The sequence below is a fragment of the Cherax quadricarinatus genome, chromosome 67 (genome assembly GCF_038502225.1).
Source record: "Cherax quadricarinatus isolate ZL_2023a chromosome 67, ASM3850222v1, whole genome shotgun sequence".
Lineage (NCBI taxonomy): Eukaryota > Metazoa > Arthropoda > Malacostraca > Decapoda > Parastacidae > Cherax > Cherax quadricarinatus.
The window spans coordinates 6631733-6775911 of NC_091358.1; the positions used below are offsets into that span (position 1 = coordinate 6631733).

The 144179-nt window shown below is 38.6% G+C and overlaps 3 protein-coding genes and 1 long non-coding RNA gene across 10 annotated transcripts in view; 1 reads left to right on the forward strand and 3 right to left on the reverse strand.

Annotated features, from left to right (window-relative positions):
- Positions 1-4453: 4453 nt before the first annotated feature.
- LOC128699645 (astacin) lies at positions 4454-9840 on the forward strand. The gene is made up of 6 exons (XM_053792389.2): positions 4454-4584; positions 5226-5361; positions 5533-5611; positions 5925-6045; positions 6484-6662; positions 9448-9840. Coding segments are annotated over exons 1-6 (759 nt in total). The 5' UTR covers positions 4454-4582; the 3' UTR covers positions 9690-9840.
- An 835-nt stretch (positions 9841-10675) lies between these two features.
- Positions 10676-12698, reverse strand: LOC138854689 (uncharacterized). Its single transcript, XR_011393880.1, has 2 exons — positions 12571-12698; positions 10676-11494 (listed from the first exon to the last, which is right to left on the reverse strand). It is a non-coding gene; the product is annotated as an uncharacterized lncRNA (long non-coding RNA).
- Positions 12699-15636: 2938 nt separating this feature from the next.
- LOC128699644 (trophoblast glycoprotein) lies at positions 15637-74342 on the reverse strand. 2 transcript variants are annotated; one of them, XM_070099361.1, is made up of 7 exons: positions 74225-74342; positions 60931-61154; positions 53571-53715; positions 50272-50462; positions 30220-30408; positions 28500-28713; positions 15637-16403 (listed from the first exon to the last, which is right to left on the reverse strand). In XM_070099361.1, exons 1-7 carry the CDS (start codon positions 74225-74227, stop codon positions 16107-16109), a joined length of 1263 nt encoding a protein of 420 aa, XP_069955462.1. In that variant the 5' UTR covers positions 74228-74342; the 3' UTR covers positions 15637-16106. The 2 variants fall into 2 exon arrangements, with proteins under 2 accessions (XP_069955462.1, XP_069955463.1); XM_070099362.1 differs by lacking the exon at positions 74225-74342 and adding an exon at positions 70357-70434 and having other exon boundaries at positions 16018-16403.
- Positions 74343-78279: 3937 nt separating this feature from the next.
- Positions 78280-144179, reverse strand: part of SH3PX1 (sorting nexin 33-like protein SH3PX1) — a 108756-nt gene continuing 42856 nt past the window's right edge. Inside the window, exons 2-14 of one of the 6 annotated variants that reach the window (XM_070099365.1) lie at positions 138428-138589; positions 135708-135893; positions 131535-131688; positions 126114-126209; positions 123813-123896; positions 108483-108655; positions 107863-107977; positions 107203-107440; positions 101861-102042; positions 100569-100735; positions 96748-96954; positions 94135-94193; positions 78280-85820 (exon numbers count right to left, since the gene is read on the reverse strand). In XM_070099365.1, coding sequence (XP_069955466.1) covers positions 94146-94193; positions 96748-96954; positions 100569-100735; positions 101861-102042; positions 107203-107440; positions 107863-107977; positions 108483-108655; positions 123813-123896; positions 126114-126209; positions 131535-131688; positions 135708-135893; positions 138428-138589 — 1812 coding nt within the window. In that variant the 3' untranslated portion in view covers positions 78280-85820; positions 94135-94145. Of the gene's footprint in view, positions 94194-96747; positions 96955-100568; positions 100736-101860; positions 102043-107202; positions 107441-107862; positions 107978-108482; positions 108656-123812; positions 123897-126113; positions 126210-131534; positions 131689-135707; positions 135894-138427; positions 138590-142556; positions 142718-142746; positions 142970-144179 lie in introns of those variants that run through there. The other 5 variants (XM_070099369.1, XM_070099368.1, XM_070099363.1 and 2 more) reach the window with 5 other exon arrangements.

A 144179-nucleotide genomic window follows, 5' to 3' on the forward strand; every position in this document is an offset into this window, starting at 1 on the left:
GTGCTGAAATTTGAGAATATTTGAGGGTAATGCATGAAGAAAAACTGGTATGAACGTTGCCAAGTGCAAAGTGTTTATATTTTTATCTCAACCAACGAGAAGTGAGCAGACACCACTGCCACTTAGCTGGAGAGACTTGTAGAAGGTCATTTATTGGTCAGAACTGGAAAACAGGAAGCCAGTAACACAGTAGGAGTAGGATGACATGCACAAAAAACATACTGTGAGGCCAATAAATTTATTGGCCTGCCCAGTTTACCTGGAGTTTACCTGGAGAGAGTTCCAGGGGTCAACGCCCCCGCGGCCCGGTCTGTGGCCAGGCCTCCTGGTGGATCAGAGCCTGATCAACCAGGCTGTTGCTGCTGGCTGCACGCAAACCAACGTACGAGCCACAGCCCGGCTGGTCAGGAACCGACTTTAGATGCTTGTCCAGTGCCAGCTTGAAGACTGCCAGGGGTCTGTTGGTAATCCCCCTTATGTATGCTGGGAGGCAGTTGAACAGTCTCAGGCCCATGACACTTATTGCATGGTCTCTTAACGTACTAGTGACACCCCTGCTTTTCATTGGGGGGATGATGCATCGTCTGCCAAGTCTTTTGCTTTCGTAGTGAGTGATTTTCGTGTGCAAGTTCGGCATTAGTCCCTCTACGATTTTCCAGGTGTATATAATCATGTATCTCTCCCTCTTGCATTCCAGGGAATACAGGTTTAGGAACCTCAAGCGCTCCCAATAATTGAGGTGTTTTATCTCCGTTATGCGCGCCGTGAAGGTTCTCTGTACATTTTCTAGGTCAGCAATTTCACCTGCCTTGAAAGGTGCTGTTAGTGTGCAGCAATATTCCAGCCTAGATAGAACAAGTGACCTGAAGAGTGTCATCATGGGCTTGGCCTCCCTAGTTTTGTAGGTTCTCATTATCCATCCTGTCATTTTTCTAGCAGATGCGATTGATACAATGTTATGGTCCTTGAAGGTGAGATCCTCCGACATGATCACTCCCAGGTCTTTGACGTTGGTGTTTCGCTCTATTTTGTGGCCAGAATTTGTTTTGTACTCTGATGAAGATTTAATTTCCTCGTGTTTACCATATCTGAGTAATTGAAATTTCTCATCGTTGAACTTCATATTGTTTTCTGCAGCCCACTGAAAGATTTGGTTGATGTCCGCCTGGAGCCTTGCAGTGTCTGCAATGGAAGACACTGTCATGCAGATTCGGGTGTCATCTGCAAAGGAAGACACGGTGCTGTGGCTGACATCCTTGTCTATGTCGGATATGAGGATGAGGAACAAGATGGGAGCAAGTACTGTGCCTTGTGGAACAGAGCTTTTCACCGTAGCTGCCTCGGACTTTACTCTGTTGACGACTACTCTCTGTGTTCTGTTAGTGAGGAAATTATAGATCCATCGACCGACTTTTCCTGTTATTCCTTTAGCACACATTTTGTGCGCTATTACGCCATGGTCACACTTGTCGAAGGCTTTTGCAAAGTCTGTATATATTACATCTGCATTCTTTTTGTCTTCTAGTGCATTTAGGACCTTGTCGTAGCGATCCAATAGTTGAGACAGACAGGAGCGACCTGTTCTAAACCCATGTTGCCCTGGGTTGTGTAACTGATGGGTTTCTAGATGGGTGGTGATCTTGCTTCTTAGGACCCTTTCAAAGATTTTTATGATATGGGATGTTAGTGCTATTGGTCTGTAGTTCTTTGCTGTTGCTTTACTGCCCCCTTTGTGGAGTGGGGCTATGTCTGTTGTTTTTAGTAACTGTGGGACGACCCCCGTGTCCATGCTCCCTCTCCATAGGATGGAAAAGGCTCGTGATAGGGGCTTCTTGCAGTTCTTGATGAACACGGAGTTCCATGAGTCTGGCCCTGGGGCAGAGTGCATGGGCATGTCATTTATCGCCTGTTCGAAGTCGTTTGGCGTCAGGATAACATCGGATAGGCTTGTGTTAATCAAATTTTGTGGCTCTCTCATAAAAAATTCATTTTGATCTTCGACTCTGTCTGGTTAGCGGCTTGCTAAAAACTGAGTCATATTGGGACTTGAGTAGCTCACTCATTTCCTTGCTGTCATCTGTGTAGAACCCATCTTGTTTAAGTAGGGGCCCAATACTGGACGTTGTTCTCGACTTTGATTTGGCATAGGAGAAGAAATACTTTGGGTTTCTTTCGATTTCATTTATGGCTTTTAGTTCTTCCCACGATTCCTGACTCCTAAAGGATTCCTTTAGCTTAAGTTCGATGCTTGCTATTTCTCTGACCAGTGTCTCCCTACGCATTTCAGATATATTGACCTCTTTTAGCCGTTCTGTTATTCTTTTCCATCGCCTGTAAAGGGAGCGCCTGTCTCTTTCTATTTTACATCTACTCCTCCTTTTTCTTAGAGGAATAAGCCTTGTGCATACATCGAGTGCCACCAAGTTAATCTGTTCTAGGCATAAGTTGGGGTCTGTGTTGCTTAGTATATCTTCCCAGCTTATATCAGTTAGGACTTGGTTTACTTGGTCCCACTTTATGTTTTTGTTATTGAAGTTGAATTTGGTGAATGCTCCCTCGTGACTAGTCTCATTATGTCGGTCTGGGGCTCCACGCATACATGTCTGAACCTCAATTATGTTGTGATCTGAGTATATTGTTTTTGATATGGTGACATTTCTTATCAGATCATCATTGTTAGTGAAGATGAGGTCTAGTGTATTCTCCAGTCTAGTAGGCTCTATTATTTGCTGGTTTAAATTGAATTTTGTGCAGAGATTTAAAAGCTCGTGTGAGTGTGAGTTTTCATCAGAGCTGCCTCCTGGTGTTATTACTGCAACAATATTATTTGCTATATTCCTCCATTTTAGGTGCCTTAAGTTGAAATCCCCCAGGAGCAAGATGTTGGGTGCAGGAGCTGGAAGATTTTCCAGACAGTGGTCAATTTTTAACAGCTGTTCCTGGAATTGCTGGGATGTTGCATCCGGAGGCTTGTAGACTACCACAATGACTAGGTTTTGGTTCTCGACCTTTACTGCTAAAACTTCCACTACATCATTTGAGGCATTAAGCAGTTCTGTGCAAACAAGTGACTCTGCAATGTACAGGCCAAGCCCCCCCTTTTGCCTGTTCACTCTGTCACATCTGTATAGGTTGTAACCTGGGATCCATATTTCGTTGTTCAAGTGATCCTTTATGTGGGTCTCAGTGAAAGCCGCGAACATTGCCTTTGCCTCTGCAAGCAGTCCACGAATGAAAGGTATTTTGTTGTTTGTTGCTGGCTTTAGACCCTGTATATTTGCAAAGAAGAATGTTATCGGACTGGTGGTATTGTTGGTACTGGGGGGGGATTTTTTTTCCGGCATTAGTATCTGTATCTGTTGGTTTGGAGTGGAGGCCATCGACTGTGGTTCCACTCCAGGAATGACTGGATTTGGTGTACGATTTCTGCCATTTCCTGCCAGTTTTTTTTCCTTCCTGGCACTAAAAAACCTCTCCCTCTTGAGTGGCTGTGGCTACCCAGGTTTTCCCATGGCCTGGATGTTTTGTATCTTTTTGTCCCCTTTAGATGGTATGCCTGGCAATTTAAGTTATAGCACAGTCTTTCCTGTACTGAAGAGGTACACAGTTCAGGGTGAAAAAGCTTACAGGAAGGGAGTTTGCATTTTCCTGTTGTCATATGGGCATGGCATTTTCTAGGGTGGTCATAGTTGCACGTCCCATCTGTTTTTCCAGATTTCCCATGCCTGCAGATACCAAGTGCATAGTATGTGCACAGGCTTGGTTTCCGTTTGCCTTGGGTTTCTGTGCCTGTATTCCCTGTTGGTGCATGTTTCCCTGTCTTACTCCTATCCTCCCTAGCACCAACAATGGAGCTCCCACCAGTTGTTTTTGGCAATATATCCTCACTATTGCTAGTGGGGTCCTCTTGTTTGCTATTTCCTGCGGTATTTCTAGTTTGCAATATTGGCTTTATCTTATCTTTGACTACACTTGTTTCCCTACTACGGCTCCTGTCCCCTATGAGGTCATTTATATGTATTCCTTCCTGCGTATAATTCCCGACTACCTGGACAAAATCTCCAGCTTCACCATTACTGTCTCCCAGGACAGCATCTCCAGTAAAGGACTTATTGGCCATGATGGAACAACACTGTTCCATCATGACCAATCCATTATTTATAATTAATAGAACTATTGTACAACTTAAACTATGATAAATTTCTTTAGTAATAAGTAGTCAGTAAGTCTGCCCATAATGCCTAGGCATGTTAGAGGCTCTCTTTGCACTGCAACTCATTATTGTTAATACATAATCTGAATGTACTATTTGCAAAGAAATAAAATTTGATTTGATTTGATTTGAACTAAAAAATACATGTAATAAGATCAATTTCGTAATTAAAAGTGCATTGGGAATAATGAAATTCTTATTAGCCTAGAGTGGTTCAAGGTTCACCCTGAGAACCTACAATGTAGAAACAGGTGTAAAGGGTTATATATGTGGATATGTGGGGGAGGGTTCCATGTGGGAATTTGTGATATCATTTGTGTATATATATAGTGTGGGTTACATCCTCAGCTCACTCTGGAGTCCTTCATCATGTAAGTGGATGATACACTGTTCTTAGTTGTTTCTAGTAGTAGTAGTACTAGTAGTAGTAGTAGTAGTAGTAGTAGTAGTAGTAGTAGTAGTAGTAGTAGTAGTAATAGTAGTAGTTGTAGTAATAGTAGTAATAGTAGTAGTAGTAGTAGTAGTAGTAGTAGTAGTAGTAGTAGTAGTAGTAGTAGTAGTAGTAGTAGTAGTAGTAGTAGTAACAGTAGCAGTAGTAGTAACAGTAGCAGTAGTAGTAACAGTAGCAATAGTAGTAACAGTAGCAGTAGTAGTAACAGTAGTAGCAACAGTAGCAGTAGTAGTAGCAGTAGTAGTAACAGTAGCAGTAGTAGTAACAGTAGCAGTAGTAGTAACAGTAGCAGTAGTAGTAACAGTAGCAGTAGTAGTAACAGTAGCAGTAGTAGTAACAGTAGCAGTAGTAGTAACAGTAGCAGTAGTAGTAACAGTAGTGGTAACAGTAGTAGTAATAGTAGTAGTAACATTAGTAGTAATAGTAGCAGTAATAGTAGTAGTAATGGTAGTAGTAGTACTAATAGTAGTGGTCTTAATATGTATTTTGAGTATGCGTGATGGTGTTACAGACTGTGAGAAACTTTCCAGTTTTGATTTAATGAAGACAATATTATTGCAGGCTGTGGGCAATATTTCTAGCAGTATTGGGAGTGGCGGCAGCATCGCCCATTATACCCGAGGCTGCTCGGGCACTCTACTTCAACCCTGGCATGCTGGAAGGAGACATCAAGCGTCATGAAACACACCAGCCAGGGGTACCCCACACTCTTGAGATTATACTTTGAGTTATACATCATTCCACTGATATTATTTTTGTCTATCTTAAGTAATTTCTAGCAACATGTTTCTACACTACATAAAATACAACTTTTCATTATACAGTACAGTAATTGTAAATAGTAATCATTGCACTTCTACTTATTCAGAGGGTAGGCTCAGCCATCCTAGGAGATGAATATCTTTGGCCAGGTGGTGTCATCCCATACACCCTGGCAGATGATGTTAGTAAGTATCATCAGGTAGAAAATGCTTCCCTTCAATACTTAGATATCTGTCCATATGCTATAATTCTAGAAATAAACTTATCTAAAAAGACATAATCTTGAATAGTATCAGCATTTCAATGTAAATATAAATTTTCTCATTGTTTTATGCAGGCTAACCTTTTAGCACTTTTATCTGGCAAAATTTTGTCAACAATCAATGTTGTCAATAAGGTATTACCTGGAGTTTACCTGGAGAGAGTTCCGGGGGTCAACGCCCCCGCGGCCCGGTCTGTGACCAGACAGCATTGCATCACCAATTTCTTAATCCTCAGCCAATGAAGAGCAAGCAGCAATCATTAGTGGGATGCAAGAACTTGAAGAGATGACTTGCATCCGTTTTTTGCCCAGAACCACCGAAGCCGACTATATTGAAATTTTCACCAGTGGCTCAGGGTGAGCAGTCAGACTTTTAACTGGCATATACATTTTTCATCAATTTGATTATTATTATTACCTGGAGTATACCTGGATAAGGTTTTGGGGGTCAATGCCCCCACAGCCTAGTCTGTGACCAGGCCTCACAGTGGATCAGAACCTAATCAACCAGGCTGTTACTGCTGGCTGCATGCAAACTGATGTACAACCCACAGCCCAGCTGGTCAGGTACTGACTTTAGATACCTATTCAGTGTCTTCTTGATCTATTGGTAATACACCTTATGTATGCTGGGAGGCATTATTATTATTGTTATTATTATATATTCATGAGGCAGTGTTAAACCCTTGAAGGGCCAGGCAGTTCCTGGAGAACAGGAGGCAATCAGATTTTAATATTTCATAAAATATAGCTCCGGTGAGATTTCAAAAAACATATACTTTAACTTTCTAACAGATGTTGGTCATATGTCGGTCGTTTGGGTGGAATGCAGCAAGTGTCCCTGCAAAGCAGTGGTTGCATTTACCATGGTACTATTATCCATGAGTTGATGCATTCAATCGGCTTCTACCATGAGCACACTCGTATGGACCGTGACTCTTACGTCCACATCAATTATGAAAATGTCGAGCCTTGTAAGTATTTTACCTATTGAGGATAACACTGTACATGAATATAAGTGAAATATTTTTTTTTTTTTTTTTTTTTTTTTTTTCAACAAGTCGGCCGTCTCCCACCGAGGCAGGGTGACCCAAAAAAGAAAGAAAATCCCCAAAAAGAAAATACTTTCATCATCATTCAACACTTTCACCACACTCACACATTATCACTGCTTTTGCAGAGGTGCTCAGAATACAACAGTTTAGAAGCATATACGTATAAAGATACACAACATATCCCTCCAAACTGCCAATATCCCAAACCACTCCTTTAAAGTGCAGGCATTGTACTTCCCATTTCCAGGACTCAAGTCCGACTATATGAAAATAACCGGTTTCCCTGAATCCCTTCACTAAATATTACCCTGCTCACACTCCAACAGATCGTCAGGTCCCAAGTACCATTCGTCTCCATTCACTCCTATCTAACACGCTCACGCACGCTTGCTGGAAGTCCAAGCCCCTTACCCACAAAACCTCCTTTACCCCCTCTCTCCAACCCTTTCGAGGACGACCCCTACCCCTCCTCCCTTCCCCTATAGATTTATATGCTTTCCATGTCATTCTACTTTGATCCATTCTCTCTAAATGACCAAACCACCTCAACAACCCCTCTTCTGCCCTCTGACTAATACTTTTATTAACTCCACACCTTCTCCTAATTTCCACACTCCGAATTTTCTGCATAATATTTACACCACACATTGCCCTTAAACAGGACATCTCCACTGCCTCCAACCGTCTCCTCGCTGCTGCATTTACCACCCAAGCTTCACACCCATATAAGAGTGTTGGTACTACTATACTTTCATACATTCCCTTCTTTGCCTCCATAGATAACGTTTTTTGACTCCACATATACCTCAACGCACCACTCACCTTTTTTCCCTCATCAATTCTATGATTAACCTCATCCTTCATAAATCCATCCGCCGACACGTCAACTCCCAAGTATCTGAAAACATTCACTTCTTCCATACTCCTCCTCCCCAATTTGATATCCAATTTTTCTTTATCTAAATCATTTGACACCCTCATCACCTTACTCTTTTCTATGTTCACTTTCAACTTTCTACCTTTACACACATTCCCAAACTCATCCACTAACCTTTGCAATTTTTCTTTAGAATCTCCCATAAGCACAGTATCATCAGCAAAAAGTAACTGTGTCAATTCCCATTTTGAATTTGATTCCCCATAATATTATATTGCCATAAAATTATAGGATCGTATTGAGATTCACCTATACCCCTAGGTAATACACAAACTGTAACTAAATTTGTGAACATTTTTGGTAGTGTAAGGCCAGAACTGACTTCTGGCCTCAGCAGCGTGCATCTGCCCAAAGCTCATACCACACACCTTAGAGTACCAAAAGTAACTGGCAACAAACCTTTACTAAAATTTATGTATGTAATATTATACAAGAACAGCAAAAACTTACCTAAGCTATCTAAGAATTTGGGTAACTATTTCTATTTGCTCTACCAGGTTTTAAAACAAAAGGCTCATCTTCAGCTATGAATACTGAAATATAAATTTACAATCCACAAAATAGAAATAAAACCAGATGAAATACAGGAGGGCCCCATGTAAACAGCTCCTTCTTTTTAGTGTTCCATGTTTTCGTTGGCTTTTAACTGAACCACTGTCACATTTCTGCCATTATCACCATTTTCATACAACAGCTGCATAAGGGAAGGATGACCAGAACCACATTTTAAGGTAAGTATTGTATGTACAGTGTATTTATTTTACTCTATCATTTTTTATGCCTAGTTGTATTGAGCACTTAACTTATGATAATGTAAACACATTATTAGGCATTTAGATGCATTCGATAATGAAAAAATGGCTCCTTCCACCTGCTGGTGAGTTTTGCTGATCATTTGGGGTCACAAAACTTAAGAGCTGTTTGAACAGGGCCCTCCTGTGTTAGTCTGGGCTGGACTATTATCAGTACAGGACAGATCAAAACATTGTCCACTTTCACCTCCAATTTATGGTTTAGTTGTTAATTGTTTTGTCCATGGTACTATGATTTTTATTTGTCATGTATTGATGAATTAGACATATGTGCAACACTTGGGTATCTTTATTTTGAAGATTTTTTCCCAACCAGTGGATATTTCAATTCAAACAAGCTTATTAAATGGAGACAGTAGATGAGGTAGGTAATCAGTCCCTCAGTCCTGAAAGCATCTCCATTTAATAAGCTCTGTATTGAAGTGAAAAAGCAACTGGTTGGCAAAACATCATCATAATCAGTGGTGGCTTGTCCATAGGAGCTGCAGAGCTGCAGTCTTCCCCAGATGCTCTCTGCCAGAAGTATGATTTCATCAACTTTATGCTAAAATAATTTGCAAATGACAAATACATTACAGGAAAAATCTGTTGTATATTGTTTTCAATGAATTTATAAGTAAATTTTTTATCTTTTTGCTGAAACGAGATAAAAAATTATTAAAAATTGAAGTCTGATGCGGTATGATAGTATAGGTATTACTGGCATTACATCTGGCAGCGAGGAGCTGCATTCAATGCAGCACACACCATTTATTATGCTGTTCTATGAGGCTTTCAGTCACACAGTCCCCCCATTCTATTTTTTGACGAGCCGCCACTGATCATAATAGATATCCAAGTTTTGCACAAGTGTCTAATCCATCAATGTGTCAGTACTGTATAACATTAATTATCAATTTATTACCACTGTATTATTAATTTTTACAAAACGTTACTGATGTGAATAATTATGCAGCATACACGTATGCCTTCGACATTGATACATACTCCCGCTACGTTGGCGAAGATTACCAGTACTACAGCATAATGCACTATGGCAAGTATTCCTTCTCCATACAGTGGGGAGTCTTGGAGACCATTGTAGCCCTGCAAGATGGCATTGATCTCACTGATCCTTATGATAAGGCTCATATGCTCCAAACTGATGCTAACCAGATCAATAACCTTTATACAAATGAATGCAGCCTAAGGAAATAGAGATCTCATAACTGAGGTCCACATGCATACAACCCATTCTCTTAAGCATATGTTTAAGAAATGTCAAAGCATTTTATCCACAGTGGCATATTACAAGACATTCTGATAAAATACTGACTTTGCCTACTGCAAATAAAGTATTATTACTTAAGCTTGTCTATATTCATGCAAACCTTACTAAAATGATGGGTATTATAAATAACTCATAACTCCATATAAGTTACAGTAATTTAATTCATGTCTGTATAAACAACTCATTACAATTGTTACCAGATCATTAATTTGTGAATAGTTCACTATCACTGTAAATTACTTAGCTATCAAAACTTTGATAGCTAAGGTTAGTTACTTCCCATTCAAGGCTAGTTACCTCTCAATCAAGGCTAGTTACCTTTGAAGCCCGGTCCATAGGCCCATTATATGCCTTTATAATATTTGACTACCACTCACAAGATGAGTATATAGATGCATAATAAAGCTACTAAACTAGGCTACTAGACTAATGCTTTCAGTTTTTTTTTAATATAACTCCAGTTCTTAAAAAAAAAATGCAACAGTGACAGTGAAGTCTGAATATTGGTTTTATAGGGATTTTCTGTCTATAAAACCTGTCTAAAGTTAATATAATGCAATACCCAAAGTTGCAAGTTAGTAGAACAGACTGATGCACAATGAAGTGAAAGCCTAATTCTAGCAACCAGATCAAGAATTCTTCACCAGCATCAAGGCATTTCCTTTAAAAGGCCACCTCCACTATCTTTTTATTTCCAGCCAGACATACATTTTCATTTATAGCATGACTGGTAAATTTAGACTATTATTATAATTCCAGAATTAAAGATTCAGGCATTATTATGATAATTCCAGAATTAAAGATTCAAGTATTATTATGATAATTCCAGAATTAAAGATTCAAGTATTATTATGATAATTCCAGAATTAAAGATTCAAGTATTATTATGATAATTCCAGAATTAAAGATTCAGGGAAAATAGTAAAACTCTGTATTTTTTTGCTCCTCAGTTACAGGCCAATGTAGGAGACAATTCAAAATCTCCACAAATCTAAGTGGTGATACTCAAAAAATAAGATTAGTATTTTTCACATTTAATTTTTTTACAAAAAAAATTACCATTAGTACTATAACAAAGTATAATTAGTTAGCACACCTATACCCTCACAAAATTCCTCTTCATATAAGTGAAACTTTAGTTGTAGGCAAGGTGGAAATTTTATAATTGTTCACAAAACAAATATTGGAAGAGTGAACATACAGTGCTGTGTAAATTACAATAAATGTAATATACACTGTATTATATTTTAAAACAAATAAGTGTCAAGAAGCACAGTACTATAATTTGCTATACAAAAAATATATTTCATTATTGTTATTATTAGTAGTAGTATAGTACTGTATTATTGTTACTATTACGTATTTTCACTGGAAATCGCTAAAACCAAAGGGGTCATACAGCACCTGCAGAATGGAAAACAATCAGGGTTGTCCCGAGGAAGGTGAGGTAACCTCCACTTTCTCAGATGACCCTTATGGGATCAGTGCTTTTTTTTTTTTTTTTTTAAACACGTCGGCCATTTCCCACTGAAGCAGGGTGATTGTTTATGATTATAATAATAATAATCCAATTTCTCAGATCAAAAATACTTCACCAGTATCCACATACCGTACAAGCTCCGTTGTAAGGTTTGGTGAAAAATATAAATGTACTTAGTTTAATTATACTTTAAAACTATGAAACACAACCATAAGCATGTATCCTATCGATTTTTTTTTTTAACCCTTAACCCTTTGAGGGTCGACAGGCCCTCTCCGAAACTCGTTCTCAGGGTCGGCCAAATTTAAAAAAAAAAAAAAATTATTTTCTCTTATGAAAAGATAGAGAATCTTTTCCCGATCATAACGACACCAAAAGTTTGAAATTTGATAGAAAACTTACGGAATTATGCTCTCGCAAAGTTAGCGGTCTCGGCGATGTTTACGGATCGGCGATTTTGCCCACTTTGAGCCCCATTTTCGGCCAATTTCACTGTACTAGTCGACAAAAAACATGAATATTTCGCTAGAACTCCATTTTTTCTATCGAATGGGTGCAAGAAACCACCCATTTATAAATTCAACTATCCAGTACAGTGGTCAGAATTTAGCAATTTTGCCAATTTCACACAAATTTCAAAAGATGCCAATTTCGGAATAGGGTCCAGAATAAACAAGAAAGACATTCCTGGCACTAAAATGACATTTCCTCTAGTCATTAGTCACGTCTCAAGGCCCCTCTTATATTCTTTTGCTTTCCACTTTGAATTTTTATTCTCACAAAAAATATAAGATTTACTGTTATGCAGACTACTGCATTAGTGTAAAAAATGGTATAAATATTATTGGTGCACTTGTGAAAGAATATTAGACTCACCAGTTGACGTGTATTGCACGCTTGGCACGATTTGTTTACTTTTGAAGTTTGGTAAAAATCGAACATTTCTGCTACTTTGAGCTCAATTTCAAGGCACCTTTCATTGTAAAACCAGTCAAAATCATCTCAATTTCAGTAATATGTCTTCCATTCTATAAAATGAGACCAAGAAAACTAGAATACAACAATAAATACTATACGAAAATACACTGCAAAGTCACTGATTTATTAAAAAAAAATGGAAAAAGTTTTTTTTTTCTCATTATGCACCGTGTGCTGCAGGATTTTTTTTAGACTGTGCACACTGACCACATAGACCCATTCTTTCATATGAAGGCCTACCAGCTTTCTCCCACTAGATTTGAGGTCGCTAGAATTTATGAGTACTAGTACGTCAAAAACCCCTACGCATAAGACGTACTAGTACGACGAAAACCCTCAAAGGGTTAAACTGTCCAAACGTAGATCTACATTTGCACGCGTAGCGCTCCAAATGTAGATCAACGTTTTATTTTTCATTCCTTCAAATTTGGCACAATAGGCTCAAGTCACCTAGACATGAAAGAATGGGTCTGTGCACTCAGTGTGCATACTATTAAAAAAATCTGGGGGCACTTAGTACCTTGTGGGAGCACCAGTTCAATTGAGCGCCAGCTAGAGCATATAGCATGGGAAACACCAGGGATTCACTGATGCCATGTCACATTAACACTCCTATTTTAAGAAGAAAGTAAAAATAGGTTAGATAAATACATGAGTGAATGTGGGTGGGTGTGAGTTGGACCTGACTAGCTTGTGCTACTAGGTCTAATGTCATGCTCCTTACTTCAGTAGATGTAACCTGACTAGGTGGGTCATTGGTCTAAGCCAGGGGGAAAGGGTGACATGTACCTGCCTTGCATGAGCCAGTAGGCCTGCTGCAGTGTTCTTTTTTTTTTATGTTCTTACGTATTCGGCAGGTTGGCCGGCTGGCTTGCTTTGGCTGTCTCTGGCTGTCTCTCTGTCTATATCTCCATCTGTCTATATATCTATCTGTATATATCTCTGTCTATCTATATCTCTGTCTATCTATATATCTGTCTATCTATATCTCTGTCTCACATGTACACATAAGTACAGTTATTATACATAGTGTAAATTACCTAGGATATTCCAAAAATTCCAGGCAAGGGTAAACAGACAGATAGACAGATAGACAGAGAGACAGACAGATAAACAGAAACATGTTTGTGTGTATCAGTGAAAACAAATAAAGCCAGGGTTCCCCTGAGCACCCATTTATCAAATGTCACCAAGCTGATAAGAGATGTCATAACACGATTCTTCAAGGAGTGTGATATACATATACTCCAGGCAGACAGAAAGACAGATAAGCAGAGACAGATAGACAGGCAGGCAGAGAGACAGATACAGATAGATAGACAGGCAGACAGACAAACAGATAGACAGACAGATAGATAGACAGATAGACAGACAGATAAATAGACAGAGACAAGACATGTTTGTGTGTAACAGTGATAACAAATACAGCGAGGGTTAGCTGGAGCAGAGAGCATTTATCAAATGTCACTGAGCTGTCAACAGTATAGGGATGCCTTTCATAGCAACATGCTTCAAGGTATATGCCCGAGTATCTAAAACATTGCCGGGACCTATAAATACTTTGTATATATTTCTAGACAATAGTAAATAACCCAGGCAGGTGTAAATATTCACCTGTCACTGTGATTGTGACTATTTAAGCACTATTTCAGTACCTAATATTAGTGTCAGAACAAAGACTGGTTATGAAATTACAAGAACTATTATGAATTGTAATTATCAGAGCATAAAAATATATAAATTAAAATAAAAACGAAAAAAAAAAAGGTATATTGGCAATATTTCTGTAAGTAGGAGTCAATGTTGCCGACAGGTGAGAATCCAGAGCCAACTTCACGGTCTTATATCTTGGTAAGTACTGACCCTAAATTTTTTTTTTAATCCTATAACATGTAGAAAAATGTGCTCTTTATTTTAAAAGAAAAAAACATTTTTTTTAGTTTTCAAAATATTTGGAGCGCCACGCGAGTGAACGTAGATCTACGTTTGGACAGTTTAAGGGTTAAGTATGGTTTTGTAAATGTCAAAAATGCCCCATGGTAATTGTTCTCACATTCAGAATACAGTACAGTACCCATATATGGAATCCTCCCAAACATGGAAAATAAATTTTTTACTTATGAATGATCCCCAAAACTGTGAAACATACATCCCAATTTCTATGAAAATTCTTAATTTTAATTGCAAAAATCTATAATAATTTAGTTTTTCAAAAAATGTTTCCCATAATTTTATATGGAGAATATTGTATGAAAATATAATTTTTTGATAAATAACAGCAAATATTCCAAAATTATAAAAGTCTCTCCAATTCTACTTTTCCAAGCAAGGGAATATTTTAAACAATAAAATTTTCTAAATAAGAACAAAAAAAGACCGAGTTTTAACAAAGAATTTAAATTTTCATTACAGTACTGAGCATAAATTAGTTATGAAAGAAAGAAATTTCTCTACCATATCACAGTATATACAATATAAACTGAACTATAAATCCCACTAACTACCATAACAAAATTAATAAAAATTCTATCTTATTTTCCCCTCTGTTTAACTATTCGTTGATAAAAGAGAGAAACTCTATAAAATGCAGTTAATTAATAATGGACTATTAAATGAAATAAAAAGAGAACAAACTGTAAATAGCTCCATCATGCACAGCAACTATTGTACAGTCATTACACTGTTTGATCTATAATAAGTTAGGTAAGCAGTTAAGTGTCCAACATCTAGGCTCACAAATAAATGTTTGTCTCACAACTCACACAATTTTTTTCCCAATATCAAAAAAAACCCTCAAACTAACCAAAATTAAGCATACCTAATTTTCATGTCTAAAACTCTAGAAAAGTGCAAATTTGTGCTTTGCAGTATTGCTCTAGTAAAGTCATTCAATAACACAAATATAACTGTTTCACACATACATAACTCAGTCATCACTATCACCTACAATATTATGTAAAGCACTGTTAAATTACATAGTGTCATTATTAAAATGTTAGAACCATGAAAATATAGTACCACCATTACTGTGACACCCTAACCCCTGCTTCTGACACTTCTGTACCCGGAATGTGTTCCGTGGGTCGACACCCCTGCAGCCCGGTCCATGACCAGCCCTCTCAGTGAATCAGGGCCTGATTAACCAGGCTGTTACTGCTTGCTGCACACAATCCAACATATGAGGCACAGCCCGGAAAGTCAGGTACTGACTTTAGGTGCCTGTCCAGCTCCCTCTTGAAGATAGCCAGGGATCTATTGGTAATCCCCCTTATGTATGCTTATGGTGAGTTAAATAATATAAATACTGACTGAACTTTGTGTTCAAGAACTGTAATAGTAGTGGCAGTGGTTTGAACTGAATACAAGGCACCAACTTCTCTCAAAAGCTTTGATATATGAACTGTTATTTTTTGCAATTTTGCATAGAATAAATATATGATGACATAAACATTTTAATAAATTGGATCATTTCTCTATAATATCAAAGATAAGGTACATAAAAATGCTCCTCTTTGGAAATTTGCCACCATCAAAGAATATGATTTACTGTAAACACCCTTTCTCCAACTGTTAAATTTAGATAGGTGATCAACACAATCTTAGTAAAGCTAAGAACACAAAGTTTCTGCTAAATCTTAATGAACAAATGTAAAAACTCAATAAAGTGATCAGCATTAAAACCCATGGTCTGGAATCAACATTTCACCATAAGGTTGATGAAAACATTATTACCCCTCTGTGGTGCAGTGGGCTAAGAAGACAGGCTGGTAATTCAAGACCACTGATTTGAATTCCAATTAATACACTGAACACAAATGGTTAAACACACCATATGACTTCTAATTACCTGCATAAATTGAAAGAAAATTCTTGTGATTAAGTCATATTAAACACTTACTTCCTGTGGAGTTTCATCATTAGAAATGCCAGCATATCCAATCTTTCTGGTAGCAAAATCCCAGTAAGGAATGACTAGCTCCTTAATCTTTTGCCGGTGAAAATATGCAACAGCTAACAACATTGATGATGTGAATATTAACATAAATGCCATAGCACCAATAGTAGCTGATGAATACCCAAAGTAATGATGATGACCATCATTTTCAAAGTGATCATCATGGAAACTACTTTTGCTGCCACTCTTTGCTCTTCTGCTGCTTTCTGGACAACCCAACTCATGTACCTGTGAAAAAAGTTTCACATAAATACACTACAATATCCTATTTATCCTTGTCAATATTTTTACAAGTCAAAATTTCATTCATGATCTAAATATTGTACAGTGCTAGACTCAAAGTAGATGTGGCTTCATCAAGAAGAATAAAAGTCATAATATCAGTGAGGAAACATTCACAGTTAACCCAGTTTGTGGGTTGTTATGAAGGGTTTTGTTACATTGGGCAATCATGTGAAGTTTGTGGGTTGTTATGAAGGGTTTTGTTACAATGGGCAATCATGTGAAGTTTCCCTAGTTTTCTATCACAATACAATTAAAAAATTTTGTCTGAAATTCATTTGCATACTAGTGGCTTTCTTTTGGTCCTAACAATGTTTTATTACATGTAAACTACATTAGCTTTGTACAGCATAAAAAGAAATAAAAATCTGAATTTGAATTTGAGTCTTAAAATATAAATACAGATACTCACCATCTCCCTCCCCTCCTATCCTCCCCGCCTCTTCCACTCACACGCACATCTTCCATCCTCCTCAAAATAAACATTGATAAAATTACCAGTAATATGCTGGTGTCTTTTGTCTGTCTCATAAATATGCAAGATTACAGGTATGTCTTGCTACTTCTACTTACACTTAGGTCACACTACACATACATGTACACGTTTATTTATACACACTCATCTGAGTTTTCTTTGATTTTCTCTTAATAGTTCTTGGTCTTATTACTTTTCCTTTTATATCCATGGGGAAGTGGAATAAGAATCTTTCCTCCGTAAGCCATGCGTGTTGTAAAAGTCAACTAAAATGCCGGGAACAATGGGCTAGTAACCCCTTTTCCTGTAAAGATTACTAAAAAGAATAAGAAGAAGAAAATTGTCAAAGTGGGAAGTCTGAATGTGCATGGATGTTGTGCAAATGATAAGAAAGAGATGATTGTGGATGTTATGAATGAGAAGAAGCTGGATGTCCTGGCTTTAAGTGAAACAAAGCTGAAGGAGGTGGGAGAGTTTCAGTGGAGAGGAATAAATGGGATTAGGTCAGGGGTTTCAAATAGAGTTAGAGTTAAAGAAGGAGTAGCAATAATATTGAAGGATAAGCTATGGCAGGAAAAGAGGGACTATAAATGTATTAATTCAAGGATTATGTGGAGTAAACTAAAGGTTGGATGTGAAAAGTGGGTTATAGCAAGTGTATATGCACCTGGAAAAGAGAGAGGTGTAGATGAGGAGAGAGATTTTGGGAAATGTTGAGTGAATGTGTGGGGAGTTTTGAACCAAGTGTGAGAGTACTGCACTTGTGGTTGGGGATTTCAATGCTAAAATGGGTAAAAATGTTAGGGAGCGAGTAGTAGGTAAATTTGGGGTGCCAGGGGTAAATGTAAATGGGGAGCCTTTAATTGAGCTATGTGTAGAAAGAGATTTGGTAATAAGTATATAATATATACAAGGTACATTGCAGAGTCACTTGTTTGCACAGAACTGCTGAATGCCTCAAATGATGTAGTGGAAGTTTTAGCAGTAAAGATCGAGAACCAAAACCTAGTCATTGTGGTAGTCTACAAGCCTCCGGATGTAACATCCCAGCAATTCCAGGAACAGCTGTTAAAAATTGACCACTGTCTGGAAAATCTGCCAGCTCCTGCACCCAACATCTTGCTCCTGGGGGATTTCAACTTAAGGCACCTAAAATGGAGGAATATAGCAAATAATATTGTTGCAGTAATAACACCAGGAGGCAGCTCTGATGAAAACTCACACTCACACGAGCTTTCAAATCTCTGCACAAAATTCAATTTAAACCAGCAAATAATAGAGCCTACTAGACTGGAGAATACACTAGACCTCATCTTCACTAACAATGATGATCTGATAAGAAATGTCACCATATCAAAAACAATATACTCAGATCACAACATAATTGAGGTTCAGACATGTATGCGCGGAGCCCCAGACCGACATAATGAGATTAGTCACGAGGGAGCATTCACCAAATTCAACTTCAATAACAAAAACATAAAGTGGGACCAAGTAAACCAAATCCTAACTGATATAAGCTGGGAAGATATACTAAGCAACACAGACCCCAACTTATGCCTTGAACAGATTAACTCGATGGCACTCAATGTATGCACAAGGCTTATTCCTCTAAGAAAAAGGAGGAGTAGATGTAAAATAGAAAGGGACAGGCGCTCCCTTTACAGGCGATGGAAAAGAATAACAGAGCGGCTAAAAGAGGTCAATATATCTGAAAGGCGTAGGGAGACACTGGTCAGAGAAATAGCAAGCATCGAACTTAAGCTAAAGGAATCTTATAGGAGTCAGGAATCGCGGGAAGAACTAAAAGCCATAAATGAAATCGAAAGAAACCCAAAGTATTTCTTCTCCTATGCCAAATCAAAGTTGAGAACAACGTCCAGTATTGCGCCCCTACTTAAACAAGATAGGTCCTACACAGATGACAGCAAGGAAATGAGTGAGCTACTCAAGTCCCAATATCTCTCAGTTTTTAGCAAGCCGCTAACCAGACTGAGAGTCGAAGATCAAAATTAATTTTTTATGAGAGAGCCACAGAATTTGGTTAACACAAGCCTATCTGATGTTATCCTGATGCCAAATGGCTTCGAACAGGCGATAAATGACACACCCATGCATTCTGCCCCAGGGCCAGACTCATGGAACTCCGTGTTCATCAAGAACTGCAAGAAGCCCCTATCACGAGCTTTTACCATCCTATGGAAAGGGAGCATGGACACGGGGGTTGTCCCACAGTTACTAAAAACAAAAGACATAGCCACACTCCACAAAGGGGGCAGTAAAGCAACAGCAAAGAACTACAGACTGATAGCACTAACATCCCATATCATAAAAATCTTTGAAAGGGTCCTAAGAAGCAAGATCACCACCCATCTAGAAACCCATCAGTTACACAACCCAGGGCAACATGGGTTTAGAACAGGTCGCTCCTGTCTGTCTCAACTATTGGATCACTACGACAAGGTCCTAAATGCACTAGAAGACAAAAAGAATGCAGATATAATATATACAGACTTTGCAAAAGCCTTCGACAAGTGTGACCATGGCGTAATAGCGCACAAAATGCGTGCTAAAGGAATAACGGGAAAAGTTGGTAGATGGATCTATAATTTCCTCACTAGCAGAACACAGAGAGTAGTAGTCAACAGAGTAAAGTCCGAGGCAGCTACGGTGAAAAGCTCTGTTCCACAAGGCACAGTACTTGCTCCCATCTTGTTCGTCATCTTCATATCTGACATAGACAAGGATGCCAGCCACAGCACCGTGTCTTCCTTTGCAGATGACACCCGAATCTGCATGACAGTGTCTTCCATTGCAGACACTGCAAGGCTCCAGGCGGACATCAACCAAATCTTTCAGTGGGCTGCAGAAAACAATATGAAGTTTAACGATGAGAAATTTCAATTACTCAGATATGGTAAACACGAGGAAATTAAATCTTCATCAGAGTACAAAACAAATTCTGGCCACAAAATAGAGCGAAACACCAACGTCAAAGACCTGGGAGTGATCATGTCGGAGGATCTCACCTTCAAGGACCATAACATTGTATCAATCGCATCTGCTAGAAAAATGACAGGATGGATAATGAGAACCTTCAAAACTAGGGAGGCCAAGCCCATGATGACACTCTTCAGGTCACTTGTTCTATCTAGGCTGGAATATTGCTGCACAATAACAGCACCTTTCAAGGCAGGTGAAATTGCTGACTTAGAAAATGTACAGAGAACCTTCACGGAGCACATAACAGAGATAAAACACCTCAATTACTGGGAGCGCTTGAGGTTCCTGAACCTGTATTCCCTGGAACGCAGGCGGGAGAGATACATGATTATATACACCTGGAAAATCCTAGAGGGACTAGTACCGAACTTGCACACGAAAATCACTCACTACAAAAGCAAAAGACTTAGCAGACAATGCAACATCCCCCCAATGAAAAGCAGGGGTGTCACTAGCACGTTAAGAGACCATGCAATAAGTGTCATGGGCCCGAGACTGTTCAACTGCCTCCCAGCATACATAAGGGGGATTACCAACAGACCCCTGGCAGTCTTCAAGCTGGCACTGGACAAGTACCTAAAGTCGGTTCCTGACCAGCCGGGCTGTGGCGCGTACGTTGGTGTGCGTGCAGCCAACAGTAACAGCCTGGTTGATCTGGCTCCGATCCACCAGGAGGCTTGGTCACAGACCTGGCCGCGGTTGCGTTGACCCCTGGAACTCTCTCCAGGTAAACTCCAGGTAAATGATGTAGCACGTAATGAAAGTAGTTTGTTAGATTATATATTGGTGGATAAAAGGTTGATGGGTAGGCTCCAGGATGTACATGTTTATAGAGAGGCAACTGATATATCGGATCACTATTTAGTTGTAGCTACAGTTAGAGTAAGAGGTAGATGGGACAAGCGAAAGGTGACAACAACAAGTAAGAGGGAGGTGAAAGTGTATAAACTAATGGAGGAGGAAGTTCGGGTGAGATATAAGCGACTATTGGCATAAAGGTGGGCTAGTGCAAAGATGAGTAGTGGGGGGGTTGAAGAGGCTTGGAATAGTTTTAAAAATGCAGTATTAGAATGTGGGGCAGAAGTTTGTGGTTATAGAAGGGTGGGGGCAGGAGGAAAGTGGAGTGATTGGTGGAATGATGAAGTAAAGGATGTGATACAAGAGAAAAAAAGTTAGCTTATGAGAGGTTTTTACAAAGCAGAAGTGTCATAAGAAGAGCAGAATATATGGAGAGTAAAAGAAAGGTGAAGAGAGTGGTGAGAGAGTGCAAAAGGAGAGCAGATCATAGAGTGGGAGAGGTACTATCAAGAAATTTTAATGAAAATAAGAAAAAATTTTGGAGTGAGTTAAACAAGTTAAGAAAGCCTAGGGAACATATAGATTTGTCAGTTAAAAACAGAGAAGGAGAGTTAGTAGATGGGGAGATGGAGGTATTAGGTGGATGGCGAGAATATTTTGAGGAACTTTTAAATGTTGAGGAAGAAAGGGAGGTGGTAATTTCATGCACTTTCCAGGGAGGTATACCATCTTTTAGGAGTGAAGAAGAGCAGAATGTAAGTGTGGGGGAGGTACATGAGGCATTACGTAGAATGAAAGGAGGTAAAGCAGCTGGACCTGATGGGATCATGACAGAAACGTTAAAAGCAGGGGATGATATAGTGTTGGAGTGGTTGGTACTTTTGTTTAATAAATGTATGAAAGAGGGGAAGGTACCTAGGGATTGGCAGAGAGCATGTATAGTCCCTTTATATAAAGGGAAGGGGGACAAAAGAGATTGTAAAAATTATAGAGGAATAAGTTTACTGAGTATACCAGGAAAAGTGTATGGTAGGGTTATAATTGAAAGAATTAGAGGTAAGACAGAATGTAGGATTGAGGATGAGCAAGGAGGTTTCAGAGTGGGTAGGGGATGTGTAGATCAAGTGTTTACATTGAAGCATATATGTGAACAGTATTTAGATAAAGGTAGGGAAGTTTTTATTGCATTTATGGATTTAGAAAAGGCATATGATAGAGTGGATAGCGGAGCAATGTGGCAGATGCTGCAAGCATATGGAATAGTGGTAAGTTATTAAATGCTGTAAAGAGTTTGTATAAGGATAGTGAGGCTCAGGTTAGGGTGTGTAGAAGAGAGGGAGACTACTTCCCAGTAAAAGTAGGTCTTAGACAAGGATGTGTAATGTCACCATGGTTGTTTAATATATTTATAGATGGGGTTGTAAAAGAAGGAAATGCTAGGGTGTTTGGGAGAGGGGTGGGATTAAATTATGGGGAATCAAATACAAAATGGGAATTGACAGTTACTTTTTGCTGATGATACTGTGCTTATGGGAGATTCTAAAGAAAAATTGCAAAGGTTAGTGGTTGAGTTTGGGAGTGTGTGTAAAGGTAGAAAGTTGAAAGTGAACATAGAAAAGAGTAAGGTGATGAGGGTATCAAATGATTTAGATAAAGAAAAATTGGATATCAAATTGGGCAGGAGGAGTATAGAAGAAGTGAATGTTTTCAGATACTTGGGAGTTGACGTGTCGGCGGATGGATTTATGAAGGATGAGGTTAACCATAGAATTGATGAGGGGAAAAAAGATGAGTGGTGCGTTAAGGTATATGTGGAGTCAAAAAACGTTATCTATGGAGGCAAAGAAGGGAATGTATGAAAGTATAGTAGTACCAACACTCTTATATGGGTGTGAAGCTTGGGTTGTGAATGCAGCAGCGAGGAGACGGTTGGAGGCAGTGGAGATGTCCTGTCTAAGGGCAATGTGTGGTGTAAATATTATGCAGAAAATTCGGTGTGGAAATTAGGAGAAGGTGTGGAGTTGTTGAGGTGGTTTGGTCATTTAGAGAGAATGGATCAAAATAGACTGACATGGAGAGCATTTAAATCTGTAGGAGAAGGAAGACGGGGTAGGGGTCGTCCTCGAAAAGGTTGGAAGGAAGAGGTAAGGGAGGTTTTATGGGCGAGGGGCTTGGACTTCCAGCATGCGTGCATGAGCGTGTTCGATAGGAGTGAATGGAGACGAATGGTATTTGGGACCTCACGATCTGTTGGAGTGTGAGCAGGGTAATATTTAGTGAAGGGATTCAGGGAAACTGGTTATTTTTACATAGCCGGACTTGAGTCCTGGAAATGGGAAGTACAATGCCTGCACTCTAAAGGAGGGTTTTGGGATATTAGCAGTTTGGAGGGATATGTTGTGTATCTTTATACATATATGCTTCTAAACTGTTGTGTTCTGAGCACCTCTGCAAAAACAGTGATAATGTGTGAGTGAGGTGAAAGTGTTGAATGATGAAAGTATTTTCTTTTTGGGGATTTTCTTTCTTTTTGGGGATTTTCTTTCTTTTTGGGTCTCCCTACCTTGGTGGGAGACGGCCAACTTGTTGAAAAAAAAAAAAAAATGTTAAGTAAATGGCCACTAAAGTAAATTATGAGACATTTATTACGTTTCACTCCTTGTGGTTTTACAGACTGTGTATCCGGCCTCACAAATCAACTAGTTTTATGACAGTGTAATAAAAGTGGACTGTATATCTTTTGATTATAAGAAGGCATTTGATACAGAACAGCACAAGAAACTAGAATCAAATCTGGAGGTGGTGTTGGAAAGGCAAAGTGTGACAAATGGGGGTTCCACAAGGGTAAGTATTTGGACCAGTACTGTTTGTTGTGCAATACACAAATAACCCACATACAGGAGAGAGAATCTTACGACATTTCAGTCTGACTTGGACCATTTACAAAGTCACACTAACACTAATGGTCCAAGTCAGACCAAAACGTCATCGTAAGCTTCTCTCTCCTATGTGTGGGTTATCTGTGTACTGTTCCAGTCAAGGTATTGTGCCTTTTTATTCTCAGAGGTATCTTTGTTTGCAGATAATGTGAAATTAATGTGGAGAATACAAACAGGAGCAGACAAAGAAATATTACACACAGATCTGGATAAGCTACAGAGTTAGTCTGATGAGTAGTTATTAGAATTAAACCCCAGCAAATCAAGGAGAGTAAAAAGATGACAAAAACCAAGAGGAAGACAAAGGCTGCAAACCTCCCTGAGAGAGAAGTACAGTACCTCAGGGTGAGCACAGTTTCGAGCATATCACCTGAAGCCAACATCAACATAATAACCGCCACAGCAAACAAGGAGTCCCTTACGACACACTATATGTACATGTCAGGCCCATCTAGGAGTATGCAGTACCAGTATAGAGCCCACATCTGATAAAGCATATCAAAAAGCTGGAAAAAAGTGCAAAGGCTTGCCACAAAACTAGTCCCAGAGTTAAAGCATATGAACTATGAGAAAAGGCTAAAGGAGCTAAACCTGATGACATTCAAGAAGAGATAGATGAGGGGTGAATTGTTAACAATGCACAAAATACCAGGAGGAATTGATAGGATGGACAGGAATAGTCTGCTAGAGGTAGAAATAAGGTACATGAGGGCATAGCTGAAAGTTAAAAACATACTTGACTCACAGTAATGTTTGGTAATACAGGAGGCCCTCCACATTCGTGAGGGTTAAGGGTTCAAGAACCTGGCGAATCTTGAAAATTTGCGAATGTCTGGTGCGCAAATATGATTTAGGGAAATATAATAATAATGCATTGACCTTCATGTGTAGTAAGTTTTAAATGTAGCTATCACACCCTGATCAAGAGGTTGTATCAGGGAGGTTGTGTTTGGCAGCATGAACACAACCTCAACATCGTCACACATTCCCTCCAGTGATGGTGGGTGACCTGGAGCATTATCAAGAAGCAGGAGGATTTAGTTTGGGAGGCCCTTCTCTTGTAGGTATGCCCGTACCTCCATTTATTTATTTATTTATTTATTTATTTAGTAATTTTAGCATACATACAGAGGTACAAAAAAATACAGGTAAGAGCAGCATGCGAAAGCCACTTAAATGCATAGCATTACGGGCTGGCTTAAAATTAACTTAAGATTAACTAAGCAATGATGAAATCAGTGATAAAACATTATTGTAAACAGATAACTATAAAGCACAAATGAGTATTACAAAGACAGGTCATATGGTTGCATGCATTGCTGTACATTCAGTCGAATGGAGTATTCTGTTAGGAAGCAGTGGTGAAACCAGTCCGTACAGATGACGTTGGTGGTCCTTGCTTTTGGATTGTGCATCCAGAATACTAAAAGGAGATTCTTGTTGTGTCCCTTCAGTGCTCTGAGGTTGGCAGCTTTATAAATAAAGCCTGGCTTTACCATGTGCCCAGCAGTGTTAGCACATAGCATTACTGTGCATCAGTCTTTTGCAGCCTTGAACCCTGGCACACTCTTTATACCCTTAAAGTGGTCAGGAAGTGCAATAACCTAGACAGGAAAGAGCAGAAGCAGATTCCATACATAATTTTAAAAGTAGATATGATAGGGTTAACGAAGTTAGAGGAGAGAAATAAAACCAAGTAGCAGACAGCAGAGAGGTGGGCCCAGAAACCAAGACTTGACCCATGCATCCCCATACAAGTGGTGTCTATTTACTTAATTCTTCCCTTCTAGGCATCTCTCAGAAATTTTGACTCAAACACCTATATCATATATTGTACACAACTTGAATAAAGCAACCTTATACACATACAGTATTATTTTACATCTTACTAGCATGTTCATTATATAAGACTATTGAGCTTATACTTCATCCTTATTCAAGAGTGAAGAGAAAGAAAGATGCATGATAATCACTTGATAATGTATTATTATTATTATTATTATTATTATTATTATTATTATTATTATTTTTTTTTATTTTTTTTTTTAACAAGTCGGCCGTCTCCCACCAAGGCAGGGTGACCCAAAAAAGAGAGAAAATCCCCAAAAAGAAAATACTTTCAACATCATTCAACACTTTCACCTCACTCACACATAATCACTGTTTTTGCAGAGGTGCTCAGAACACAACAGTTTAGAAGCATATACGAATAAAGATACAAAACATATCCCTCCAAACTGCTAATATCTCGAACCCCTCCTTTAGAGTGCAGGCATTGTACTTCTCATTTCCAGGACTCAAGTCCGGCTATATAAAAATAACCGGTTTCCCTGAATCCCTTCACTAAATATTACCCTGCTCACACTCCAACAGATCGTCAGGTCCCAAATACCATTCGTCTCCATTCACTCCTATCGAACACGCTCATGCACACCTGCTGGAAGTCCAAGCCCCTCACCCACAACACCTCCCTTACCCCTTCCTTCCAACCTTTTCAAGGATGACCCCTACCCCGCCTTCCTTCCCATACAGATTTATACGCTCTCCATGTCATTCTACTTTGATCCATTCTCTCTAAATGACCAAACCACCTCAACAACCCCTCTTCAGCCCTCTGACTAATACTTTTATTAACTCCACACCTTCTCCTGATTTCCACACTCCGAATTTTCTGCATAATATTTACACCATACATTGCCCTTAGACAGGACATCTCCACTGCCTCCAACCGACTCCTCGCTGCTGCACTCACAACCCAAGGTTTCACACCCATATAAGTGTTGGTACTACTATACTTTCATATATTCCCTTCTTTGTCTCCATAGATAACGTTTTTTGTCTCCACATATACCTCAACGCACCACTCACCTTTTTTCCCTCATCAATTCTATGATTAACCTCGTCCTTCATAAATCTATCCGCCGACACATCAGCTCCCAAGTATCTGAAAACATTCACTTCTTCCATACTCCTCCCCAATTTGATATCCAATTTTTCTTTATCTAAATCATTTGATACCCTCATCGCCTTACTTTTTTCTATGTTCACTTTCAACTTTCTACCTTTACACACTCCCAAACTCATCCACTAACCTTTGCAATTTTTCTTTAGAATCTCCCATGAGCACAGTATCATCAGCAAAGAGCAACTGTGTCAATTCTCATTCTGTATTTGATTCCCCATAATTTAATCCCACCCCTCTCCCAAACACCCTAGCATTTACTTTTTACAACCCCATCTATAAATATATTAAACAACCATGGTGACATTACACATCCTTGTCTAAGACCTATTTTTACTGGGAAGTAGTCTCCCTCTCTTCTACACACCCTAACCTGAGCCTCACTATCCTCATAAAAACTCTTTACAGCATTTAGTAACTTACCACCTATTCCAAATACTTGCAACATCTGCCACATTGCTCCGCTATCCACTCTATCATATGCCTTTTCTAAATCCATAAATGCAATAAAAACTTCCCTATCTTTATCTAAATACTGTTCACATATATGCTTCAATGTCAACACTTGATCTGCACATCCCCTACCCACTCTAAAACCTCCTTGCTCATCCGCAATCCTACATCTCTAATTCTTTTAATTATAACCCTACCATACACTTTTCCTGGTATACTCAGTAAACTTATTCCTCTATAATTTTTACAATCTATTTTGTCCCCCTTCCCTTTATATAAAGGGACTATACATGCTCTCTGCCAATCCCTAGGTGCCTTCCCTTCTTTCATACATTTATTAAACAAAAATACCAACCACTTCAACACTATAATTAGGATGGGCCAAATTTATACAATATTTCATTAGTTTTATTACAAAATTGCTAATTTCAGAAGATGCAATAACAAAGCAAACTTAAGAGTAAGTGAATACAAATAACAATTCTGAATAAGTGTGGAGAGGGTAGGCTCACTATGACAAGTGTAGGGATAAAGTTCCCCAACAAGAGCATATATGTCACACATGATGCAATGCCTAGGAGCCAGACCTGTGTTTAACTAAGGAGTTAAAGATTCCGAGTCACTACCTTGTTTGCAGGCCAGCCCTTCATATAGAACTTAGATACAGTAGAAATCCAATTAAACAATAATTTAGAGATTACCAGGATACGTAATACTATATAGTAGTTTGAGTGTGTAGCAGAGCATATACAGTTGTGACTGCCCATTTCCAAGTCATTCTTATAAAAACCTTGTTTGTTTTGTGACGTACCAGTCTGACTATTTTTAACCCATAAACGGTCCAAACGTATATATACGTTTTTACCGCTAGTGCCCCAAACGTATATATACGTTTTATTTGTCATACATTTAACATTGCCACGATAAGCCTGAGTCACCGAGACATGAGAGAATGAGTGTGTGCACTCACTGTGTGCCATATTAAAATAACTGGGGATGCCTGGGTACCATGCTCTTTTTTCTTAGTAAAAAAAAAAAAACAATTTTTTTTCTCAAAAAAGTTGGGACACTATGGTAGAGAACATATATATACGTTTGGACTGTTTACGGGTTAAATAATCTATGGAAGTGCTTACTAAATACTGTACTATGATCAAATATAAATATCGTGAAAAACTCTTTACTCTAACCCGTAAACGGTCCAAGCAGATCTACGTTCACATGCGTAGTGCTCCAAAAGTAGATCTATGTTTTTTTAAATATTTTCAAATATAACAAAAAAAAGTAGATCAAAGTTTTTTACACATTTTCAAATGTAAAAAAAAAAAAGATGATCTACTTTTTTTACATACTATCAAATGTTGAAAAAACGTATATATACGTTTGGACCGTTTACGGGTTAAATATCTTACCTCAATCAGCCTTTTTCCAATGTTAGACTTAGGATATCCATCAACGCATTTGTAGTTCTCCCAATTTTTTACTTTGACAGACGTAGTGTTTAACCAGTTGATGAAGTTCTTTGAGCGGCAGTCACAAACGAAAGGATTGTCATCCAGTTTGATTTCAAGTCTGGGCTTACTCTTCATAAAGTCATCCAGATCAGCCATGGCCTGGTCAGAGAGCCTAGAAAAGAGCACCATATTAGAATATACACTGTACATATTATAATGGCCCTAGTGTTATTTCTCAGTTATAAATGCCTGCCTAATTTCCACTTAGAAAAAAGCACCTAAAATAAAGGAGAGAACAGCATTATAGAAAAAAAGAGAATCAAGAGATTTTTCCAGAGGAACACCATCTTTTCATAAAACCTTCTAAAGGCATCATAGAGCCCAAAATCAAAAGTTACACAAGGACAACTTGAAGATTTTAAGTATTATTATGCACCCCCCCCATACCCAACTTGTGGGTAATAATCCAAAGAGTACAGAGGTACTGTATATTCAAATTCAAATTTTTATTTCTTTGTATGCTGTCCAAGGATAATGTAGCTTACATGTAATAAAACATTGTTAGGCACAATGAAAGCCACTAGTATGTACTAGAAAGCCCACCAAGAAAAGAAACTAGAGCATATTGTCCATAAAGGAAAGAAGGGAGCTATGCTTCAATGATACATAATCCTGAATGTCAAGAACTAGAAAGTTTAACAAGAAGGCACCTAAAGAGGTTATTCAAATCGAAGTGAAGTTATTGAACCAATGAGAGATCTAGGACTTTGCCAGCATAGAAAGTCAGTCAAGCAATCTGTCATCACAGCTGGTGTACATGTAAATATGACGGTAAAATATGGAATCACTCTTCAATACTTAAAAGACAAGACCAGGAAACTGGAGATCAGTTCTTAAGAACATTATTATTATTATTACAATATCCATGGGGAAGAATTAAAAACATAGGGAGAGCCATACAGCACCTGGGGAATGGGAGATAAGCAGGTCTAACCCTAGGAATGGGAGGGTTACTTCCAATTCCTTGCAACAAAAGCCCTTCACCAGCATCAAGACACCCCCATCCCCTTCAAGGGTGTATCTCTATACGTATATGCTTCTAAACTGTTATATTCTGAGCACCTCTGCAAAAGCAGTGATAATGTGTGAGTGTGGTGAAAGTGTTGAATGATGATGAAAGTATTTTCTTTTTGGGGATTTTCTTTCTTTTTTTTGGGTCACCCTGCCTCGGTGGGAGACGACCGACTTGTTGAAAAAAAAAAAAAAAAAAAAAAAAATACATGGAGTCTACCTGGAGGGTGTTCCATGGGTCAACACCCCTGCGGCATAGTCCATGATCAGGCCTCAGGGTGGATCAGGGCCTTGTCAACCAGACTGCTGCTGCTGGCCACATGCAATCCAACATATGAAACACAGCCTGGCTGGTCAGGTACTGACTTTAGGTGTCTGTCCAGCTCCCTCTTCAAGACAGATAGAAATCTATTGGTAATCCCCTTTATGTATGATGCAAGCCAGCTGAACAGTCTTGGACCCCTGACACTTACTGTGTTAGGTGCAGAGCAAGATTTTATTGTGAAAAATAAAAGCTTGCAATGTATCTCTGTATTCACTGAATAGTCGTGCAAACCCAATTAGGCAAGTTCAAATATACCTAGTTCGTATTCCTAAACTTTCTTACCTGGAAATCATGTTGCGCTCCAAGTCAATATATATTAAAGAATGAAGACAATCAATCCTGAAGTCAAAATCAATAAGCCTGTTGTCACCCAACAGCACCTGTTCCAACTCCTGAAGCTGACAAAACACCTTTGAATTGCCTCCAATGCTCCAGATCTCATTTTGCTCAAGATGTAATATCTTCAGGTAACTGCGGACAAAAAAAAAAAACATATACAGTACTATACATAATGTGCTGTAAAAGGTGTGCATAAATGCAGAAGTATTTTCCAACAGAAGTAGGACTTAGAAAAACAATAATGATGTCACTATGGTTGTCTAATGCCTCACGAAATCGTAATGACACGATTGCAAACAAACCATACCACGGGCGGGATTTGAACCTGCAGTCTGAGAGTCTCAAAACTCCAGACCGTCGCGTTAGCCACTGGACCAGCTAGCTGGTCCAGTGGCTAACGCGACGGTCTGGAGTTTTGAGACTCTCTGACCGTGGGTTCAAATCCCGCCCGTGGTATGGGTTGTCTAATGCATTTAGATGGAGTTGCAAAAGAAGCGAATACTGGTGTTGCAGAGAGGGGCAGGCTTAGATTATTATTATTATTCTTGGTAGTAGGTTGGTAGACAGCAACCGCCCAGGGAGGTACTACCGTCCTGTCAAGTGAGCGTAAAACGAAAGCCTGTAATTGTTTTACATGATGGTAGGATTGCTGGTATCCTTTTTTCTGTCTCATAAACATGCAAGATTTCAGGTACATCTTGCTACTTCTACTTACATTTAGGTCACACTACACATACATGTACAAGCATATATATACACACACCCCTCTGGGTTTTCTGCTCTTTTCTTTCTAGTTCTTGTTCATTTCCTCTTATCTCCATGGGGAAGTGGAACAGAATTCTTCCTCCGTAAGCCATGCATGTTGTAAGAGGCGACTAAAATGCCGGGAGCAAGGGGGTAGTAACCCCTTCTCCCGTATAAATTACTAAATTTGAAAAGAGAAACTTCCGTTTTTCTTTTTGGGCCACCCTGCCTCAGTGGGATACGGCCAGTTTGTTGAAAAAAAATTATTATTATTATTATTATTATTATTATTATTATTATTATTATTATTATTATTATTATTATTATTATAAACAAATTCCAAACCCATATGGGTTATACAGAATAACAGATAATTATTCTCATATGTTACCTATAACCAATTCAATTCAATTCAATTCAATTCAAATTCAAAGTTTATTCTCTATAAGGATTACAATGCTGAGTTTACAGAATTTGGTTATTGAGTGGTTTACATGTAGTAAAATACTAATTACAGAGGGGGCCACTAGAACACCTAGCATGGCTAGGCATTTCAGGCAGACTTAGATTAATTCTTAACTTTAAAATATTACAAATTATGAGGTAAGTTGGTATTATGGCTAAGTGACTAAATACTAGTTTGTGAGTTTAGCAATGCGAATGCTTTTGTTTTGGCACAATACATAATTTCAGTATTGGAGTATCACAGGCCAACTTATGACTAGTTAGGATTCATTATTTTAAGATTGAGATTGATATTTCTGTTTATGGTCAAATGGGTGAGTGAGTGTAAGTGTGAACCACCAGGTGGTATTCGTGTAATTAGTTGACGGGGTATATAAGTATAAGGATATATAAGTATACAAGATACAATATAGGGTGTAATAACAGTAGTTTGTTGGACTATGTATTGGTAGATAAAAGACTGATGGGTAGACTTCACGATGTACATGTTTATAGAGGGGCCAGAGATATATCAGGTCACTTTTTAGTTGTAGCTACAGTGAGAGTAAAAGGTAGATGGGATACAAGGAAAACAAAAGCAGAAAGTAAGAGAGAGAGGTGAAGGAATACAAATTAAAGAAGGAGGCAGTAAGGGTAAGATATAAACAACTGCTGGAGGACAGATGGGCTAGTGAGAGTATAGGCAATGGGGTAGAAGATGTATGGGGTAAGTTTAAGAATATAGTGTTAGAGTGTTCAGCAGAAGTTTGTGGATACAGGAAAGTGGGTGAGGGAGGGAAGAACAGCGATTCGTGGAATGATGTAAAGAGAGTAGTAAGAGAGACAAAGTTAGTATATCAGACGCTTTTACAAAGTAGAAGTGATGCAAGGAGGGAGGAGTATATGGAAAGAAAAAGAGAGGTAAAGAGAGTGGTGGAGCAATGTAAAAAGAGAGCAAATGAGAGCGAGTGAGATGTTATCAACAAATTTTGTTAAAAATAAGAAAAAGTTTTGGAGTGAGATTAACAAGTTAAGAAAGCCTAAGGAACAAATGGATTTGTTAGTTAAAAATAGGAGAGGAGAGTTATTAAAGGGAGAGTTAGCAGTATCAGGAAGATGGAGGGAATAGTACTTTGATGAACTGTTAAATGTTGATGAAGATGGGGAAGCTGTGATTTTGTGTATAAGGCAAGGAGAAATAACATCTTATAGGAGTGAGGAAGAACTAGTTGTGAGTGTGGGGAAAGTGCATGGGGCAATCGGTAGAATGAAAGGGGGTAAAGCAATTGGGATTGATGGGATAAAGAGAGAAATGTCAAAAGCAGGTGAGGATATAGTTCTGGAGTGGTTAGTGTTTCTATTTAATAAATGTATGGAAGAGGGTAAGGTATCAAGGAACTGGCAGAGTGCATGCATAGTTCCTTTGGATAAAGGCAAAGGGGACAAAAGTGAGTGTAAAAATTATAGGGGAATAAGACTGCTGAGTTCTCCATGCGGAAGTGGAACAGAATTCTTCCTCCATAAGCCATGCGTGTCGTAAGAGGCAACTAAAATGCCGGGAGCAAGGGGTTAGTAACCCCTTATCCTGTATACAATACTAAAATTGAAAAGATAATTTTTTTTTCTTTTTGGGCCACCCTGCTTTAGTGGGATACGGCCAGTTTGTTGAAAGAAGAAGACTGCTGAGTATACCTGGTAAAGTGTATGGTAGTCATATTGAAAGAATTAAGAGTACGACAGAGAGCAGGATAGCAGATGAACAAGGAGGCTTTAGGAAGGGTAGCAGGTGTGTAGACCAAGTGTTTGCAGCGAAACATACAGGTGAACAGTACTTAGATAAGGGTAAAGAGGTTTTTGTGGCATTTATGTATTTGGAAAAGGCGTAATGACAGGGTGGATAGGGGGGCAATGTGGTAGATGTTGCAAATGTATGGAATAAGAGGTAGGTTATTGAAAGCAGTGAAGAATGTTTGCAAGGATAGTGAGGCTCAGGTTAGAGTATGTAGATGAGAGGGAGATTATTTCCCAGTAAAAATAGGCCTCAGACAGGGATGTGTGATGTCACCATGATTGCTCAATATATTTATAGATGGAGTTGTAAGAGAAGTGAATGCTCGGGTGTTGGCAAGAGGTCTGGGGTTAAAAGATAAAGAATCTAACACAAAGTGGGAGTTGTCGCATTTGCTCTTTGCTGATGACACTGTGCTTTTGGGAGATTCTGAAGAGAAGTTGCAGAGGCTGGTTGATGAGTTTGGTAGGGTATGTAAAAGAAGGAAATTAAATGTGAATATAGGAAAGAGTAAGGTGATGAGGATAACAAAAAAAATTAGGTAATGAAAGATTGGATATCAGATTGGAGGGAGAGAGTATGGAGGAGGTGAATGTATTCAGATATCTGGGAGCAGATGGGTCTATGAAAGATGAGGTGAATCATAGAATTGACAAGGAGAAAAAGGTGAGTGGTGCACTGAGGAGTCTGAGGAGACAAAGAACTTTATCCATGAAAGCAAAGAGGGAAATGTATGAGAGTATAGTTATACCAACGCTTTTGTATGGGTGTGAGGCATGGGTGGTGAATGTTGCAACAAGTAGAAGGCTGGAGACAGTGGAGATGTCATGTCTGAGGGCAATGTGTGGTGTGAATATAATGCAAAGAATCTGTAGTTTTGAGATTAGGAGGAGGTGTGGGATTACCAAAACTATTATCCAGAGGGCTGAGGAGGGCTTACTGAGATGGTTTGGACATGTAGAGAGAATGGAATGAAATAGAATGACTTGAGAGTGTATAAATCTGTAGTGGAGGGAAGGCTGGGTAGGGGTCAGCCTAGGAAAGGTTGGAGTGAGGGGGTAAAGGAGGTTTTGTGTGCAAGGGGCTTGGACTTCCAGCAAGTGTGCGTGAGCATGTTAGATAGGAGCAAATGAAGACAAATGGTTTTTAGGACTTGAAATGCTGTTGGAGTGTGAGTAAGGTAACATTTATGAAGGGATTCAGGGAAACTGGCATGCCAGACTTGATTCCTGGAAATGGGAAGTACTGTGCCGGCACTCTGAAGGAGGGGTGTTAATGTTGCAGTTTTATAACTGTAGTGCAAGCATGCCTCTGGCAAGACAGTGATGGAGTGAATTATGATGAGAGTTTTTCTTTTTCAGGCCACCCTGCCTTGGTGGGAGACGGCCGATGTGTTAATAAAAAAAAAATATTCTCATATGTAGTGTGAGTTGTCACAGCTGCCATTAACTGATGAAAGTGCTTCTGTGGGATTCTGAAGAGAAGCTGCAGAGACTAATAGAAGAATTTGGGAGTATGTGTAAAAGAAGAAAGTGGGAAAGAAGGCAGTGGAGATGTGGTGTGAATATTTCGAAGAGATTAAAAAGCGTAGGAATTACAAGATGGTGTGATGGTATGAAAGGCATAATTCAGAGAGCAAAGGAGGGGTTGTTGAGATGGTTTATTCATTTAGAAGGAATGGAGTAAGAAAGGTTGATCAATTATTGTACTGTATATGAATATCAGAGCTAAACCCAAATGGATTATACAGCATAGGAAGACCAAGGTGAAAGACTCTGGACTTGGTGGAAAGAGGTGTTGAGATATCTAAGAAAGAATTGATAAAAGGATCTGAAAGAGGTTTTGTGTAATAGGTGCTTGAGCATACAGCACACAAGTATAAAAATGTTAGAGGATTGAGTGGAAAAAAGTGATTTTTGGTATTTGAAGTACAGTAACCTCTAAAAAAGTAATTCAGAAAAACTAGTTAGCCAAACTTGATTTTTGGAAATGGAAAGAACACTGTGTTTACCTTGAAGGATGGGTGGGAATGTTGCAGCTGTGTGCATGAGTTATTTAAACTGTGATGTCAGTGCATTCTGGAAAGACAGCTAGAGAAAGAATAATAGTTAAGATTTGCACCTGCCTTGGTAGGAAAAGATCTGCTTTTTAAACAAGTGGCCTGGTGCCCCTTGGCCTGGTGGCAAAAACTCTCGCTTTACATGATGAGGGTACAGGTTCGATTCCCAGCAAAAGGGTGGAAACATTGGGTGTGTTTCCTGACCCCGGTTGTCTATGTTCATCAGTAAAATGGGTACCTGGGTGTTAGTTGACTGGTGTGGGTCATATCCTGGGACAAAACTGACCTAATTTGCCCTAAATGCTCTGCATAACAAGTGGCTTTCTATATAGTAGTATGTCATTGATGTCAGCTAGGCCTGTATACCTTGTACATGTAATAAATAAAGATATTATTATATTATTATTCTTTCTTCTTTCAACACACCGGCTGTATCCCACCGAGGCGGGGTGGCCCCCCAAAAAAATGAAAGTTTCTCCTTTTACATTTAGTAATATATACAGGAGAAGGGGATACTAGCCCCTTGCTCCTGGCATTTATATTATTATTATTATCAGTAAAATAGGTACCTGGGTGTTAGTCGACTGGTGTGGTCACATCCCCAGACAAAACTGACCTAATTTGCCTGAAATGCTCTGCTCAGCTCAGCTAGGCCTGTATACCTTGTACATGTACTTGTAGAAATAAAAGATATTATTATTATATTATAATTATGAGCAAATTTAGGTAGTAGGTTGGTAGACAGCAACCGCCCAGGGAGGTACTACCGTCCTGCCAAGTGAGTGTAAAACGAAAGCCTGTAATTGTTTTACATGATGGTAGGATTGCTGGTGTCTTTTGTCTTTCTCGTAAACATGCAAGATTTCAGGTATGTCTTGCTACTTCTACTTACACTTAGGTCACACTACACATACATGTACAAACATATATATACACACCCATCTGGGTTTTCTTCTATTTTCTTTCTAGTTCTTGTTCTTGTTTATTTCCTCTTACCTCCATGGGGAAGTGGAACAGAATTCTTCCTCCGTAAGCCATGTGTGTTGTACGAGGCGACTAAAATGCCGGGAGCAAGGGGCTAGCAACCTCTTTTCATGTATATATTACTAAATGTAAAAGGAGGAACTTTCGTTTTTCCTTTTGGGCCACCCCACCTCGGTGGGATATGGCCGGTGTGTTAAAAAAAAAAAAAAAATTATGAGCAAAGTAACATTTATGTAAGGATTCAGGGAAACTAGTTAGCTCATGTCCCATACATTGATTGCTGGAATACTCAGCTTAAACATTAAGGTCAGTGGTTCAATCCTTGGTACAGGAGGAAACATTAGAACATGGTTCCTTAAGACACCTGCTGTCTCTGTTCACCTATCAGTAAAATAGGTACCTGGGTGTTAGTCGAATGGTGTGGGTCGCATTCTGGGGACAAAACTGACTTAATTTGCCAAAAATGCTCTGTATAACAAAGGCTTTCTATATAATATGTCATTGATGTTAGCTATGATCTGTATAAGTTGTATCATGTACTTGTAGAAATAGAGACTATTTTTTTTTTTTTTTTTTTTTTTTTTTTTTTTTTTTTTTTTTTTTTTTTTATTATCACACTGGCCGATTCCCACCAAGGCAGGGTGGCCCGAAAAAGAAAAACTTTCACCATCATTCACTCCATCACTGTCTTGCCAGAAGGGTGCTTTACACTACAGTTTTTAAACTGCAACATTAACACCCCTCCTTCAGAGTGCAGGCACTGTACTTCCCATCTCCAGGACTCAAGTCCGGCCTGCCGGTTTCCCTGAATCCCTTCATAAATGTTACTTTGCTCACACTCCAACAGCACGTCAAGTATTAAAAACCATTTGTCTCCATTCACTCCTATCAAACACGCTCACGCATGCCTGCTGGAAGTCCAAGCCCCTCGCACACAAAACCTCCTTTACCCCCTCCCTCCAACCCTTCCTAGGCCGACCCCTACCCCGCCTTCCTTCCACTACAGACTGATACACTCTTGAAGTCATTCTGTATCGCTCCATTCTCTCTACATGCCCGAACCACCTCAACAACCCTTCCTCCGCCCTCTGGACAACAGTTTTGGTAATCCCGCACCTCCTCCTAACTTCCAAACTACGAATTCTCTGCATTATATTCACACCACACATTGCCCTCAGACACGACATCTCCACTGCCTCCAGCCTTCTCCTCGCTGCAACATTCATCACCCACGCTTCACACCCATATAAGAGCGTTGGTAAAACTATACTCTCATACATTCCCCTCTTTGCCTCCAAGGACAAAGTTCTTTGTCTCCACAGACTCCTAAGTGCACCACTCACTCTTTTTCCCTCATCAATTCTATGATTCACCTCATCTTTCATAGACCCATCCGCTGACACGTCCACTCCCAAATATCTGAATACGTTCACCTCCTCCATACTCTCTCCCTCCAATCTGATATTCAATCTTTCATCACCTAATCTTTTTGTTATCCTCATAACCTTACTCTTTCCTGTATTCACCTTTAATTTTCTTCTTTTGCACACCCTACCAAATTCATCCACCAATCTCTGCAACTTCTCTTCAGAATCTCCCAAGAGCACAGTGTCATCAGCAAAGAGCAGCTGTGACAACTCCCACTTTGTGTGTGATTCTTTATCTTTTAACTCCACGCCTCTTGCCAAGACCCTCGCATTTACTTCTCTTACAACCCCATCTATAAATATATTAAACAACCACGGTGACATCACACATCCTTGTCTAAGGCCTACTTTTACTGGGAAAAAATTTCCCTCTTTCCTACATACTCTAACTTGAGCCTCACTATCCTCGTAAAAACTCTTCACTGCTTTCAGTAACCTACCTCCTACACCATACACTTGCAACATCTGCCACATTGCCCCCCTATCCACCCTGTCATACGCCTTTTCCAAATCCATAAATGCCACAAAGACCTCTTTAGCCTTATCTAAATACTGTTCACTTATATGTTTCACTGTAAACACCTGGTCCACACACCCCCTACCTTTCCTAAAGCCTCCTTGTTCATCTGCTATCCTATTCTCCGTCTTACTCTTAATTCTTTCAATTATAACTCTACCATACACTTTACCAGGTACACTCAACAGACTTATCCCCCTATAATTTTTGCACTCTCTTTTATCCCCTTTGCCTTTATACAAAGGAACTATGCATGCTCTCTGCCAATCCCTAGGTACCTTACCCTCTTCCATACATTTATTAAATAATTGCACCAACCACTCCAAAACTATATCCCCACCTGCTTTTAACATTTCTATCTTTATCCCATCAATCCCGGCTGCCTTGCCCCCTTTCATTTTACCTACTGCCTCACGAACTTCCCCCACACTCACAACTGGCTCTTCCTCACTCCTACAAGATGTTATTCCTCCTTGCCCTATACACGAAATCACAGCTTCCCTATCTTCATCAACATTTAACAATTCCTCAAAATATTCCCTCCATCTTCCCAATACCTCTAACTCTCCATTTAATAACTCTCCTCTCCTATTTTTAACTGACAAATCCATTTGTTCTCTAGGCTTTCTTAACTTGTTTATCTCACTCCAAAACTTTTTCTTATTTTCAACAAAATTTGTTGATAACAGCTCACCCACTCTCTCATTTGCTCTCTTTTTACATTGCTTCACCACTCTCTTAACTTCTCTCTTTTTCTCCATATACTCTTCCCTCCTTGCATCACTTCTACTTTGTAAAAACTTCTCATATGCTAACTTTTTCTCCCTTACTACTCTCTTTACATCATCATTCCACCAATCGCTCCTCTTCCCTCCTGCACCCACTTTCCTGTAACCACAAACTTCTGCTGAACACTCTAACACTACATTTTTAAACCTACCCCATACCTCTTCGACCCCATTGCCTATGCTCTCATTAGCCCATCTATCCTCCAATAGCTGTTTATATCTTACCCTAACTGCCTCCTCTTTTAGTTTATAAACCTTCACCTCTCTCTTCCCTGATGCTTCTATTCTCCTTGTATCCCATCTACCTTTTACTCTCAGTGTAGCTACAACTAGAAAGTGATCTGATATATCTGTGGCCCCTCTATAAACATGTACATCCTGAAGTCTACTCAACAGTCTTTTATCTACCAATACATAATCCAACAAACTACTGTCATTTCGCCCTACATCATATCGTGTATACTTATTTATCCTCTTTTTCTTAAAATATGTATTACCTATAACTAAACCCCTTTCTATACAAAGTTCAATCAAAGGGCTCCCATTATCATTATTATTATTATTATGCCGGGAGAAAGGGGTTCGTAACCACTTCTCCTGTATAAATTACTAAATTTAAAAAGAGAAACTTTCATTTTTCTTTTTGGGCCACCCTGCCTTGGTGGGATACGGCCGGTTTGTTGAAAAAAAAAATTATTATTAAAGGTGGAAAATACAATGTTTGCACTCTGACGGAGGAGTGTGAATGTTGCAGTCTGGAGGGTCATTTGAATTTTGAATCTGTTTCCTTTTCTTTGGGGGGTCACTCTAATTTGGTAGGAGATAGTTAGTGTATGACCAAAATATTTTCATTATTAATTTTTCTCCTTTTTCTAAATAGCTCTTGTTCTTCTTTATTTCTTCTATTGTCCATGGGGAAGTGGAAAAGAATCTTTCCTCCGTAAGCCATGCGTGTCGTATGAGGCAACTAAAATGCCGGGAGCAATGGGCTAGTAACCCCTTCTCCTGTAGACATTTACTAAAAAAGAGAAGAAGAAAAACTTTATAAAACTGGGATGCTTGAATGTGCGTGGATGTAGTGCGGATGACAAGAAACAGATGATTGCTGATGTTATGAATGAAAAGAAGATTTAGTAAGGCTTTTGATAGAGTTCCACACCATAGACTGTTAAAGAAAGTGGCAGCTCATGGCATTGGGGGAAAAGTGCTCTCGTGGATCGAGTCATGGCTCACTGACAGGAAGCAGAGAGTGTCCATAAATGGGGTTAAATCCGAGTGGGGATCTTTAACAAGTGGCGTTCCACAGGGATCAGTCTTGGGCCCGTTGTTGTTTATAATATATATCAATGATCTTGATGAGGGAATTACTAGTGATATGAGCAAATTCGCCGATGACACAAAGATAGGTAGGATAATTGATTCAAACGTAGATGTTATGGAACTTCAGGAGGATTTAAACAAACTCTATTCTTGGTCAGAAAAGTGGCAGATGCAGTTCAATGTAGATAAATGCAAGGTTCTGAAGCTTGGGAGTGCCCATAACCCTAGTACTTATTAATGACGTAGAACTTAGCCATACAGATTGCGAAAAGGACTTGGAGGTTATGGTGAGCAGCAACCTTAAACCAAGACAGCAATGCCTAAGCGTACGTAATAAGGCAAACAGATTACTGGGATTTATATCAAGTGTAAGCAACAGAAGTCCAGAGGTCATACTGCAGCTTTATACATCATTAGTAAGGCCTCACCTAGATTATGCAGCTCAGTTCTGGTCTCCATATTACAGAATGGACATAAATTCGTTAGAAAACATTCAGCATAGGATGACTAAATTAATACACAGCATTAGAAATCTTCCTTATGAAGAAAGATTGAAGACTCTTAAGTTACATTCACTTGTTAGACGAAGAATGAGGGGAGACCTGATCGAAGTGTATAAGTGGAAGATAGGTATTAATAAAGGGGATATTAACAAGGTCTTGAGGATGTCTCTCCAAGAGAGAACCCACAGTAATGGATTTAAATTAGATAAGTTTAGATTTAGAAAGGACATAGGAAAGTATTGGTTTGGAAATAGGGTAGTAGATGAGTGGAACAGTCTACCTAGTTGGGTTATTGAGGCTGGGACTTTGGGTAGTTTCAAATTTAGGTTGGATAAGTACATGAGTGGGAGGGGTTGGATTTGAGTGGGACTTTCACATCAGAGCTTATTTCTTGGGTGGCATTGAAAATTGGGTTGGGCAAATGTTTTGTTAGTGGGATAAATTGTAAGGACCTGCCTAGTATGGGCCAACAGGCCTCCTGCAGTGTTCCTGCTTTCTTATGTTCTTATGTCCTGGCCCTAAGCGAAACAAAGCTGAAGGGGGTAGGGAAGTTTCGGTGGGGGGAAATAAATGGGATTAAATCTGGAGTATCTGAGAGAGTTACAGCAAAGGAAGGGGTAGCAGTAATGTTGAAGGATCAGTTATGGAAGGAGAAAAGAGAATATGAATGTGTAAATTCAAGAATTATGTGGATTAAAGTAAAGGTTGGATGCGAAAAGTGGGTCATAATAAGCGTGTATGCACCTGGAGAAGAGAGGAATGTAGAGGAGAGAGAAAGATTTTGGGAGATGTTAAGTGAATGTATAGGAGCCTTTGAACCAAGTGAGAGAGTAATTGTGGTAGGGGATCTGAATGCTAAAGTAGGAGAAACTTTTAGAGAGGGTGTGGTAGGTAAGTTTGGGGTGCCAGGTGTAAATGATAATGGGAGCCCTTTGATTGAACTTTGTATAGAAAGGGGTTTAGTTATAGGTAATATATATTTTAAGAAAAAGAGGATAAATAAGTATACAAGATATGATGTGGGGCAAAATGACAGTAGTTTGTTGGATTATGTATTGGTAGATAAAAGACTGTAAAGTAAAAGGACACAAGTGCAACTAATGTGACATTTATTGTGGCAACGTTTCGCTCTCCAGGAGCTTTATCAAGCCATTACAAACAATACATGGACACAGAGGGTATATAAAGGCTCAGAGTGAGGTGAATACTAGTGAGGTACCATTTCGATGTTCACTAGTGGTAGTAGTAGTAGTAGTAGTAGTAGTAGTGGTAGTGACAAAAGTAATACAATATGGTAGAGCAATTAATTCGTACATGAGTAAAAGGATATAAAAGCTATTACTTGGGTAACATAAAAATAGGTTGGACAAATATAAACTGGAATGAGGCAGGTTGTTTCAGTGTTCACTCTCTGTGCTTTGTGTAGTATAACAGGAGAGACTATGTGATGGCAGGGTTTACTGTTTTCAGGAGGATTCTTGCTAAGACTTCGGAGATGGTGAAGCTGCCGTTGTTTTGTTTAATTGTATTCGAAACAGCGATCAGTGCTGATTCAAGGCACTTGCGTGTGCGGAAATTAGTTTCTTTTATCACTAATTGGGCGTCTCTGAATTTCATAAGATGATTGGTGGAATTTCGGTGTTGTACACAGGCGTTGTTTAAGTTGTCGTTCCTACATGCGTATATGTGTTCATTGAGGCGGGTGTCGAGGTTTCTTGCTGTTTCACCTACGTAGATCTTGTCACAGCCTCCACAGGGTATAGTGTAAACTCCTGCATTGACTGGTTCGTGGTGCTTGGGTTTTGTCCTGGTTAGATCCTTTATTGAAGTGGTAGAAGCGATGGCGACTCTGGTGTTAGCTTGTGAAAGTACTTTTGAGACGTTTAGTGCAACCTGGCTGTTGGGAAGAATTATGACTTTGTTGGGAGCGGTGTTGATGCGTGGAGAATTGATGATCTGAAGAGCTCTTTTCTTGCAGTCTTTGATGAAAAAAGAGGGAAATTGTAACTCAGTGAATGTTTGGTGAATGTAAGTACATTCCTCGTCAAGAAACTCAGGACTACAAATTCGGTATGCTCTTAGGAAAAACCCGATGATGATGCCTCTTTTGGTCTTGGTATCTTGACTGGAATAGAAGTGTGTGAGATCATTTTTATTGGTGGGTTTCCGATAAACTTGAAATCTTAGGTTGTTGTCTACTTTGTGAATGAGGACGTCGAGGAAAGGTAGCTTGTCATTGGACTCTTCTTCTAGTGTAAACTGAATCGCTGGTTCAACTGCGTTGAGCCTTGCCTGAAGATCCCGTACATCAAAACGTTTTGGAGTTATTACGAGGACATCGTCCACGTAACGTAACCAAGTGACGCTTGAAGGGATGATGTACAACACCGAAATTCCACCAATCATCTTATGAAATTCAGAGACGCCCAATTAGTGATAAAAGAAACTAATTTCCGCACACGCAAGTGCCTTGAATCAGCACTGATCGCTGTTTCGAATACAATTAAACAAAACAACGGCAGCTTCACCATCTCCGAAGTCTTAGCAAGAATCCTCCTGAAAACAGTAAACCCTGCCATCACATAGTCTCTCCTGTTATACTACACAAAGCACAGAGAGTGAACACTGAAACAACCTGCCTCATTCCAGTTTATATTTGTCCAACCTATTTTTATGTTACCCAAGTAATAGCTTTTATATCCTTTTACTCATGTACGAATTAATTGCTCTACCATATTGTATTACTTTTGTCACTACCACTACTACTACTACTACTACTACTACTACCACTAGTGAACATCGAAATGGTACCTCACTAGTATTCACCTCACTCTGAGCCTTTATATACCCTCTGTGTCCATGTATTGTTTGTAATGGCTTGATAAAGCTCCTGGAGAGCGAAACGTTGCCACAATAAATGTCACATTAGTTGCACTTGTGTCCTTTTACTTTACATATTGTCGGTAATTCTACCAACTTTATTACAATCTGTCGGACACCGCAACATAATGGACATTTCATGCAGACGTTATTTGGACACCCTTCTTCGTGCTCACAGCTATCGCAACAGACACAACTTCCTACAAGATTGCCTGGCAGAGAAGGTGATCCCTAAGTCTACTCCTGCACAACTCTCCAACTCCAAGCACCCCTTCTCTCCAGCTACCCAAGCTTACTTAACTGAATGTGCCGAAGAACTTTCTAACATCGCTAAGGAAACCTTTGAAACTGCAAGGAATATGAGGGCCAATCTTCAGATTGACCAACACACTGCTGAGCATATTCTCAGCACAGTCACCACAGCTAACCTCCAACAGAAGATCAAACTCAATCGCAAACTTCAGTACCTCTGCACTAACAGTCGATGGAAGGAAATGGGACGCGAATCCCTGATAAACAACTTATCGTCACGCACCTTAACCGACTACGAGAAACAAGCACTGAGTCTGGGACTCAAATTTACCACCAACATACGCAAACCTAACTATCAACTCAATCTTGTTACCAGGAACCATAGACACAGTGACAGCAACTTCCAGAAGGGTTATATACAGGGCCTTCTCACTGCAGCTTTATGTGAACCTTCTTCTTCTAATCTTCCTAGAAGATACATCACTGCCCTTAAGGACCTCGCCAACGACCCCAACATTATCGTCACCACCGCCGACTAAGGAGGTGGAGTCGTCATACTCAACACCAGTGACTACAACACTAAAATGATGGACCTTTTGAATGATCAATCTACTTACGAACCCATCAGCACTCAACAGTGGGAGACGCTCACCAAAGACTTTCTATACAAAACCAGACAAATACTCAAACGCACTAGAGAAGGGAAGAAACTTCTGTACTTGTTACCAAGCAACCCTAAACCAGCACACATGTATGGTTTACCCAAGACCCATAAACACAATATTCCTCTCAGACCAATCACGTCAGGAATAGGCAGTGCTCCACACAAACTAGCCGGAGTTCTTGCCAAACATCTTTCCTGCCTTCTGGGGACCATCAGCCCCGCTCATCTTAAACACTCAGGCGACCTTCTCAACCGCATCCGTAACCTCTCCATCCGTAACAAGAAACTAAGCAGTTTGGATGTGACTTCCCTCTTCACAAAAGTACCTACCAAAAAAGCCATCGAGGTTCTACGACGTAAAGTCAACCAGGACCTTAATCTTCCTTTACCTCCCGGAGATTTTGTTGACTTGATTGAACTCTGTGTTAACTTCAACTGTTTTTCCTTCAATAACAAGCTCTACAAACAAACCTACGGCATGGGAATGGGGTCCCCAATAAGTGCCGTCCTAGCCAACTTATACATGGAACACCTAGAGTCCGAACACTTCGCCAACATCATCCCTTCAAGCGTCACTTGGTTACGTTACGTGGACGATGTCCTCGTAATAACTCCAAAACGTTTTGATGTACGGGATCTTCAGGCAAGGCTCAACGCAGTTGAACCAGCGATTCAGTTTACACTAGAAGAAGAGTCCAATGACAAGCTACCTTTCCTCGACGTCCTCATTCACAAAGTAGACAACAACCTAAGATTTCAAGTTTATCGGAAACCCACCAATAAAAATGATCTCACACACTTCTATTCCAGTCAAGATACCAAGACCAAAAGAGGCATCATCATCGGGTTTTTCCTAAGAGCATACCGAATTTGTAGTCCTGAGTTTCTTGACGAGGAATGTACTTACATTCACCAAACATTCACTGAGTTACAATTTCCTTCTTTTTTCATCAAAGACTGCAAGAAAAGAGCTCTTCAGATCATCAATTCTCCACGCATCAACACCGCTCCCAACAAAGTCATAATTCTTCCCAACAGCCAGGTTGCACTAAACGTCTCAAAAGTACTTTCACAAGCTAACACCAGAGTCGCCATCGCTTCTACCACTTCAATAAAGGATCTAACCAGGACAAAACCCAAGCACCACGAACCAGTCAATGCAGGAGTTTACACTATACCCTGTGGAGGCTGTGACAAGATCTACGTAGGTGAAACAGCAAGAAACCTCGACACCCGCCTCAATGAACACATATACGCATGTAGGAACGACAACTTAAACAACGCCTGTGTACAACACCGAAATTCCACCAATCATCTTATGAAATTCAGAGACGCCCAATTAGTGATAAAAGAAACTAATTTCCGCACACGCAAGTGCCTTGAATCAGCACTGATCGCTGTTTCGAATACAATTAAACAAAACAACGGCAGCTTCACCATCTCCGAAGTCTTAGCAAGAATCCTCCTGAAAACAGTAAACCCTGCCATCACATAGTCTCTCCTGTTATACTACACAAAGCACAGAGAGTGAACACTGAAACAACCTGCCTCATTCCAGTTTATATTTGTCCAACCTATTTTTATGTTACCCAAGTAATAGCTTTTATATCCTTTTACTCATGTACGAATTAATTGCTCTACCATATTGTATTACTTTTGTCACTACCACTACTACTACTACTACTACTACTACTACCACTAGTGAACATCGAAATGGTACCTCACTAGTATTCACCTCACTCTGAGCCTTTATATACCCTCTGTGTCCATGTATTGTTTGTAATGGCTTGATAAAGCTCCTGGAGAGCGAAACGTTGCCACAATAAATGTCACATTAGTTGCACTTGTGTCCTTTTACTTTACATATTGTCGGTAATTCTACCAACTTTATTACAGATAAAAGACTGTTGAGTAGACTTCAGGATGTACATGTTTATAGAGGGGCCACAGATATATCAGATCACTTTCTAGTTGTAGCTACACTGAGAGTAAAAGGTAGATGGGATACAAGGAGAATAGAAGCATCAGGGAAGAGAGAGGTGAAGGTTTATAAACTAAAAGAGGAGGCAGTTAGGGTAAGATATAAACAGCTATTGGAGGATAGATGGGCTAATGAGAGCATAGGCAATGGGGTCGAAGAGGTATGGGGTAGGTTTAAAAATGTAGTGTTAGAGTGTTCAGCAGAAGTTTGTGGTTACAGGAAAGTGGGTGCAGGAGGGAAGAGGAGCGATTGGTGGAATGATGATGTAAAGAGAGTAGTAAGGGAGAAAAAGTTAGCATATGAGAAGTTTTTACAAAGTAGAAGTGATGCAAGGAGGGAAGAGTATATGGAGAAAAAGAGAGATGTTAAGAGAGTGGTGAAGCAATGTAAAAAGAGAGCAAATGAGAGAGTAGGTGAGATGTTATCAACAAATTTTGTTGAAAATAAGAAAAAGTTTTGGAGTGAGATTAACAAGTTAAGGAAGCCTAGAGAACAAATGGATTTGTCAGTTAAAAATAGGAGAGGAGAGTTATTAAATGGAGAGTTAGAGGTATTGGGAAGATGGAGGGAATATTTTGAGGAATTGTTAAATGTTGATGAAGATAGGGAAGCTGTGATTTCGTGTACAGGGCAAGGAGGAATAACATCTTGTAGGAGTGAGGAAGAGCCAGTTGTGAGTGTGGGGGAAGTTCGTGAGGCAGTAGAATGAAAGGGGGTAAGGCAGCCGGGATTGATGGGGATATACAGTGGACCCCCGGTTAACGAACTTTTTTCATTCCAGTAGTATGTTCAGGTGCCAGTACTGACCGAATTTTTTCCCATAAGGAGTATTGTGAAGTAGATTAGTAAATTTCAGACCCCCAAACATACACGTACAAACGCACTTACATAAATACACTTACATAATTGGTCGCATTTGGAGGTGATCGTTAAGCGGGGGTCCACTGTAGTTTTGGAGTGGTTGGTGCAATTATTTAATAAATGTATGGAAGAGGGTAAGGTACCTAGGGATTGGCAGAGAGCGTGCATAGTTCCTTTGTATAAAGGCAAAGGGGACAAAAGAGAGTGCAAAAATTATAGGGGGATAAGTCTGTTGAGTATACCTGGTAAAGTGTATGGCAGAGTTATTATTGAAAGAATTAAGAGTAAGACGGAGAATAGGATAGCAGATGAACAAGGAGGCTTTAGGAAAGGTAGGGGGTGTGTGGACCAGGTGTTTACAGTGAAACATATAAGTGAACAGTATTTAGATAAGGCTAAAGAGGTCTTTGTGGCATTTATGGATTTGGAAAAGGCGTATGACAGGGTGGATAGGGGGGCAATGTGGCAGATGTTGCAGGTGTATGGTTGTTAGGTAAGACACATATGCAACAGTTAGGTATCTTTAAACGTTTCGCCTACACAGTAGGCTTCTTCAGTCGAGTACAGAAAAGTTGATAGAAGCAGAAGATACTTGAAGACGATGTAATCAGTCCATCACCCTTATAGTTTTGAGGTGGTCAGTCCCTCAGTCTGGAGAAGAGCATTGTTCCATAGAATGAAACAATATGGAGATGAAGTGACAGGATGGAGCCTTTTTATAGCGCCAACAGGTGAGACGTAGGTCACTAGGAGAGGTAAGAACTCAGATGTTGGAAGGACAGGTCCCTCTCAAATCCAGCCGTTCTCACTAGTAGAGGTTGCAGAAGTTGATTGTAGGTCTGTACCAAGATACCCTTGTGTTGCAGTGTCTGACAGATTGAACATAAAAATGGTATAAAATACCAACAGGTTGTTAGGTAAGACACATATGCAACAGTTAGGTATCTTTATTTTGAAACGTTTCAAAATAAAGATACCTAACTGTTGCATATGTGTCTTACCTAACAACCTGTCGGTATTTTATACCATTTTTATGTTCAATCTGTCAGACACTGCAACACAAGGGTATCTTGGTACAGACCTACAATCAATTTCTTCAACCTCTACTAGTGAGAACGGCTGGATTTGAGAGGGACCTGTCCTTCCAACATCTGAGTTCTTACCTCTCCTAGTGACCTACGTCTCACCTGTTGGCGCTATAAAAAGGCTCCATCCTGTCACTTCATCTCCATATTGTTTCATTCTATGGAACAATGCTCTTCTCCAGACTGAGGGACTGACCACCTCAAAACTATAAGGGTGATGGACTGATTACATCGTCTTCAAGTATCTTCTGCTTCTATCAACTTTTCTGTACTCGACTGAAGAAGCCTACTGTGTAGGCGAAACGTTTCAAAATAAAGATACCTAACTGTTGCATATGTGTCTTACCTAACAACCTGTCGGTATTTTATACCATTTTTATGTTCAGGTGTATGGTGTAGGAGGTAGGTTACTGAAAGCAGTGAAGAGTTTTTACGAGGATAGTGAGGCTCAAGTTAGAGTATGTAGGAAAGAGGGAAATTATTTCCCAGTAAAAGTAGGCCTTAGACAAGGATGTGTGATGTCACCATGGTTGTTTAATATATTTATAGATGGGGTTGTAAGAGAAGTAAATGCGAGGGTCTTGGCAAGAGGCGTGGAGTTAAAAGATAAAGAATCACACATAAAGTGGGAGTTGTCACAGTTGCTCTTTGCTGATTCTGGGAGATTCTGAAGAGAAGTTGCAGAGATTGGTGGATGAATTTGGTAGGGTGTGCAAAAGAAGAAAATTAAAAGTGAATACAGGAAAGAGTAAGGTTATGAGGATAATAAAAAGATTAGGTGATGAAAGATTGAATATCAGATTGGAGGGAGAGAGTATGGAGGAGGTGAATGTATTCAGATATTTTGGAGTGGACGTGTCAGCGGATGGGTCTATGAAAGATGAGGTGAATCATAGAATTGATGAGGGGAAAAGGGTGAGTGGTGCACTTAGGAGTCTGTGGAGACAAATAACTTTGTCCTTGGAGGCAAAGAGGGGAATGTATGAGAGTATAGTTTTACCAACGCTCTTATATGGGTGTGAAGCATGGGTGATGAATGTTGCAGCGAGGAGAAGGCTGGAGGCAGTGGAGATGTCATGTCTGAGGGCAATGTGTGGTGTGAATATAATGCAGAGAATTCGTAGTTTGGAAGTTAGGAGGAGGTCCGGGATTACCAAAACTGTTGTCCAGAGGGCTGAGGAAGGGTTGTTGAGGTGGTTCGGACATGTAGAGTGAATGGAGCAAAAAAGAGTGACTTCAAGAGTGTATCAGTCTGTAGTGGAAGGAAGGCGGGGTAGGGGTCAGCCTTGGAAAGGTTGGAGGGAGGGGGTAAAGGAGGTTTTGTGTGCGAGGGGCTTGGACTTCCAGCAGGCATGCGTGAGCGTGTTTGATAGGAGTCAATGGAGACAAATGGTTTTTAATACCTGACGTGCTGTTGGAGTGTGAGCAAAGTAACATTTATGAAGGGGTTCAGAGAAACCGGCAGGCCGGACTTGAGCCCTGGAGATGGGAAGTACAGTGCCTGCACTCTGAAGGAGGGGTGTTAATGTTGCAGTTTAAAAACTGTAGTGTAAAGCACCCTTCTGGCAAGACAGTGATGGAGTAAATGATGGTGAAAGTTTTTCTTTTTCGGGCCACCCTGCCTTGGTGGGAATCGGCCAGTGTGATAATAAAAAAATAAATATTAATTTCAAAGGGAACATCAAAATATTGCTTACATTAGATCACTTTCATAGAAGATGTCTTCCAAACTCAGCAGATACTCAGATGCATTGATTTTATCAGAAAATGCATTCGTCAAGTGAAGACGCTCCAAGTTCTCAAAATTACTGAAGATTCTAGGCCTTTCTAACTTATCAGTGATCTCCAGGTCATTGTGGTCCAAAATCAGATTTTTTACATTGTATACCTGGAATAGAAAAAGCAACTTACACCTCAACATAAGGAATACAAACCAATAATTTTTTTTATATATGTAATCGGATATAGTATCATGAATTTTCTTCAGATATGTAACATCCTATATATTAAATTACCCAATAACTTCCTACTGGTTAAAGAAAATACATGTATTATTATTTTCATTATTATTATTATTATTATTATTATTATTATTATTATTATTTTACATTATGTATCACAGAGTACAGTACATATATGGTTTTGTTGAAAACGTGTGTTGCACTATATAAAGCAAAATAATAAACTGGATATATAGTATTTTAGTATTTTAGTGTCTAAGAGGAGCCAGCAAGGCATCCCTGGTTCCAATAAGCTATCTCTAAAACCATCTCCCTCCTATCTCAGTAAGACATTGTCTTTTTTAAACACAGCTTGTTTAGTAATAGGCCAGAAGCTGGACTTTAACCCTTTCAAATAGCTGATATTCATGGATCAAACAACAAAGAAAAGATACATGTTGCACAGCAGACTTATTTGGATATTCTACTCTGCACAGAGCCTTATCAAGTCAAACCATACCACGGGCGAGATTGAACCCACGGTCAGAGTCTCAAAACTATGGTGTAGAAATATACCTAGTTGGACGAATCTTATTGTGGCTAGCTGGTCCAGTGGCTAACGCGACGGTCTGGAGTTTTGAGACTCTCTGACCGCGGGTTCAATCCCGCCCGTGGTATGGTTTGTTTGCAATCGTGTCATTACGATTTCGTGAGTCACCTTATCAAGTCATATTGAATATACCAAATGCATGCTGCACACCCAGTACAGCCTTTCCTCACTTAGTGATATACTCAGTTACCAATGACTCAGACTTACAACGGGCTCTCTGACCAGTATGCATACCTAAATAATGTATATTAGAATTGATTTCCTCTATTCTGTTTATTACACTATACAGTACACTACTGTATAAACATTTAAAAATATACCAAAAATGTTATAAATGGTGCAAGGGTGACATTAAAACAATATCAAAGATGGAAGACACAAACCAACTACCATTATAGTGTTAGGTAAGACACATATGCAACAGTTAGGTATCTTTATTTCGAAACGTTTCGCCTACACAGTAGGCTTCTTCAGTCGAGTACAGAAAAGTTGATAGAAGCAGAAGATACTTGAAGACGATGTAATCAGTCCATCACCCTTAAAGTTTTGAGGTGGTCAGTCCCTCAGTCCCTCAGACAACGGAACAATGCTCTTCTCCAGACTGAGGGACTGACCACCTCAAAACTTTAAGGGTGATGAACTGATTACATCGTCTTCAAGTATCTTCTGCTTCTATCAACTTTTCTGTACTCGACTGAAGAAGCCTACTGTGTAGGCGAAACGTTTCGAAATAAAGATACCTAACTGTTGCATATGTGTCTTACCTAACAATCTGTCGGTATTTTATACCATTTTAATGTTCATACCATTATAGTACGTATGCTCCTCACTTAGCGACGAATTCGTTTACTGATGTGGTCTTAGGAATGGAACTCTGTCGTTATGTGAGGAGTGGCTGTATATACAGGAAGGCTCCGCTTTACAGCACTTTGCTTTGCAGTGTTTCGCTAATGCAGCAGTTTTCAGTTATACCCATTCTTCATTTATTCAGGCTTCCTACAATAAATATATTCACCACTCACTATAAGCTAAGGACAAAAATATTTTAAGGTACTGTAAGTAATGTGTGTATTGATGCATTTTTTTAGGCCTAGCTCTACTGCTCACTTAACATATGATAAACATGTTACCATGCTTTTATATGCATTTGAAAGTGAAAAAAAGGCTATGTTTCAATTTACAGCAATTTTCACTCTACAGCAGTATCATGGAACCTAACTTGCTGTATAAGTGAGGCCCTCCTGTATGGTATACTCCCTGTGGGTTTGTGGAGCTATGCAGGAGGTAGACTGGCCAATTATGTTAGAATGTCATCTGTTTAATTTCTGTACATCTCTATTCAAATTTCAATTCAAAGTTTATTCTCTATAAGGATTACAATGTTGAGTTTACAGAAATTTGGTTATTGTGTGGTTTACATGTAGTAAAATTGTGATTACAGAGTGTACCACTAGAACGCTTAGCATGGCTAGGCATTTCGGCTTAGTATGGCAGACTTAGTTTTATTCTTAATTGTAAAATATTACAAATTATGAGGTAAGTTGGTATTATGGCTAAGTGACTAAATACTAGTTTGTGAGTTTAGCAATGTGAATGCTTTTGTTTTGGCACAGTACATAGTTTCAGTATTGGAGTATCACAGGATTTATTATTTTAAGATTGAGATTAATATTTCTGTTTATGGTCAAATGAGTGAGTGAGTGTAAGTGTGAACCACCAGGTGGTATTCGTGCCAAGCCTAACCCTATTACCATGACATGTGCTAGGGGTTTGGCTAAGGTTGTTGTGTTAAATGATATTCTGTATGCTAACCATACACATTCATTATATATCATGTACATATGACTTCATAAAGCTCTACCTAGAGTTAAATGATGTGTCTTTTCTTCAGTGGAGTACAAACATACTTAAAAATATTACAGTATTTTAAATTTAATACAGTATTATGGTAAGTAAACATAATATTAAGTAAATGAAGACAGAGATTCTCAAACCATACAGAAGCCTAAACCCTTTATTATAAAAAAAGAATAAAAATGAATACACGTATTTAAATTGAAAGCTGCATCCCTTCTGTATAAGAAAAGACATTGTCTTAAGGTACAACATCTGTCCAAAATTTCAAGCACACACTTAAACCACTCTGGAGATAGCATCCACTGAGTACTGTAGTAAAAACGAACACAAGATCTTAGGAAAAAGTTTATTTCTATCCTTGATATAATATGCCATCTACGTAGTATAAGACTGTACCTTTATGTAAAATAATCTGCAATAATATGAACTCAACATAAAATTAAAAATAAATCTGGTACAGTACACTATCACAAACTACTTAGAGATGTAAATATGCAGATTCTTAATTACTGAATGCTAAATACAGTACAGTAGAGAGGACCAGCATTACTTTCAACAAATACAAGTTGGTAGATATCAGTTTTCTCACCTTGTGAAAAGTTTTACCCTGGATGAAACGTATGTGATTATTGGACATGTCTATGGTTTCCAGATAATCAAATTGAGTGGTATTGTTCAGTACATTAAATGGAAGTACTGGTACAGAATTGCCAGTGAAGATGAGAACTTCAGTTCTGCAAATTAAGAATAAATTATAGATACAATAACAGCATCCATATAATATTTAATACAAAAATCAAATGCATATAAATATTAGTTTACTATGAAATACAGTATTATTTAAAACAAAATTTATTTTTCTAGCGACTTCCCCTCACACCGTGCAGATATCTTGCTCTGCCCTGAGTATGCGTGACAAATTTCACCTGTTTTTCCTCCTGGGATCCATGTCATTACTCTTTGCCTGGTAGGTACATGTCTGGTAGATAAACATCAGTGTTACATATTTTTGAACAACTGTAGAATTCTTTCTTCAGATTGTTAACCTGGATGGTTAGTAACTCAGGATAACACAAAAAACTAAAGTGTGTGGCATATTTCCACTGGGGTCCTTTTGTTCTCTTGAGGATTCAACCCACAACAGCTGGCTAACACCTGGGAGCTTATTTATTGTTAGATGAACAAAGATAGCAGGTACATATAAGAAAATACAATATGCCAAACTGCCACCTACCTAAGGATTGAACCTGGGTCCTTCAGTTGTAAAGTGAAGGCACTGCCACTGAACTATGAGCCACCCTATATAGGTAGAAGTCAATCATTGACCTAAGTATGGTGTGAGCTTCTTGTTCTGCATCGGTTTAAGCAGGGAGGTTCAAATTTCATCTCTGGGAATGCTTGTTGTAATGATACTGCTCCTGTGGGGAGCAGCAGCAGGATAATACTGCACCACCTCTCGGGGCCCTTAACAACAACAACAGTTTGGTGTGCCATGGGCGCCAACACATGGTGTGTGATTCTCTTCTCTTATATCCATATATTAGTGATGCAGATTACATGGTGAGTTTAAATATGTGGCCTGTAGTCTCTTCTCTTATATCCATATATTAGTGATGCAGATTACATGGTGAGTTTAAATATGTGGCCTGTAGTTATAACTTTTCTCTTGACATATGCAAGACATCACCATCCCTGTAGAAGCCGTTATTAGATGTACTAGTCATTATATTTTGTTGTTGCAGAAGTACTATGAAGATTCTATGTTCAATAAAGCCTAGAGATAAGGCCTGTGTTTCTATCACAACAATTTATTGAACATAGAATCCTGGGCTACCTGGTGGTGATCCTGCGCTAGACTACATCACAACATGGAGCGTTTACTGAAACCTGAGAGGCTAGACTGTGACCCCAGCTTATCAACGGCTGCTCAGGAATGGAAGCACTGGTTTAAGACTTTCGAAAACTTCTTGGGAGCCCTTCCTAAAGAAGATCTAGATAAACTAAGTCTGCTCATCAATTTTGTGTCACCTAAGATATATGAGGCTATTTCTGAGTGTAATACCTACGAAGATGCTATCAAAACCCTCAAGTCTCAGTATATTAAACCTACAAATGAAATCTTTGCACGCTATCGTCTTGCAACTCGCCGCCAGCAGATTGATGAATCCTTAGAGGAATACCTTCAAGCACTGAAAATTTTAGGTAAGGACTGTCACTTCCAAGCAGTGACAGCTGCTCAGTATTGTGAAGAGTCCATCAGGGATGCTTTTATCAGTGGCCTGCAATCACCAATAATAAGGCAGCGTTTATTGGAGAATAAAACTCTCGACTTAGCCGCTGCCTTTGACCAGGCAAGAGCTCTAGATTCAGCCCAGAAGAATTCTGAAGTATACAGTACCACTCAGCCTTCTCGAGTGGTAAGTGCTGCAATTCCTGACCAAGACTCTTGCAATGAAGTTACTGTGGAACCTGCCTCAGTGACAGCAGCAGCAGGTACGGTGTGTTTCTTTTGTGGTTTTTCAAGACATCCACGTCCAAAGTGTCCTGCTCGTGAAGCAATGTGCCATAAATGCCACAAGAAAGGTCACTTTGCTAAAGTAAGTCGTGCTAATGCATCAACAAGAGCTAGTGCCTCCACACATTCCAGTGATCATGCGACTCTAGCAACAGTGACTTCTGCAGCTACTCCAAATTCACTCTCAAAGGCAGTTGTGAAAGTATTCATCAAAGGAACAGAAGTAGATGGTCTTATTGATAGTGGCAGCTCAGAGAGTTTCATCAACCTTGACTTAGTTAAACGGCTCTCCTTGACTGTACATCACTCATCAGGTACCATTTCCATGGCATCAACATCTCTCTCTATTCAGACCTTAGGGTTTTGTAAGGTAAATCTCAGAGTTAATGGAAAGGATTATCAAGATGTACATTTAGCTATTCTGCCACAACTGTGCTCTGATGTTATCCTTGGTCAGGACTTTCAGAAGCTGCATGGTAGTGTCACCTTAACAAGATAAGATAAGATAAGAGTTCGTTCGGATTTTTAACCCCGGAGGGTTAGCCACCCAGGATAACCCAAGAAAGTCAGTGCGTCATCGAGGACTGTCTAACTTATTTCCATTGGGGTCCTTAATCTTGTCCCCCAGGATGCGACCCACACCAGTCGACTAACACCCAGGTACCTATTTGCTGCTAGGTGAACAGGACAACAGGTGTAAGGAAACGTGTCGAAATGTTTCCACCCGCCGGGAATCGAACCCGGGCCCTCCGTGTGTGAAGCGGGAGCTTTAGCCACCAGGCCACCGGGCCACCAACATATGGAGGTGAACTGCCTCCTCTTGTTGTTTGTGGACTTAGCACATTAAGGGTAGACCCACCAAAGCTGTTTGCAAATCTTACCGCGGATTGCCATCCTATATCAGCTAAGTCATGCCGCTATTCTTATGAGGATCAGATGTTCATTGAGAAAGAAACTCAGAGGCTGCTGAAGGAGGGTATTATAGAACCGAGTGATTCCCCTTGGTGTGCACAGGTTGTTGTTGTTAAAGATGATTATAGGAAACGGACTGGCTATCAATTACTCTGAGACAATCCACAAATTTACACTTCTTGATGGGTACCCTCTACCTCGAATTGATGATACAGTGAACAAAATTGCTCAGTACTATGTGTTTAGCACAATTGATCTATAGAGTGCCTATCATCAAGTCCCTATAAGGAATGCAGATAAACCATACACAGCGTTTCAGGCTAGTGATGGCCTGTATCAGTTTACCAGAGTCCCTTTTGGAGTCACCAATGGGGTAGCCTGCTTCCAACGAATTATGGATTCACTCATTCAGGAAGAGCAACTCATGGGAACTTACGCATATTTAGATAATGTTACCATTTGTGGCAAGACCCAAGAGGAACATGATGCAAACCTTGATAAGTTTTTGGAAGCCACCAAGAAGAAAAATATCAGTTACAATGAGGAAAAGTGCACTTTTTCAACTAAAAGGCTTAGCATCCTTGGTTATGTAGTGGAAGGAGGTTCAATATTCCCAGACCCTGAACGACTACGACCTCTACAGGGACTTCCAATGCCTCAAGATAAAAAGTCACTCCGAAGAACTCTTGGTCTCTTTGCTTATTACTCACAATGGATCTATAACTATTCAAGTAAAGTCCGCCCACTGAGTGCTACCACATTTCCTGTGACAAAGGAAGCAGAAGCCGCTTTCCATACTCTCAAACAGGACATTGAAAACTCAGTAGTTCAAGCCATTGATGAGTCCCTACCATTCGAAGTGGAAACGGATGCATCTGACATTGCCATTGCTGCAGTCTTATCTCAGGCAGGATGACCAGTAGCCTTCTTTTTGAGAACTTTTCAAGGATCAGAGAAATGTTATGCTGCTGTAGAAAAGGAAGCCCAGGCCATCATAGAAGCAGTTCGCCACTTGAGGCATTATTTAACTGGTAGACATTTCACCATAATGACTGACCAATGGTCCGTGATGTATATGTTCGACAAGAAGCACAAAAGTAGGATAAAGAATGACAAGATATTACGCTGGAGGATGGAACTATCGTGTTATGACTTTGATATTCTGTACCGACCGGGTCAAGAGAACATCTCACCTGATTCATTCTCTAGGTCCCACTGTGGAGCAGCATGTCATGATTTGCAATCACTCTCAGCGCTCCACAAGGCTTTGTGTCACCCAGGAGTTACACGCCTGTACCATTTTGTCAAATCAAAGAACATGCCCTACTCAGTGGAAGATGTGCGACAAGTGATCAGAGCATGCAGAGTATGTGCAGAGTGCAAGCCAAACTTTCATCAGCCAGAGAAGATTCATCTCATAAAATCCACCCAGCCTTTCGAGAGACTGAATATAGATTTCAAAGGACCTCTACCAAGCACAAATCAGAATAGGTATTTCCTTAACATAGTAGATGAATATTCAAGGTTTCCCTTTGTGTTCCCCTGTGCAAATATGACTGCTTCAACTGTTATTAGTTGTCTTTCACAGTTCTCTATTTTTGGTATGCCAGCTTATATCCATTCAGACGGGATCCTCGTTCATGAGTAACAAACTTCAGGAGTTTTTGGCTAGCAAAGGTATTGCCTGCAGCAGAACAACAAGCTACAACCCTCAAGGCAATGGTCAAGTGGAGCAGTTCAATGGTACTATATGGAAGGCAATTACAATGGCATTGAAGTTGCGCAATCTACCTGTTCAACACTGGCAAACTGTCCTACCTGATGCTCTTTACTCTATTAGATCATTGCTGTGCACAGCTACTAATGCAACCCCTCATGAAAGACTCCTCAACTATTCACGTCGTTCCTCTATGGGAGCCTCCGTGCCCACTTGGTTATGTCATCCTGGACCCGTTCTCCTGAAGAGTCACCGTAGGATGAACAAGATGGATCCTTTAGTGGAAGAGGTAGAGCTCCTGCAAGCTAATCCACATTACGCCCACATTCGCTACCAAAATGGTGAAGAGACTACAGTATCTACAAGACATTTAGCCCCAGTTGAAATCCCCATTAGTGTGGAATCTCAAGATACACCAATAGATGTGAAAGATGCTTCGTTTTCTCCTGGAAAGCCCCTTGAGACTACCCCTATGGAAATAGAGGATTCTGCTCCAGCAGTTAGTCAAACCCCATTGGAAAATATTGAACCTGGTGAAGAGGCTCAAGGGTTACGAAGGTTGGGACGTGTACGTCGCCCACCTAACAGTTTGGGAGATTACTGTCTCTGATATTTTAGAAGGGGGAGATTGTAGTGATACTGCTCCTGTGGGGAGCAGCAGCAGGATAATACTGCACCACCTCTCGGGGCCCTTAACAACAACAACAGTTTGGTGTGTGTCATGGGCGCCAACACATGGTGTGTGATTCTCTTCTCTTATATCCATATATTAGTGATGCAGATTACATGGTGAGTTTAAATATGTGGCCTGTAGTTATAACTTTTCTCTTGACATATGCAAGACATCACCATCCCTGTAGAAGCCGTTATTAGATGTACTAGTCATTATATTTTGTTGTTGCAGAAGTACTATGAAGATTCTATGTTCAATAAAGCCTAGAGATAAGGCTTGTGTTTCTGTCACAACACTTGTTTCCTCTAATTTCCATGAGGAACTTTTGTTCCCATTCCTATTACCATTCAGTGTTGGGCAATATTTCCTTGCTGGGCACAGGGAAGCAGTGCAAAGAAAAAACAAGTATATACAGATCTTGGGGAATGAGAGGGCTAGGGAGATGATCACATTTGATTTGAGAAAGAGGAGGGTAGCTCTAATTCCATGGATTAAGAGCTCATCACAAAAATCAAGGCACCATTCTTAGAGAGATAACTGCAACGTATGGAATTCAGAGATATACAGTAAAGAAGTAGGTAGTATATGGTACATAGTAAGAAGCAAGTTAGTAAAGCAGCAGTGTTTTTTATGTGGATAGTGAGGCTGAGGTTACAGTATGCAGTAGAGAGGAGAATTATTTTCCAGTTAAAGCAAGCTTTAGATAGGGATGTATGAGGTCACCATAGTTAACATATCTAATGATGGGGTTGTAAAAGAAGTGAATGCTAGGGTGCTAGGAATTAAAAGATAACAAATTTAATACAAAATGGGAGTTGTCACAGATGCTCTTTGCTGATGACAAGGTTCTTTTGGGAGATTCTGAAGAAGAGTTATGAAAGTTGGTGAATGAATTTGGGAGGGTATGTAAAAAAAAAAAACTGAATATAGGAAAGAACAAGGTGATAAGAATAACAAAAAATCTAGGTAATGAAAGAGTATCAGATTAGAGGGAGCATGAAGAAAATGTGTTCAGACAGTTGTGAGTGGAGTTGTTGGGAAACAGGTCTATGAAAGATAAGGTGAACCAAATAATAAACGAGGGACAGATGGGTGGTACACTTATTCATCTGTGGATACAAAGAACTTTATCCATGGAGGAAAAAAGGATAGAATGTACTAGAGAGTTGTATCACCAACACTGTTATAAGAAGCACTGCACAACTTAACAGAATTAGTACCAAATTACTACAAACAGATTACCACAAACAGACAAAACATTAAGGATTCAATTCATTCACTAATCTAGATTTTGGATGTAATGGGGCTTATCACTTTATGTTGTGCAATTCCTCATATGGATGTGAAGCATGGGTTTCAAATATTGCAGCAAGAAGGATGCTGGAGGCACTGAAGATGTTGTGTATGACGGCAATATGTGGTGTGAATATCAGGCAACAAATTTGGAGTGTGGAGATTTAAAAAAAGGTGTGGGGTTACCAAAAGTGTAATTCAGAGGGTTGAGGAGGGGTTGTTGAGGTGGTTTGGACACTTGGAGAGGATGGAGCAAAATAGGATGATTAGGGTACACAAATCTGGGATGGAAGGAGGTGTAGGGGGTTATTTCAGGAAATGTTTGAGGGATAGGATAAAGTATATTTTGAGTGCTAAGGGCTTAAACACCTAACAGACTTGTGTGAACATGTTACAGCTGGGTGAGTGGATGCAAGTAGTTTTTATGATTTGATGTGCTGTTAAGGTTTAAGCAAGGTAACATTTATGAAAGGATTCAGCAGAAACCTGCTAGCCAGACTTGAGTCCTGGAGGTGGGGAGTACAGTGCCTGCACTTTAAGAGAGGGGTGGAGATGCTGCAGTTCGGAGGGCCATCTGAACTGTACTGTCAGCACACTTCAAGCAGGACCGCATTTGAATAAATGATGGAGAACGTGTTTCCTCTTACAGGTCACAACTACCTCAGTGGGAGATGGCCAGTGTATTAAAAAAAAAAAAAAGGTAAAGATGAATACATTTGGCAAAATTCACTTTTGAAACTAAGTACTATACTGTATTTGTATATAAACATAATTTGGATTATTTATACTCATTAAAATTACTACAACTTTACCTAATGATAATACATATAATAACTCACTTCTCTGGCAAATCACGAAGCATTGAAGTATTTGTAAAACCTGTGTTTGTACAATTGACAGTATATTTCTTCTCTTTAAATCCATCATATGGGGAATATCCCATTCCACAGCTACACAGACCTCCAAAACTTGCAGGGCAGGGATTAGCATTATGTACAGCATGACAGCCAATGCTCATCACCATCAACAGTGCAACAGATACTGCAACTTTTTCCAGTACTTCCTGAAAGGGAGGAAAACTATTAAAACACTAGCAGATTAAATTCTGTATGAGAAAAAGAGAGAGGAAATGAATAAAAGGCCAACTGAAAACTAGATCATTGAATGCTAATTCAAATTTCAAAAAGGCATGTAAATAAACAGGGAAATATACACTGTAGTATCTTCAAAGTCAACTGTGCCATTGGCAGGGTGAATAAAATAGTTATTGAGCCCTGACAGCAGAAAATCAATTTTGCAAGAACTCTAGAGATACTGAATCACCAAGTATTCTGCAGTATATTCTAAATGATTCTACATCCCTGTCTTCAACGATAAGCTTAGCATCATTCCAGTTCATCAAGTGCTTGTGGTTATTCTTGTGAATAGTACAGACATTATATGATAAGATTTGTTCAGAATTTTGACCCAGAGGGTTAGCCACCCAGGATAACCCAAGTAAGTTAGTGAATCATCGAGTACTGTCTGTTTTATTTTCACTGGGGTCCTTCAATTTTGTCCCCCAGGATGCCACCCACACCAGTCAACTAACACCCAGGTACCTACTTACTGCTAGGTGAACAGGGACAGCAGGTGTAAGGAATCATGCCCAGCATTTGCACCCATGTTGGGGATCGATTATCATGGGGAAGCACTAAACCCGTGGGGGTTATACAGCACCTGTGGGAAGGGGGGAGGAAGACTGGAAGGCATTCAGGGAACTGGAGCACAGATCCAATTCCCTAGATCAAGAGCCCCTCACCAATATCAAGGTACCTCTCTTGAGGAGGTTGGTTTAGAGCACGGATCAGAGAGGCACACATTCCCCATATAGATAATACTGTGCATATTATGGACTTTCAACTTTCTGCGTCATTAATGTATAATGAATACAAATAAATTATTATTATTATTATTATTATTATTATTATTATTATTAGAGTTGGTCCTTTTGAGCCTACAGATTCAGGGGTCAAGAGGTCAGATTCCTCAAATATACTGCAATATATATATATATTATATTATATATATATATATATATATATATATATATATATATATACATATATATATATATATATACATATATATATATATATATATATATATATATATATATATATATATATATATATATATATATATATATATATATATATATTTATTTATTTATTATCACACTGGCCGATTCCCACCAAGGCAGGGTGGCCCGAAAAAGAAAAACTTTCACCATCATTCACTCCATCACTGTCTTGCCAGAAGGGTGCTTTACACTACAGTTTTTAAACTGCAACATTAACACCCCTCCTTCAGAGTGCAGGCACTGTACTTCCCATCTCCAGGACTCAAGTCCGGCCTGCCGGTTTCCCTGAACCCCTTCAGAAATGTTACTTAGCTCACACTCCAACAGCACGTCAAGTATTAAAAACCATTCGTCTCCATTCACTCTTATCAAACACGCTCAAGCACGCCTGCTGGAAGTCCAAGCCCCTCGCACACAAAACCTCCTTTACCCCCTCCCTCCAGCCTTTCCTCGGCTGACCCCTACCCCGCCTTCCTTCAACAACAGACTGATACACTCTTGAAGTCATTCTGTTTTGCTCCATATATATATATATATATATATATATATATATATATATATATATATATATTTTATTATTATTATCACACTGGCCGAGTCCCACCAAGGCAGGGTGGCCCGAAAAAGAAAAACTTTCACCATCATTCACTCCATCACTGTCTTGCCAGAAGGGTGCTTTACACTACAGTTTTTAAACTGCAACATTAACACCCCTCCTTCAGAGTGCAGGCACTGTATATATATATATATATATATATATATATATATATATATATATATATATATATATATATATATATATATATATATATATGTATATATATATATATGTATATATATGTATATATATATATATATATATATATATATATATATATATATATATATATATACATATATATATATATATATATATATATATATATATATATATATATATATATATATATATATATATATATGTATATATATGTATATATATATATATATATATATATATATATATATATATATATATATATATATATATATATATATATATATTATATATATATATATATATATATATATATATATATATATATTATACTGTATTTGGGAAAAGAGCTAAACCCTGGTTAATCAGGCCCTGATCCACCATGAGGCTTGGTCACAGACCGGGCCCGCAGGGGCGTTGACCCCCAGAACTCTCTTCAGGTATACTCCAGGTATATGGGTTCATGTAGCACCTAATGAATGGAAGGTGATTATGCTCAATGCAAGGAAGGGTAAGTCCAATTCCTTAGATCAAGAGCCCTTCATCAGCATCAAGGAACCTCCCTTGAGGGGTTCCTCAAATAGGCTGCTGACCTTCTAGCCGGCCCAACACACCTAGAATAATTCCCCACAGTTCATGTGTTACTGCTAGTGTGGTGTATCAAGATAACTTATCAGTACATCGTATCAAGACATATCTAGAAGACGTATCAGTCTGTGGGTGCTGCTGACTGGTCATCCTTTGAGTATAATGTCACTCAGTCAGCCGTGTGTGTTGCCCACTACCACCACACCATAAATATTTCTTCATAAAAAAAGGAAATCGTCAATTAGACTGAATATAATGTAATGGGTGGTGACGCCCAAGTGACAAACTTCAATACTGGATTAAATTTGAAGTTAATGTAGCAAAATCAGTGTGAGTAATCATCATACTCGATGGGTGCATTTTTATCAGCATTTATCTCGTTTACTGTAAGCCTGTTAAATGTCACATACATCAGGTCAGCTTACGATGCAGTTCCACTAAAACAAAATAAAAAAATGCATAGGGTTTTCCTCAAGGGTCAAGGGATCCCTAATTAACATCAGTGATGGAATTTTTATCCAAGTAACTGTACATGCCTGACTTTCCCTTCCCTTTATCCATAAAACTGCCTCCCATCCCACCAGGTGTTGTATGATCCCAACGGGTTTAGCGCCCTCCCCCATGAATATAACAATATCATAAGGTGGGACCAAGTCAACCAGGTCCTAAATGATATAAACTGGGAAGATATCCTAAGCAACAAGGATCCAAACCTATGTCTAGAACAAATTAACTGTGGCACTCGAGGTTAGCTCAAGACATATTCCTTTAAGGTAAAGGAAGAGATGTAAACTAGAAAGAGAAAGGCGCTCCCTATAAAGGCGAAGGCGAAGAATAAGAGTGGCTAAAAGAGGCCAATATATCTGTAATACGAAGGTGAGCACTGGTCAGAGATACAGCAAACATCGAACTAATGCTCAAGGAATCTTACAGGAGTCGAGAAATGCAGGAAGAACTAAAAGCCATAAATGAAATTGAAAGAAACCCAAAATATTTCTTTTCTTATGCCAAATCTAAGTCAAGAACAACATCCAGTATTGGGCCCTTATTCAGACGAGATGGGTCCTACACAGATGACAGTAAGGAAATGAATGCGCTACTGAAGTCCCAATATGACTCGGTTTTTAGAGCCGCTAACCAAACTGAGAGTTGAAGACTTTGATTATTTTTTTTTTATGAGCGAGATAGAATTCGGTAGACTCCAACCTATCTGATATTATCCTGAAGCCAAATGACTTCGAAAAGGCGATACATGACATGCCCATGCACTCTGCCCCAGGGCCAGACTCATGGAACTCCGTGTTCATCAAGAAGTGCAAGAAGCCCTTATCATGTGCTTTTACCATCCTATGGAGAGGGAGCATGGACGCAGGGGTCGTCCCACAGTTACTAAAAACAACAGACACATCCCCACTCCACAAAGGGAACAGCAAAGCAATAGCAAAGAACTACAGACCGATAGCACTAACATCCCATATCATAAAAATCTTTGAAAGGGTCCTAAGAAGCAAGATCACCACCCATCTAAATACCCATCAGTTACACAGCCCAGGGCAACATGGGTTTAGAGCAGGTCGCTCCTGCCCGTCGCAACTACTGGATCACTACGACAAGGTCCTGGATGCTATAGAAGACAAACAAAATGCAGATGAATACACAGACTTTGCAAAAGCCTCTGACAGGTGTGATCATGGTGTAATAGCGCACAAAATGGGTGCTAAAGGAATAACAGAAAAAGTTCGTATATGAATCTATAATTTCTAAACAAAGAGAACACAATGAGCAGTAGTCAACAGAGTAAAGTCTGAGGCGGCTACAGTGAAAAGCTCTGTTCCACAAGGCACAGTACTCGCTCCCATCTTGTTTCTCATCCTCATATCTGACGTAGACAAGGATGTCAGCCACAGCACCGTGTCTTCCTTTGCAGATGACACCCGAATTTGCATGACGGTGTCTTCCATTGCAGACACTGCAAGACTCCAGGCGGACATCAACCAAATCTTTAAATGGGCTGAAGAAAACAATATGAAGTTCAATGATGAGAAATTTCAATTACTCCGATATGGAAAACGTGAGGAAATTAAAACTATATCGTAGTATAAAATAAATACCAACCACACAATAGAGCGAAAAACTAATGTAAAAGACCTGGGAGTGATCATGTCGGAGGATCTCACCTTCAAGGACCATAACATTGTATTAATCACACCTGCTAGAAAAATGACAGGATGGATAATGAGAACCTTCAAAACTAGGGATGCCAAGCCCATGATGACACTCTTCAGGTCGCTTGTTCTATCTAGGCTGGAATATTGCTGCATACTAACATCACCTTTCAAGGCAGGTGAAACTGCTGACCTAGAAAATGTACAGAGAACCTTCACGGCGCGCATAACGGAGATAAAACACCTCAATAACTGGGAGCGCTTGAGGTTCCTGAACCTGTATTCCCTGGAACGCAGGTGGGAGAGATACATGATTATATACACTTGGAAAATCCTAGAGGGACTAGTACCAAACTTGCACACGAAAATCACTCCTTATGAAAACAAAAGACTCGGCAGACGATGCAACATCTCCCCCAATGAAAAGTAGGGGTGTCACTAGCACTATAGGAGACAACACAACAAGTGTCAGGAGCCCAAGTCTGTTCAACTGCCTCCCAGCATACATAAGGGGGACTACTAATAAACCCCTGGCTGTCTTCAAGGCGCTGGACAGGCACCTAAAGTTAGTACCTGACCAACCGGACTGTGGTTCGTACGTCGGGTTATGTGCGGCCAACAGTAACAGCCTGGTTGATCAGGTCCTGATCCACCATGAGGCTTGGTCACAGACCGGGCCGCGGGGACGTTGACCCCGCGGCCAGGTCTGTGACCCCGGTCTGTGATTGTTTTACCACATCGGCTGCTTCCCAGCAAGGTCGGGTGACTTAAGAAAAGGAAACACAATCACCATTATTCATTCAACTGCTGCCTTGCAAGAAGTGTGCAGATATTATAAGTCAAATGACCTTCGGAAAAGCAACTTTCCCCATCTTTCAGAGTGATGGTACTGTACTTCCCACCTCCACCACTCTTTCAGAATACAAGCACTACATGTCCACCCTCCACCCATCTTTCAGAGTACTGGCATGGTACTTGGTATCTCTACCCCTCCTTCAGAGTACAGGCGCTGTACTTCCTACTCTCCGCCCCTCCTTCAGAGTGCAAGCACTGTACTTCCTACCCCTACCCCTCTTTCAGAGTACATGCACGGTACTTCCCACCTCCAGTACTCCAGTCCGGCTAACTGGTTTTCCCCGAGTCCCTTCTTGAATGTTATCCTGATCGCACATAACGAGTTATAAAGATAACATGTTTCTGGAAATCACCCGAAATCTGTACTCCACTTTCACTGCTGTGCACGAAAGCCCTATCAGTGCACTGAAAAACTTCCAAATTAGGGGACATGGCATTTCCCGTGTCTGGCCGCTCGGAAAGTTCACTATCATGATCCTTTCACTGGCCATGATGCTGATGGAGGGCTCTTGATCACAGTAACAGGAGCTACCCTCTTCTTCCTCGAATCAAACCTCATTTCTCCCCATTTCCCAGGAGCTTATATATAAGACTTTCGTGGGGTTAGCAGTTCCCCATGAATATAATAATTCATATCTCCCATTACAAGTAAGATAAAATCTTCCGATAACTTTCATTATTATTATTAGTAGTATTAGAATTATTATTATTATTATTATTATTATTATTATTATTATTATTATTATTATTATTATTATTATTATTATTATTATTATTATTATTATTATTATACTGAGAAAGCGTAAACACGTAGGGGTCAATGTTGTCAATAGCAAATCTTCGAGTTCAGGTTTAATTCAATTTTGTCACTGATAGTTAAGAATCGTTTAGGCTTTTTTTTATTTTAGTCCCTAAGACGGATGGCAAGAATAGGGAGGAGAAGGGCTGGGGTAGGAGAGAGCAGTGAGAAAGGTTGTGGATAGACAGGAAGAGAGTGATAGAAAAGGTTAAGTGGTCTGACCATTATTGTTGAGTTTTTAAGTGTTTTTTTTATCAGTGACAAGTTTATCGGAGTTAAAGACAAATGGCTACCGAGAACTTGGCGGCAAATGGACACGAATGCATTCACTTAACGATAACTTGAATTAAAAACGTTTCCAGACTCTAAGAAATCGTAATGACACGATTGTAAACAAACCACGGTACGGGTGGGGATTGAACTCGCTGACTGAACTCACCGCGAGTTCAATCCCCACCTGTAAGTAAGTAAGTAAATTTATTCAGGTATACACAATACAGTTACATAGAATTATCATACATAGCAGCATATGTGTAGAGAACCTAGGATAACCCAAAAAAGTCAGACAGAGTGACTTATTTCCATTGGGGTCCTTTCGAGCCTTGGACCTTGATCATTTTACTGACCCCAATGGAAATAAGTCACTGACTTTTTTGGGTTATCATTGGTAATTTACACATAGGTAACTTTATATGATAATTTGTATAATTGTATTTATGTGTACCTGTACCTAAATAAACTTACTTATATGTAAGTTTAGTGACCGAAACGTTTTCAGTCAAGGTGTCCAAAATGCTAGTGACTTTCCTTTGTGCTTAACAATATTGTATTACATGTAAATTATATTTTTTTATACTGGGGAAAAAAATAGCCTTGTATTATACAAGAAAAATGTGACTAGGCTTGTCCTTTACAGCGTATCTTCCGGCATATAAGGCTCATAACATACGTATCATAATGGCAGATTAGTAATCATATTCAAGGTCTAATTACCCTATTACTTTAAGCCAAAGCGTAACCCAAAGCCTACCCTTGACCCTGACCTTGAGCATATAAGGCGCAGGATGATTTTTTCCAAGATTGTGGAAAAATAGGCAAGCCTTATATATAGGAAAATACGGTAATTTATTATAGGTACTTCGCCACATGATTCTACACTTGTGAGCTGTTGATCATCTGAATTATTGTCTCCCCAAAAAAGACAGCACATTCTCTTCCCTCCGGTGACAAACGTTCACATCCAAACGCTTTCTGTTTTTCCTAGCTTCCGTTTTTACTACCACAGGTACTACTACTACTTCTACTATTGCTACTACTACTACTGTTGCTGCTGCTGTCACTACGAAAGGTTAATTTGAATTAGTCGTACTTAAAAGTTTGACTGGAAACTGTCGTATATGAAATTCTAACTCTCAGAGTCATACATAAAAGGTTAAATTTAAAGTAGTCCTACATCGAAATTTAGGTTTTGAAAGTCGTACATGAAGTGGCTTTCCACTAGGCTTGTAATCCATGCTTCTTAATATTTTATTGTAACCAGTGTAAAAAAAAATCGAAATATGTAAACCTGAAGAGGATGATGATGTTAACATATCCAGCCCAGCTGCTGACGTGAAGTACCAGGAGGGAAAAATGACTCATTATATTGGGTAGTGACCAACCCATTCTTGTACCACCAGTGAATGTTATACTGTACACCGGGAAGTGCTAAACTCACATGGGTCATGCAGCGCTTTGGGGAATGGGAGGTAATGAGGTTTGATCAGAGGGAAGGCAGCTCTAATTCCATGGATCAAGAGCCATACCCCTTTAAATTTTCAAAGAGCTGTAACCGTGCAAATTTTAACGTTTCCAGGTGGCCTTTTTTACTTTGTATTTGTGGTTTAAGCAATTTTTGTAGAGTCGTTATTGACATATTACAAAAAAGCAACACTCACAAAAGAATGGTGACTTTAATTAATAACAAAATTATCAGTTTAAATTTGGGAATTTCAAATCATATCCCCCTCCAGATGCCACACCTCTCTAATTCACTCCCACACCTCTCTAATTCACTCCCACACCTCTCTAATTCACTCCCACACCTCTCTAATTCACTCCCACACCTCTAATTCACTCCCACAACTCTCTAATTCACTCCCACACCCCTCTAATTCACTCCCACACCCCTCTAATTCACTCCCACACCTCTAATTCACTCCCACACCCCTCCAATTCACTCCCACACCTCTCTAATTCACTCCCACACCCCTCTAATTCACTCCCACACCTCTAATTCACTCCCACAACTCTAATTCACTCCCACACCCCTCTAATTCACTCCCACACCCCTCCAATTCACTCCCACACCCCTCTAATTCACTCCCACACCCCTCTAATTCACTCCCACACCTCTCTAATTCACCCCCACACCCCTCCAATTCACTCACACACCCCTCCAATTCACTCCCACACCCCTCCAATTCCCACACCCTTCTTAATTCACTCCCACACCTCTCTAATTCACTCCCACACCTCTCTAATTCACTCCCACGCCCCTCTAATTCACTCCCACACCCCTCTAATTCACTCCCACACCCCTCTAATTCACTCCCACATCCCTCTAATTCACTCCCACAACTTTAATTCACTCCCACACCTCTAATTCACTCCCACACCCCTCCAATTCACTCCCACACCCCTCTAATTCACTCCCACAATCCTCTAACTCATTTGATAGGCTCGTGGGGTACCAACGAGTTAAGGTACCACCACCACCACGTCTCATGCTGAGAGATAAAACCGTATATATCTTCCATTTCGACATTGCTGGTTATATTTATGCCAGATTAGGTGGTTAATACATGATAACCTCACCTAGAATAAAAAAAATATATTAAATTTTAGTAGAATATATGACGCAGAAATAGGCTATTTCAGAGGAAATTGAATGTTCTAATTGCAAGACAAGATATGTCAATAATATCTGGTAAAACTCACCCAGTTTATGTGTGGGTTAGTCAATAGGGAATTTGTTTGCGGTTTGTTGTGGTTCCGCGATACAGACAACAGTTTAATGGTTTCCTGCAACGGAAACCATGAAGTGTGAATATAATAATGTGCCGTGTTATGCCCACCATAAAATACAAAATACAAAAATACAGAGTTGTGATAATTTTGTTAAAAATTGTTGGTGATACGCTCATGCTCCTCCAACATGCACACACACACACACACACACACACACACACACACACACACACACACACACACACACACACACACACACACACACACACACACACACACACATCGGGGCCAGGAGTTATGAATCGACAATTGTAACCACAAATAGGTGAGTACACACATATACACAGGGGCCAGGAGCTATGATTCGACCATTGCAAACAAATAGGTGAGTACACATACACCGGGGCCAGGAGCTATGACTCGACCACTGCAACCACAAATAGGTAAGTATACTCACACACACACACTTATACATAAAGTTACTTCCTATACATGTAATTGGTTGTCATTAATCATGGGGAAGAGCTAAACCCGAAGGGATCATACAGCGCCTGCAGGGGGGGGGAGGGGGGAAGGAAGGCATTCAAACATAATTCAAGGAATTGAAGCACAGGTCCCATACCCGAAATGCCTAGCCATGCTAGGTGTTCTAGTGGCCCCCTCTGTAATTAGTATTTTACTACATGTAAACCGCACAATAACCAAATTCTGTAAACTCAGCATTGTAATCCTTATAGAGAATAAAATTTTAATTTGAATTTGAATTTAGATCAAGAACTCCTCACCAGCATTAAGAAGGTTCCCCTTGCGGGGTCTTACACCTGGCTGTCTACATAAAAAAACTCCAGGTACTCTCTGGCCTTATGTTCTTTGGTGAAAATAAAGTTTTTTTTTATTTTTTTAGTTATCTTAGGTAATTTACACATATGTTACTATACAAAACAATCACTGGAAAAAAAATAGTGAAATTCCAAGAGCTTTCGTGATTTCTCATATAATCACAGGTCCTTGGAAATGCGAGAAATCACGAAATCGCTTGGCATTTCACTATTTTTTCACTGTGGTTGTTTTGCATACTGTGATCTTATTGCATATGTTACTATATATATATAACTGTACTTATGTATACTTGTACCTAAATAAATTTACTCGCTGGAAAGTTGCGTATATGACTGTGACGACGATAGAGACATACCCAGGTCTCCATAATATATACTTCTCAAACCTATCAGAGCCAGATACTGTTTGCACAAGTTTATTTACATACAGGTACACATACATAAGAACATAAGATGGAATACTGCAGCAGGCCTACTGGCCCATGCGAGGCAGGTCCAAGATTCCTACCGGCTTCAACCAATGCCCTAACCTAGTCAGGTCAGGTCACATTCACATGAGTAACATAAATGTTGAGATGCCGAGCACTTCAGCAGGAACACACATACATGATAAAGTTTATGGAGCAGGGAGAGCGTGGACCTAGTAGCGACCAGTGAAGAGGCGGGGCCAGGAGCTGTGAATCGACCACGCAACCACAAATAGGCGAGTACATCTAACACCCTTCCTAGCCACCAGGAACCCCTTCCTTAGCTCCTTGAAACTGAAAACTATCTTAGTAAACAAAATTATTTTCTGTAAGTTTTGGTATCCTGTTCTCTCTGAGTGGAGTGTTCTATAGCCCTGGAAAAAAGGTACAGTAGTCCCGGTATGATATTGTAGTCTTGGGGAGGAGATACTTTTATCACTGCTATGGAGATATTATAGTCCTGGAAAGAAGTTCTTGTAGCCAAGATAGAGATATTGTAACCCTGGAAGGGAGATATTGTAGCCTGAGATACTGTAGCTCGAGAGGGAGATATTGTAGTCCTGAAAGGGAGTTAGAGCAGCCTTGCGAAGAATATATAGTAAGATAAGATAAAATTTCGTTCGGATTTTTAACCCCGGAGGGTTAGCCACCCAGGATAACCCAAGAAAGTCAGTGCGTAATCGAGGACTAACTTATTTCCATTGTCCCCCAGGATGCGGCCCACACCAGTCGACTAACACCCAGGTACCTATTTGCTGCTAGGTGAACAGGACAACAGGTGTAAGGAAACGTGTCGAAATGTTTCCACCCGCCGGGAATCGAACCCGGGCCCTCCGTGTGTGAAGCGTGAGCTTTAGCCACCAGGCCACCTGGAAGATAGTGAAGCCTTAGAAAGAATATATCGTAGCCCTGAAAGATGGTGAAGCCTTGTGAAGAATATATCGTTGCCCTGGAAGATGGTGAAGCCTTGGGAAGAATATATCGTTGCCCTGGAAGATGGTGAAGCCTTGGGAAGAATATATCGTTGCCCTGGAAGATGGTGAAGCCTTGGGAGGAATATATCGTTGCCCTGGAAGATGGTGAAGCCTTGGGAAGAATATATCGTTGCCCTGGAAGATGGTGAAGCCTTGGGAAGAATATATCGTTGCCCTGGAAGATGGTGAAGCCTTGGGAAGAATATATCGTTGCCCTGGAAGATGGTGAAGCCTTGGGAAGAATATATCGTTGCCCTGGAAGATGGTGAAGAATTGGGAAGAATATATCGTAGCCCTGTAAGATAGTGAAACCTTGGGAGGGTGATACTGTAGCCTGGAAGGGAAATGAGCAGCAGGTTGTATGCCAAACCATGTCTGTGGGTTGCCCACTCGTGATTATCGTCACATTCACGGAGAAGCATTAAATCCTTACGGGTCACAGAGTACCTGGTGAATGGGAGGTAATCAGGCTTGATCCAAGGGGATTGGTAACGCCAATTAACAAAGAGCCCTTCACCAGGATCAAGAAACACCCCCTAAGACAAGTCTCACCAGCCAAAATTTTCTAAATAACAAACATGTACTCCATGCCTCCTGCCTCACACATAGTATATTGACAATAAAATAATTGAAAGGCTTTCTACAAGCAGAGAAATTGAGCTCTAAATCCCATGTTACTTAAAAATTTAATACGATTTAATATTAACTGGTAACAGGGTTTCAAAATATTTCGCATCGTTCCATTACGTATAGTTCGTATTATAGTCTGTTCTGGGGTTAATACTTAATTATATATTAAAAATTATGTTTACCGTGAGTGTCCTAAATAAAATACAAATCATTTCTGCATTTGCATCATGGGAAAGTTTAATTATAAGCAAAATATTGGATTTTAGAGGTGAAATAATTATATTATGTCGGAAGGAATAGTCAGGTCACCTGTCAGACGAGATCATGAAAAAACACCTATTTATTACTGAAATAATAGGGATCGCTAAAGTCACATGGGTTGTGAATGTAGAATAGGAGGCAGCAGTCAGATCTGATCCAAGGAAATGAAGGGAATTTCCAATTCCTTGGACTGAGAACCCTTCACCAGCGCCACACCTCCCTCCTTCAGTAATGAAAAAGCTGAAAGCAAAAGTACTGAGAAATTTCCTTTAACACTCTGGGCTGTGCATTCCTCTCAAGCACGAGTATTTAAAATAACATTTTGTAAGTGGTAAATAATGGTAAATGTTAATTTTTTCCAACAGGTAGGAATACCATGATTAGGATACCATGGGAGACTTCTATGCTTGTCATGGTACAAAAAACATGGTTGACGGGGTTAGTTATTTAGCTCGTCTTCCTCCCACACATATTAATTAAGTTTATATTTTAGCCTTACACATATTATCATCCCAGGTAAACATCATTTACATAACTGAGAAAAATAAAAATCTTCACCCGTACGAAACTTATTTACAAAATACCATTACTAAGCACAACAGCCGAGATTTTTTTATTTACTATATTTCTTAAAAATAAACCACAAATCAAACCCAGCATATCTTACCATGATGTGATGGAAACAGGCAGACGGAAGAGACTATATTAGGCGAGAGAGGAGCGTAACATCCGTCCCTCATGACGTACTCTGGCACACTGAGTCATTCCCTGGTTGGCATCTCGTTTTCTATAATATTCCTATTCATTGAGAAGCGCTAAACCCTTGGGAGGGTCATGCAGCACCTGGGTAATAAGAGATAAAGTTGATCTTAGGGAAGGAAGATGGGGTGGCTCAGATTCCTTGGATCAAGAGAGGGCTCTTGGTCCAGCATCAATACACCTTAAACATCTCGTTTTCTATATTCTTTAGAAAAGAAAACGAAATTTCAGTCGTAAACTTTCACTTTTCATCAATTATTTTAATCAGTGATCTGCGATCATTTCTTTAGAATCACTAATTATTATTTATTATTATTATAATCAAGGGGAAGCGCTAAACCCGGTGGATTATACAGCGCCCAGGGGGGGGGATGTGGAAGGCATTCAGGCTTAATTTGGGGAACTGGAGCACAGATCCAATTCCCTAAATCAAGAGCCCCTCACCAACATCAAGGAACCTTCCTTGAGGGGTAGAATCACTAAACCCATAGGATTTTCATCTTAATCATCGGGAAGCGATGAACCTGTAGGGTTCATGTAGCTCTTGATAATTGTACTTGTGTACCTGCATGTATTATTAGTATTATTATAATCAAGGGGGAAGCGCTAAACCCGGAGGATTATACAGCGCCTGGGGGGGGGGATGTGGAAGGCATTCAGGCTTAATTCGGGGAACTGGAGCACAGATCCAATTCCCTAAATCAAGAGCCCCTCACCAACATCAAGGAACCTTCCTTGAGGGGATACCTGCATGTAAATGAATTTACTTCAGGTTCACTAAATTAGGTCAGATCCTTGGATCAAAATTTATAATCAATTATTATTATTATAATCAAGGGGGAAGCGCTAAACCCGGAGGATTATACAGCTCCTGTGGGGGGATGTAGAAGGTATTCAGGCTTAATTCAGGGAACTGGATCACAGATCCAATTCCTTGGATCGAGATCCCCTCAACAGCATCAAGGAGCCTTCCTTAAGGGGCTTGGATCAAAAGCTCCTCACCAACATCTACGTACCTCCCTCGAGGGATAAACCCATTTGAGTCGTAGTTCCTGGGTAATGAGAAGAATCAGATTCGATCTAAGGAAGTAAAGGACAGGTCCAATTCCTTCCATCAAGAGCCCCCTTCACTGGCATCAAGGAACCTTCCTTGAGGAAAGCGCTAAAACCTTAGGGGTCATGAATAAGAGGCATTCACATTCGGTCCAAGAAGTTAACTTCAGTTCCTTGGATCAAGATCTCTCACCAGCATCAAGGCACTTCCTCCTGGGTTTCTACCACATTATTATTTAATTTCATAAAAAGTTCAGACGTTTACTCTGAAAACAGATCTATTTTTTGCTTACACCCAAATGTCTCTCAAATGTATTGCTAAAATTTTGTTGGGATTTTTAAACAACCCTCACGTAAATGAGAGGAGCTTATGACGATGCTTCAGTCCGATTTGGATCACTGACAAACTCACGCTAAGAGAAGAGCTCATGTTCATGTAGGATTGCCAGGACGGGTCCTGACCTGGGTCTTCTCCATGTGGTGATCCAGCAGTGGCTCCTGAAGGAGATTTGGAGTTTGTACAAGTGATGCACCGTTTACAGCTTTATGGTAGGGGCACAATGAGCATTTTTTCAAGTGGAGTACCTCTTACAGCCCTACGGTGGGGGCAGCCTTATGACAAGGGCACGGTTTGTCTTCTTCAGTGGTGTAGCAGTTTGCTACAATCGTCTTCAGCGCTCTGGTGTCAGGGCCGATATGTATATATACATACATACACATATGTATATATGGATGAGAAGCTCAAACCATGGTCCCAAGATTAACAAGTCCAGCACTTTACCACATCAGCTATAGGACTTCTAATAGGGAAGATTTGGAAACTACTTCTGTACATGTTTTCCATCAGAGGCATCAACTGTAACCCAACTAAACTCCTTCCCACAGCCCAGGAGTTTTAGCAGTAATTCTCTTCTTCCCTCCCTCAAATTATTATAATCAAATTATTAGTATTATTATTATAATCAAAAAGAAGCTCTGAACCACAAGGGCTATACAGCGCTGCAGGGCAGGAAGGAAGCGAGGGTATCAGGTGGCAAAAGGGAAATGAATGAGTAATAGGTTACAGAGAACAGCGGGGCAGTGGATGGTGAAAGGTTAGAGGGCAGCAAGAGATTGAGGTAAAAAGGGCTGAGGGGAGTGCAAAAGTTATCATCATCAGAGTTTGTGGAGTAAATCAGTCGTTGTCAAGAAGTCAACGAGTCAGAATTAAAGGAGGGTCCATCAGCAAGAAGGGAAGGTAGAGAGAGAGTAGTAGAGCAGAGACAACGGAGGTAAATTCTGCGTGCTCGTTGATAGAGAGGGCAGCCTAACAATGTGGCTAATCGATACTGGAACTTAACACTGCTCACAGAGAGGAACAGGGTACCTCTCCATGAGATACCCATGAGTAAGACGAGTGTGGCCAATGCGAAGGCGGGAGAGAGTAGTCTCCCAACCTTAGCACTGATGACAAGAAGACGGTCAGTAACCTATGTTCGGTTTAATAGAATGAAGCTTGTTACCGAGTAGAGTTAATCAACATTGTTGCCAACGGGTGTGAAGGTGGGTAGCTATTACAGCAAAATAGTCCGGAAATGGAACACCTCTATATGAAATTGGTAGGTCATGTACTGCTGACCGTGCAGCAGTGTCTGCCTGTTCATTGCCCTATACGTCAACATGACCAGGGACCCAACAAAAAACAATATCTTTATGCTTGGTAGAGATACAGCATAGCCAAAGTTGGATACGGAGATCTAGGGGGTGAGGTGTATCAAATTTCCGTATAGCCTGTAGAGCACTAAGGGAGTCTGAGACAACCACAAATGATGACACAGGCATAGATGTGATACAAATAAGTGCTTCAAAAATGGCACACAATTCAGCAGTAAAAATACTAGCCGAAGATAGTAAATGCCCTCGCACGACGCTGTCCGGAAACTCTATTATAATCAAAAAGAAGCGCTAAACCACAAGAGCTATACAGCGCTGCGCCCTCCCTCAAAGCCATATAGTTTTTGAACTCAGACTGTCAATGAATAAACAGAAGTCCCAAAGCCAAAGCAGAAGAGTAATGGATCTGTTAATCTTGGGACCACGGTTCAAGTCTCCCATCCATCTTTCTGTTTATTCACTGGCAGTCATTTATTACAACTTAATCCGAGTTCATAAACTATATGTCTTTGAAGGATTTACTGCTAAAGCTCCATGGCTGTGGGGAGGAATTCAGTTGGATCACAGTTGGTGCCTCTGATGGTAAACACTGAATTAGAGAAGGAAATGAGAGATACAGTACTAAATAGAAAGTTACAGTGACTGTTTACAGAAGAGAACCAGGAGTTGTCAGGAAATGGAAGAACAGATAAGCACACAACACACCCCAAGACAGCATAAGCAATTATGACAGCTGATTGTTTCATGAAAGGCTACATCAAACCTACTTTATTCTGATCCATCCACCCAAGAAACATATGGTCCAATGAAGAGCCTCCACTCCAAGGATAAGCTCAACTTCCATAAGAGTAAGAACAAGTGGCAATCAGGTCTCCATGCACAGCACACACACGTAGCAATGAAAAGTCTGAAAGTCCAAACCAGTGCGGTCTAAGGAATCAGCAAAAGTCATAAATTCCCAGTAAAGGAAATGCTTTCAGGAGAAATAGACACCAAAGGTATATAGCTTTGTAGCTACAAAGCTATATACCTATATACTTACATAAGATATATGTAAGTAGATATATACCAAAGGTATATATCTACTTACATAGAATACCTGCATCAGGGCCAGGAATCAATGTGGCCTTTCTACTTTCCATCAAAGTAAAATCTGTATCAATGCAGTCACTAGCCATCCCCAATGATGCCTGGCCATACTCTGCAAGCAGTGCACATTAGATCCTGGTACAAATTTCAAGAAAAATAAAACCCAAGTGAGCAAAATATTATGACAAACTTTATTACACATATTCACATGATGAGGCGATAGATTATAACATTTCTGAAATGCACGAACAAAAATAACTATATATTAAATATTTTCCCAGGTGTTCATGACAAGTTCTTACAATGGCTGCTTAAAAATCTTTCACTAAAGACCATTTTAAAAATAAAAATTTATGATTTTAATGTTATAAATGAATGATAAGGTGCAGAGCAAATTTCACCTCAAATAATCGTAGAACTTGATTCATCACTTTAGATATCTATAAATGGATTTGACAGCTGCAAAATATATAAAACTATATACAAAATAACATATGTATTCAAATGACAACCCAACAAGATTTATCAGTGTTAATTGGCCTGTTTAGTAATGGAGTCTTTAACACACTTTTTATTCCTTTATTTAAAAAAATGGACAACAGTTAAATATATTAATTGATTCTAAATACAACTGAAAGTAAAAAATAGTGCCCAAGGGATACCAGAATATTTTTTTTTAAAAAGAGGATACAGCACTTGAATCATTTTATTTTTAGGTGACAATTGCAAGTGCATCAACCTCTTAAAGGCCACAATAACACAAGAATGAATTCAGAACATATTCAAAATTGTTCAGATTATCATAAAGTACTGTACTATACGTATCTTTATATGAGCAATGGTATGATGCACTTGGCAGCATTCTTATGCCTTTCAATAATATGTACATAAAACACTATCATACATTATACACACAAATTATCTTCAGCCATAACACAAGGTAGGCTGAGGATGCAACTGGAGGTCAACAGATGACATTGCTTGAATGTAACAGTATCCAACCCATTTTTTAATAAAAGTTTACACTAGCCTACTGATTCTTTCCTTAATTAGCATAATTTAAAACAATACTATACCACTGTTCTCACAAAATTTTCCTTTCATTAATACAATCAGTCAAATTGGTTTCCGAGACGGGACTGAGATTAGTGTATAGAGTACATGTATACTATGTCATTTACTGAAGACTGACTTAGTCAGCATTGGAAAAATCGGAGGCAAGTAACCACAGTATGGGTGAAAGACTGTGCCATATGTGCAAATGTCTGAAGCCTCAGTAAAAAAATTAAAGTTTTATAATAATTTTCTACTACATTACAGACCCAATTATATGCTTATTAATTTTGGCAAGGTTTTCAAACCATATTCAATTACTCTATGTTCAGATGACAGCCATTCTAAATTTTTATTGTCTTACCTAGAAAATATGTAAATGCATGAACAAAGCAAAAGATTCAAATTTTTTTTTCTTTAGTAAGAGTTGACACAAATATAAAATATGTAATCTGCTGTCTACAAATAGTACTGTACACAAATTATTCTAATATGGCTTACATCTTTGTTATAAATATTTTCCACATTCACAATGTTGTTTAAAATGATTTAAGTAACTTTGATATACTAGTCAAGAAAAGATTTTCAATCAGATAACAATGTTTTAATAACAATTTGCAATAAGTTACAACGGACAATTAATTTTAGAAATTCACAGACATGCATCAAGATGTAGAATGTGTCTCAACGGATTAATTACAAAATGAGGACATACAATAGGAAAACCAAGGATCACTGCAGGTCCTGAAACTAAATGTGAGTTCACCTGAAACCAAATCTGACTGGAATCTATCACAGACTTGAGTAATAAACCATTAAGATATCAATACAGGCTGAGGTAGCCTGATAATGAAAATAAATACATGTATTACAATTATCATTTAAAGACAAAAATTAGTTACCAGAAAAAGGATGACATGAAGCGCTCTTATTAGTTTCTTGTTAGGTTCGTACTAGTTTAATAGCTACCATAAAACTGCCACACAAGTGTTTAATACTAATCAATGATGACAAATACAGCAAATGTAAGGAAATTCAATTAATTTTTGTATCAAAAACAAACAAGATGAGAGTTAATAGTTTTTTGGAAAAAATCATAACATTACTAATACACATGCCTATCTGACATTCATGACTGAACCTAGGTCTTCCTATACTTAACCCTGAGGTGAATTTAACTTCTTATAACTCATTAAATTTAATTTAGTCCTTTCTATATACAATAACCGAGTGAATTGGGAGCTTTCCCTAAATGCCAACCAGTCACACCTAGGTCTTCCTATACCTGATACGTGGTAATAATAAGTCTACATCTTCCTGTAACCAATCACACCCACTGTAGGTCTTCCTTAAACTGATACCCAGGGATGCACCCACATCTTCCTGTAACCAATCACACCAAGGTCTTCTGAAATCAGAGGCAACTGAGATAAGCCTACATCATTCTACACCTGACATCCATGATCTATTATGCATTTTTAGAAAATCTCAACATTACTACATAAAATCATTAAATATGGCACGACAGTAACAAATAAACCAATTTTTGGAATATTAAATTTCTGTGGCCCATACAGGAGAAAATGTGATTATGGAAGTTAACACCTGGTAGGGGATGGCCTTGCCTGACAGTTTAAAATTTTATTTTAATGCAGCATAGCAAGCTAAAAGGTATCTCTGTATTTTAACTTTCATTTCATTATTAGTGAAAGTTTCAAATATGCTACTTATTATTGAATTCTGAATCTTTTCTAAACATGTACTTCACCAAAATACATCTACATAACCCCTGCACATTCAAGCACAAAACATTCTGTTTTTAGTATACCTCGATGAGAAAAAACTATTTTCAATTATTCAATGCATATGTAATAGTAAAGTAACTGAAAAGGTACATGTACTGTGTATGTACTATATGCCTATAATTTCTTTGATCAAGGTAGATTTTGGAAATTATCATTCAATGTTAGAGCAAGTATAACATACCCAAATGTTACCAAAGAAATCATAATAATCACTAATGCTATCATGTAATAAAAATTCTGGCTGAACACACTAGGACAGTAATTATGTACAACTGCATTACTTTCAACACATTTTCCTGACAAACTGAATTGTACTTCAAAACAAATATTATTTATGGGGCAAGTGACAAAATTTTCTAGCAAAGAGTCCTTGATTACCAACTAAGATGAACTATACCAAAACCTAGCATTAGGCAAGCTGCTGCACAGTACACAGTACATCACATTCTCAAGTACTTCTCTGCTACCTATATAATTTGCAATGTATTCACTGAATTATTTTTGGGTAATAAACTGTCCATTTAAGAAAAATAATTGTGAAGGTATTACCTATTCATGAACAGCATTTATATGAAGAATAAACAGAATTAGTAAAGGAGTACAGTACCTGCCAGAAAAATATAATTACATTTTTCTTATACTGTACATAAATTAGGAACAGTCACTAATAATGGCTGACTTATTGGCAGGATGGCTTCAGGTGATAAAGTCAAGTTGATTGTTACTGCAAGCATATGGTGGGTTTGGAAAGTGAGCCCTGAGCACCACAATAGAAAGACAAAACTGATAACTTCTGAACTACATTTTCCTTGGAACATTAAGGAAATACTCTAGTTACTGTATGTACACACGCACATTCACATGCTTACGCTCATGCACATATTTACTATTAGACAAAGAGAATTTCTTGTAGGTGTATTTATTAGGCTGTACAAATTGTGTGAATATTTTCTGATTGAAGGTAGAGGTGTGATGAAGATGTATCTGGAAGATGTAAAATATTTGAAGGAAATGTACAAACCTTAAAGAGTAACATATAAAATGGGCTAAGTTGGTATGCATGGATGCACTCTAGCAAATTATAAAATATGCAAAAGTTAGCAAAATCGGTCATTAATTACAATGTATCTTGACAGGTTCCAGGAGTGTCACACACTGTGTTTCACATGTCTTAAGCAATTCTAATAACACTATTTTTTTTTTTAATAAATACACTTTCCTAATAAACAGTACTAAAGGCAGATTTTAAAATGGTATTTTAGAGTTAAATAATAAGCAAAATCTAACTACAGTACTGCAAAAGTTATATTTGATAGAAAACATTAGTGAAGTTATTGAAACATCTACAAAAATGTTAAGTGAAAATGGCCAATGAGGCAAAAAAATGAACATAAGAATTACCACTAAATATAGTAGCAGTGGCATCTCTTAAACTGATTTAACACAAAACTGTTGAAAGATAAATTCTGTGATGATTTTATACTAAGTATGTACTACTGGGTTGTAACATCCAGCCTATATATATCATCAATATCTCTAGTAGATAGACTCACCAAGTATCTAAACTATTACTCAATGCATACACACGTACAAACACGCATGCACACATCAACACTGGCACACAGACCTCTGTCCGTGCACACACACAAACACACACACAAACACACACACACACACACACATACAAACACACACACATACAAACACACACACACACAAACATACAAACACACACGCACATACACACAAACCTACATACACAAACACACCTACCTTACCTAGTCAGGTTGAGTTAAGGGAAATATACTGCAAGGAAAGACAAAGGCCTTCTATATATGGAAGAACAAGTAATAAGATAAGGATTGACTTTACCAGAGAAGTAACTAGAAGAGGACATGGAAACTATACAGCCAGACAAGCCAGAGGTGTATGAAAACACTTTTTAAACATAATATTGGAATGAATTGAACAGATACAATGAAGATGAACTCCATACAGGAGTTCAGAATTATGACAAATCCATTTCACTTCAATCAAAGGTTAAGAGCCAGTATCAAAACCTAGATTTCACCTCCAGCCTTGCAAAGCCAAATAGGAAATTAAACACACACACATAATATCCAAGAAGTATGCCAGATTAGTGTCTGAGTTATAGGAAATATGCTAAAAAGACAGAATACAAGAGCTAGGTCTGTCTCAGTAACAACAAAGAACATGAAGTACAAAAAGGCACAATACCGTGACTGGAACAATACACAAATAACCCGCACATATGAGAGAGAAGCTTACAATGATGTTTTGGTCCAACTTGCACCATTTATGTCTCACGCCGAACCGAGACGCCATCATAAGCTTCTCTCTCCTATGTGCAGCTTGTGTAAAGATCATAAAAGCATATTATTGGGGCATAAAATACTCCAGGACATAAACAGGGATAGGCTCCTTATCAGGAATGAACAAGAACAAGAGGGCATGGATGGAAATTACACACCCAAATGATCCACAAGAGTATGAGAAAATGCTTCAACATAAGAGTAATATGAAGTGGAAAATGACATAATGGAAGCTATCAAATATGGAGGGGTTCAAAAAGAAGTATGAAGGTTAATTTACCTCAATCGGCTAGACATTAAAAGGCATGATCAAAAGCTATAGCTAACCCCCTGCAAAGTCAAACAGGTTACCGACACTCCTATACAGAGTGGTGAGAAACTAGTGATCGACTTCAAAATAGCCTTCAGATATAATGGTGTAGAAAAAAAAAAAAGTGTTGCAACATACTGTACTTTAGAAGGATATTGGAATCTGTAGCAGTCATGTTGTGGATGCCCCTATAAATACCTGTAGACAAGATAAAATAAAAAGATATACAACAAAATGGCTCTCAGACCCAAAAGAAAAGTATGAAAAAACACGGAAAATGACCTTTGGAAGTTAGTTAAATATTTTTTAGCACCATCAACAGGAAGAACTAGAAGCTATAACTGAACAATAAGAAAAATAGTAGTGCTAAAAATTACTAAAGATATATAATCATTTTTTCACAAATATAGTAAAATATTGGAATGGGATTCAAAATGTGGTAATACTGTATGTGCAACCACTGGAAACCTTAAAAATATATGACAAATTAACCCGTAAACGGTCTAAACGTATATATACGTTTTTTCAACATTTGAAAGTATGTAAAAAAAGTAGATATTCTTTTTTCTTTTTTACATTTGAAAATGTGTAAAAAACTTTGATCTACTTTTTTTTTTTGTTATATTTGAAAATATGTAAAAAAAAACATAGACCTACTTTTGGAGCACTATGTATGTGAATGTAGATCTGCTTGGACCGTTTACGGGTTAAACACTGGTCATAAGATAATACCAACATCTCTCACTAATGGGTCATTCTCATTCTCTGTCTCTCTCTCTCTCATTCTCTCTCTCTCTCTCATTCTCTGTGTCTCTCATTCTCTGTCTCTCTCATTCTCTGTCTCTCTCATTCTCTGTCTCTCTCATTCTCTGTCTCTCTCATTCTCTCTCTCTCTCATTCTCTCTCTCTCTCTCTCTCTCTCATTCTCTCTCTCTCTCTCTCTCTCTCTCATTCTCTCTCTCTCTCTCTCTCATTCTCTCTCTCTCTCTCTCATTCTCTCTCTCTCATTCTCTCTCTCTCTCATTCTCTCACTCTCTCTCTCTCTCTGTCTCTCTCTCTCTCTCACACACACACACACACACACACACACACATGTAAGAAATGTACATTTGTTTCTGATCCAATATGTGGATTGATACATCAGACATGATTAACATAAACAGGTCAAACAAAAGCAATCATGTCTTTATAAATGATGGGACAAAAGTACAGTATATATCAAGGCACTCTTCCAATTTGTTCAATATATATGGCAAAAAATTCTTATCAGCACTATATATATATATATATAAGAAATTACTGGCAAAAGTCAATATTTAAACACATGACTTAAAAATAATATTTTAAGTTTCTAGACCTAAACATCTTGACAACTAATCTATAGTAGTGGAATACATACTTTCTCCATTCCAAATTTATCATATTAAGATCAGCTGTTGACCCTAACAAAATGCAACAATTTCAGTATTGCTCAATGTTTCATCTTCAATACATGAACATTGCTGAAAAGGTTCAATATGTTTAAAAGCACCTGATCTAAATCTTAATGGCCATGACTCCTCTTCTTGCTCATCAAACTTAACCAAGTTAGAGACATGAAGAAATTATCACACACTTCTTTGGTTTAAAGCCCTTTGTTTTGCAAAATATGTATAAGAATATAAAATCTCAAATGTGGAAAACATGTAATAATCAAATGTAATGAAATCTTTGAAAATACAACCCTAAAATTACAAATGTAATAAAAATCTAAAATGTCTAATTTTTTTTCAATAAAAAGTGTCACAGACATGATACTCTAGTACTCAAGTTTAGCATGTCACTAATATATACTATAATCTAATTTTTCAGCAGAACTGGTCAAGTTTAGCATGTCACTAATATATATAATAATCTAATTTTTCAACTATTTCTTTGTATTATGAGTACTTTAAATATTACTGAACTGTTAAAATGCTAGGCATACACAAGGCCTTAAAACAATCTTTAAATTTTCTGACAAAAAAAAAACTTGGTGGAGTATTAAAAAAAAAAAAATTAGCACAGGAAGACTAGCATACCAAAAGACCATGTACACACTGTATTTTACTTGAAACAAAATAGCCAATTTATAAGAAGCCTCAACCCCTGCCAATGGATTCTACTATTGGCATCAGGCAAATCTTCAGTCAGGTATTCATGAAAGGACGGAATTTCCAAACTCGCTAGCTGAAAACCAACAAAAAAGGAACCTTCAATCTCCACAAATACTTAACTGCTGTATTTTACAAGTATTGGCAATGTCTAAAATACAAAGGATAATGCATCAATACTGTACCAGTACCTAATACCAAGGACGGTACTGACCAGAACTAGCAAATCGTAAGTTCAAATAATACTAATACATATAGCAAAAGCATGAAATGAGAATTTAACAATAAATGTCTGTTAGCTCATTCTACTCACAGTAGAAAAGTTTAGTATTAAATTGAGAGGTCATTTTTTTTTTTTTTTCAACAAGTCGGCCGTCTCCCACCGAGGCAGGGTGACCCAAAAAAGAAAGAAAATCCCCAAAAAGAAAATACTTTCATCATCATTCAACACTTTCACCACACTCACACATTATCACTGCTTTTGCAGAGGTGCTCAGAACACAACAGCTTAGAAGCATATACGTATAAAGATACACAACATATCCCTCCAAACTGCCAATATCCCAAATCCCTCCTTTAAAGTGCAGGCATTGTACTTCCCATTTCCAGGACTCAAGTCCGACTATATGAACATAACCGGTTTCCCTGAATCCCTTCACTAAATATTACCCTGCTCACACTCCAACAGATCGTCAGGTCCCAAGTATCATTCGCCTCCATTCACTCCTATCTAACACGCTCATGCATGCTTGCTGGAAATCCAAGCCCCTAGCCCACAAAACCTCCTTTACCCCCTTTCGAGGACGACCCCTACCCCTCCTTCCTTCCCCTATAGATTTATATGCTTTCCATGTCATTCTACTTTGATCCATACTCTCTAAATGACCAAACCACCTCAACAACCCCTCTTCTGCCCTCTGACTAATGCTTTTATTAACTCCACACCTTCTCCTAATTTCCACACTCCGAATTTTCTGCATAATATTTACACCACACATTGCCCTTAGACAGGACATCTCCACTGCCTCCAACCGTCTCCTCGCTGCTGCATTTACCACCCAAGCTTCACATCCATATAAGAGTGTTGGTACTACTATACTTTCATACATTCCCTTCTTTGCCTCCATAGATAACGTTTTTTGACTCCACATGTACCTCAACGCACCACTCACCTTTTTTCCCTCATCAATTCTATGATTAACCTCATCCTTCATAAATCCATCCGCCGACACATCAACTCCCAAGTATCTGAAAACATTCACTTCTTCCATACTCCTCCTCCCCAATTTGATATCCAATTTTTCTTTATCTAAATCATTTGATACCCTCATCACCTTACTCTTTTCTATGTTCACTTTCAACTTTCTACCTTTACACACATTCTCAAACTCATCCACTAACCTTTGCAATTTTTCTTTAGAATCTCCCATAAGCACAGTATCATCAGCAAAAAGTAACTGTGTCAATTCCCATTTTGAATTTGATTCCCCATAATTTAATCCCACCCCTCTCCCAAACACCCTAGCATTTACTTCTTTTACAACCCCATCTATAAATATATTAAACAACCATGGTGACATTACACATCCCTGTCTAAGACCTACTTTTACTGGGAAGTATTCTCCCTCTCTTCTACACACCCTAACCTGAGCCTCACTATCCTCATAAAAGCTCTTTACAGCATTTAGTAACTTACCACCTATTCCATATACTTGCAACATCTGCCACATTGCTCCTCTATCCACTCTATCATATGCCTTTTCTAAATCCATAAATGCGATAAAAACTTCCCTACCTTTATCTAAATACTGTTCATATATATGCTTCAATGTAAACACGATCTACACATCCCCTACCCACTCTGAAGCCTCCCTGCTCATCCGCAATCCTACATTCTGTCTTACCTCTAATTCTTTCAATTATAACCCTACCGTATACTTTTCCTGGTATACTCAGTAAACTTATTCCTCTATAATTTTTACAATCTCTTTTGTCCCCTTTCCCTTTATATAAAGGGACTATACATGCTCTCCGCCAATCCCTAGGTACCTTCCCCTCTTTCATACATTTATTAAACAAAAGTACCAACCACTCCAACACTATATCCCCCCTGCTTTTAACATTTCTGTCATGATCCCATCAGTTCCAGCTGCTTTACCCCCTTTCATTCTACGTAATGCCTCACGTACCTCCACTACACTTACATTCTGCTCTTCTTCACTCCTAAAAGATGGTATACCTCCCTGGCCAGTGCATGAAATTACCGAAAAGAAAATTTAGAACTAGTAAGCACAAGGAAAAAGACGCAAGTATATGTTACAAACCTTTATCGGGGACATTTTACTCCAATATACGTAGTACAGTGAAACATGTAAGTGAACAGTATTTAGATAAGGCTAAAGAGGTCTTTGTGGCATTTATGGATTTGGAAAAAGCGTATGACAGGGTGGATAGGGGGGCAATGTGGCAGATGTTGCAAGTGTATGGTGTAGGAGGTAGGTTACTGAAAGCAGTGAAGAGTTTTTACGAGGATAGTGAGGCTCAAGTTAGAGTATGTAGGAAAGAGGGAAATTATTTCCCAGTAAAAGTAGGCCTTAGACAAGGATGTGTGATGTCACCGTGGTTGTTTAATATATTTATAGATGGAGTTGTAAGAGAAGTAAATGCGAGGGTCTTGGTAAGAGGCGTGGAGTTAAAAGATAAAGAATCACACATAAAGTGGGAGTTGTCACAGCTGCTCTTTGCTGATGACACTGTGCTCTTGGGAGATTCTGAAGAGAAGTTGCAGAGATTGGTGGATGAATTTGGTAGGGTGTGCAAAAGAAGAAAATTAAAGGTGAATACAGGAAAGAGTAAGGTTATGAGGATAACAAAAAGATTAGGTGATGAAAGATTGAATATCAGATTGGAGGGAGAGAGTATGGAGGAGGTGAATGTATTCAGATATTTGGGAGTGGACGTGTCAGCGGATGGGTCTATGAAAGATGAGGTGAATCATAGAATTGATGAGGGGAAAAGAGTGAGTGGTGCACTTAGGAGTCTGTGGAGACAAAGAACTTTGTCCTTGGAGGCAAAGAGGGGAATGTATGAGAGTATAGTTTTATCAATGCTCTTATATGGGTGTGAAGCATGGGTGATGAATGTTGCAGCGAGGAGAAGGCTGGAGGCAGTGGAGATGTCATGTCTGAGGGCAATGTGTGGTGTGAATATAATGCAGAGAATTCGTAGTTTGGAAGTTAGGAGGAGGTGCGGGATTACCAAAACTGTTGTCCAGAGGGCTGAGGAAGGGTTGTTGAGGTGGTTTGGACATGTAGAGAGAATGGAGCGAAACAGAATGACTTCAAGAGTGTATCAGTCTGTAGTGGAAGGAAGGCGGGGTAGGGGTCGGCCTAGGAAAGGTTGGAGAGAGGGGGTAAAGGAGGTTTTGTGTGCGAGGGGCTTGGACTTCCAGCAGGCATGCGTGAGCGTGTTTGATAGGAGTGAATGGAGACAAATGGTTTTTAATACTTGACGTGCTGTTGGAGTGTGAGCAAAGTAACATTTATGAAGGGGTTCAGGGAAACCGGCAGGCCGGACTTGAGTCCTGGAGTTGGGAAGTACAGTGCCTGCACTCTGAAGGAGGGGTGTTAATGTTGCAGTTTAAAAACTGTAGTGTAAAGCACCCTTCTGGCAAGACAGTGATGGAGTGAATGATGGTGAAAGTTTTTCTTTTTCGGGCCACCCTGCCTTGGTGGGAATCGGCCAGTGTGATAAAAAAAAAAAAAAAAAAAATACGTAGTAGGCTGGTAGACAGCAACCACCCAGGGAGGTACTACCGTCCTGCCAAGTGAGTGTAAAACAAAAGCCTTTAATTGTTTTACATGATGGTGGGATTGCTGGTGTCCATTTTTCTGTCTCATGAACATGCAAGGTTTCAGGTACGTCTTGCTACTTCTACTTACACTTAGGTGACACTACACATACATGTACAAGCATATATATATACACACCCCTCTGGGTTTTCTTCCATTTTCTTATTAGTTCTTGTTCTTGTTTATTTCCTCTTATCTCCATGGGGAAGTGGGCCACCCTGTCTTGGTTGGATGCGGCCGGTTCAGTGAGGAAAAAAAAAAAAAAATTTACTCCAAGCAGAGCTGCAGCAAGTAAAAGTTCTGCTTAGAGTGAAATGTTCAAACGAAGGATTGTTCTACATACTAGTATCTCTATCACTATACTTGGTGTCACACCCTCTAACCAAACTGGAGAGCAATGAAATTTCAACACAATAAGAATAACAGTAAGCCTAGGAAGGAGAAAAAAAAAAAACTTTCAAAAGCCAAAATATAGCAGAAAGGATAAAACAAAAATAAAACACCTCCAAAAGAAAAATGATAAGAAAAAGGATCCAGAGAAGGGTATTAAGGAAAGCTGTAATGTTAATGTACAGAAATAGACAAAAAATAAGAGAGAGAGAGGAAAGGCTACAATAGCTGAAGATGACAAGATTGTAGTTCAGAGAACTCGATCCCAGAGGAAAAGAAAGCTCTTTGTGTTGGATAACAATAATAGTGATGAGGATTCTGTCATAATTTGCATGTCAGATACGAATGATGATGATAGCGACCTGGCAATAGTGATGAGTCATAGATGTTGAAAAGCATAAGTAATAATAATGTAAGATGTAGAAGAAAACCTAAGAAGAGAGGGAGAAATTCAGAAATCACTAACAAAAGAAGAAAAGATGGATAGTAAAAAGAAAACTGTACCAAAAGAAAAAAAAACATATAGAAGCAGAATACAAAAAGTAAACAGTAATGTTACCTCACAAAAACAGACTAAGACTAAGAAAGCAAAGTCTACAAAAGCACTTCAGAATATCAAAACAGCAGACAGAAAGGCCAATAAAGTCAATGGCAAAGAAATTACAAAGGAAAATCCCAAACTTAAAGATAATGAAGTATAACTGCAAAGCGAGGCACCCTCAAATACCTGCTACAGAGAGAAGAATATTTGAAGGCAAAGGCAAAAGAAATTGAAGCAGATGACTTTTTTGATGGGGATGAGATATTTAAAAGAAAGAAAAATAAGCTAAGTAATCTTCTTGTTGCATTCTCACTTATCAAGACTCCACAAAGCAAGGGTAAAAAGATGCCCGACACAATCATTACTCCACGAACTGGGCTAATGAGTCAGCTGGCAGTTGTGGCTCCCTCCACAAGCTTCCTACCAAGTATCTCTGGAAGTCACGTTTCATCAGCAGCATCCCAATATGAGGAAACCACAAGGCATTAGGAAGGCCCTATATAATAGCATGATTTCTGAAAGTTCTGCAATGGATAAGAAAAAGAATCTTCCATTGCTTGAGCTTCCAAATTTTCCTGAAGTTCCTGATACCAATGGAAATGACTAACTTTGGTGATTATTTCAATGTGTCTAATAATGGAATGCACATTGAATAAAACCATTGGGATCCATGATGTTTAAGGTAGATTCAAGATGAGATTAGGCAGCCTGCAGTTTTTTCCATCAGGAGTTCTCAGCATCACATATCTGTGATTCCTTTTAAGACATAGCATATTGCATAATCAACAAATAATGCTATAAAATTCTCCCCGTGTTTTCAATTCAGTATTGTATATACAGTTTTGTGATATGTCCTGTACTGAGAATCAGTTCCAGTATTTTGTTTATGTTGGTAATTAATACATAATACTTAACCTCTAGGTAGTAGGTTGGTAGACATCAACCGCCCAGAGAGGTACTACCATCCTGCCAAGCGAGTGTAAAACGAAACCCTCTGGGTTTTCTATTTTCTTACTAGTTCCTCTTCTTGTTTATTTCTGCTTATCTCCATGGAGAAGTGGAACAGAATTCTTCCTCCATAATCCATGCTTGTCGTAAGAGGCAACTAAAATGCCGGGAGCAAGGGGCTAGTAACCCTTCTCCTGTATGTATTACTAAATTTAAAAGGAGAACCTTTTGATTTTCTTTTTGGGTCACACTGCCTCAGTGGGATATGGCCAGTGCATTGAAAGAAAGAATAATAATAACAACAGAATTTTTAATATTATTAAAAAGCAAGCAAACACAAACAAAAGTTGACAAACTAAAACTGCTTGTTAAGAGAAAATATGGAAAGTATACATTAAATTTATATATACATCTTTCCATCTTTCTGGAAAGACCGTAATTGGATGAATGATGGTGAGTGTTTTTCCATCTTTGGTTCACTTGGCAGAAGATGACCATCGAGTTATAAAAAAATTTATATCTCTAATGCAAGAGCAGCAAGCGAATATGACAGACCACATGTGACATTCACTTAATAATCTTGCAAGCTGTCTGTATAAGAATAGAAATTTCAGACAATTAAAATTTTCATCCAATTATGTGTAGTGTACAAAGGGCATGGAATATAGGTACATACAGTGGACCCCCGGTTTACGATTAGCTCCCAATGCGACCAATTATGTAAGTGCATTATGTAAGTGAGTTTGTATGTGTATGTTTGGGGGTCTGAAATGGACTAATCTAATTCACAGTATTCCTTATGGGAACAAATTCGGTCAGTACTGGCACCTGAACATACTTCTGGAATGAAATAATATCGTAAACCGGGGGTCCACTGCATTTATAGTCTGATGAATTGACAAAAAAAAAAAAAAAAAAAAAAAAAGTGGGTGGGTGGTGGATTGAGGGTTCTGTGGAGACAAAGTACTTCATCCATGGAGGCAAAAAGGAAATTTGTATCAAAGTATTCTGTTACCAGCACTGTTGTATGGGTGTGAAGCACAGGTTTTGAATACTGCAGCAAGGAGAAGACTGGAGGCAGTAGAGATATCAGGGTTTGGAGATTAGGTGGTGTGGAGTAACCAAAGGAATTATTCAGAGGGCTGAGGAGGGATGGTTGAGGTGGTCTGGACATTTAAAGTGTATAGATATGGGTTGGAGGGAAGGAGGGGTGAGGCTCATCCTAAGAAGAGTTGGAGGGAGGAGGGCATAGGCATCCAACAGGTTTATGTAAGCACGTTAAGTTGGAGTGGAAGCAAGTGGTTTTTATGATTTGGAGTGCTGTTGGAATATGAGCAAGGTAACATTTATGAAAGGATTCAGGGAAACAGGTTAGCCAAGCTTGAGTTCAGGAGGTGGGAAATATAGTGCCTGCACTCTGAAGGAGGAGTGGAGATACTGCAGTTTGGAAGGCCATCTACACTGTAATGTCAACATGCTTCTGAAAAGACAGTGATTTGAGCATGTGACAGTTAAAGTGTTTTCTTCTTTGTTCAGTCACCCTACCTCAGTGGGAGACAACCACTTAGTTGAAAGAAAATTATTTATATTTAGAGTTTGCTCAAAGGAGAAATTAATTTCTTAATTTTAAGGGCATTTTGATTTTCCGAGTAAGGTGGACAGGAAGCAAATGAGCAAAGCTAAATTTAAAAGGGCACACAAGGATTTAAAAAGCTAAAATACTGAGATACAAAGGAAAAAAATCAATTATTATTACTGCAGAATTATTTTTTCACAAAATGCGTTCAACCCGTATGGGTCATAAAGTGCCCCAAGGATAAGGGTAGCTACTGGCAAAGGAGAATAGAGCAAGAAATGAGCTAATATCAAAAGTCAAACTTAACTTAATAAATATGTTTCAATCGAAAAGTCAAAGAGTGTATATACTGACAGCAGAGCATTTTAAAAGGAGAAAAGGCAAAGTGAGAGTATCCAGGCACTGAAAAGCAGACTTTAAATTAATTCTATGTGCTCTTTGATAAATAGTACAATAAATAAAGAGGAGTGACTCAATGGGACCTGATAAAGCAGAAAGATGGAACAGCAATAAAAATGTAAAATTTTGTCCTATCATAACTCCAGTACACCTGTTAATATTAGGATGTGTAAATAAACAATATGTACAATGGACTGGTAATTTTGGTTGTAGATATACAAGTATTGGGCTGTTCGTAAGTGCTATTCATTTTAAGTACTAAAACTTTCCGATTCTGCTATGGTCATGATGCAGCATCCTAGGTATGTAAAGTCCTGGTATATGTCACAATTATCTTGAGTACCATGAGGCGGAGACTATCATCAAACTATCACATACAATATATAATTTTGAGCATAAAATGATCTTAAAGTATACACAGTATATATTCTTTTTTCCACAAACTATTCCTCATCATACCAGGACAGTAATTTCAAGTAACTGCAATACAACTGGAAATAATCTGCATATGATTTGTGATGTTTCTCTTCATAATGAAAAAATTGCAAATATTGTCTGGTAATGTACAACACTTCACAGAAGCTGTGCCTCTTAGAGAAACAATATTTACAGGCCTACGTGCAAATAGGTAACAAGACCCTACATACAAAAGCATGTCAATTACAAAGAAAACACGTTCACCAACCAATATAAATCCTACACATCATTGAATTTCTCCAGAGACTCTCGTAGCCGGTCAGTGATCTGGAAAGAAAATGCAAAATAAAATAATCATACAGAAAAGCAATACTGTCCTTAAAATCTACTCTGAAAAGAAGAGTGATCGAGAGAATGATGGTAAAACCCTTTTTTTTTTCTTGAAACATGCTGGCCATCTCCCACCAAGGCAGAATAACCTGAAAAACAAACACTTTCACCATCATTCACACTTTCACTGTTTTGCCAGAGATGTGCAGCTGCAACAGTGTAGATGTCACTCTAAACAGCCAATATCCCAAACCCCTCCTTTAAAGTGCAGGCAATTATTATTATTATTATTAACAGGGAGGTATACCATCTTTTAGGAGTGAAGAAGAACAGAATGTAAGTGTGGGGGAAGTACGTGAGGCATTACTTAGAATGAAAGGGGGTAAAGCAGCTGGAACTGATGGGATCATGACAGAAATGTTAAAAGCAGGGGATGATATAGTGTTGGAGTGGTTGGTACTTTTGTTTAATAAATGTATGAAAGAGGGGAAGGTACCTAGGGATTGGCAGAGAGCGTGTATAGTCCCTTTACATAAAGGGAAGGGGGACAAAAGAGATTGTAAAAATTATAGAGGAATAAGTTTACTGAGTATACCAGGAAAAGTGTAAAGTAGGGTTATTATTGAAAAAATTAGAGGTAAGACAGAATGTAGGATTGCGAATGAGCAAGGAGGTTTTAGAGTGGGTAGGGGATGTGTAGATCAAGTGTTTACATTGAAGAATATATGTGAACAGTATTTAGATAAAGGTAGGGAAGTTTTTATTGCATTTATGGATTTAGAAATGGCATATGATAGAGTGGATAGGGGAGCAATGTGGCAGATGTTGCAAGTATATGGAACAGGTGGCAAGTTACAAAATGCTGTAAAGAGTTTTTATGAGGATAGTGAGGCTCAGGTTAGGGTGTGTAGAAGAGAGGGAGACTACTTCCCAGTAAAAGTAGGTCTTAGACAGGGATGTGTAATGTCACCATGGTTGTTTAATATATTTATAGATGGGGTTGTAAAAGAAGTAAATGCTAGGGTGTTCGGGAGAGGGGTGGGATTAAATTATGGGGAATCAAATACAAAATGGGAATTGACACAGTTACTTTTTGCTGATGATACTGTGCTTATGGGAGATTCTAAAGAAAAATTGCAAAGGATAGCGGATGAGTTTGGGAGTGTGTAAAGGTAGAAAGTTGAAAGTGAACATAGAAAAGAGTAAGGTGATGAGGGTATCAAATGATTTAGATAAAGAAAAATTGGATATCAAATTGGGGAGGAGGAGTATGGAAGAAGTGAATGTTTTCAGATACTTGGGAGTTGACGTGTCGGCGGATGGATTTATGAAGGATGAGGTTAATCATAGGATTGATGAGGGAAAAAAGGTGAGTGGTGTGTTGAGGTATATGTGGAGTCAAAAAACGTTATCCTTGGAGGCAAAGAAGGGAATGTATGAAAGTATAGTAGTACCAACACTCTTATATGGGTGTGAAGCTTGGGTTGTGAATGCAGCAGCGAGGAGGTGGTTGGAGGCAGTGGAAATGTCCTGTCTAAGGGCAATGTGTGGTGTAAATATTATGCAGAAAATTCGGAGTGTGGAAATTAGGAGGTGTGGAGTTAATAAAAGTATTAGTCAGAGGGCTGAAGAGGGGTTGTTGAGGTGGTTTGGTCATTTTGAGAGAATGGATCAAAGTAGAATGACATGGAGAGCATTTAAATCTGTAGGAGAAGGAAGGCGGGGTAGGGGTCGTCCTCGAAAGGTTGGAAGGAAGGGGTAAGGGAGGTTTTGTGGGCGAGGGGCTTGGACTTCCAGCAGGCGTGCATGACCGTGTTCGATAGAAGTGAATGGAGACGAATGGTATTTGGGACCTGATGATCTGTTGGAGTGTGAGCAGGGTAATATTTAGTGAAGGGATTCAGGGAAACCGGTTATTTTTATATAGCTGGACTTGAGTCTTGGAAATGGGAAGTACAATGCCTGCACTCTAAAGGAGGGGTTCGGGATATTAGCAGTTTGGAGGGATATGTTGTGTATCTTTATACGTATATGCTTCTAAACTGTTGTGTTCTGAGCACCTCTGCAAAAACAGTGATTATGTGTGAGTGAGATGAGAGTGTTGAATGATGATGGAAGTATTTTCTTTTAGGGGATTTTCTTTCTTTTTGGGTCACCCTGCCTCGGTGGGAGATGGCCGACTTGTTGAAGAAAAAAAAAATAGATAAGCACTGCGGTAGGCCTATTGGCCCTGCTAGGCAGGTCCTACTCTCTCCAATCCATTCCCATTCATTTGTTCATCATGTAACCTCAATACACATTAATTAGTCTTTTATTTAAATACACCATCATTTCATTGCAAATTTTATTCAAACCAGTTATTAAAATAATCATTATAGAAATAAATTAATAACTATTAAATACTGAGTAATGAACTATGTAAACAAGACAAAAACAAAGCTTCAAAAAATGTATAAGGAATTGATTGCAGCTGCTGCAGTTCTAAACTTAATTATATCTATCAAGTTAAACCTAATCATATCAATAAAATTAAACCAAATCAATCTGTTACCTTCTGATAAAAGTTTATTTGCTCAGTAAGGAAGGAAGTCATGGCTTTCTTGAAGTCCCTTGTTCTCTCTTGATGGAAATGAGCCACTTCAGCATGAAGAGCATAAGCTATCGTATCTGATCGTCTCACCATAGGGGGAACTTGGTCGTAGTCCAGCCGTCCTTCATTGGCTTCCTTTTCAACTTGTCTTCTCTTTGCTATTGCTCCCTTAAAAAAAAAAATTACAATGGCCATCTTGCACCAGTGTAGAATGATTAAAAGAAGAAAATGCATTCACCATTCCTTATTCAATAGCTGTCTTGCCAGAAGTGTAAGGACACAATTCAATGACCCTCTGAACAGCAACATACCAAGCACCATACTTACCATTTCTTAGACTCTTAAATCCAGCTTACAGATCTATATATACGTATATATACATATATTTTTTTTTTCAACAAGTCGGCCGTCTCCCACAGAGGCAGGGTGACCAAAATAGAAAAAATCCCCACTCATACATAATCACTGTCTTTGCAGAGGTGCCCAGATACAACAGTTTAGAAGCATATAAAAAGATGTATAACATATCCCTCCAAACTGCCAATATCCCAAACCCCTCCTTTAAAGTGCAGGCATTGTATTTCCCATTTCCAATACTCAAGTCCAGCTATATAAAAATAACCCGTTTCCCTTCACTAAATATTACCCTGCTCACATTCCAACAGCTCGTCAGGTCCCAAAAACCATTCGTCTCCATTCGCTCCTATCTAACACGCTCACACATGCTTGCTGGAAGTCCAAGCCCCTCGCCCACAAAACCTACTTTACCCCCTCCCTCCAACCTTTTCGAGGACGACCCCTACCCCGCCTTCCTTCCCTTACAGATTTACACGCTCTCCAAGTGATTCTACTTTGATCAATTCTCTCTAAACGACCAAACCACCTCAACAACCATTCTTCAGCCCTCTGACTAATACTTTTATTAACTCCACACCTTCTCCTAATTTCTACACTCCGAATTCTCTGCATAATATTTACACCACACACTGCCCTTAGACAGGACATCTCCACTGCCTCCAGCCGCTTCCTCGCTGCAACATTTGCAACCCAAGCTTCACACCCATATAAGAGTGTTGGTACTACTATACTTTCGTACATTTCCTTCTTTGCCTCCAAGAATAACGTTTTTTTGTCTCCACAGATACCTCAACACACCACTCACCTTTTTTCCTTCATCAATTCTATGGTTACCCTCATCCTTCATAAACCCATCCGCTGACAAGTCAACTCCCAAATACAGTGGACCCTCATTTTTCGTAATTAATCCATTCCAGAGAGTGTGACTATTATCGAAATTGACGATTTGCGAATCCATTTTCCCCATGTGAAATAATGTATATCCAATTAATTCATTCCAGACACCCAGAAGTACCAACAAAACAATTTTTTTTACCTTAAAGGTAGATTTACATGCACAAGAGAATGAACATTCAACATGACAGTTACCTTTATTGAAGGCTGTTGTTGATGAATGGAAGACAGGGAGGAGGAGAGAGGGAAGAGAGGTTATTGTTTGGAAGGGGAATCCCCCTCTATAAGGACTCTAGGTCACTTCAGGGGTCACTTCCCTAGCTTAAATATAGATTTACATGCAGAAAAAATGCCAAATAAATGCAAAGCACTAATAAAATGTATAAATGAACATTTAACATCACACTTACCTTTATTGATGACTCTTGTTCATGTATGGCAGACGGGGCAGAGGGAGGGGAGGCAAGTTTATTGTTGGAGAATTTTTTTTTTTTTAACAAGTCGGCCATCTCCCACCGAGGCAGGGTGACCCAAAAAAAAAGAAAATCCCCAAAAAGAAAATACTTTCATCATCATTCAACACTTTCACCTCACTAACTATGGCTTATTTATCTATCACAATTCAACTAATATGACATAATAAACAATATTAATAATATAGAAACATAGAATATACTCTAGAATGAATAAAATAAGTCATTATGAATGTTACAAGAGGTGTTCAGTTGGTGTTGTTGGGTGTACAAGGGCCACTGAGAGCATAAGCCGTCCATAATGCTGGTGAAGCAGCAGCTGAGGCAGCGGTGTTTTCTGTAGCCCTATATAACTCCAACAACATTGGAGGAGTTAGTAGAATTGCTGAATCACTGAAAAAGGCACCCTCTACCACTATCACAACTGCTACCACCCTCTACCACCATCACTACCACCCTCTACCACTATCACTACCACCTTCTACCACTATCACTACCACCTTCTACCACCATCACTACCACCCTCTACCACTATCACAACTGCTACCACCCTCTACCACCATCACTACCATTCTCTACCACCACTACCACTATCAAAACTGCTACCACTATCAAAACTGCTACCACTATCAAAACTGCTACCACTATCAAAACTGCTACCACTATCAAAACTGCTACCACTATCAAAACTGCAACCACTTTCAAAACTGCTACCACTTTCAAAACTGCTACCACTCTATCACCACCACTTTCATATTTTTCTACAAACTTTTTCTTAAATTATGTGCGTTTCTCACATTCTTTACCAAAGGGCTAGCACTAGAAGCTTTCTTTGGAACTATGGTGACTTATTTAGCAGTTGCAAGCACTAAAACGAATGGAATATTATGAAATGTATCGTATGAATTTGTGGGATCATCTTCACTCACTGATAAACAATGGCACACTGGCTGGGAATGGAGTGTGAGGCGGCTCGGAGCTGTTGTTCGCATCCCAGATGAACGACTATTTGTGAGTCAAATGACAATTTGCGAGTCAATGTTTTGATGAAAAAAAGTTACGATTTCTGAAAATTATGACATTCGAGCCTTACGAAAAACGAGGGTTCACTGTATCTGAAAACATTTACTTCGTCCATACTCCCACTCTCCAATGTGATATCCAATTTTTCTTTATCTAAATCATTTGATACCCTCATCACCTTACTCTTATCTATGTTCACTTTCAACTTTCTACCTTTACCCTCCCCAACACGTTCACTAACCTTTGCAACTTTTCATTAGAATCTCCCATAAGCACAGTATCATCAGCAAAAAGTAACTGTGTCAACTCCCATTTTGTAGTTGATTCCCCATAATTTAATCCTACTCCTCTCCCCAACACTCTAGCATTTACTTCTTTTACAACTCCATCTATAAATATATTAAACAACCATGGTGACATTACACATCCCTGTCTAAGACCTACTTTTACCAGGAAGTAATCTCCCTCTCTCCTACACACCCTAACCTGAGCCTCACTTTCCTCATAAAAACTCTCTGCAGCATTTAGTAACTTACTACCTGTTCCATACACCTGCAGCATCTGTCACATTCCTCCCCTATCCACTATCATATGCCTTTTCTAAATCCATAAATGCAATGAAAACTTCCCTAACTTTATCTAAATACTGTTCACATATATGCTTCAATGTAAACACTTGATCTACACGTTTTTTTTTTCAACACGTCAATCGTCTCCCACCAAGACAGGGTGACCCAAAAAAGAAAGAAAATGTAAAATCTACAACCAATTTGTGATTTCAATAATGTACAAGTTCTGGTAAATATACAAAAATTCCAGATTAAAAAAAAAATGCCAACAATTTCATAATATTATACTGTATTTAACATGCTTGTTTAGCCCTTGTGGGAAGATAATAAAGACTCAAAATGCTAAAACTGGGTTAATGGAAATGGTTAACCTATACACATTTTTTTAACTGACGTTGATTATTCAATATAAAATTATGGTGAAAACCAAAATTAATACACAGATGATACAAGCAATGACACAAACCTTAGTTATAGAAATGACACTGGGAAAACCATCAATGAGACCTCGGTATTCAAAAAGAAGATGGCACAAGGGATCCCAGTCATGTTTTGGCTCTTCCTCAAATACAGTACCAATATCTGAATATGCTTCACTCATATGGTGAATGGCTTCTGTCAAACCAGGTGCACCTGTCATAAAATAAAAATTATTATATTTTTTATATTATCTAGGTAGTAGGTTGGTAGACAGCAGCCGCCCAGGGAGGTACTACCGTCCTGCCAAGTGAGTGTAAAACGAAAGCCCGTAATTGTTTTACATGATAGGATTGCTGGTGTCCATTTTTTGTCTCATAAACATGCAAGGTTTCAGGTACATCTTGCTACTTCTACTTGCACTTAGGTCACACTACACATACATGTACAAGCATATATATATACACACCCCTCTGGGTTTTCTTCTATTTTCTTACTAGTTCTTGTTCTTATTTATTTCCTCTTATCTCCACGGGGAAGTGGAACAGAATTCTTCCTCCGTAAGCTATGCATGTTGTAAGAGGCGACTAAAATGCCAGGAGCAAGGGGCTAGTAACCCCTTCTCCTGTATAAATTACTAAATTTAAAAAGAGAAACTTTTTTTTTTTTAGGGGGGGCCACCCTGCCTTGGTGGGATACTGCCGGTTTGTTGAAAAAAAAAAAATTATATTTTGTGCTAAATTATAATGCCCTGAAACTGGGCACACCATACATAAATTATAGCCCAGGAAAACAAAGCCACAAAGCACTATACACATACTGCTGCCCAAGAACTGGCATGACAAACATACAGTTGGTGGGTAAGAGCCATGCATATACACTAGTATATAAATTTCAGCAGATCCACTTCAGCAGCACCTATCATAAGTTATAATATCATAACATCTTATGTTATTATGCTCCAAATTTACAGGCAGCAAAAAATCTGTGAATAGTACTTTGTGCCTCGAAAATTAGATACACCTCATGGAATTTCTTGCAAGATTTTGTATTATCCCAGATTAATTATAAAACATGGCAGTTTATCTATGTCATAGATGTACAAATGGACTACTTAAGAGTCACACTTAACTGCACAAGAAAGTACAGCTTTAATTTAACAATGAAACACTTTATAAGATTAAAATTAAATTTATAGAAATCCACATTATTATTGTATTATTTTTAATACATTATCATCTGAACAACAAAAGTGCATTAATAATTAAGCATTATTATATAAACAATTATGACAGGTTTATATTAAGAGAGATTTAAAACACTGACTATATATATACTCACAGTTTGAAGGATCTGTATCAAAAGCTCTGCTAAGCTTAGAGAATGAATGAGAAATTTTATTATATTCCCTTTTAAAAGCTGTCTGATGCTTTTTGGCTTGGTCCATGCATGTGTTTTGGAGCAGTTTTACTGACTCGTCCAGATTGGAGAAGAAGCGATTGTAACCCTCAAGTTTGGCCTCTCTATAGAAAAGATGAAGATTAATAAATTATCAACATTAGTAAATGCAATTTTATCATATAAGAGTAATACAGTTTTATTACAAAATACTTTCCACAATTATTTTTTATCTGCGATGTTATAGTTTTCCACGTAGTTACACAGGCCATATGAGGTGTGCGGCAGAAAAGCCAAGGCCAAAATTTGAGTTAATGAAAGAATAGATTCCTTAATGCTTCATTTGTTTGTGGAAATATATATACATAGAATTTTCTGGTTGCCAAGTAGGTTCAGAGCCTTATAATAAAGTAAAGTAACTTGAGCTTCATAGCACCAATCTCCTCCCTGCCTGATTTTTCTCCACTGTTTGAATTAGGTACTGATTCTTTTCTGCTATGCAAATACCTATTATGTTGTACATTTAAATAAGAAAAAGTTTTGGAGTGAGATTAACAAGTTAAGGAAGCCTAGAGAACAAATGGATTTGTCAGTTAAAAATAGGAGAGGAGAGTTATTAAATGGAGAGTTAGAGGTATTGGGAAGATGGAGGGAATATTTTGAGTAATTGTTAAATGTTGATGAAGATAGGGAAGCTGTGATTTCGTGTATAGGGCAAGGAGGAATAACATCTTGTAGGAGTGAGGAAGAGCCAGTTGTGAGTGTGGGGGAAGTTCATGAGGCAGTAGGTAAAATGAAAGGGGGTAAGGCAGCCGGGATTGATGGGATAAAGATAGAAATGTTAAAAGCAGGTGGGGATACAGTTTTGGAGTGGTTGGTGCAATTATTTAATAAATGTATGGAAGAGGGTAAGGTACCTAGGGATTGGCAGAGAGCATGCATAGTTCCTTTGTATAAAGGCAAAGGGGATAAAAGAGAGTGCAAAAATTATAGGGGGATAAGTCTGTTGAGTATACCTGGTAAAGTGTATGGTAGAGTTATAATTGAAAGAATTAAGAGTAAGACGGAGAATAGGATAGCAGATGAACAAGGAGGCTTTAGGAAAGGTAGGGGGTGTGTGGACCAGGTGTTTACAGTGAAACATATAAGTGAACAGTATTTAGATAAGGCTAAAGAGGTCTTTGTGGCATTTATGGATTTGGAAAAGGCGTATGACAGGGTGGATAGGGGGGCAATGTGGCAGATGTTGCAGGTGTATGGTGTAGGAGGTAGGTTACTGAAAGCAGTGAAGAGTTTTTACGAGGATAGTGAGGCTCAAGTTAGAGTATGTAGGAAAGAGGGAAATTTTTTCCCAGTAAAAGTAGGCCTTAGACAAGGATGTGTGATGTCACCGTGGTTGTTTAATATATTTATAGATGGGGTTGTAAGAGAAGTAAATGCGAGGGTCTTGGCAAGAGGCGTGGAGTTAAAGATATAGAATCACACACAAAGTGGGAGTTGTCACAGCTGCTCTTTGCTGATGACACTGTGCTCTTGGGAGATTCTGAAGAGAAGTTGCAGAGATTGGTGGATGAATTTGGTAGGGTGTGCAAAAGAAGAAAATTAAAGGTGAATACAGGAAAGAGTAAGGTTATGAGGATAACAAAAAGATTAGGTGATGAAAGATTGAATATCAGATTGGAGGGAGAGAGTATGGAGGAGGTGAACGTATTCAGATATTTGGGAGTGGACGTGTCAGCGGATGGGTCTATGAAAGATGAGGTGAATCATAGAATTGATGAGGGAAAAAGAGTGAGTGGTGCACTTAGGAGTCTGTGGAGACAAAGAACTTTGTCCTTGGAGGCAAAGAGGGGAATGTATGAGAGTATAGTTTTACCAACGCTCTTATATGGGTGTGAAGCGTGGGTGATGAATGTTGCAGCGAGGAGAAGGCTGGAGGCAGTGGAGATGTCATGTCTGAGGGCAATGTGTGGTGTGAATATAATGCAGAGAATTCGTAGTTTGGAAGTTAGGAGGAGGTGCGGGATTACCAAAACTGTTGTCCAGAGGGCTGAGGAAGGGTTGTTGAGGTGGTTTGGACATGTAGAGAGAATGGAGCGAAACAGAATGACTTCAAGAGTGTATCAGTCTGTAGTGGAAGGAAGGCGGGGTAGGGGTCGGCCTAGGAAAGGTTGGAGGGAGGGGGTAAAGGAGGTTTTGTGTGCGAGGGGCTTGGACTTCCAGCAGGCATGCGTGAGCGTGTTTGATAGGAGTGAATGGAGACAAATGGTTTTTAATACTTGACGTGCTGTTGGAGTGTGAGCAAAGTAACATTTATGAAGGGATTCAGGGAAACCGGCAGGCCGGACTTGAGTCCTGGAGATGGGAAGTACAGTGCCTGCACTCTGAAGGAGGGGTGTTAATGTTGCAGTTTAAAAACTGTAGTGTAAAACACCCTTCTGGCAAGACAGTGATGGAGTGAATGATGGTGAAAGTTTTTCTTTTTCGGGCCACCCTGCCTTGGTGGGAATCGGCCAGTGTGATAATAAAAATAAAAAAATTTAAGATATATGTGTACAATACTGACAAGATGAAGAATAACATTATGTGAAACATCTGGGTATCTTTATTGTAGATATTTTGCCATCCAATGGCTTTATCAATACAAATTCAAGGACATAACTGTGAAGGAATTCAGGGAAACTGGTTAGCCAGACTCGAGTCCATGAAATGAGAAGTACAATGCCTGCACTTTAACCCGTAAACGGTCCAAGCAGATCTACGTTCACATGTATAGTGCTACAAAAGTAGATCTACGTTTTTTTTACATATTTTCAAATATAACAAAAAAAAAGTAGATCAAAGTTTTTTACACATTTTCAAATGTAAAAAAACAAAAAGAAGATCTACTTTTTTTACATACTTTCAAATGTTGAAAAAACGTACATATACATTTGGACCGTTTACGGGTTAAAGGAGGGGTTTGTGATATTGGCAGTTTGGAGGGACAGTGATTATGTATGAGTGATGGTGAAAGAGTTAAATGATGATGAAAGTTTTTCTTTCTTTTTTTTTTTTTTCTTTTTGGGTCACCTTGCCTCGGTGAGAAACGGCCGACATGTTAAAAAAAAAAAAGTTGGAAGACAGTAGAAATATATACAAAAGATGAGGTAATCAGTTCCTCAGCCTTGGTTGTGCATATATTTTAACTGCCTTCCAATCATGCCCTTGCATTTGTATTGATAAAGCCACTGGATGACGAAACATCTACAACAGAGATACCCAGATGTTGCACATTTGTAATTCTTCGTCAAATACCTATTAAATTACAACTTTAGCTTTTTTCATGATGTTTCCAATTATCTTTCTCAATTTTTTACTTATTAATACACTGGCTGTTGCCCACCAAAGCAGGGTGACCCAAAAACAAGAAGAAACACTTTCATCATCATTCACTTGATCACTATCTTGCCAGAGGCATGCCTACACTAGTTAACCCTTTGAGAGTCGACAGGCCCTCTCCGAAACTCGTTCTCAGGGTCGGCCAAATTTAAAAAAAAAAAAAAATTATTTTCTCTTATGAAAAGATAGAGAATCTTTTTCCGATCATAACGACACCAAAAGTTTGAAATTTGATAGAAAACTTACGGAATTATGCTCTCGCAAAGTTAGCGGTCTCGGCGATGTTTACGCATCGGCGATTTTGCCCACTTTGAGCCCCATTTTCGGCCAATTTCACTGTACTAGTCGACAAAAAACATGAATATTTCGCTAGAACTCCATTTTTTCTATCGAATGGGTGCAAGAAACCACCCATTTATAAATTCAACTATCCAGTACAGTGGTCAGAATTTAGCAATTTTGCCAATTTCACACAAATTTCAAAAGATGCCAATTTCCGAATAGGGTCCAGAATAAACAAGATAGACATTCCTGGCACTAAAATGACATTTCCTCTAGTCATTAGTCACGTCTCAAGGCCCCTCTTATATTCTTTTGCTTTCCACTTTGAATTTTTATTCTCACAAAAAATATAAGATTTACTGTTATGCAGACTACTGCATTAGTGTAAAAAATGGTATAAATATTATTGGTGCACTTGTGAAAGAATATTAGACTCACCAGTTGACGTGTATTGCACGCTTGGCACGATTTGTTTACTTTTGAAGTTTGGTAAAAATCGAACATTTCTGCTACTTTGAGCTCAATTTCAAGGCACCTTTCATTGTAAAACCAGTCAAAATCATCTCAATTTCTGTAATATGTCTTCCATTCTATAAAATGAGACCAAGAAAACTAGAATAGAACAATAAATACTATACGAAAATACACTGCAAAGTCGCTGATTTATTAAAAAAAAATGGTAAAAATTTTTTTTTTCTCATTATGCACTGTGTGCTGCAGGATTTTTTTTAAACTGTGCACACTGACCACATAGACCCATTCTTTCATATGAAGGCCTACCAGCTTTCTCCCACTAGATTTGAGGCCGCTAGAATTTATGAGTACTAGTACGTCAAAAACCCCTACTCGTAAGACGTACTAGTACGACGAAAACCCTCAAAGGGTTAATTAAATAACTGCACATACCAACACCCATTCTTCAGCATGCAGGCACTATACTTCCCAGAATTAACCAGTGTCCCTGAATCCTTTCATAAATGTTATTTTGCTCACACTCCAACAGCACGTCAATATGAACACAAAACCAGCCCCAAATTTGGAGAGGAAACTTTAAACAATACTTCGGCATGTCCCAGACCATTATCTTTTCACAACTTAATAATAGGTGCTTGTTTATACATCACAAAGTACAAGTATAATAACCAAACTCATGCAGTTAAATTTCCAATATAGAAACATGACATCAATACTGATGACTGCTATGCAGAAAAGAGCTAATTTGGCTCCATCAGTTTAAACCTGTGACTCGAGTTTAAACTGATGTAGCCAGCTTCCCCAGAGGACATGAAAACACTGAATGAGTTGACTGCAGATGCAGAAAAAACACTATTTACCACCAACTATCATGACTGAAAACATTTTTTTTATTATTATCACACTTAAACAAGTACCAGGGGTTATGTAAAGTTATACTTTTTGTAGTGAAAGTATAAACTCCCCTCCCATCTTATCGATAGGGCTGACTTGTGATCAGTGTCATACAGTAGTATAAAATATTGGTTCTTACATCAGAAATGCAGAGATCACTCAATCCCAATGCAGAGATCACTCAGTCCTAATGCAAAGATCACTCAGTCCTTATGCGGAGATCACTCATTCCTAAACACAAAGGTTTAACTTACGTTTGCATGACATCCAAAGCCGTGTCTGGTCGTTCAATTGCCAGGTAGAAGTTAGCCCCAACCAACTTATCACTTTCAGCTCTGCGTTTCCCAGTTTTCCATAGCTTCTCATCATTAGGACACGTAACAAAGTGATGAAAGACCTCACACTGAGATATTACAGGATGCCTGCATATCCGATCCACCCATGACTGGAGCATTGTCATCCTGTACTCTATCAAGTCATCTTCAAATCTTCCTATAAAAAAGTTATTTTTTTTTAAATCTACACAAATATTAAGAGGCATAATTTTTTAAAACATCAGCTGTTTAAAACTAAGGCAAGACAAGACAAAAGAAAATTAACACATTCACTGCCACTCATTTCACAGCTGTGCTTAAAGAGGTGCACAAACACAATTATTTTGTAAAAAAGACTAAGAGAATATCCCAGGTGTGCATAGTTTTAAAATATTCATTCACCAATCATAATCAGTTCTCCATTAAGTTCTTAAGTACTGTGAACAGGCTTTAATAATGAAGTACAATAATTCTATTTTAACATTCAAGATTTTTAAAATGCTGTAAGCAAGTCTCAAATAAAATGCAAACATAATTATCATTCTTAATTAATTAATGGTGTAACATTCCAATACAATAAGTGGAAAAGCTGACACTCACCCGAGATTTGTTTTTCAGGTAATGGAGGTATTGGTATCAAAGGAAACTTTTCACTTAAACGACCTTGTATCCAATCAAAATGCTTATATCTCCTTGAAACTGGCGTTGATGAGAACTGAAATAAGCACAGAGGGTTTACATATAAGTAGGAATAAAGCTTATTTTTAAGATACGTACACAAACTACAGTCAAAACTTTACCTAATGTACAAGAATGTTTCCTCAAGTTATCTTTATTGCCAACAGTATCAAGAAAGTTAACATAAATCATATGCATTTATCAGTATGTTATGACACATGCAAATCCCAAATGTATGGAACACTAATAAGATAACCATTTCCCCATCATGATACATTAGAGCTACAATAATAAGTTAAGAGTATATACTAGTTCCTACAATGTAAAGCCCATAGTCATGCACACTATCTGTAAATGTAGAAATAAAAATGCAACAACGTCCAGAATCTTATTTGCAGGCATTTGGTTATACCCTAATTATTTCATGTATCCTGAATGGGGATTTTATTTAGACAAAAACACTGGGTAACTCTTGCCATGGCAGGATACAACTATCAAGATAAAAAAAAAAAATGTATACACAGTACATAGCTAATACTTACTGAAGGCATCAGTGTGTATGCAATGAAACTCTTCATTCCATGAAACTTTGATTCTTTTTTTGGAGATGTTATGGCGCATGTAAACTCGTTTGAGTTTGGCTTCCACACTGGCCCATTTCCATAGTCTTCCACGAAAACCTTATCTTTCTCGTCAACTGATGCTTTACCTGCTCCTAGGAAATACAATGAAAGGATTTTAAATTACTCCAAGTGATTTACCTTTCTGTGATTTCAGGAGCAGAACTTATCTCTTAGTGTCCCATCTTCAATATTTAATTGTAAAGTCTTTAAAATAAATGTTAGCAAATAACTCGGGAAAGAACGCCAATGAGGGTAAAAAAAAATACTAAGTATATGAATTAAAAATAGAGAATTCAAAATTAAAGGAATGGTACCTGAAAGTGTCAAAATGGGGGTCTGGAGGGTTGCTACCAACCACTCCAAAACTACAGAACCCCTTTCCTTTGATCTTATCTATCACAGCTGCTTTACCCTCTTTCATTCTCCCACTGCCTCATGCATTACCCTCCCTCACTCACATCTGGCTTTTCCTCACTCCTAAAAGATGCTATACCTCCTTGCCCGATGAATGAAATCACTGCTTACCTTTCACTGTTAACCTTTAACCACTCATATATAAAGTTATTAAATTCTTATTATGCTTCCTAAATGGGTTAAGTTTTTTAGTTTATATCTGTTGTGCTTCAGCTGTTCAACTATTAAAATTATTTATAAAATGAAAGACTACTCTTCAACTACAATTTATAAGTTAATAAATTTAAAAAGTACTATACTTAAACAATAATTAAAAAATACTTCACAACAAAATTCGCGTATGAATTCATGAAATTTATATACAGTACTGCTATTCTAGGCAATATGTGGAATATTACAAGAGCTGTGGCACACTAAGAAACAATGCATTAGTCTACAAAATTTCCATTTCCAACATTACTTAAAATGCAGACATATGGAAGTAATTAGTGGAAACATTGCTTATTCCTGAGCTTCTCTCTCTTTAGGCCTTTTGATCTCATTCTTAAAATCTCAAATAATAATACTGTTTGGAACAAGAGACCCTTATTCAAGGAAGTATTTTATGCAAATATGTATACAATATACAGCCTCTCCTCACTTAGTGACGTACTCATTTACCGATGCGTCGGATTTACGATGGGCTCTCTGACCAGTAATTATACCTAAATACTGTATATTAGAAATGACTTCCTCTATTTTGTTTATTTCAATATACAGTACACTACTGTACTGTATATTGAAATAAACAAATATACCAGAAATGTTATAAATGGTGCAAAGGTGACATTAAAACAATATCAAAGATGACTGACACAAACCACTACCATTATAGTATGCCACTCACTTAGCAATGAATTTGTTTAACGATGTGGTCTCAGGAACGGAACTCTGTCGTTAAGTGAGGAGAGGCTGTACAGTGGACCCCCGACTTATGATATTCGTTCCAGAAGGCTGTTCGGGTGCCGTTACCGAACAAATTTGCTCCCTTAAGGAATATTGTAAATTAGATTAGTCCGTTTCAGACCCCCAAAAATACACTTACAGAAGCACTTACAAAAATACACTATGTATTTTTAACAACACTGAATTTACAGGCTAAGAGCTGTTATACTACCTCAGCACCAGGATGCTACCCACAGCAGTCAATACCCAGGTATCTATTTTACTGCTTGGTGTATCTATTTACTACTAGGCTCTACCTAGCCAGGAATGAGCTTGGGTCCTTCAGGTGTGAATCAAAGGCACTATCACTAAATAATACAGTTCTAGGACAGACTTGCCATGGGTTTGAACCCTTTACCATTCATGAGTTATACACTATATCCTTGAATTTAGAAGTTTACACGTAGCAAAGGTCTCACTGGTTCCAGTTGATTATACTGGTATACTGGCCTGGTAGGCAATGCTCTTGCTTCAAACACTGAGTGTCCATGATTCGATTCCTGGCAAGGGTGGAAACACTGAGCGTGTTTTCTTCCACCTGTTGTCCCGTTCACCTAGCAAGCAAGTACCTGGGTTTTAGACGACTGATGTGGGTCGCATCCTGGGAGACAAGATTTAACCCCTTGACTGTCACAACCCCAATTCTGAAGTATCTCCTGGTGTCACAAAATTTAAAAAAAAAAAAAAAAAATCTTATGAAATGATAGAGAATATTTTCCCGATTGTAATGACACCAAAAACACAAAATTTGATGGAAAACTGACGGAATTACGCTCTCGCAAAATTAGCGGCCTCGGCGACATTTACAAATTGGCGATTTCGCCCACTTTGAGCCCTATTTTCGGCTAATTCCATTGTTCCAGTCGACCAAACTCATAACTATTTTTTTAGAAATCCATTTTTTCTATTGAGTACAAGAAACTGCCCATTTACCGATTTCAACTACCCAATAATGTGGTCAGAAATTTGCAATTTGGCCAATTTCACAAATTAAAAAATATGACAATTTCAAAATAAGGTCCAGAATGAACAATGCAGATATTCCTGGCTATAAAATAACATTTTCTTTGTTCATCAGTCATGTCTCCAGGCCCCTCAGATATTACTCTTGCTTTCTATTTTGAATTTTTATTCAAACTGTAATAATTGTATAAATAACATCAACCCATTGACTGCATGTTAGAATGATTAGTTGGACATTTATTGGACAATGACATCATTTGTTTACTTTTGAACATCGGCAAAAATGAAACATTTCCCCTACTTTGGGCTCCATTTCCAGGTTATTTTTATAGTAAAATCAATCAAAATCACCTCTATTTCTATAATATGTTTTCCATTTTATCAAATGAGACCAAGAAAACGAGAATACAACCCTAAATACTATACGAAAATAGACCACAAAGTCGGCCTTTTAATTAAAAAAAACGGTCGGAGTTTTTTTTTTTCTCATTATTCAATGCATGCTCCAGGATTTTTTATATGGTGCACACTGACCACACAGACCCATTCTCTCACATGTGGGCCTACCAGCTTTCTCCTGCTTGATTTGAAGCTGCTAGAATTTATGAGTATATATACGTCAAACATGGTACCTCGTAAGACGTATATATACGACCTCGACAGTCAAAGGGTTAAGGACCCCCCAATGGAAATATGACAGACAGCCCTTGATGATGCACTGACTTTCTTAGGTTATCCTTGGTGGCTAACCCTCCAGGGTTAAAAATCCAAACAAAATCTCATCTTACTCTATCCTTAAAAATACATATTAAATTCTCTCTCACTAAATTTACTCTTTCTTTTTGGGTCACCCTGCCTGGGTGGGAAACAGTTGACGTGTTCAAATAAAAACATAAATAAATAAATAAATATATAGATACGTATATACAGTGGACCCCTGACTTACGAACATCTCCCAACTCAATCAATTATGTAAGTGTATTTTTGTAAGTCCTTCTGTAAGTGTATTTTTGGGGGTCTGAAACAGACTAATCTAAGTTACGATATTCCTCATGGGAGTAAATTTGTTTGGTAACAGCACTCGAACAGCCTTCTGGAACGAATTAATATCGTAAGTTGGGGGTCCACTGTATATATATATATATATATATATACAGTGGACCCCCGCTTAACGATATTTTTTTCACTCCAGAAGTATGTTCAGGTGCCAGTACTGACCGAATTTGTTCCCATAAGAAATATTGTGAAGTAGATTAGTCCATTTCAGACCCCCAAACATACACGTACAAACGCACTTACATAAATACACTTACATAATTGGTCACATTCGGAGGTAATCGTTATGCGGGGGTCCACTGTATATATATATATTTTTTTTTTTAACAAGTCGGCCGTCTCCCACCGAGGCAGAGTGACCCAAAAAGAAAGAAAATCCCCAAAAAGAAAATACTTTCACCATCATTCAACACTTTCACCTCACTCAAACAATCACTGTTTTTGCAGAGGTGCTCAGAATACAACAGTTTAGAAGTATATACGTATAAAGATACACAACATATCCCTCCAAACTGCCAATATCCCAAACCCCTCCTTTAAAGTACAGGCATTGTACCTCCCATTTCCAAGACTCAAGTCCGGCTATGTAAAAATAACCGGTTCTGTGAATCACTTCGCTAAATATTACCCTGCTCACACTCCAACAGCTCGTCAGGTCCTAAATACCATTTGTCTCCATTCATTCTTATCAAACACGCTCATGCACGCTTGCTGGAAGTCCAAGCCCCTCGCCCAGAAAGCCTCCTTTACCCCCTCCCTCCAACCTTTTCAAGGATGACCCCTACCCCGCCTTCCTTCCCCTACAGATTTATACGCTCTCCATGTCATTCTACTTTGATCCATTCTCTCTAAATGACCAAACTACCTCAACAACCTCTCTTCAGCCCTCTGACTAATACTTTTATTAACTCCATACCTTCTAATTTCCACACTCCGAATTTTCTGCATAATTATTACACCAAAAACCTGCACAACCATGAAGGATTCTAGTGAAGAGCAAAAATAACCATGAGCAGAAAACTCCAGTTCATATCAATAAAAATGGAATCTGGAGGAATTTCCTTGAACATTGTAAAGTGAGACGAACTTCATAAATTCTAGCATAAGTACATGCTTAGGAAATGTCAAAACATTTAGTGGATTGGAAAAACATGCTACACATGAAGTTACTTTTTTTTCTGCAGGCAAGATTAATAGTGGATTATTTTTGGAATTTTTAAATTCTTTATTAAACCTTGTATTTGAAAAATTGAATTACACAAAATTTTAAATGAGACATTGTACTGTGCAGAGCATTCTCAAATTAAAAAGGAAAAAAAAATTACAAAGGCTAGAATAGCACAGCATGCATTAAGCTAAACTCATTCATGTTCCTCAGTAGAAAGGTCTACTTACCTCATCTACCTATTGATGGCTCTGGGAATCATCTACCTATTGATGGTTCTGGGAATCATCTACCTATTGATGGTTCTGGGAATCATCTACCTATTGATGGTTCTGGGAATCATCTACCTATTGATGGTTCTGGGAATCATCTACCTATTGATGGTTCTGGGAATCATCTACCTATTGATGGTTCTGGGAATCATCTACCTATTGGAGGTTCTGGGAATCATATCCTCTATGACCCAGTCTCAGATCAGGCTTCCTGGCTGATAGTCTGTTCAGTCAAGTTGTTGATACTTGCTGCTCACAGTCTGACATGGGCACCACAGTCCAGCTAATCAGGAATGGCTTGGAACAATTTCTCTAGCTCCTTAACCCTTTGACTGCTGCAAGCCCCTTTCCAAAACTGTCATTCTACGTCGCAAAATTTTTGGAAAAAAAAAAAAAATTCTTACGAAATGATAATCTTTTTCCGATGGTAATGACGCCAAAAGTATGAAATTTGGTAGAAAACTCACGGAATTATGCTCCTGCGAAGTTAGCGGTCTCGGTGACATATACACATTGGCGATTTCGCTGACTTTGAGCCCTGTTTTGGCCAATTCCATTGTTCCAGTTGACCAAACTCATAGCTATTTCTTTAGAACTCCATTTTTTCTAGCAGTCGAGTACAAGAAACTGCCCATTTACCGATTTGAACTACCCAACAAAGTGGTCAGAAATTGGCAATTTGGCCAATTTCACACAAATTAAAAAAGATGCCAATTTCAAAATAGGGTCCAGAATAAACAATGCAGACATTCTTGGCACTAAAATAACATATCCTCTGTTCATTAGTCACATCTCTAGGCCCCTCTTATATTACTATTGCTTTCTATTTTGATTTTTTATTCATACAAAAATACAAAATTTACTGTTATGCAGACTACTGCATTATTGTAAAAATGGTATAAATAATATCAGTGCACTAGTGAAAGAATATTAGACTCCCCAGTTGATGTGTATTGGACATGTGGTGTGATTTGCTTAATCCTGAACATTTCCGCTACTTTGAGCTCAATTTCAAAGTCGTTTTCTTCGTGAAACTAATCAAAATCATCTCTATTTCTGTAAAATGCTTTCCATTTTATCACTTGAGACCATGAAAGCGAGAATACAACAATAATACTATACTATACTGTTGCAACCCCTGAATGGGTTACAATGATTATGTATATATATAATGTATATTATCTTTTCATATAATTTTATATTGCTTATATTTGCGATAATAGCTAAATCGTAAATATATTGCTTTATATTGTTATTTGACGTAGCTTATGTTGTTAGGATGTTACATATTACATATTGTTAGGATGTTACATATTAAGTGCTCAGTTCAAGTCTTGATTGTCAAACTACTGTAATTATCGCTCCTTGCTCGTTATATTGCCGGCTTCTCGCTGGGCGACTGCTGCCCACGGAGCTATCACGTGATCGAGGGGGGGGGTGTCCTCACCTCTCGTGAAGTATCCAGTCTGCTCTAGACTCGCTTGGTGGTTGGACAGATTGTCTGTCTCATTATTCTTGTTAGTTCTGTAGAACTCTGTTCACAGAACATTGTATAGACTTAGTGATTTTCGACGTTGTACTGAGGTTGTGTGTCGCTTAGACACTCTGAACATCTCAGGTCCTTAGCTATAGCTTCTGACCTAATTTTGTACTGGTTTCTGTGTAATGTCACAGTCGGGTTTTTCCTATGCTGAACTTAGATTCAGTATTATGGGAGTTTTGTAACTTTTGTGGAGGATCTGCTGATGGTCCCTACTTAGTGTCGTTATATTATCTCCTTGATCCTGATTGTGTCGCAGTCGCTTGTTATATGGCTATTGGGCTTAGCATTCTTTTCATTGTTCAAGCAGACTGTTCTGGTTGCCAGTCGGTCAAGAAGTTAGTTTATGTGAGGACTTTGTCAGTCACTTGTTTAAGTCTAGTCGAGTCGTGAGACATAGTGAACTACTTAGAGCACTTACACGCATACACAAACTTATTTGTACATATTTGTAATATCTTATTAAATGTTAATGTACCAGACGGTACTTAAGAATTATAAATGTGATATGTGCTTTCATCACAATAATATTGAACTCGAGAGAAGTGATATTATTTTGATTACTGTGATTAATTTAATTTAATTTAATTTGATAATATACCTCTAGACTTAATAAATTTATTAAATTTTAATTTCTCTAGTCAGTAGCCTACCAGTTGTAATCCTGAAGCACTATTGAATAATACTGAATTTTAATGGATAATTGGACAAGGATACTGACTACTTGTTACGAAAACCCAGTAACAGGCTGGATGCTAGAAGGGCAGTCCTTTCTAGTATTCACTGGAGATCTCTAAGCTTTTAGAATCGCGTTTTTTGTAACATATACGAAAATACACCTCAAAGTCGGTGTTTTAATCCAAAACAACGGTCAGTTTTTTTTTTTCTCATTACGCACTGCGTGCTGCAGGATTTTTTTTTATGTGGTGCACACTGACCACACAGACCCATTCTCTCACATGTGGGCCTACCAGCTTTCTCCTGCTTGATTTGAAGCTGCTAGAATTTATGCGTATAAATATATCCAAAACAGTGGCGCGTAAGATGTATATATACGACCAAAACAGTCAAAGGGTTAAAGACAGTTAAGGGTCTGTTGACAATTTCCATCATAGTTAAATGGAGGTTTTAGAAAAATCTTAAGCACTATGTATACTGAGTTCTCTCTCTATATACTTATACAGTGGACCCCCGACTTACGATATTAATTCATTCCAGAAGTCTGTTCAGGTGCCATTACCTAACGAATTTGTTCCCATAAGGAATACGTATTGTAAATTAGATTAGTCTGTTTCAGACCCCCAAAAATACACTTACAAAAGCACTTTCAAAAATACACTTACATAATTGTTCGAGTTGGGAGCTGATCGAAAGTCGGGGGTCCACTGTATTTCTGCTTTTCACTGGGACATTTTTGCACCATCTAGAAAACCTCCTAATCTTACAAAAGGTTATTTTAATGTGCATATTTAGAATCTCTTCAGTATGAGGGATTTTAATTGAAGCATTTACAGTAATATTGGTGTTTGAGTGTTCTCTGTTAATAAGGGATTACTTAAGAGGTTTAGATTCTTAATATATTGTAGCCATTTCTGGACATATATCTTGGTTTGGTGCCATATGAATTTTGGGTGGAACTCAATAATGTGTAGGAACTGTGTGGTGTTCTTGTTTCTAGATGCAAGTCAATTGCAGAAGTTGATTACTATTTTATTAACACACTCAGCCCAGTCAGAATTTATTTACTGTAAACTCGGAATGTATGTATGTTTATTCTTGATATTGTATTATTTCTCACAGATTGCGCCACTGAATATTAAATCTAATGGCACAATCTGTAAACTGCTTCAGGATTCACCACTGGAGGTGGGAAGTACAGTGCCTGCACTCTAAAGGAGGGGTGGGGATATTTGCTGTTTGGAGGGACATCCGAACTGCAGTATCTACACATCTCTGGCAAGATAGCGACAGTGTGAATTGACGGTGAAAGTGTTTCCTGCCTCAGTGGGAGATGACCAGTGTATTAAAAACAAAATGCATGTCACCTTGGATACTGTATAATTTGCAATCATTGCAGTTTTTCATTCCTGCTGTATTAAAATGTTCAACCTTCCCAGAGCTTTCTTACTGGTGCTTCTGGATTAAATTTCAACACTATTGTCTTGGAGTGTTCATGATGTAAACAACGGTACAAGCCGGACCAAAATGTAGTTACAAGTTCCTTTCTGTGTGCGGGTTATTTGTGTAATGTTCCAGTTACAGTATTGTGCCTTTTTGTTCTTTACACAAGCCTGCATACGTGTTGTTTCTACAAGGTATTTTTGTAAATATATTATCTTTAATACAAAGATGACTCTGTTAACCAAAACAATCCACTTCCTGACAATTATATTAAGCTTGGCATCCCTTGTTTTGAAGCTCCCTTTTACCCAGGTTATCTTCCTCATAGTTGTGGTTTCAAAATTATTGCATTCTTTGAGCATAAGATCTCACATGGTTGCCTCCAAGTCCCTTACATTCCTCTTGCTCATTTGACTGGATTTAATTCATGAAATTATAAATATGTCTGAGTTCTTATAAACCTCTTGAAAAGTTGTCATGAGTAGAAAACTGCTTGCATTTGTGTTTTTTTTTTTTTTTTAACAAGTTGGCCATCTCCCACCGAGGCAGGGTGACCCAAAAAGAAAGAAAATCCCCAAAACGAAAATACTTTCATCATCATTCAACACTTTCACCTCACTCACATAATCACTGTTTTTGCAGAGATGCTCAGAACACAACAGTTTAGAAGCATATACATATAAAGATACACAACATATCCCTCCAAACTGCTAATATCCCGAACCCCTCCTTTAGAGTGCAGGCATTGTACTTCCCATTTCCAGGACTCAAGTCCAGCTATATTTAAATAACCAGTTTCCCTGAATCCCTTTACTAAATATTACCCTGCTCACACTCCAACAGATAGACAGGTCCTTTATATTTTTAAAAAGATATCGTTAAGACACTAGCACTCTCACTACTAGACACTAGCACTCTTACTACTACTACTGCTCCCTTCAATTCCTTTCCTCTTCATGACCTGTCTTCTGGTTTTCCCTTCTTTTCTTGCTCAGTTGTGATCTAATAATAGTCCAGGACAGACCAAAATATCATCTAATATTCCCTTTTTAAGTCTGGGTTATTTATAAGATCTCCCTATATATAACTTGAATTCAATAGGTTGATCAGGATTTAAACTCACAGTTTGAGATTACCAGCCCATTCTTTTAATGCACCACACCACAGAGGGTCACAAAACGAGATGATAATTTGCAGACCATTAGTTTGAATCTTGAGCACACAACTGAACTGTTACATTCACTTATTACAAAAGGTTCAAAATATATCACTAAAAAGTTGCATGCATTTATTCAAGCACCTGGATGACCACTATTAGCAACTAAGTTTATCAACAAATCTCATTTAGAATTTAAGAGCAATTAATAAATATATACACAATGTTACACAATTGAAATACTGTACTGTAAATTATACTACAAACACTTCCTACCTTTCTGTCCATTCTGGCCGAGTGCCTCTCCACCCATTGAAAGTGGGAAATATGTAATGATGATAATGATAGTGATGACACTAATGGTAAAATAAAGTGCCTAAATTTTTAAAATTAGTTTCGATGAAAATCGCCAGATTATCAGCATAACAAATCGCCACAATGGCATAATTAGCAATAATTTCAGGGAATGATCATGATGTTATACTCGGCCCATATTACAGGTGAACACCTAATGCAGAATGCTTATATGTTATTTCTATGGACAAAGTTCATGAGTACCATTGCTCACAAGTCAGCAAGTATCTGTATTACGTTAATTTTGACTAAAATTATCAACTTGTAGTGAATGGTTCGTATCCCCAATGTGGTCACAACATCAGCACTGAAAGTCGTATTACAAAATTTGCCATTAATTTGGACACAACTGGAAACATCTTTGACCAAATAAGAAATCACTGAACTGCATATCAGAGGAGCTAGATATTTATAATTTTATAACGCTTTTGGCTGTATCTGTCTCAGTAAATAGCAGTGTGTGAACAACTCCTTCACATTAAAAAAAAAAAAAAAAAAAAAAAGAAGGCCCCCACATACTTTGAGAATAACAAGAAATTATAAAAGGTAAAAATGCTGTAATTAAGTATTTATGAAGTATGCTTTAGAAAACTTTGCATTATATTCCATTATCATTTAAAATTTTATAAAAGGTACAAGACATTAGCAATTTTATTTAATTTACTGCAATATTAGATATGAGAAGTATGTATCAGAGCAACAGGAGTATAGCTTGCAAATGGACGAGTAGAAGGAAGAGCAAAATGGTGTGTGAAACTGGAGAAAATCTGAAAGCAAGTCTTAACAAATGCAGTACAGAACTTTACTGATTCCAAAACAGAATAATCTGCAACTCTGTGCAACACACAAAGTTCCACTTGTTTAAAATAATATAATAAAATATTTGCATAACCCTTTCAAAACTAGTCAGCAACCAAGCAAAATGTTATGAAAATTTAAATGTAAAAATAGAATGCCATAGAGTAAAGTATATTACTTTATTCACACATGAAAAGTTTCAGCAATAAATACACTTAACACCTATACCGGTCCTTTTATTGGAGAAACCATGCCACTGAAAGACTTTTGACAAGAAAAAATTTCAAAAGAAGGTTGTTTTTACGCTACATGTCCTCAGAGAAATTATCAAATAAAGTACAGTGGACCCCCGGTTTACGATATTATTTCATTCCAGAAGTATGTTCAGGTGCCAGTACTGACCGAATTTGTTCCCATAAGGAATATTGTGAATTAGATTAGTCCATTTCAGACCCCCAAACATACACATACAAACGCACTTACATAAATACACTTACATAATTGGTCGCATTGGGAGCTGATCGTAAACCAGGGGTCCACTGTATTTTCAAGACTTATCAGCCTTGAAACAATAACAGAACGTGAACTGTCACTAAATTACTAGATAAAATATAAACAATATTTTTTAACAAGTATATGAGTAAGACAGATTGAGAAAGATGCACCTAACATGAGCAAAGAGTTCTACTGAAGTGCTACTCTATTCTTATGAATGATGCAAAGACAAATTTTAATACAGGAGTGCCTTGCATATACAGGTCCCTCTCTTCGGTGCTCCACATTTTCTTTGACATTCAACTGAGCCATTGTTCATTGTTCACCGCTTTTCTGCCATTATTGCCATTTTCAAACAACAGTTGCGTAAGGGAAGGACGACCAGCGCGCTATTTTGAGGTAAGTATTATATGTACAGTAGAACCCCCGTATCCATGGATTCAGTATCGATGATTTCAGTTATCCACTGTTTACTGTGGCACAAAAATAACTTAATTTTGCTTAATAATGGCCTCAAAATGCAGTAATAGTGATGGTGGTGGTTCTTCAATGCCCAAGGGAAGCTGTGAAATGCTTCCCACCTGTGAAGAGCTAATTATAGACTAATCTTGCATAATTCATCAATTAAACTTTATCATAGGTTTTTTTTTTTTTAAGCAAGTCGGCCGTCTCCCACCGAGGCAGGGTGACCCAAAAAGAAAGAAAATCCCAAAAAGAAAATACTTTCATCATCATTCAACACTTTCACCTCACTCACACATAATCACTGTTTTTGCAGAGGTGCTCAGAACACAACTGTTTAGAAGCATATACAGTGGAACCTCAAAAATCGAACGCATCACATATCAAACGTTTCGAAAATAGGACCATTTTTTCGGACAAACTGTGTCCCTATTATCGAACGCGCCCCTATTTTCGGACCGCCGGGTACGGGACCTGTCTGCCGGCCCGCTCTGTCCGCGTCCCCGTGCAAGCGCCGTGAGCAGTCTAGCTTTGTTTATGCTTGAGTGAACACTAACCTGTGCTCTCATTCACGCATTTTACGATTATTTCGTTGTGTTTAGTGCTTGTGGGACTGTGAAATAAGCTGCCATGGGCCCAAAGAAACTTGCTAGTGGTACCCCTGTGGTAAAGAAAGTGAGAAACACCATAGATGTGAAGAAGGAAATAATACAGAAGTATGAGAGTGGTGTGAGACTTGTTGAGCTTGCCAGGATGTATGGGAAAAACAAGTCGACCATCGGTTCTATCCTGTCAAAGAAAGAACAAATCAAGGAAGCTGATGTTGCGAAAGGTGTTAATATAGGGAGTGGATGAGGTGCCTTCTTCAAAGATTAAGGAGATTTGTGCCAAGTGGAATGATGTCCAAATGTTTGTGCAGAAGTACCACCCTGAGCAAGCTGAAACAAGCCATCTTTGCAACAAGTTCAGTGACAGAACCATGTCCCATTTTAGGGAAATGTTAAAGAGGCGCCAGAAACAGAGGACTGTGGATAGTTATTTTGTGAGACAGGGGTCCAGTGACTCTTAAGCTGGTCCTAGTGGCATTAAAAGACAGAGAAGGGAAGTAGCCCCAGAGAGGGCTTTACCTGAAGTCCTCATGGAGGGGGATTCTCCTTCCAAACACTAACCCCAACTCCCTCTCTCCTCCTCCCTATCTTCCAGATGCCATCACCAATCTTCAATAAAGGTAAGTAAAAACGTTATTTTATATGTATTACTATACATAATTACAAACTAAAGTATTTGTTGTATGTAAAACTGTAATTAATCTCTATAAAATGTATTTTTTGTGTGAATATATTTGGGTTTCTGGAACGGATTAATTGTATTTCCATTATTTCTTATGGGAAATACTGCTTCGAATTTCAGACTTTTCGAATTTAGAACTAGCTCCTGGAACGGATTAAGTTCGATTTTTGAGGTTCCACTGTATGTATAAAGATACACAACATATCCCTCCAACCTGCTAATATCCCAAACCCCTCCTTTAGAGTGCAGGCATTGTACTTCCTATTTCCACGACTCAAGTCCGGTTTCCCTGAATCCCTTCACTAAATATTACCCTGCTCACACTCCTGTTCAACAGATTGTCATAGGTATACATATGTAAACAAAAAATTACATATACAGGGTTCACTATTATCCATGGTTTCAGGTATCCACAGTAGGTTTTGGAATGTATCCCCCACAGATAAGGAGGGACTACTGTATTTATCTTTTTTTTATGACTTGCTGTACTGAGCACTTAATATATGAGAATGTAAACACATTATCAGGCATTTTAGATGCATCTGATAATGAAAGAAATGGCTCTTTTCCACCCGCCGATGATTTTCGCTTATTGTTTGGGGTCACAAACCTCAGAGCCATACAAACGGGGCCCTCTTGTACAGTAAAAAAAATAATTGAAGAGTAATTGAAATGGTTAGCAAATACGAACACACTTTAAAAAATTAACTGATGATAATCCAAGACTCCTACCCAGTAAGTTTGTGCTAGAAAACAAAATAATTTAATTTTTGAACATAAGAAATAAAGTTGCTGGTAAATGCAGCTTCATTAAAGAAAATTAGAGCTGACAAAATCTAAAATTATTTTATGATAAAAGTCTTTCAAGGGTAAATTTTTATTTTATTAATTTATTTTATTAACACATCGACCGATTCCCACCAAGGCAGGGTGACCCGAAAAAGAAAAACTTTCATCATCATTCACTCCCATCACTGTCTTGCTAGTGGGGCGCTTACACTACAGTTATGAAACTGCAACATTAACACCCTTCAGAGTGCACACTATACTTCCCATCTCCAGGAATCAAGTCCAGCCTGCCAGTTTCCCTGAATCCCTTCATAAATGTAACTTTGCTCACACTCCAACAGCACATCAAGTATTAAAAACCATTTGTCTCCACTCACTCCTATCAAATATGCTCACACATGCTTGCTGGAAGTTCAAGCCCCTCGTACACAAAACCTCCTTTACCCCCTCCCTCCAACCTTTCCTAGGCCGACCCCTACCTCGCCTTCCCTCCACTACAGATTTATACACTCTCGAAATCATTCTGTTTCGTTCCATTCTCTCTACATGTCTGAAAAACCTCAACAACCCCTCCTCAGCCCTATGGATAATAGTTTTGGTAATCCCGCTCCTCATCCTAATTTCCAAACTACGAATTCTCTGCATTATATTCACGCAACACATTGCCCTCAGACATGATGTCTCCACTACCTCCAGCCTTCTTGTTGTTGCAATATTCACCACCCATGCTTCACACCCATATAAGAGTGTTGGTAAAACTATACTCTGATACATTCCCCTCTTTGCTTCCACGGACAAAGTTCTTTGTCTCCACAGACTCCTAAGTGAACCACTCACCCTTTATCCCTCATCAATTCTACAAGTAACCTCATCCTTCACAGACCCTTCTGCTGACACGTCCACTACTAAATATCTGAATACATTCACCTCCTCCATACTCTCTTCCTCCAATCTGATATCAAATCTTTAGTCACCTAATCTTCTTGATATCCTGATCACTGCTAATAAATCAGATTTTATAAATAACTAGTGGCAAGGTTGACAATAATAGTTTAAAGCCTTCATTTGTCATAAAAAAAAACACTTAAAAGGACAAAAAAAAATTACTCATGCTGCCAGCAATAAGAGAAAAATGCAAGAAAATCATTCAGAAAAATGGCAAAAAGATAACTGACATAGCAAAAGGGGAAAGGCATAGAAAAATAACTGGAAAAGAATGTACACATGGAGCCGGTTCTATGTACATAATTTTGCCTGCTCTGTATTCTGCTTGTATTTGATGAGGAAACATTGGCCAATCAGAAGCCAGTATTATTACACAGCATAACTCACTTCTGGATGTATAATAAGAAATATAATGCTCATACCATCATAAATGCTCCTTACTTACCTACAAGGAAGTCTTCAACACCACTCTTTGCTAGGTTTGAGAAGCGGTTGAAGCTCTTTCTGACTGTTCCTCGACCATCCCGACCTGTTATCCATCACCCACCAAACACAAAATAACTATAATCAACTTAAATGATCCTCAAGCAGTATTTCTCCGAGTCTCATCATCAATTCTTGCTTTTACAAAAGAAAATTAGACGGATTTTGTTTGAGGGTCATTTTTTTGTTTGTACAACTATTACTGGTGGACTGGATTAATTAGACAATGCATGAGATAAGGTTCATAGCCTTAAATGTCATGTTCACAAGATGTATCATGTCAACAGTCTAAAAAGAAAAATATGAGGTAATTAACTAAGGCATTAGTGAAGACAATAGGATGAAGAAAAGCCTCCAGATGGTGATAATACTGTTGGTAGACTAGAGAGTTATGGCTCATTACAGGATGGAGGGTAACATAATTTTCAAGTAAAGGCAACATAAGTATGACGTTTTTTTGACAAACTGACCATATTATTATTATTATTATTATTATTATTATTATTATTATTATTATTATTATTATTATTATTATTATTATTATTATTATTATGGCCAGTCAGGCTGTTGGTGACTGCCAATACTGTGTTCTAAACTAGTTTAAGTAAACTACCAAACTCGTATACATGTAGTGGTATGAAAATGACTGCAAGGAATACAAAAGGAGTTTACACGAGACACTGCCAATAATAAAAGCAAACAACCTCCAAATTTTGGTAAGCAATACTTCAATGTTAATTTTAATTTTTTTTAGATTTTATATAAATAAATACTATACTGTATAGTTTACAGGCATTTTTTACCATAATTAAGGTGTTCAGTTTGCACTTGGAACTGTCACTGCCTCGTATAAATAACCAAAGTAGGATGTTGCTTTAAAATGATGACATTATGTTATGAACAATTCAACTTATCCTTTGTTACCTTTGAAAAAGTGGCAGCAATAAGGATCTTGCCAAACTCTTCAGCAAAACTTTAAATGCAAAGAAGCTTTGAACTGTCACACACAAAGCAATAAGCAGTTGCTCTTACACAGTGTGAAAATCTGAGGATTCCCTCAAAAAATATGCAGTAGTAGTATATGAATAAAAGTAAAACCCAAGAGCAGGAAAAAAGGCAAAAAACTTGAGGTATTCTTGACTAGACAGTAGAAATAATAAATACATGAATTAGAAAGAACAATTACACAAGAGGTCAGTGTAAAAATGGAAGAGCCTCAAACACCTAGATAATATAGTACAGTCCTTAATCTAGACAGAAGTTGACAGTTCTCAGTAAACAGCTTCAATGTGAGCTCAAAAGTCCTCTGCTATCTTTATGTACTCCCATATACATATAGCTATTTAAAAAATTAACAGACACTGCAGGGTGACAGAAACTATAAAAGAGATGGTGTTAGGAAGAAATTACTGTCTTAGGAAACACAGAATGTAGCAAAGGGAAGGTGATAGAGTAATATTATTAGAAGAAATTTAAACTAACAAATATAGCAGAATCTTGGCATTCACAAAGATTATGTTCCTAGTAGTGTCTGCAAATTCCAAAGCCACATATACCCCTAAACTGGCTTAATGTTATAAAAGAATAATATCGAGTGGGTCATCATCCAAGGGTTCCATCCACAGCAAGGTAGCAAGCACATATGAATTGTAGCTTTAGAATATGAAAGAAAAATACAATTTACTGTATAAATGACAGTATCGTACACATGAGCAAGAAGACAGGCGAATGTGTTAGTGAGTGAGAGAGGGGGCAGCAGAAGAGGATGAAAAAGGGCGAGAGAGGGGCAAGCAACAATGCTGCAAGTACAAATAAAATACCTGTCAAGACCTCAACTGTCATGATGGTATCCAATTCAAGAATAAAAGGGAGGGAAGATGAGAAGGAGAATAGAGTTAGAAAGGAGAGGGGAGGATAAGGAAAAAGGGTAAGGGGAAGGGGAGGATAAATGAGATAAGGACAATGGAACAGAGGGAAAGTAGGGAGGGAAGGGAAAAGGAGAAGTAGAAAGGGATATGGAGGATGAGGAGGAGGTAGGTGACTGGGAGCAAATGAGGAAGAGGAAGTGGTCAGAGTCCATCACACATGTTCAAACAGGCAAGCATAAAGGAAGGAATCAGCAGTGGGATGACTGTCACATAAGGTGACATCTTGACAGTTGAGGTTTCAACACACTTCTTCCTTCACCATCTTCCTCTTCTCTCCACTTTAACTTCCTTTCCTCTTAACCAAAACAAAATACAAAACTCGCTCGCTCTCTCGCCTGTTCTTTCACTCAGTTGCCTGCCCTCTTGCCAGCCTGTTTGCTCGTCCTCTTGCTCACCAAGAGTGATGTTTGTTGGCTTTATCATCCCTCCACCTGTACAGCACAGCATTAATATATATATAAATTTAAGTAAAACTCTTTTTCTTCTTGTCTATGTTTTAGTTTCTGGGTGCTGGCTCTTCACTATGAATAGGACCCAAAAAAGACCACCACTGAATAGAGCAAATGAAACAAAAATTTCAATATACATACAGTATTTTCCTATCAACCCCTTCAAGGTTGCGACCTCTGCTCTTAACCCTTTCAGGGTCCGTCCCATAGATCTACGGCTTTACGTTCAGGGTCCAAACCGTAGATCTACGCCATGAGCTCAGCTCACTCTGATAAGTTGTGAGCGGTAAATTTGGGCCTAGATATGAGAGAATACATCTATGTGGTATGTGTGCACCACATAAAACAAATCCTGCAGCACACAGTGTATAACGAGAAAAAACTGAGACCATGATTTTCGATTAAAACAGCGACTTTGCAGTGTTTTTTCGTATGTTTTTTATAGTTGTATTTGAGATTTCTTGGTCTCATTTGATAGAATGGAATACATATTACAGAAGTAGAGATGATTTTGATTGGTTTTAGTACTGAAAATGGCTTGAAACCGAGCTCAAAGTAGCGGATATGTTAAATTTTTGTCGATGATCAAAAGTAAACAAACGACCTCACATCTAATACACGCCAGCTGGTGGGTCTAATATACATTCACAAATGTGATGATGATATTTATACAATTATTACAATATTGCATAACAGTAAATGTTCTATTTTTTTGGTTTGAATAGAAATTCATTATGTGAATAAAAAATCAAAATGGAATTCATTTGTAAAGCCTGAAAACATAACTAATGAGCAGAGGAAATGTTAGTTTAGTGCCAGGAATGCCTGCATTGTTTATTCTGGACCCTATTTTGAAATTGGAATATTTTGAACTTTGTGTTAAATTGGCCAAATTACCAATTTCCAATCACTTTGTTTTGTAGTTGAAACAGTTGACTGGGCGATTTCTTGTGCTCAATCGATAAAATAGAAATAATACTAGTGAAATAGCTAAGAATTTGGTCGACTGGAATAATGTAATTGGCCTAAAATCGGAGTCAAAGTCAGCAAAATCGCCGATTCGTAAATATCGCTGACACATCAAAATTCGCGAGAGCATAATTTCGTCAATTTTCCATCAAATTTTGTACTTTTTGTTTTATTACCTTCAGAAAAAGATTCTCTACCATTTCATAAGAAAAAATAACAAAAATTTTTTTTTTAAATTCTTGGACACTGGTGCACCCTTTGAAATTTGGCCTTTGGACCCTGAAGGGGTTAAACTTGCTCTCCAGGTCGTAAAATTTAAAAAAAAAAAATTATTGAATGGTAGAGAATCTTCTTCTGAAGATAATAAAACAAAAAAGTACAAATATTGTTGGAAAACTGATGAAATAACGCTTTCACGAATTTTGCCATGTCAGCAATATTTACGCATTAGTGATTTCCTCCATTTTGAGTCTGATTTTAGGCCACTGTTCCAAATTCTTAGCAATTTTGCTAATATGTCTTCCATTTTATCGATTGAGCACAAGAAATTGCCCAATCAATTATTTCAGCTACCTAATAAAGTGATCAAAAATTGGTAATTTTGCCAATTTCACACAAGTTTCAAAATAGGGTCCAGAATAAACAATGCAGGCATTCCTGACACCAAAATAACATTTTCTCTGTTCATCAGTTATATTTCCAAGCTTTGCACATGAATTACATTTTGATTTTTTATTCACACAAAAAAACAAGAGGAATTACCATTATGCAATATTGTCATAATTGTATAAACAATATCAACACATTTGTGAAAGCATATTAGACCCACCAGTCGACACGTATTGGACACGTGATGCGAACTGTTTACTTTTAGACATCAGCAATTATCAAACATTTCCACTACTTTGAGCTCAATTTCAAGGTATTTTTAGTCCTAAAACCAATCAAAAATCATCTCTATTTCTTTAATATATCTTCCATTCTATCAAATGAGACCAAGAAACCAAGAATACTACCATAAAAAACATACAAAAATACACCACAAAATTGCTATTTTAAACCTAAAACACGGTCTCATTTCCCCCCCCCCCCCCATTATGCACTGCTTGCCCAAATTTACTGGTCACAGCTTATCTGAGTGAGCTGAGCCCATGGTATAGTACTATGGGACCAACACTGGCTACAAAGCCGTAGTACAATGGGACGAACCTCGAAAGGGTTAAAATCACATTTTTCTGGAAGTGCCACATGTGTACAAGGAAAAAACAGTACAGCTTAACCCCTCCGTCCCTTAAAAAAAAATAAAAAAGTTCAACAAGTTGGCATGATGATTCTAGACAAAACCTGGTGTTCTTCCTCTTACCCTTCTTACCAATATATTCCTTACCTATTATTTTATGGAGAAATTTTATAGAATTATAATATTAATGTCATTAGCTTGTTATGATATTAAAAAGAACTGTTAAACCTCTGTGGGCTATATACCACATTTAATGTTATTAGAAATGCTTAAGAAATAAAGGAGCATGAATTTTTAGCTAAGTGCCACAAAATAGAAACCAGCCACAGAATGTTTTCATAAACATGCCTTGTAAGATTTCCCTTTAAAGCACTAGTTTTGGAACTGGCTTGCCATAGGTTTAAATCCTGGCTCTGAAACCTACTTTCCTTTAAAGAAAACCAAACAGATTATTATTATAGTTAACCCTCTCATGAAGTAATACAACATAATGTGCTTTTGGTCAAACAATCGAAAAAGTGCAACCAAAATTGCGTGTCGCATAAAAACACATTGACAGAATGCTCAGTAAAGGTGGAAGCATCAAGTTGCAAGCAAATTCCAGGTACTACGCCCTATTAAATTATTCCCCAGACCCAAGTTGGGTCCGAGGGTCAAGCGTGAAAGGCACAGCTCCTTCCCACCCTCCCTCCTGTCAGTCATGTCACCTACAGTTGTCTTCCAAGAGCATCATGGATCTTACTCTTACCATTTATCATACTACCTTGGATTTTTCATCCTTTTATCTTGTACAATGGGTAATAAAAAACTGACCTGGTCAAAAAAACACTGAACAGCTAAATAAGACAGAAAAGTTACTTAATGCATGGAAATAGGAGAAAACAAGGATAAAGGGGCCCCACTTAGTGCTTAGCTAATAAGTTACCTTTGATATACCTCTGAAGAATTTAGAGAGTATATCTACTCTCTGAGCCTGACCATAGGCCAGGCTCGTCTGGTGCTTGCCTGGTCAACCAGGCTGTTGCTGCTGGAGGCCCGCTGCCCCACATATCCATCACAGCCTGGTTGATCTGGCACCTGGTGAAGATACTTGTCTGGTTTCCTCTTGAAGGCTTCTACACTTGTTCCAGCAGTGTTTGATATCTTCTGGTAAGATGTTGAGAAGTCTGGGACCCTGGATGTTGATACAGTGTTCCCTTATTGTCCCCACCGCACCCCTGCTCCTCACTGGGTTTATTTTACACTTCCTCCCATATCTCTCACTCCAGTATGTTGTTATGGCCGTGTGCAGAGTTGGGACCAAGCCCTCAAGCACCTTCCAGATATATATCATCATGTACCTCTCTCTCCTCCACTCCAATAAGTACATGTTCAGGACTTGCAGGCGTTCCCAGTAGTTTAGGCGCTTTACTGGCTCAATGTGAGCCATAAACGATCTCTGTATTTGTTCCAGCTCACACAATACAGGTCCCAACATGTTCATAAGTTGAAAACTTCGTGTTTTATGAACATTATACACAATTCAAGAGGTCCCCAATGTGTATGTAAGTCAAGGACTTACTGTATAGTAGTGGATGCTTATAATCCTAACCCTGTGCACAGCAGGGTGGTCATGGTTTCTGTCCGTGCATAAATCAGGGAAATTGTAATTAATCTTAAGCTAATAAAGAGAACTGCTGAGACAGAAAGTGATGATCATTTTGACTATGATGAGAAAGAAAATGCATCATACTTATCAAGAATCATGACAAAGAGGAAGTAAGACATATCAGCGAGTCTAAAAAATGCTTAGAAAGCTTCAATAGTAAGTTAACACAGCCAGATACAGATGAATTGGAAAATATGAGAAACCTAATTAAAGCAATATTTACACTTCCACAAATCAAATATGAAAAATTGTGCAAGTGAAAATTCAGAAAATACAAAATTTAAACAATATCACAAACTTAGTGAAAAGAAAAGGAGTGCTGATGTTGAAAAGAAAAATATTACAAAATGTAAAAATCTGGACATCATTTCCCATATTTCTATTCATCACGTGTCTTCCGTCTTCTAACTCCTGCTCGTAAAAATTCCGAGCATTTTATCCAACTTTCCTGCCTCTGATAGAAAAAAACTCAGCCAACGGCTGTCCAACCAATGGCTGTCCAGCCATCGGTTGTCAAGCCAACGGTTGCCCAGCCATCGGTTGTCCAGTCAAGAAAGAAAGCCTGATGAAATTTATGATAAAGACTAATGAAAGAAGACATACAATTCTTATGTATAAGAGTGTATAGCCAACTAAATACTATAAAACATAGGCTTTCAAATACCATGAAATGAATTTCTAAAATTTAGCCAGTGATTTTCAAATGGAATAAACATACTAATAATAGTTACAATGAAGTAGTCAAGGTTAATGAATCATGTGGACATTTAAAAAGCCTGATTAGGAATTTTAAAAAAGATTACAAGAATATGTGTTAAGTGCACGTGACAAAGATAAAATAACAGGAGCATAAAAGAAACCCTTGGTGACCAAAAAAGTGTGAATATGTTGTGTGATGAACCACCTAGAACTGCTTTTCTCTATCGTCTAAAACCAAGAAATATCTCCGAATATGTTTTTTGTTCACTAATAAACGTATTGTAATGCAATTTGAAACTCTCAGCAACATAAGGAGTTATTTGCATGTGTTGATCACAGTAATTAATCTGTGGTACCTGAAGTAAAAGGCTATAACAGGATAAATGTATAATAATGATATTAAATACCTCGGATGAACTGAATTAGTGCACGTAATTTCCCTCTCAAAACATGAATGATGTTATTATGTTGCATGTCTAAATAATCCATGTCCCTAAAATATCCAGTCATGGAATTTGCGACTAGACTCAAATAACTAATAAGACATTCACAAAAGAAAGAAAAATACTGTACATGACAAACATTGCTAAAATTAATACACTGCTTATGACAAATATAACATTCTTTACAAAAAAAAAAAAAAAAAAAAAAAAAATCAGGCACATAAATTATAATTCCACAAAATTTTAGATAGCAAACACAACCACCTTATATAACTGCAGGCAATGTGTTTTTCCAAATTTTGACAAACCTGCTGTGCTAACATCTCCAACACTGCTTGACGATTTGGCAGCACGATTTGGTGCAGATAAACCAAAGTTTCCTGCTCCATTGAGGTAGTTGTTTCCTGGCTCTGAATCATCATCATCCCAGTCATCATCCCAATCATCATTATCATAACTCATCTGCACAAAATCAGTTAAAATTCAAACAAAAGTTAAGGCTACACTAAAACAAAAAAATAGCTAAGGATCAAAAGAGAACTGACAATTTTATTGAAAAAATACAGTGGAACTCCAGTTTTCGCACACTCCAGTCACTGGACAATTCGGTTTTAGAACCTTTTTTAGTGCGAAATTTTGTTTCAGATATCGGACCTTGTCCTGGACATCAGACATATCAGACGCCGCCATTCCATGTCTCAAGTCTGCCTGTGTCAGTGGTCAAGTGAGCATTACTTCACGCATTCCAAAACATTTTGTAATAATCCATTTTTTTGTGCTTGTTTATTCACTGTGACTGCGAAGTAAGTCGCCATGTGCCCAAAGAAAGTTCCTAGTGCCAGCCCTTTGATAAAGAAGGCAAGAAACACAATGGAACTGAAGAAAGAGATTGTAGAAAAATACGAATGTGGTGTACGTTTAGCTGAGCTTGCCAGGATGTATGGGAAGTCGAAATAAACAATCTTATCCATCCTGGCAAAGAAAGTAGAAATCAAGGAAGCTAAAGTTGCAAAAGGGGTGAATGTGCTAACAAAACAGAGATCACAAACAGTGGAAGATATGGAGTTGTTGTTGTTGTTGGCGTGGATCAACAAAAAACAGTTAGCGGGAGACAGTTTATTTATCATTGTTCTGTGTATGTAAAACTATATTTATTCTTTAAAAAATGAATTTTTTGTGAATATTTTTGAGTGTCTGGAATGGATTAATTGTATTTACATTATTTCCTATGGGAAAAATTGATTCAGTTTTTGCACTTTTTAGTTTTAAAACGACCTTCTGGAATGGATTAAGTTTGAAAACCACAGTTCCACCGTATTTAAATAGAGAAGAAGAAACGGTATCTATTTTAACACACTCATTGCTTTCTATCAAGGAAGTGATAAAGAAACAAACATTCACTATTACTTGCTCTCTAAGTTTTTCTCCAGAGCAGCACAGATGTTACAGTTCAATACAGCCTCTCCTCACTTAATGACAGAGTTCCATTCCTGAGACCACGTCATTAAACAAATTCGTCGCTCAGTGAGGAGCATACTATAATGGTAGTGAGTTTGTGTCCACCGTCTTTGATATTGTTTTAATGTCACCTTTGCACCATTTATAACATTTCTGGTATATAAACAGAATAGAGGAATTCAGCTCTAATATACATTTAGGTATGAATAATGGTCAGAGAGCCCATCATAAGTCCGAGGCGTCGGTAAACGAGTACGTCGCTAAGTGAGGAGAGGCTGCATTAATAAACTGAACCACAATATCTCCACACGACTCTCCAAATACAGAAATATATGGACCCTTTGATGGGAATTAAGAATCATCTTGTTCCTGAAGCCCAGCCTGGGCCAGGGTTGTCTGGTGCTTGCCTGGTCAACCAGACTGTCGCAGCTGACAGCCTGCTAGCCCACACACAAAACAAATATCCACTTTCAAAACAAATTTTGGCTGATACCGAAACTGACACTCAGCTTTAGGCTGATACTGACATCAAAATTAACTAATATCCACCAATACTGACACTAGTACCAATTCCTCAAAAATCAGCCATAACCTGCTGATAATACTATGGCTCACCCCTATTTACCATCATTCATTCACTGTCTTGCCAGAGATGTGCTGACATCACAGTTTAGATGATACTGACTGTAACATCCCCACCAGGGGCTACAATAGTTTTCAACAGGATCTTACAATGTTGAGTTTTGTCGTGTTATTGTTTGCATGACACTTGTGTGAGCATATCCTACAAGGGCTTCCCCTCTCCTTGCCTTGTTACTTATAAGATGTAGTAAAAACTTCAGTTTGCAGATAAAAAAAAAAAAATTTAAGCATCAGGAAAGACTTTATTAACACCCCTTTTAAAACAATAAACTCATATGTATTTTACTGCATTTTTAAAATGCCAGTGTCAAGTTATTCATAATATATGGTATTATTTTCTTTGAGGCTTGGTGCATTGCTTTAGTTTAATTAGATGGAAATGACATCAAAATGGCGGAAACTATGAAAATTATTCATGTCATGAATACTATTTCTTAATCCAAAACAAGCTGACTGTTAGATTAATAATTATTACCTATTTGTAGTTACAGGAGCAAAGCTATGAAAATGTGATTATGGTAACTACAGTATATTTGTAGTTACAGGTTCAAATCTACAAGTACTGTGTGTGTGTGTTTATGACAAATCTATGCTTGTGCCCCAACATCACTGCATGTTTAGTTTATTGTGGTACGAGTTTCAAGTAGTTATAGCCAGATTCCTAAATGCTGATATCAGTGTACTAATGAAATCCTTAAATAACTTTTCATTCATAATTCAAAGATGTAATTAAAGCATGATGTATGTAATGAATGCAAACAAACCTGGGTACATACCAACACCTCCTTAAATATCTACCACCCCCCTCCTCCTCCTCCTCCTCCTCCTCCTCCTCCTCCTCCCTAAAAGAAAAACTGCAGTGCTATAATATTGCACAGTATGATCATTTCCTCACTTTAATTGCAAGATTATAATTAGCAGTAAATTGATTATTAGTGGAAGGCCTAGGGATTACATCACAGATGAATAGAAACAGAATTTTTATTTCAGGAATTTGCTTAGACAAAACTGCTTGAAAAATGAGCATGTTATTGTTCTCAAGGTTGCTTTATCCACTTTTTTCTAATGCCTTATTATAAGCCTATAACCTTTTTTAAATACAACACTAACACAATACTGTATTTGCTATTCTGTGTGTGTCATTCAGTTTGTCCTTTTTATTAAACCTTCAAACATTTTTCAAATAATTTAACTCTGTACATCGTTTAAAATTCCAGCATAATACAGTATCACCTTTCTCATATCAACATTCTCCAGAAGGATAGCTAAGGACCACTGACTCAAATATTGGGCAATATCTTACAGCCAGATCAAATAAATGCATCTCTATGCTTTTATAGCCAGGGTGATAGCTGTACCCTGCTGGTACCAAAATCCACTTCACTTGGTCCAGATAGATGAAGCTCATTGTATATCCTTCTGGTAAGATGGTAAAGACACAAATGTTATCTGTTATTGGGGATGTTTTCCTCACACAATGGGCACCACAAAGTTACAAAACAATTAACTTAAAGAAGCATACTATTTCCTACAACAAATCTTCACTAAACACAAGCCATAACATTTCATCAGGGATTGCATTAGGGTATAATGGCAACTGAGGAGTAACAAACTGTTTCAGTGTAATCACACAATTCCAGTATGGAAGAAAGGGAGGGTGGATGGAGAGCAAATGCAAATTACTGTGTCAAATACAATAGTAGTGAGGAAAGAAGGTAAAGAAATAGAGAAGGGAAATGGAAAAGGAAGAGGGTGACCCAAGTTTGATACTGATATTTAATTTCAATGTCAAAAACAAATCAAATTCTATACTAAATATTATTGTTCAGGAACACACCTCTGATTATAACATGGGTGTCTATTGGGAAAAATAACTTCAGATATCAGAACAATTGACTTAAAATACTAACAATTTTCAGAATTGTATTAACACTGAAGTGAGGTCCTACAGTACCTCATTAATGAGATTTCATTTAAATTATGTAGCAGAGTTCTGGTCTCCATACTACAGAATGGATATACAGTAACTGCACTGGAGAACCTAGAGAAAGATGACAAAATTCACTGTACAAAGAACCTTTCACATGAAGATAGACTAAGAGCTCTAAACTTACTCTTGAAAGATGTAGAAGGGGAGATATAATTTAAGAAGTCACTTAGCATGCCATCTAAATAGCTTGCTGACTTCAGTGACTTAGATACTTAGTGACTTCAGATCTCTACTAAACATGCCTATTTCAGTGTACAGTGCATTTCAGTAATACACTATTTTGATTGCAATATTTTTTGTAAGTGTATTTTAGAAGATTACAGAAAAGTGTTTTCCAAGTGTGTATTAATTTAATTAACTTTTGTAATAAAACACTGAAAACTCCACCAACCTGTTGTGATACCGGCCGCCTTTGAGCATTTACATTAAAACCCGATGTGGCTTTGTTATCCTGTGATGCATTCCAATTGTTTGACTCCAAATTTGTCCTATTTTCTACCCATTCATCACCAACATTGGCATACTCAGTGGGCAAAGGAGGTGGAGGCATCGGAGGGGGAGCAGTTGCTGTTACCTCCTGTGGGTGTAGGAAAGTTATGGTAATAGAACAATGACACAAGATATCTTATGGTTCAGTAGCACCATGTGTGAACACACATTACACAAAAAAAAACATCATCTGATAGAATGGAAAACATACTACTAAAAGAGGAATAATTTTAGTCAGTTGCCAAAATTCATGTGAACAGGTAAGGCCCCCCTACACCCCCCCGGTCTGGTTTATGGGTTTTTACTAGGTCTGATTCAATTACTGAAATGTCATAAACCATGACCAATCATTCCTGGCTATATTTTATTAACCAAGAAATGGAGTAGATCTTCATTTATTTGTGTGATGAATTCAAAATGGAGGGCAAGTGTAATATAGGAGAGGCCTGGGAACATGATTAATGAACAGAGAAAATGTTGTTTTATAGCCTAGAATGCATACAGTGTTTATTTTGAACTCTGTTCTTAAATTGGAATTTTTTTAATTTTGCATAAAATTGGCCAAACTACCAACATCTGTGCACTTTATAGGATAGTGTTGATAGCTAAATGGTTGGTTTCTAATGCTTGGTCAAGATAACGGAAAACTAGTAAAATACAGTGGAACCCCAGTACTCGAACAGCTCCCTACTCAAACAGTTTGGTAAAAAATCGCTCGGTAGTCAACCGTTTGCTCAGGACTCAACCAAACAAACGCAACCTGTCAGAACTTCGCTGTACACTATTTCATGTTTCTTTGCATTTTTTGGCGTTTCTTTATATTATTTGTATAAATAAGTCACCATGAGGCCTAAGATGATTAGTGATAACAGCTAACAAAAAAGAAAATTGGTTGGGAAAAATTTGTTCGGTACTTGAATAGATCGGCACTCGAACGGCCTTCTAGAACGAATTAAGTTTGAGTACCAATGTTCTACTGTAGCTAAGGATTTGGTCTAATTGAGAAACAGAAGTTGGATAAAAAGAGGACTCAATGTTGGCAAAAACTGCAATGTGTAAACTGCACCCAGACCGCTAACTTTGCACCTGCATAATTCCCCAAGCTTTCCACCAAATTTTGCATTTTTGGTATCATTACCTTCAGAAAAGATTCTCTACCATTTCATAATTTTTTTTTTAAATGTGGACACCAAACACTTAATATTCAGGGGTCTGAACAGTGAAAAGGTTAAAGTGCCACTACACAAGGAAGGTAATGGAAATAACTCGACTGGAGCATCAAAAGTTTGCCCATTAGTCTGCTACACTGAGATCTGACTATACATACTTAATCAAGCCGGTGGGGGCCCAAACAATGAGGAAGGCCATATCAGTGGAAATATTTTCTCAACTACAAAGGTTTAAAATCTTTCCTAGAACAAGTGAGCTCAAAGAAAAAGGGCAATTTTGAAAAATATTTCCTACTCTAACAATAGACTTTTGCATAACTGCTACTTCCAGGCACCTAGACCTAATTATATAATCCTTCAATGATGACTTCTTTGTTCCACTTTACACAAGCTGAAGTTTTCTGGAGAATAAATGTCAGATGAGGTAACTATCTAATTAGCTTTTATGTCCAAAACTAGTCTTGTCCCGATTTACTGATGATTTTTAAATTGCTGTAATTCATGCTTGTTTTCTTAGACTTTGCTCAAAGCAAAGTCCAGATAAATGACCATCTACTAATGGTGATCTCAACTATATTTTCACCAATCTCACTGTGCAAAATGACCTGTCCAATATGCACTTTGTTTCTGACAATTATGGTTCAATAAGTGTCGTCTTCTGTATGGAAGGAAATAACCTAGCGTATTTTAACATCTCCAGAAATCTAATGTTAAATCTATCGTGATCCTGATTCTACCTCATTTCACCACATCTCATATCAAGTGAGCATTCCATTTTCCATATTCTTAAAGTTATACACACAACTGGTATTTGCAAACTGATTTTTGTCAGGTACTAAAGGCAATGCTACATTAGTTTCATTTCCTTCACTCTTGAAGGAATGTTTTTTTTTTTTCAACAAACCGACCAACTCCCACCGAGGTAGGAAGACCCAAAAGAGAAAAAACACTTTCACCACATTTTGCATCACCAAAATTACTGTACACTGACCTGCCCATCCATAAAATGCCTAACTGACCACCTAGGAGCAGCCAAAAGCCCTCAAGGGTGTCTCACAGAGTAACAGCTGGGGGCTTAGAGACAGGAGAAAATTTTTATTGAAAAGTACTCCCACACCTTTTTATCTTACTCATCCAGACACTTAATTCCTTCAACTTTAAATATTAGGACACAAAAATTAAGCATAATATTTATACATTCTCAAACCACCTTGGATTAATGAAAAAATACCCTTTGCTGGCAGAAATTTTAAATTTCATTAATTTATAATAACAAAACTATAATAATTGGGCAATATAAATACAAAATTTGTGCAAAGCATTTAAATTATGACTTATTAGACTACCATAGCTCAAGCTGAAAGGCAGCATTTAGAAGAGAAGTTTTTAATATTATAAATTTGAAATTGTATAGGCTTTACCAAAACAAAGAAGGATCGAGGAAGACACTGACCTCAACATATGCGGCGGGAAAGAGTCCAGCCTGACCAAAAGCATTGGAGCCTTCCCACCAGCCTTCTCCAACATCCTGCCTGGTAACAGTCAGTATCTCCCCTTCTTTGATGCTTAGTTCCCCAGTTCCAGGCTGGGATTCAAAGTCATACAATACCCGCACCTGTAGGCATACATAATAAGTCATCTTAAATAATGTAATGATCACCTTCAGAAAACTAGATAAAGACTTGTTAAATTTTACACAAAACATCACATGCAACCACCCACTTTCCTTTTTTTTTTAACACACTGGCTGTCTCCCACCGAGGTAAGGTGATCCAAAAAGGAAGAAACACTTTCACCATTATTCATTCAACCACTGTCTTGTGAGAAATATGATAACATCATATAGCAGATGATCTTTCAAACTGCAACATCCCCCCCCCCTCCTACAATGTAAAGGCACTGTATTTCCCACCTCTAATTTATATGGATACAATAAGAGAGAAAGCGTACCGTACATTTTGGATGTCCTGTGCTTTTGTAAAAAAAAAAACTTTTCTATCAATTCTATGTATTTAGCAATTTTAGCTCTTTGGGGGTAAATGCCCCCCAAAACAGCCATCACAGGAGTGCCTCTGCAACAGTGCCATTAACCCTTTCAGGGTCCAAGGCCCAAATCTGGAGTCACGCACCAGTGTCCAAGAATTTTCAAAAAAAAAATTTGTTATTTTTTCTTATGAAATCGTAGAGAATCTTTTTGTGAAGGTAATAAAACAAAAAGTACGAAATTTGGTGGAAAATTGACGAAATTATGCTCTCGCGAATTTTGATGTGTCAGCGATATTTACGAATCGGCGATTTTGCCGACTTTGACTCCCATTTTAGGCCAATTACATTATTCCAATCAACCAAATTCTTAGCTATTTCACTAGTATTACTTCTATTCTATCGATTGAGCACAAGAAATCGCCAAGTCAACTGTTTCAACTACAAAATAAAGTGATCGGAAATTGTTAATTTGGCCAATTTAACACAAAGTTCAAAATATTCCAATTTCAAAATAGGGTCCAGAATGAACAATGTAGGCATTCCTGGCACTAAACTAACATTTCCTCTGTTCATTAGTTATGTTTTGAGGCTTTACAAATAAATTCCATTTTGATTTTTTATTCACATAATGAATTTTTATTCACACCAAAAAATAGAAGATTTACTGTTATGCAATACTGTAATAATTGTATAAATATCATCACCATATTTGTGAATGCATATTAGACCCACCAGCTGGCGTGTATTAGACGTGTGAGGTCGTTTGTTTACTCTTGAATATCGGCAAAAATTTAACATTTCTGCTACTTTGAGCTCAGTTTCAAGCCATTTCCAGTGCTAAAACCAATCAAAATCATCTCTATTTCTGTAATACGTCTTCCATTCTATCAAATGAGACCAAGAAATCGCAAATACAACTATAAAATACATACGAAAAAACACTGCAAAGTTGCTGTTTTAATCGAAAAATCTTGATTTCATTTTTTTTCTCTCATTATACACAGTGTGCTGCAGGATCTGTTTTATGTGGTGCACACATACCACATAGATGTATTCTCTCATATCTAGGCCCAAATGTACCACTCACAGTTTATCAGAGTGAGCTGAGCTCATGGCGTAGATCTACGGTTTGGACCCTGAACGTAAAGCCGTAGATCTACGGGACGGACCCTGAAAGGGTTAATGCCAGTCACCTCAGCAACATAGTTAAATGGCTCAGAGAACTGAGAGGTTGATAAATTAGACACATGTTCAACGCTTGGGTATCCTTACTGAGGAAATGTTTTGCCACACAGTGGCTTCATCAGTCCATACAAAGGAGAATAGTGAAGAACAGCAGGTGTTTGAGGTAATCAGTCCCTCAGGACTGATTTATCAACCTCACCAACACAGCAAAGTCACCAGTCAGTCAGGAAAAGCCTCTGATATCATTATAGGGGGATAAGTCTGATGAGTTCTCCATGGGGAAGTGGAACAGAATTCTTCCTCCGTAAGCCATGCGTGTTGTAAGAGGCAACTAAAATGCCAGGAGCAAGGGGCTAGTAACCCCTTCTCCTGTATATATTACTAAATGTAAAGGGAGAAACTTTCATTTTTCCTTTTGGGCCACCCCGCCTCGGTGGGATACGGCCAGTGTGTTGAAAGAAGTCTGTTGAGTATACCTAGTAAAGTGTAAGGTAGAGTTATTATTGAAAGAATTAAGAGTAAGACAGAGAATAGGATAGCAGATGAACAAAGAGGCTTTAGGAAAGGTAGGGGGCATGTGGACCAGGTGTTTACAGTGAAACATATAATTGAACAGTATTTAGATAAGGCTAAAGACGTTTTTGTGGCATTTATGGATTTGAAAAAGGCGTATGACAGGGTGGATAGGGGGGCAATGTGGCAGATGTTGCAGGTGTATGGTGTAGGTGGTAGGTTACTGAAAGCAGTGAAGAGTTTTTACGAGGATAGTGAGGCTCAAGTTAGAGTATGTAGGAAAGAGGGAGATTATTTCCCAGTAAAAGTAGGCCTTAGACAAGGATGTGTGATGTCACCGTGGTTGTTTAATATATTTATAGATGGGGTTGTAAGAGAAGTAAATGCTAGGGTTTTGACAAGAGGCGTGGAGTTAAAAGATAAAGAATCGCACATAAAGTGGGAGTTGTCACAGTTGCTCTTTGCTGATGACACTGCGCTCTTGGGAGATTCTGAAGAGAAGTTGCAGAGGTTGGTGGATGAATTTGGAAGGGTATGCAAAAGAAGAAAATTAAAAGTGAATACAGGAAAGAGCAAGGTTATGAGGATAACAAAAAGATTAGGTGATGAAAGATTGGATATCAGATTGGAGGGAGAGAGTATGGAGGAGGTGAATGTACTCAGATATTTGGGAGTGGACGTGTCAGCGGATGGGTCTATGAAAGATGAGGTGAATCATAGAATTGATGAGGGGAAAAAGGTGAGCGGTGCACTTAGGAGTCTGTGGAGACAAAGAACTTTGTCCTTGGAGGCAAAGAGGGGAATGTATGAGAGTATAGTTTTACCAACGCTCTTATATGGGTGTGAAGCATGGGTGATGAATGTTGCAGCGAGGAGAAGGCTGGAGGCAGTGGAGATGTCATGTCTGAGAGCAATTTGTGGTGTGAATATAATGCAGAGAATTCGTAGTTTGGAAATTAGGAGGAGGTGCGGGATTACCAAAACTGTTGTCCAGAGGGCTGAGGAAGGGTTGTTGAGGTGGTTCGGACATGTAGAGAGAATGGAGCAAAACAGAATGACTTCAAGAGTGTATCAGTCTGTAGTGGAAGGAAGGCGGGGTAGGGGTCGGCCTAGGAAAGGTTGGAGGGAGGGGGTAAAGGAGGTTTTGTGTGCGAGGGGCTTGGACTTCCAGCAGGCATGCGTGAGCGTGTTTGATAGGAGTGAATGGAGACAAATGGTTTTTAATACTTGACGTGCTGTTGGAGTGTGAGCAAAGTAACATTTATGAAGGGGTTCAGGGAAACCGGCAGGCCGGACTTGAGTCCTGGAGATGGGAAGTACAGTGCCTGCACTCTGAAGGAGGGGTGTTAATGTTGCAGTTTAAAAACTGTAGTGTAAAGCACCCTTCTGGCAAGACAGTGATGGAGTGAATGATGGTGAAAGTTTTTCTTTTTCGGGCCACCCTGCCTTGGTGGGAATCGGCTAGTGTGCTAATGAAAAAAATAATAAAATAATCATCATACAGGTGAAGAATTCTCCCACATACTGAATAAATCCAGAAAAATTATCACCAAACACTAAAAAAACAAACCTAAATAATATTGTTGGATAACCTGTGAGAAACATTTAAGAAAGTTCCGGTGAAGGCTGGGATGAGAGGGCATCACAGAGGCCCTGACACAGGCACTTCTTCACTCAGTAAAGGTTATTCATTTAGTGATTTGTGATGAATGAAGCTTTTGTCTGTACTAAGTGCCAGGTGGCACTACGTGTTATTACTGACACAACCCACGCTGTCACACACTCCCATAACCCCAAACTGATTAATTACCTGTCCCTCACCACCCCACCAGGCTCACTTAACCCCCAAAATCAAGAAAAACAACCTCACAACTCCCCCAAATGACACTTCAACTCACCCTGCTGTCACTGCCTCTAAGTGCCATCCACCTGCCAATTCTCCCCTCAACTACCATCATTAACCCCTCTCACAGGTGCCAATGTGTGTCTCAAGCCTTCACTGGTCACCACACAGGGTATTTCAGGCACTGGTGCCCCACGAGAGGCGTCCTAAGAGGATATAGGAAGGAAAAACCCCGAGCTACCCACCTGCAGAGTCGCCATGTTTACTGTTGTGTCTGAGTGACGTCACGTCCGTAACACACCAATTGCTCCTTTTTTTACGCAATTTGCGTCCTTATGCACCATTTTCCATCGTCTAAAGTGGGGATATGAGAGGATGGATGCTGGATGAGGAGAGGAAATGGATGGTGATGTGTGTGTGTGTGAAGAGAGAGAGAGAGAGAGCTGTGACAACCTTGGATAGGTTTAAGTGTGTCCGTGTGAGTCACGGACCTGCTGACATCACGTACTTCCAAGACTTTGATGAATGTGTGGAAAAAGACACTTATGTACATACCATTTCCTCTTTGATGAATGTGTTTCCCAGGAGGAGGAGGATGAAGAAAGAGGAAAGATAATATTTGCTGGGATTTTTAACCTGAGGTAAAGGGAGTTAGAATCCTGGGTAACCCGGGATAGGGAAGGTTAGCCACCCAAGATAACCCGGGATAGGGAAGATTAGCCACCCAGGATAACCCGGGATAGGGAAGGTTAGCCACCCAGGATAACCCGGGATAGGGAAGGTTAGCCACCCAGGACAACCCGGGATAGGGAGGGTTAGCCACCCAGGATAACCCGGGATAGGGAAGGTTAGCCACCCAGGATAACCCGGGATAGGGAAGGTTAGCCACCCAGGACAACCCGGGATAGGGAGGGTTAGCCACCCAGGATAACCCGGGATAGGGAAGGTTAGCCACCCAGGACAACCCGGGATAGGGAGGGTTAGCCACTCAGGATAACCCGGGATAGGGAAGGTTAGCCACCCAGGATAACCCGGGATAGGGAGGGTTAGCCACCCAGGATAACCCGGGATAGGGAAGGTTAGCCACCCAGGATAACCCGGGATAGGGAGGGTTAACCATCCAGGATAACCCGGGATAGGGAAGGTTAGCCACCAGGATAACCCGGGATAGGGAGGGTTAGCCACCCAGGATAACCCGGGATAGGGAGGGTTAGCCATCCAGGATAACCCAAGAAAGTCAGTGCGTCATCAATGTCTGTCTGATTTTCATTGTGGTCCTTCAATCTTGTTCCACAGGATGCCACCCACACCAGTCCAATAACACCCAGGTACCTACTTACTGCTAGGTGAACAGCAGGTGTAAGGTAACATGTTCATTGTTTCCACCCGTGCCGGGGATTGAACCACGGACAATCAGTGTGTGGGGTGAGAGCGTTGCCAACCAAACCACGGGTGCCGGAGGAAGAGGAGGAGGAGGAGAATGAATGAATGAATTTAATCATATTTTACTATTTAAAACAATTGAAATTACCAAAATCTTGCGAAGGAGCACTGTCGTAGATCTACTGGCCAGTGTTTTACTCAAGTAGATCTTGAAAACACTCATGTACTCAAACCATACCATGGGTGGGGATAGAACCCGCGGTCAGAGAGTCTCAAAACTCCAGACCGTCGCGTT

Bases quoted from the DNA above. Each gene is read 5' to 3' on its own strand.
- LOC128699644 (XM_070099361.1), bottom strand. The intron at 50,463-53,570 runs GTGAGAAAACTG...TTTCTATTCCAG, and splicing joins AGGGTAAAACTTTTCACAAG to GTATACAATGTAAAAAATCT. The intron at 16,404-28,499 runs GTAAGATATTTA...CTTTTTTCACAG, and splicing joins TTGGAAAAAGGCTGATTGAG to GTACATGAGTTGGGTTGTCC.
- LOC128699645 (XM_053792389.2), top strand. The intron at 5,612-5,924 runs GTAAGTATCATC...CTTAATCCTCAG, and splicing joins CACCCTGGCAGATGATGTTA to CCAATGAAGAGCAAGCAGCA. The intron at 6,663-9,447 runs GTAAGTATTTTA...ATAATTATGCAG, and splicing joins TTATGAAAATGTCGAGCCTT to CATACACGTATGCCTTCGAC.